Source organism: Cygnus olor, chromosome 9 (genome assembly GCF_009769625.2).
Source record: "Cygnus olor isolate bCygOlo1 chromosome 9, bCygOlo1.pri.v2, whole genome shotgun sequence".
Taxonomy (NCBI): domain Eukaryota; kingdom Metazoa; phylum Chordata; class Aves; order Anseriformes; family Anatidae; genus Cygnus; species Cygnus olor.
The window spans coordinates 14,019,373-14,143,336 of record NC_049177.1 but is presented as its reverse complement, the minus strand read 5'-3'; the positions used below and the strand labels follow the sequence as shown (position 1 = coordinate 14,143,336).

The following is a 123,964-nucleotide window of genomic DNA, read 5'->3' as shown; positions in this document are numbered from 1 at the left end:
ACCAGCCTGAACTAAGCATCCAGCTGTGATCCCCTCATATTCCTTGGAGAAAAATTCAAGCTCTGGCATCGCAAACAGTGGCCTCGGTTTGTGCAGGTGGATTTATGCACTGACTGTGTTGGAATCAAGCCATGTAGGGTCTGTAATGTTTTTGTTCATTATTAAGAATATTGTTACAGAATGTCTTCTGACCTCACTATAGAGCATTGGGGAAGGTAATTAGAGTTATTTACTCACGCTTCAGGGAAACTGGAGCTTCAGGGAAACTGATGTCAGTGAGATGGATACAAATAACTCTGACCTCCAAATCAGGACCAAAAGGAAGCTGGCAGAAAAAAAACAGCAATCAGAAAATCACCTCCTTTTTCACTACTGTGGGCTGAATTGTTTATTAGTCTTGTGATTCATTCCCAGTACTACTTCCTTGTCCGTTGCTACTTTTCAAGAAGTTATACTTCAAATATCGTAGGAATGAGGCAAGGAGAGACAAACCTGTTCTTCCAGAAAATATGTTAAGGAAACTAAAATATTATTTCTAGGGTGACTGAAACAGATCAAGAGGTGCCAAGTTAATTCCTATTCACCAGTACTTTATTTCCATGGGGCATGGGCTTGTACTGATTCCATACACCTCAAGTACCATGGAAGGCCAGTGCCTGTTTCATGCAGTGGCCAGAGAAACTGAAATGGGAGAAATGCAGGGAAGAGAGAAGACAAAATGGGGGAACTAGGCCAATGAACACAAGAGAAGCCAATTTCACTTTGTTCTTTTGAGACTCAGCAATCGGAACTACAGTTATTACATGAGAATCACAATTTTCAGTTAAAAATTAAAAAGAAAAAAATGCAATACAGACCATTTCTGATAAACCTGTTTATAGGGATCAGTGCTACCTAGAAGTTACAAAGGACAGGAAACAACCACCAAGGTACCTTTTCCAAAGCAGGCTGATGATTTTGGGAAATGACTCATTATTTTGGGAGGTGACAACAGCAGAAAACAGGAGTGCCACACACACTTTTTCTGCCTGGTCAGCTTTTGCTGCATCTGCAAACGTCAGCCTTGCTACTTGTAGTGTCTGTAGAAGGCTTGGGTACAGTAGGGGTCACTGAGCTGCCATTTCATGGACAAGTGAGCTGCATGCAGGGTATCCCACCAAACCTGGAGCTCCAGGGAAGAATTAGGACTCATCCAATCTATTTACTGTTTATAGGCCGAGTCCAGCTCCTGATGACGATTTCTACTCCTACAGGACACCCTTTCTTGGGAGATTTGGTTGTTCAAAACTGAAAACAAAGGGAAAACAGATTAAAGGTGTAAAACATTCATAATTTCTGTAAGTTGGCAACCTGTCATAACATTCCAGTAAAATCTGTTAATCTAGAACCCATGAAGATTGTGGAATTTATCCATTTTACTTAAGGAGATTCATTTTCTGATGTAGAAAACGCCCCTAAAGCATCCTAAAGTAGAACCTTTAGTTAAATGATGCCCTCTACTGTTAAAACTAAGCATTGCAGATTAGTTTAGAAATAAAAAAGTTCCTTGTATTATCTCCTATAGATGGTTATCATCATTCCTCTTTTTAAATTGAGATTTGCCTAAAAACACAGATAAAAGCCACAAAATTGATTGGTCAAGTTAAAATGCAAAAGCAAAGATAACAAAGATTATGCCTTAAAAGTTAAAAACGAAACAATAAACCTAAAAGCAAGCAAGCAGGAGATGCATGTGCCTCACCTCATTCTTACCCTTTAATCTCAGTCCTGAAAAAGCATCCATGTATCATGTCATCCTTTGCTGATCTTGTGCAATTTAATTTGCTCTGAAAAAATCCCACTGTATAAACAGCAGCCTGGCTTAAAAAACACCCCAAATTTATTTTTCTGCACAGCTCTGCAGCGATAAGGGTGCGGCACGGTGCCCAGAGACAGCACAGAGAAGGGAAAGGAGTGAGGAAACATGGTCTGCAGGGAAGGGGGGGCTGGTTAAGCTGAGGAAAAGAAGACTTTGAAAAGTCACAAAGAGCTTTCAAACACCTATGCCCTAGCTGCAAATAAGAAGAATCATGGAATCATGAGGGTTGGAAAAGACCTCCAAGATCATCTGGTCCAACCACACAGCACCATCACCCACTGAACCATGTCCCTAAGCACCAGGCCCAGCCTTTCCTTGAACACCCCTGGAGACGGTGACACCACCACCTCCCTGGGCAACCCGTCCCAATGCCTGACTGCTCTTTCTGAGAAGTGTCTCCTCATTTCCAACCTGAACCTCCCCTGACGCAACTTGAAAATGACATTCTTCGTGTCCAAGCTAACTTGCTGCAAGAAGGGCTTAAACCGGGGGCCAGGTGAAGCCCCTGACCCTGGAAGTCTGCATGGGCAGCCTGGGCACGCACCCCTCAGACACGGCCTGACCGCGGGAGCCCCTGCCCGTGGGCAGAGAGACAGAGCTCCCAAACCTCCTGCTTCCTCCTCCTCCTCCTCCTTCTCCTCACCCCCGGAACCTTCGTTCAGGCAGGCGCCGTTTCTGGCCGGGCGCTCCGCAGCGAGCCGCGGGGCCGGAAGCGGCGGCAGCCCTGGCAGGCCGGCGGCGGCTCCACCTGCCCTTGGCCGCGGCGGCCCCGGGGGCGCCAGGCGAAGCGGCGGCCGCCCGGCCTCCTCCTCCTCGGCCTCCTCCTCCTCGGCCTCCTGCCGGCACCTCCCGGCCCTCAGGATGTGGCGGACGCGGGCGGCGGCGGCTTGGTGAGCGGCACGGGGCAGGGCGGCCGCCGCCGCCTCCCTTCGGCCACGGCGGAGCCTCGGCCCCGCGCCCCGCTCCGCGATCGTGCCCCGCGGCCTGGAGCGGCACGGGCCGGGAACGGGGCTCCCCGAGCCGGGAGGGAGGGAGGCCTGAGGCCCGCCGAGTCCCGCTGTGCCCGGGAAGGGAACGGGGCCTGGGGTGTCGTCCCTCAGGGGTGTCCTTCCTTCGGGGTGTCACCGCAGGAGCGATGTCGCAGGGCGGCTGGAAGCCCCCGGCCTTCCTCCGTAGATGTTGTGGCAGTGCTGAGTGAGGGAAAACAGCCCCGTGCTTTTTGTTGGGGTACACTCCAGTGGCTGAGGGAGCTGGGGGTGTTTTGTCTGGGGAAGAAGAGGCTCAGGGGAGACCTTATTGCTCTCTGCAACTGCCTGAAAGGAACTGGTGGGGAGCTGGGGGTCAGCCTCTTCTCGCAGATAACCAGTGATAGGACTAAAGGGAATGGCCTCAAGTTGCGCCAGGGAAGGTTTAGGTTGGAAATGAGGAGACATTTCTTCTCAGAAAGAGCAGTCAGGCATTGGGACGGGTTGCCCAGGGAGGTGGTGGCATCGCCGTCCGTGCGGGTGTTCAAGGAAAGGCTGGACGTGCTTAGGGACACGGTTTAGTGGGTGACATTGGTAGCAGGGTGATGGTTGGACCAGGTGATCTTGGAGGTCTCTTCCAACCTTTATGATTCTATGAAAGATTCTTTCACGTTATAATTAATAGAAGTATATATAGCATGTCTTTACGGAAAGTTTGTCCCGGCTGAGGGGGGATTTTTTTAAACTCTTAAACTGGAAGAATATGCATAAGATGTTAGGTATGCTTGGATATCCTACTATATTAGAATGCTTGGATATCCTAGTAACAGACCACTGGTTTTTGCTCTTTTTTAACAAAGTATCTATACTCTGTGCAATGCTGACGTAGACAGGTCACAGGCCTGTATTCAGGCAGGTTCTAATGGCAGAGCTGCCTGTGTCTGGAAGGCTAATTTGTGGTTTGCTTGTTGTTAAACGCAGTTTTCCAGAGGCTTTATGTTTATCAGTCATGGAACGCTTCATTTAGTACTGTCGATTTGGCTTTCATTTCATTGTCACTGCACTTTCGGTGAAGATCTTCAGTTAATTTTTTTGTCACTTTTAGCAGCAGGAAGAGGAAAGAGTAAACAACTTCTGGAATAACAATGGAGTTGTTTGTTTGTTTTTAATATAAGATTTTATATGTAGAAGGAAAGTGGATAGGTCTTTACATGAGATAGCACTCAAAAGGCAGTTGTTGTTGATCAAGTTCTTGCCATAACAATTTCTGATGGAATACAATTTTTCATTCAGTTTAATCAGTACAGAACGAATGCAATACAAGACAGTATATTTTAAAAGAACAATCGCAGAGAAGAAAGTTATGTACCATAAAAGTACCTTTAATCAGGGTGAAGGCCGATAACCAGAAGTGGCTGCAATAGTATGAACTGAAAAATATAAATATCTGCGCAATGGTAGTGACAACACAACAAAAGGAAGAACTGCACAGTTAGCTTGCTTCATCGTGGCGTACCACACCCTGATCAAAACTGTCTTCCAAAGCAGGAGTTAAAATATTTCTAGCGTGGGGGCATTTTCACTTTTTTATTTCTGTGTGTCCACTTTTTGTATTGGTACTATCTGCGGTTTATTTCTGATGCTTTTGTAATTCCATGTCAAAGAGGAGGTACTTGATATTGCTTGAGGGGTTATTCTGTTCCCGCTTATTATGCTTTTGCTAGATAATGAGTTTCTTGCTGCAAGAGCGTAGATAGTCTTCAGAACTATAGCAGCAAGAGGGTAAATTTCAGAATTGCATTGACTTTTATGAAAGAGGACTTGCAGAACAGTTGGTGGAGTTCCTTTTTTTATTTTTAAGGTTGCCATTACATTAAAGGAAATTTTTAAACATACACCATCTGCATTTTTTTAAGAGAAGTAAACATCACTGATTTTTAACTTTTCATCCAAATGCTCAATTTCTGTGTCAAAAGTGCTTTTATAATGAAGTCTTTCACTTGTTTGGAGGTAAAGAATATGCCTGTGAAAGAATGTCATTGGTAGTACACAGAAAGACTCAGGGAAAGGACTATTTATTATGGAGCTTTTTTTCAATTTCATATGATTCACTTATGTATTCTCTTTAAAATTCCTTAATATTAAATGATTAAGGATTATGGGATGAATAATTTGCCTTCTTAATGGTTTGAAGCACTTTCTACTTTTTCATTTGTTCTCTTCATAAGTAAATACACCGGAGAATATAACAAATCCTGAAAAAAGCTTTAAGGAACAAGCATTAATTTCAAGAACTGTAACTTCACTTGTATTTTGCATCCAGTAAATGGTTTAATGTTAACTCTTCTGTTGTATTTTCCATAAGCTAGCAAAGCTACCTCAAAATGCTAAAGCATGTAGATAGCATAAGTGAAGGTGTACAAGTAGCTTTATTCCAACCTGTGTATGTAGTTTAATACAGGCAGAGTTGATAAGGTTCATTGTTTTAACGTATTAATTCCTGAGTTCTGTTTTCAGAATCAAATTGTTCACAATGAAATTTCCCAGTGTTTAAATCTGAATTATTTTACTGAAGTCTTCAACAAACACGGTGCAAGCATGTCCAGAAGTAATCTTGTCTGTGCATGACACAAGACAAAACAATAATGCTGTAAGCCTAGAACCACAGAAAATTAAAGAAACTGAAAGATTTCTTCAAGTGCATCCTTCAACTCCACAGGAGGATCAACTTTGCTAGAAAAGTAACATGTATTTTGCAGAGGATGTTTTTGTCTGCATATTGTTTTTTGAAGTCTGAAAAAAGTTAGTTTCTCTGAAAGTTAGTTTACAAGATAGGCCAAACTATCAAGTTTTCCTTTATGATCCAAGTTGATCATAGTCATCTGTGGACTCTTAGATACTGGTTGCCAAACTGTGTTTTACCATTGACGTGATTCGTCGTAATCCAGTGTAGAAATTAAATTCACCTAACAACAGAGTTCATAAATGGGATTAAAGGTGTTCTTTCTGTAATCACTGGAAATGCTATACCCTTTAATACTGTTTACAGCTTTTTTTTTTTTTCCTGGTAGCATAGCAATGATTGCTGGACATTCAGAATGATGCTCTAATTTATCTGTAACCAGCTACAATGTAATGTGAATTGCTTCTAAAGAGGTTATTGAGTTAATGGTATGTTGAAGATATCTGTTACTGAGAGTTTTTCTTCCTTTCTTTTAGCGTCATCTGCCGGAGTCTAGCAAAGAGCAACTATGGAATAAAAAGAAAATCACCACTTCAAAATTTGCATCTTGTTTCCCGAAGTATACATCATCCCTACTATCCAAGTTCAAAATTTCAAAGACCTCCATTAAGGATATCCATTCAGCAGTTCTCTTCTCTTAATCGTCTTCCCTTTCACAAAACAAAACTTTTAAATGTAAAGTACGGATACCAGTCCTACAGGAACTTTTGGCTAGCTAGACTAGCATCAAGGCTTCTCAGAATTCGCTACATTATATTAGGATCTGCTGTAGGTGGTGGTTACACAGCTAAAAAGGTATTTATCTTTGGAGGATATTCTATGCATATTTATTTTTGTTGTTACAGGTTTCAGAACATTAATTCTTGGTAACCCACAAAAATACAGAATATCATTGTTCTGTTAATTAATGAAAAGAAAGATGAGTGAAATTGGAAAACAGATTGTTGAGAGAACTAGTATAGATTTCAAAAGACCTGAATAATATTATACATATCTAAAAGATGGTGGGTTATTATGCTTTATGTGTAGGTACTACTTTTCAATAGATGGCTCATATGCTTGTCTACGTGCATTCCTTCTATTTCTACTGTATTTTTTTTCCTTTTTGTATTAGACATATGATCAGTGGAAGGACATGATGCCTGATCTTGATGATTATAAGTGGATTGTTCCTGACTTCATCTGGGAGCTTGACGAACATATTGACTTCGGTATCACAAAAGCTAAAATGTTACAGTAGCACATGCACAACTTAAACACAAGGGTGTGGTTCTTAGTGCCTGGATCCAATGTAATAGTAGTGTTATAGCAGTGATTTGGGTGAGCTTGTATTGATGAAGTGTTTGGGGTATGTCTTAGCAAGTTACTTGTATCGTTGTGTTTGTCTGAAGAAATTAAGCATTATTTAGCATTGAAGTTCCATAATTCATCTTTTCATTTGAGAACATTCTTGGTCCTTTCTTTTGTCATGTACTCCCATTGTTCAAAGCAGACTTCCGGCATGACCAAGGGGACAGGTTTTGGCAGTTTTATGCACAAGGTTCTCTCTGTAAGAATGAGTAACAAATAAAAAGATAATTAGACAAGTAGAAGGTAGGTATAATTAAAAAACTAATTGAAACACAGGAATTTATAGAAATATCTGCAAAATTATCTTGAAGATACAGAGTAAAAAAAAAAAAAATTATTTTCCTGAACCTTCTAGTTACATTAGATTTCTTGCATATTCTCAGATAGAAGTCTAAAAAACAATCAGTGAGTTACCTCTTATGTATGAGAATAGTTAGGTAGTGTTCTTTTAAAAAATGTTTGTGAACGTTTCAACTACTTGTTTGAGCATTGCATAGGTAGTCTTGAATGTTGGGACTGAAGAATTGAGACAAGTGTTTTCTCTCTCTGATTGCTAGTGAACACTACGTTTTTATAATACTCTAAAATTAATAATGTTGGTGTTTTTTTGAAACAAATGCAGAATTGGGTTATTTATGAAATTGAAAAATAATTTTTTCTTAAAACATACAGCATAGTTATGCTGTCCTATAATTTAAAAAACATTGTCTCTGAAGTATGTGAGGCAATGCATGAAATGTGGTGAAATGCAAGAATAAGTTGTACAAAATTTAAAGTACATAAGGCAACCAAGTTATCAGAAAGTTCAAAGTCTAAAAAAGCAGTTGTTTTTTCAGATCTGATATTCTTTCCCAACACTAATGGGAGGAGGTGTATGTGGAAAGCAACTTTTAATTATTTATTTAATTTAAAAAAGTTTAAAAGATAAAGGTATGCCTCGGAACAGTTACAAGGTTTTATAGCCTAAGCTGTTCCTATTCACAACAATAGTAGGAGAGAAAAACTGCTCACTAGCTTTTGTACTATTTTCCTAGAAAAAATTATCAAAGCCCTTCCTGATGCCGATGACCTTGCCAAACTTCTGCCTGACTTTGACAAGATTGGAGAGAGCTTCGCTTCACTGAAAGGATTTTTTTCTCCTGGTGAGACTAATTTTTCAGCTTAGTTTTAATTTTGAGAACATAAGATATTACAAGATGAGGTTACAGCTATGTCCTTTGATGCTAAAAGAAAGTGGATCCTCAAAAATGCATGCCTTTCATTGAATATCTCATCTCAAAGTGGTATGGACACAGGTAAGTGTAATGGATTTTTAAAGGGAAGAATTCTGTTAGCAAGTGCTGGGAACCAAAATGTGACTGTGAATAGAAAAATAGAATTCTTTTTCACCTCTAAACAAACAGATAGAAAGTTAATTGTTTCAGTAAGTCATAGAAGCTGCAAGTGTCCTGCTGGAACTTGCAGAAGTTGTGAGTGGCAGTGGACAGTAGCAACAGTACTATGCTATAGCTGTTATAGGAGGACAGAGTTGGATAATTAAGAGAATGATGGTGCTTAATGTTGCAGGCATGTGAGGTAAGAGATTTGTAACCTGGGTCATCTTTGAGTTGAGTGATATCTTCTGGAGCTGTGTCCAGGCAGAAAGACTTGCTAGGAGATTCAGGTTAGGTAGGGGCTGCATTTCAATGCAGTATGTGGGAGTTCTAAGTCCTTCACAAAACAGGGGCATGGTTTGTCAATCCACTGTGTCCAGGTACTAGTACACTTAGAAGTTTTCAAATTTTAGATTTAAATAGGACATTTCTAACGAATGGACTTTAAATATAAAAATGATTGATTTCATCATCGTTATCTGACTTGCTCTTTAGCACAGCTCAAAACTTCACCCAGTGTTTCTTGTAACAGAATGAAAGATTCTTTCTGATGTATATCTTAATAATTACCAAACAACATAAATTCATAGTTATGAAAGATTATAACTCTGGGGTATCGTAGTCACCGCTTTAGGTGTTTTTGAGAATATTTGCATAACAGTGTACCTAAGGCGTGTGTTTTCATTTTCTTAAAATACTGTTAGTGGTGGAATTAGTTAATTCATCTCACTACAAACTCAGCAGGGATCAAGATTAACAGACTGACAAGTAGATGACAATCTCCTATATATTTTGCCTGTTTAAAACTGTGGTGTGTTATTGACTGGTACTGTGAGGTATCACCTATTATAATGGAATTTGTTAGCATACTCACCTGGGCATAGTTGCCATTTATGGTTTTGTGGTCCTCCAAATGAGATAAAGATCCCTCATCTTTATTTTGCATTTTGTTTTGTATTTATAATTTTTATTTCCCCTCTTCTGCTGATTTTTCACAGGTTACAATTTGGTTAGTGAAGTCATAGGAGCTTCTGATCTACTTCTGTTGTTAGGTGTGTAAAAGCCCTTTTTACTGCCCCTAACCTGCCTCTTTAAAGCAAACTCTTAAAACACTATTGTACTAAGAGGAGTGAATATCAGTGTAAACACATCTATTCACAGCAATTAATTTTGAGTTACAAATACCTTTCAACTATTTTAAAAAATTCTTAGATCTGCCCCTGTGAGAATGAGTAGTTGATACTTATCATAGTCCTTAGCAGATGCTTTTTGTAGGAAGCTTATTTTGAAAACGTCATTAGAGTAGAAAAGAATGTGTGTGTGTGTGTATTTATATATATATATATATATACATATCATTACAATGATGCAATTGAATTTGTATTATCATCTTGTGTATCAGAAAAAAAAAGTAAAAAAAAAAGCTTTTAGAGATTAAATAGTCTAGCTGACGCTGTCTGTTCCCTTTTGATGATAACTACTTTGAGTCGCAAATTAGATTTGATACAAAATTTTCAAATGAGTTTTAAACTGAGTTTTGTTTTCAGTTATTTGTGGTGACTCTTTTTGGGTTGATAGCAAGGTTATTGATTTAATAATACATAGGGTAATAATAATATGTAGGTTTATTTTACATTGATTAGGTGTTTTTTAAAATTTTTGAAGTGTGTTTTGCATGTTGTAATGAATTTTTCTAACTGTGTCCTAGGTTCTCCTGGAGAAACAGCATTCAGAGCTACAGACCAGGGATATGACAATGACAAACAGTACAAGAAGGTAATTACTCTCAAGCAAATATGAATCTCTTAATAACAGGTAGTTTTTTTAAATTGCTTTAACAGCTAGTTGTAGATACTTATTTGAAGCAGCTTAATAGAATTTATCTTTGAAGAGAATGCATTGGTCTTTTTATATATAAACAGTATAGTGCTAAACACGTTTTGGTGTAAGGAAAATTCTAGGCAGTCACAAAAATCTTTAGGTATTACATTCTTCAGAAACTTGGTTTCTAAGAAGGTCATTTTAGTTATTTTGTGTGCATTTGGAATTTCTCAGGACACGCTCTCAGTAGCATTTGAACTGATAGCTTATTACTGAAGTTGCTATAGGCTTCTATAGTTATTTTCATTTTTTTCTGCTCGCAACTCCATTTCTGTTGCCATGTTCACAGTTGTGATTCTTACTGAAGGATCTCTGCTGTAATAAAGAATTTCTATTTGAAAAGAAGTCTTTTTTTTTAATTTATTTAAAAAGTGTATAATCACATTTTTCTTAAGATTTCCTGGAAAAAAATATTACTGTAATTTCATGGAAAGAAAATGCTACTGTATTTAAATAACTTATAGTGTTAGCTTCTTTTCCTTGAAGTAAAGAAGTTAAAATTAAATCTTTTGCTTTAATGAATAGTAGATGTTATTTCTGTTTAAATCCTTGATGGTAACGTTGCTCATTCTCTAAAGGCTTTTCATTTTTCCTCTGTATATTGTGTTTTTTTGTTTTTGTTTTTTTTAAAGAATGAAAGTGGTACATATTGGGGAATTTGTAAGTTATGAAATATTTATTTTTGCAACTGAAAAAATGTTTGCTGAACTGGAAATAGAGTTTTATGTGAAAGACATTTCTGTATATGCAGGCATGTATACATTCTACATTCATTCTGCATGGCAATATGAAATACAATGAAACCTGTACAAAGCATGCTTCTTATATTTTTTTTTTCCCTTTGGAACACTGACAGATTTCTACGTAAGAAATAAATTTAGGTTTTGTTTCCCCCTCGTCAGTAAGCTGTCCATACATAGAAAATTATTTTCTCTTGAATGATTGCTTAGCACAGGTTTCACTGTTTAAAACAAAACAAAAAACATCCCTTAACTGTGGATTTGTGAAGAAATGGTCATCTTAATTTATTGTCATCAGCAAGTAAATTAATTGATTGATTTACTGAGTGCTAGTATTATCACTGATACTTATTATTCCATTTTTTCACATACAGTGACCACTGCATTTTAATGTTGCCAGCAAAAATGTAGTTGCAGTAGAGAAAATATCAGCCCATATTAAACCAGTCTGAGTTTTAAAATTTAGTCTGCCATAATAATTTTTGTAATTCCAATTATATCTGACAAATTCCACTTAGAAGATGTTGCTTTGTTAATTAGTATGATCATTTTTGGTCATAACATTTCAAAAAAGACAGATATGAATAGCTAACATACCACAGTCGCTTGCTTTATTGGCAAGCAATATTATTTTCTAGACAATGAGTAAGATGGCCTTTTTTCATACAATGCTTTTTCACTGCCAATCAATACCAGTTTAAAAATTGTTATTGTACGGATGCATACAATGCTATGATATTAAGTATGTCTTATGATCAGCTGATGAGCTGTTTTTCAGTGTTTCATTAGGGAAAGATCAGTAATGGCAAATGTCCAGGGATTTGTTATGTGAAAGAATTCTATTCTGTAGAATTGTTGTAGAATTGTTACTAGGCATTGTCCGCAGACAGGGCTATAAAACTTTCTGTAGAATGAGAGAGAGCGTAAGACCAGTGAAAATTGTCCAGAACAAACTACTTTTCCAGCTAATGTGTGGTTTAGTTGGTAACTTTTTTTGTTTGATACAAAAAGTACAACTCTTTGAAAAGAAAACAAAATTAAAATTACTGGAGTGCTCAGATCAGTAATTTAAATAAATGGAATTTAAATCTGTTTCCATGTGGATTCAATAAGAAATTTTGCTTTCGGAGAAAGAAGATGGCTATACAAAGCTCCAGTGTAGTAAAACATTTTATTGTGTTGTGTGTTTTTTACTGTGGGAATAGTTCAGACTTTCACTGAAATGGCAGTATTGCCTTCTTGGAAAATTATTTTGCAGTACTTGCCTATCTTCCCTCCCCAAAAAACAAACCAAAACAGGAAAGAAAAAAAAAAAAAAACCTCTTTAAGAGTTTCAGCTTCCTATTAAGGCAAACAGGCTCCAAAGTTTAAAATTTCTTTATAATCTGAGTTATAACCAAAATGCAACTCAACTTTTGATTTGGGGCTTAGAAGCTAGGTAAATAAATAATTCAATGTATATTATTCAAATCCAGGCATACAGTCCTTTCTCGGCCTTTGTCACTTTGATACAATCTCATGCCTTAAGAACCTGGTTCACTGTGGAGGATTTGGCAATGACTAAAGTGCCTTGCCTAGCCAGCAGAGGGTCACCTTCAGTAAGTGGAAGCAGCAGTGCAGGAATTCTACATGAGAAAGAGGTTTTGGAAAGGAATGTGACTTGACTTGGATATCAGTTCCACCCATCATGTGGCAGTTCGGGTGAAAATAACGTTGTACTGTGAATTTGTTCCAGTTCTGTGATATAGTATGATTATGACCTCTTTGTGACCTAACTTCGGGAATGCTTCTTCCGTACATTTTCTTTTTATGTTGTTGTTGATGATTAATATATCCATAAGGACAAATTGTCCACTAATTATTTCTCTGGAACTTGGCTGGCTGATGTCCAAGTGAGCATAAAAATAAAGGAAATTACAGAATCTTTGTGATCCATATAAACCTCCTTCCTATCCAAAAAAAACTACATCAAAACAAAACTACATGCTGATACAGCTTGTAGGGAAAAAAAAAAACCACGAAGTTAAAATCTGCAGCTCTTGAAAAGTAGTAAGAAATAACTTTGTAGTTATCAAGTGTGGACAGTAATATTACTGTGGACAAAGTTGCAGGCATCAGGCATTTCTTTATTTCCCTTGTATGGATAGCTTTCCAGAACACACACATGCTGGACAGGAAAACTGATGCCCATATGTTTGTAAATTCCTGCTTATATAGTTCCAGGGCCGTTTTCAGGTATTCTTTGTATAGCTGACAGTGTGTCTCTTGTAGTAGGATTATTTTAATCTTTTTTTTAGCTTTCTCATTTTTGTTTTGTTGTTGTTGTTGTTTTCTTTGTAAATTGTGTGACAAAGTTTACGTAACTTTACATAACTTTCTCTTCTATATTCATTGCCCAGTTTCATTCCCAATTTAACAAGGCATGGGCTCTGGTTGCTCTTGAAAATGGGGCACACATACTTCAGTTGTGAGGAACTTTTAAATTAAAAATATCCAACTGACATACAACATATTTAACTCTTAATGTAAACTAATGCGTTTTGATTTTTTTAAAGTATCTGCAGTTACAGTATCAGCGCTTGTTTTGGGTTATTTTATTTATTGTGCACCCAGATTCTCATGATGGCTTTCCAGAGTTTGTGCCACCAAGTTTGTCAACTAGTGTTGTTCTACTTTCTTTGATAAGATGATTGATAACGCTTGTAAACAATTTTAGTTTAAATCCCATTAATTGATCAGCATTGATTTTCTAGATGAAATTCTTATTCTAGAAAATAATTAGTTTTACATAGGAATGACTGATTTAGGGAGTTGAGGGCTGGGGGGGAACAGTGGCAGGGAGATGTAAAAAGTTTTATTTATATCCCAGTTCATACCAGGCTAGGTGTTGTGTGTGTTGCTGTGTGCTGTTCAAGCCGCTTCTTGTTTTGTTTTGTTGTTGTTGTTTGGTTGATTCTGTTTTGTTTTGTTTTTTGTTTGTAACTTATGTAGTAAGAAATAGAAAACAAAGTTAACAATGTTATTGACTGATATATACAAAAAAGAAAGTGTTATTGAGAAGCAGTCTTGCCCTTTTAACTTGAATATTCTATTAAGTGGGGGTGACTTCACTTGAAAAAGGGTTTTCATATTTTGCTACGGAGTAACAGTCAGAGGTACCTGACCTCCTGGAAAGTAATTCTATGTCAAATAGTTACGCTTGGTGACTTCAAACAACTTCTGTTACAGTGCTCATTTAAATGCTAAAGGGCCTTCGTGGCAGGTTTGTTCAGTGTTTTTTCTGGTATTTTCTTGACCAATAGCATAATTTTGAAAGGAACCATGCCAGGTTACATTGAGAATTAATTACCTTGCTTGTGAAAAGGTAAAATATTATTGTTGTTCTTCTAATACTAAGTATAGCTTGTGTTCTATATATACAGCTCTGATGCTGTATGGAAGTGAAATTGAACAGTTGGTTGCTTTTGTTTCATTCAATTTCTTGGCACAGTTCACATGTGTTTGCCCATCTTCCAATAAAGAGAGTTAATAAATCTCAGAGTGGTTCAATAAAATACAAATGTGAGGATTTTTCTATTCTAGAAATGTTATACAAATTGCTATTTAACAAACGTTTACATTTGGTCATTTGATTGTCTCTTCTTTTATCCGTTCTCTCCTGTGTTGTTTATCCTTCTGTGTACATGCCTGTGTGTGTATTTCGTGCACCTAATGTATAAATTAATGGTAGATGGCTTGAATTCTTTACATCAAAGTTTTATTCCAGGATTTGTTTTGACTCCTGTAGTACATTTTTGAAACCCCATTTTACTGAATGTTTTCTTAGAAGATGTAACATTTTTTAAAGACCTTAATTTGAATATTTATTTTTTCTTTTATCTACATTCTCTGAAATAAATTGTACGTAAGATTCCAGTAGAAGGTAGTATAGTATCTTTGAACCAATGTAGACTTTCTGAAAGACAACTTACTGTTGCAGGAATATTTGGCATGGAGGAAGAAGAGAAGAAATCTAAGCTTCACAGAAATGCTGAATAGTTAAGAAATCAGCATTGCATTGCAGGGATTTTGAAGTGATCAGGGAGGATTATGATAGCATTATTCTAAACTGCAGATTGTTACAGAAGTGAAGAGAGGGCTTTATCTTTATGCTTTAGAAACTGTTTTGCTTCTCTTACTTTGAAGGCTACATAGGAGAAGTCATCTTTCTGTAAAGTGTCTGCGTTGCTGAGAGCAAGAACAAAATGAGAGCTCTTACATTACTGACAAAGTTGAGCTGATTCACTGTTCTGCACCACTTTGTGTAGAGTATCCAAAAGACCCTAGTTAAATACCTGCATGGTTAAGTTGTGAAAAATTGCTGATACTAAAGAAATTCTGATATTATTTAGTTGAGATGAAATCCTGAAACCTTTGTCAATGTTTTATAGCAATGTTGGTTGAATTTTAATTTATTTATTTATTTAGATGTAGGTGCTCATTTAAAATTGAATATTTTTAAAATCTAGCTAAATGTTTTTATTTTGTTCTTCATGGATTTGCAAGGTACATGGTTGTGCTGGTTGTATCCAGTCCCAGCTAGCTAGCAGGAGATCTTGATAATAATATTTCGCTTTTGTTTGAACTGACCCATTCATACCTGTTTTTCATCTGTCTTTGTCATGCCCTTTGGTTTAAATTTGTTCTCCTTACACCCCCAATTTTTTCCTTTCCTTTTTATTATAAACTCATGGCAGAGCCTGCTTGGTGAACTCATTCTGTTACAACAACAAATCCAGCAGCACGAAGAGGAAGCACGCAGAGCCGCTGGCCAATATAACACGGGCTCGTACCAGCAGAAGCGAAAGGTGATGGCTTAAGGGACAATATGTACTGTGTTCACACTAATCGAATGCTTCAGCCTTCTGCATATGAGATAGAAAAATCTAACTTCTAATTAAATCATGGGCCCAAATGATTATTATAGACAACTTCGGTACAGGTGTATAGTTCTCTTTCAGTTTAACCAAATTGCTTTTCAAGCAGAGTGTTAAAAGTAGAACAAATATTTTGTATCACTTTGAATGCTCTCTACCTTTATAAAACTGTTACTTAAAGCTGATATATTAAAAAGTGTATTTAAGGAAAGTATGTGAATAAATATCCAGTTTACTTACTCTGCCGTTACTTGCTGACTATAGCTATATCTTTTGAGAGTATAGCTATATGTAGGCAATATATCTCTGGGAACATTTTTTTCCTGCTTATAACGTTACAAATCTGAAAGTGACAGCAGCTCTTTAATTGCCTGTGCAAAATTGTTTCTAAATACTCCCGTTAAAAACTCTGTGTTCATCAAACATATTGCTTGTCTATCGTCTCTCTTAAAACCTAGTTTATAGTGATACACTGTGGTTGTTGAACATCCACAAGTGACTTTACTTACTTCATTTATGAACTATTCATTGTTATAGAGCTGAGGCGAATTGGAAATACTTCCTAATTTGGGATATTTTAGTAGTCTATTCTGTTATAGCTACAATTCTTAACCACGTTTCTTTATCATTTGCTTCAGTACCCCCAAAAATATTTGATTCCTCATATCTTTGAACAGCTTTGGAATTGAGCACTGGATACAGTACTTACTCTTCTGTATATTTGAAGATACTTCCCACAGAAAGAATAACACAGTAAATGGGAATTAAACTTCTAAGCAGTTGCATAGCTGCGGTTTTCATGACTTGCAGTGTTTTAACAGAGGAAATCACTTAAATCAATTAGTTCTCTGAAACTATACTAGCATTTTAAATTTAAGTATTTTTGAAATTTAGTTAGCTAATATTATCTCTGGATTTAACATAACTCTGATGTATTCTATCATCAGTTGTGAATCTAGACATCATATAACAATACAATGGAAATGCAATTATTTGAGATGATTTTTTATCTCAAAAGGTGTCCTACAAGAGTCAGAGGGATTTTTTTTCTATCCTCACATTCATTCCCTTCCAAATGAGTATTTAGTAGGAGAGGAGAGATGTCTTCAGTGGTCTAAATGCTCTCTATCTGTTCATGTCCTCTTTTTTTTTTTTTCATTAGGGGTAACTCCTTCAGCCTCTGACAGATTGTGTACTGTTTATTCAGACCGCTAGAGTATAGAATAGTAGCTTGAAGTTTGTGATCAAGTATATGAAGACGTAAAAGCAATACATTATTTGATATATAAAAATGTATTGGCATAATAAAGGGAACTGGGGGAAAAAATTAGCTTGATATTACATTCGTTTCTGATGGAAATTCTACCTTGTTAGCACTTTCTTGTAACTAATTCTACAATTCCCAAGCTGTGTAATAGCTGTAAGGGCTATCCCTTTAAGTGTTATCCTGTCCTCCAAGGCAGGTACTTCTTTGTGTTTTCTGAGTGTTGGAAATCTAACTGCCCTTGCATATAAAAAAAAAAAAAAATCTTAATTTAGCATTCAGGTGTGGTGTTTGGTATACACCAAATATATATATATAATCTTTTTGCTTGAAGTAAGTTGAAAGATGTGGTAAAATATTTTCTTTAATATATTGACATGAGGTTATAAATTAGATTCATTTATCCAAATTCATCTTTGGAAGAAGTTGTTGTTACTGTCATTGAAATATGTCATTGCATGTCATTTTGTTGGGGCATAAACTAACCTTGTTTATTTTTTTTAACTTAATTGGCTCTGCTTGCCTGCCTGCTAGAGAAAATTACTGTTTCATTTCCATTCTTTGAAGTTCTGTTGCTTGATTTACTTGCACATTTTCTATTTTAATTTAACTACTCGATGTTAAATCTGCTTCAGTTATGAGATAATTCTTACTATTATTCAACTTATAATCAGGAGAGGGTGTTAAAAGCAAAAATGTAATTGCTTCCTGTTGTTTTTTGTCAGTGTTTTGATAAATATTTAGCAGTGTAATTGATTATTCTTGTATAGCTGTGATGTGCATGGTTGCTTCTTGTGTTTTGTGTAGGTATTGATATATTCATTTATAACACTGGAAATGATTGCAGTTCTTCTGTTGAAGATCAATTTAGAATTATTTATAGTCTAGTTAGAGAATAAATAGTAGTTTCAAAGGTACTGAATTTTCAGAGGCACATACTTATTTTATACAACCTGTGACAAAAGTTGCTGGAAAGAAATCACTGTGCAAAGTGAGCAACTATAAAAGAATAAAATGTGAGCTTCTGCTAATCTTAGTAAATAGGTATCTGCATCTTTATGTGCAGGAATCTATGATTAAAAATGGCCCTACAGTTTTCTTCTAAGTCTTTATGATGGCACTGTGGAAAGAAGGAGGCATCTCGATGTCCAAACCTGGCTGAACTGGATTAAACAAAACTTTGTGTGTAAATATATATATAGAGAGAGAGAAATAGAGGTATTTTGGCACTTAAGTTTTTATCATTGTTTTTTAAGTGAATAGAAATCCCAGATTAGTCACGTCTGACTGTTAGTACTTCAGAATGTTATGGTAGTTTTAACTTTTATTGGCTAATTAAAAAATACTTAGCAATATTAGAAAACGCTTCTTTACTGTGAGGGTGACGGAGCTCTGGAAGGGGTTGCCCAGAGAGGCTGTGGAGTCTGCTACTCTGGAGATCTTGAAAGGATGCCGTCCTGGATGCCATCCTATGCCATCCTATGCAGGACCTCCAGGTGAACCTGGTTGGCAGGGGGGGTGGACTAGATGATTTCCAGAGCTCCCTTCCAACCTCAACCACTCTGCGATTCTGTGATTAAGAAGAATATGTTGAAAATATTGTATATACTAATTGCAGCTAAATGTTCAAAGGATACCTGAACCAAAAGCTGAAACATAACGAGCAGTTCTAGAATGATGTGTATTTTTAACATAACTTACCTAATTGTCCTTGACAGAATTATCATCTAGTGCTAGGTAATTCTTTGCTTCACATCTTGCAATGTGTAGCTGAGTGCAATATTTTTGTTTACTGTGTTTAACATAAGTATACTGCACATAAAAGACATTGCTCATGTGGTTAGAAATAATCCGCCTGTAAGTATGCTCTTCAAAGATGCATCAAGGCCCCAGAAATACTTTCAGAAAGAGCTTGTTTAAGAGCAGAAAGCGGGAAGATGCTAGCTGCTTTGAAAATCTGCACCAAATGGAAACTCTTTGTTCACCTTCTCTTTCCTTTATTTTCTTGCTTTTTCTGATACACTACGCTGTTCTCTTTGCCTTTCTAATTTTATTTTCCCCTTATGTCTCTTAGGTGTTTGAAGTGTGTATATATGTAAACAAACATTTGCATACACTGTGCTGTAGCTGCAGGCATCAATTTATCTGTGTGCTAAACTTCCCTTTCTGATGCACTCTTGCTATCACTTAACTAATCAGCAGAAAAGAAAGTTAATTTGCAATACTTGCCCTTTGCTGCTTGTGAATAAGAAAACAACTGGATGTTGATGGAAATATCAACTGATTGCTTCCTGTAAAGTGCATACGTGATCCTGTGTATTATAGGTTTAATACCTTAATGTTGTCAATATGAATAATTTTGATTTATTGTTTAATCTGTAACAACTAGAGTGAAATTATAGTAACAAAATTGATTTATATTCTCTAAATGACAGATGTCATCTGCATGTTAGATAATCAGTCTTTCTGATGTGAAGCTAACTTGAGTTGTAAATGTTACAAGCTTTATTTAGAGATTAAGGCTTTTACCTAATTCATTCTTTCAGTGTGAAAGAATCTTTCAATTATCATTTTTTTCTAAATTTAATTACATCAGTCAACCATTAAGTTTCATGTTGCTTGTAAAGATTTACACCATATGGATTTGTATTGCACGGTTCATGCTTTTGTCTATGATATTAAAAATGGATTCATTTGAACAACTGTCTATTACATCTTGATGAACCAATTTGAAAAGTATCTGACTAAAAATGTCTCTATTGCATTTATGACTTGAACTTCAAAATGTTTTGTGTTCTAATAACCTAATTTTTCCAGTTATTTAAAGTAATTTAAATAAATCTAAAACTACCTTTCAAGACTATCAGAACTATATTTTATGAAGTTGAACATGAATGTTTAGGTTTATAATTCTGAAAAATAAATCTGAAATAAAAATCCCCTGAAAGTTTCAGAAATGGTGAACACTCACCTGAAAAGTACTTTCTGTAACAAGCAGGTGTTTTAGTGACTGCGTCTTATCAAGTACATGCTAATTCAGGACATAAGCATAAGAGATCCTGGGGGTTTGATCACATAATTGTATTTAGGCTAGTGACCAGAAAACCAAGCACCATACAAAGTTTTGTTTTTCCCCTAAGCCCACTTTCCTACTACAAAATCTTGAAGGGTTAGTTTTTGTGTTTGCATGCATTGGAGTTTAGACCTTTTCATGTGATCCTCTTGTTGCAGATGGAACCTTCCATCAGCATTAAATTTTAAATGCAAATTGAAGAATTTTAGTTGCTTTAAAATGCATGTAAAATCAATCTTATGTGAAATGAAGCTTTCAGTTTATGATTTGGTTACTTGCAGTGGATTAACTAAACAGTGTGTTAGTAGCCATGATTATTTTTCTTTGTAGGTTTCTGACAAAGAGAAGATTGATCAACTTCAGGAAGAACTTCTACGCACTCAGGTAACTTTCTGAGTTACTGATGTCTTAAGTAATTATTTGTGTGCAGCAGTTTCAGATTTACTAGATTAATATACATCTGAAATATAAGATATTTGGTAAAAATTAAGAACTGGAAGATTAAAAACCACACTTCAGTATTCAGGGTTAATCATGTTGGCCCAGACTACAGGTCAATATAATCTGTTCTTTCTTTGACAGGGGCTGACTGAATGTAAGAGGGGAGTGTAGGAGTAGGGGAAATGCATAATCATAATGTCCCAGAATACCTTCCTTGCTTTCAGTGCTGTAGATTCCTTAAATGTGGAGTATGCCAGGAGTGGAGTGCTGCTTCATTACAACTGATATTTCAGTTTTTAACTTGTTTTTCATAAGTAAAACTTTGCTAAACTGTACTTAAAACTTTGCTAAAATGTACTAATTCCATAATTTTGACACTACATTTGTACCACTGTTTTCTAGCTCAAATACCAACGAATGCTTGAGCGACTAGAGAAAGAGAACAAAGAATTAAGAAAATTGGTACTGCAAAGAGATGACAAAGGAATTCATCAGAGGAAGTTAAAGGTACTTATGTGTTAACCATTAGTATAGAGATACATTGTTTTCTGTGATGGTATTCTAAGTTTTATCTGTTAATTAATATATGAACTTTTACCATTTGTTATAACACTTCTATGCTTTTTTGACATGTTAAGGCTTTTATATACCAGATTTTTTGAACTATATTACTTTGGGAAATGGGTTCAGTTGAAGAGCAGAAAGATTATCAGTTCTAAATAACTTACCTAAATGGAAAATATGAATTGCGGGATATTTTTTGTTTGTTTGTTTTTATGTAGTTTCACTATATTTGCTAATAAATATGCTTCCAGTTTTTCTTACGCACACAATCAGGTACCTCCATGCTTTGTAATGAGCATTACTGAATTTGGTAGGAATTTAGTAACAGAGTCAGGAAACATCTTTTAATGGTCCTGTATAAATCCACAGAGATTTAACCAGGTATGCTTTTTGCTTTTGATCAATATGGGTCTTCATCTTTCCTCTGGAAACCTGAAGACAAGAAGATTTTATTTTTACAGAACGAAGTTGATAGTTCAATACCTTCCTTAATGCTTACTGTTCAACAAACTGAAAACTTAAATCTAGGTGTGTAATGGAAGAAACTCAGTTCAGCTTTGTACTTGGAAGCTGTGAAGCCTGAGCCCTGTTGCACTTTTGTGCTGCATATTAAGAGCCCTGATTTTCTTCTTTCACAATGCATCTGCAGCTGTAGTATGTTTATCCGCAGAAGGCAAGGGGTGACTTTACATGGTATTGTATTTCATAAAACAAATCTGTGCTGCAGTATATATAGTTTAAGTTTCTAACTGTCTGTTATTCTTTGAGGAGAAAATAAACATGCTTTTACGGATGAATTTATAGTATGTACAGATGAAGTTGTCTGAAATCCAATATTTGTTCTGTTAGTTGGCTGAGTGTATTCTTTCTGCTTTTATTTTTGTAGAAATCTTTGATTGATATGTATTCTGAAGTACTTGATATCCTGTCTGATTATGATGCCAGCTATAACACTCAAGATCACCTACCTCGAGTAAGTCAATAAAAAATCAGTTGTGTTTTTTTTTTTTTTTTTTTGCTTTGCTTTTAACTTAAAGACTGATCTTACAATTGGATAGAACACTGGATTATCCTGGAATATAATTAAGAGTTAGAGTTAGGCTGTTTTCTTGGATCTCCAAGGGTTTTGCATAAATACATATTGCCCATTTTAAGTGTTGAAGTTTGAGAGTAACCAGTGCAATATGTTAAGTCTGCCTTGATTTACAGATATAACCCTGTCTGGATCTGGATATTGCTGCTGTTATCAACCTTTTGTTTTAAATGGTCTCACTCGGTATATCCCAGCCTCCTCAACTTTGTGTTTAAAAAAAAAAAGGTGTTTTTAAGGTTTGTATCAGTAGAGCTGAGAAGGTAAAGGTGCCCCAGCTAATTCCCCACCGTAGTGCTGCTGTTGGAGGGGAGGAGGTTGCCTCGTCTTAACTGCTGGTGTAGTGGAGAGATGGGAATGCTTCCTGCTTGTGCAGCCACCTCTGGCATTGGTGGCTTCTATAATGAGCTGGTAAGATGGGATGTGACAATAAGTTGTCAAGTCTTGGCCTTCTCCAGGCAGAAGCAGCATCTACCAGATGACTAATGCTGAGCCTTTCACCTGACTGAAAGAACTATGCACAAGCAGAGAAGCACTGGCTGCTGTGAGAACAGCAAGCACTTCTTCCTGTCATTAGATGGCCTGGCAGATTAGGCCCATAGGCTGCTGTATGGACAGTGCTGTCTGAAGCAAAATTCAAAGTTTTTGCTTGAATAAAAGTTAACATTTCTTCATATTTAAACAAATGTTTTTGTTGTCAAACATAACACAGCCAGCATTGGTAGGGATTAACATATATTTGGTCAGCTTTTGTCTAAGCTTTCAAAATGGTCTGCTGAAAGCCAGTGGTTGTTTAAACTTTCTCTTAAGGTGGTCGTTGTTGGAGATCAAAGTGCAGGAAAAACCAGTGTGTTAGAAATGATCGCTCAAGCCCGTATATTCCCTCGGGGGTCTGGGGAGATGATGACACGTTCCCCTGTTAAGGTAAGAAATGTCATAATCTCTTAATCAGTATTTACTGTGTTGTACTATCTCTGATTAAGCCATTACTTGAATGTGAACATTCATTTATAAAATGGCCTCTATCTAAGCAGGTGAGTTGTTAGTTAATGAGAAAACTTCGTCAGGCCAATATGGGATCTGTATGTACTACCAGAATAGTAGTGGTTCTTACTGTAAGTACTCCTGTATTTACAGTTCTCACTGTATAAATAGTTCTGTAATGAGTAAGCAGTACATAAGTATGTCTGCCTGCAGTGGGAAGTATGTAAATGTTATGTACTTCTGATGTTTCTCCATGTTAATTTTACCATGCTTTCTCAAGTAAGGCTTTTACCATTCAGGTAACCCTTAGCGAAGGTCCCCACCATGTGGCTTTATTCAAAGACAGCTCTCGGGAGTTTGATCTGACTAAGGAAGAGGATGTAAGTATAAAAAGAGGTGACTGGAAGTTAATGTGATTTTTAATTCTCTGAAAATTTTGTATCTTTATGGGCTGTTAGCCCCTGTTTATTTAGAGTGAAGTATGTTGACTGGGGCAAGGCATGATATTAGATGTTACATTATCTCTTAATAGGATTTTTGGCTAGTACTTAGATGGGTAGAATGATGTAGGAGAAGACATTCTGGGGAGTATACAAGGGTCTGCAGGTAATCTGCAGTTTAGTGCCCCATTTACCAAACTAGTTATTCAACATGCATGTTTTTCAGATGTGTATTAGACATACTCGTTCATGTTTATGAACAGATTTTGAACAATCCCTAAGTAAAGGGTTTTTTTTTATGTTTGTCATTTTTCTTCTGTCATGGTTGGGTGAAATATTATGTCTGATATTTTGCTTTTTCTTGAAACAGCTTGCAGCTTTGAGAAATGAAATAGAAATCAGAATGAGAAATAGTGTGAAGGAAGGGTGCACTGTTAGCACTGAGGTAAGGCTTGTACAGATACTTGTTACTAAATGTATGACGTGTATATCTTTTATAAGTATTCTTCAAATAACAGACTACAGCAAATCCAATTTGTATATACTTAATACTTAGTCCTACACAAAGTGTGTTTGAACTGTTAAAATCAGTTTTATATCACAAATAAGTGCATATAAAATTGGACCTCCTATTTAAGATTGCAGACTTGCTGGCTTAAAGTGTGTGTAAATATGTTTATTTTGTGTGTTAAGTACATACAAAGTAGCTCTGTGTATGTATAAATATTTAATTTCAATTTTACTTCACAGACTATATCCTTAAGTGTGAAAGGTCCTGGTTTGCAGAGAATGGTATTGGTTGATTTACCTGGAGTAATTAGTGTAAGTATGCAGTGTTTAAAAAAAAATCTTTAAGATCTGTAAGTAAAGTAATGTTATTACTGAGAACATTAACTGTTCTTATGTTTGTTTTTTCCTTTTTTATATCTTTCTGTTTTCTTCTTTCCTTTAAATATATATCTCTGTATAAAAGACTGTGACATCAGGTATGGCTCCGGATACAAAGGAAACTATCTTTAGCATCAGCAAGGCCTACATGCAGAATCCTAATGCCATCATCCTTTGTATTCAAGGTAACAAGAATCTAGATGGATATCCAAGTGTCAGGTTTTTGTTGTTGTTTTTTGATTGTTTTTTTGTTTTGTTTTGTTTTTAATTCTAATTCTTACGTTCCTTTTGGAAAATTCCTGATTATATATTTATTTCCATACATGGAATTTATACAGTGTACAAAGCAGCATGCTATGTATTTGTAAATTTAGGCATCTTTTCTGTCAGTGACAGCAGAAGCTTTGATAAGATTTTTATCATTAAAAAGAAAATGGTGATAGTAATCAAATTCAAGATTTCTACAGAATTGCTTTTGGAGGTAACAGACAGTGAAAGAGATTAATATTTGAACAAGCTGGCAAGTAGGGTAACTTTTAGTTTTGGTGGGAACTTACACTAGTACAATGAAGTGAAATTTTTATGATACTAGGAACGAAGCAAGTTTTCACTGTGTGTAACCAGAAGTTAAATACATGTGTAATTTTACTGTTTTACAGTTGTAATATGAAACTTATTTGATGCCTACCATATCTTCAGTACTGTGAGTCACCTTATATAGTCCCTAAAATATAACTGTTTACTTTAGATGGATCAGTGGATGCAGAACGCAGTATTGTCACAGACTTAGTCAGCCAAATGGATCCCCAAGGAAAAAGGACGATTTTTGTGCTTACTAAAGTTGATCTTGCTGAGAAAAATGTGGCTAGCCCAAGCAGGGTGAGTTGAAACTTTTTATTTTCATGTTATGATGGCTAAAGTCACACACATAAAAATGTTTGAGGCTGTCAAAATTATTGATCTCTATTCAATATGATATTTTTTTGAAGTCGTTTCTGTTTTAATCTCTCTTAGGCTTTGCTTTTAGTGGTCAGTGACATGATTTCAGTCAAGTTACAGCTTGGGTACAGCATGCTTTTGTAGTGATTCCTTTCACGTAAGTGACCTCAGGAAGTGGAACCTGCTGGGAAGGCTTTAGGGTATTCTCGGATAGGCTTTTTCACTTTATATCATGATTTGTGATGTTCTGCCTTATTTGTTTTATGCCTTCTTATACTTCTTTTTTTTTTTCTTTTAAATATCAGTAGAACTTACAGTCCCTTGACAAACTGCTTCTTAGAGTAGTCTATGCTTACATACATATGCAGGTGGCTGTAAAACTGCGCTGAAGGAAAGAATATCTCTATGCAAAATTCACCATGTTTTTTTTATCCTTTATCTTCATAGATCCAGCAGATAATTGAAGGCAAACTCTTCCCAATGAAAGCTTTGGGTTATTTTGCAGTTGTTACTGGAAAAGGTAAAGAGAGCTCTGGCTCTGCTTATTTTCTCTTTAATAGCAGAGAAAACTGTCTAAATAGAACTGTTGCAGCACTCTTTTCTTTCTCCAGGAAACAGCAGTGAAAGCATTGAATCTATTAAAGAGTATGAAGAGGAATTTTTTCAAAATTCCAAGTTGTTGAAGTATGTTGGAATTTATTCCTTTTACTAAAATGGGCTTGTGCTGGTAAATGCTAGCATTAGTTTTTCTTGTTGAACATGTTACAAAGATTGCAATGCAGAAGTGCTATTTGAGATGTTTTCTGCTTATATTAAGTACCTTGTTGAGGTGACAAAGCTAGTCTTGATACCTAATACTCACTGTCAGTGAGCGGAGAGAAAGAGGGATGAGAGGATGAAAGAAAAAAGCAAAGCTTTCTTCTTGTGAAGAGAAAATGGGGTCCAGGAAGCTTGGGTGTGCATGGAATAGTTTCCTATAGCTGTCTTTCTTTACAGGACATCTATGCTGAAGGCACACCAGGTGACAACAAAAAACTTAAGTCTTGCTGTGTCAGACTGCTTTTGGAAAATGGTGAGAGAGTCTGTGGAGCAGCAAGCAGATGCTTTTAAAGGTAAACATCGACTTCAAAAGACAAAGTGAAATAGCAACTTGCTGTTAAAACAGTTCTTCCACAAGCATGTAATGCTGTTTTGCCATCATGCTTGGACAATTGTTTTATATATTTTGTATGATGACAACTTCTCATGACATGATAATTGCTTCATTTAATCTTTACAAAAGCACGATAAAAATAATTCGTGCTGTAAAGGACTTGCTGTAAAAGCTGGAGGAGTCAATAATTATGAAGAAAACAAATTCAGGCCTTTTTTGGGCAAAGCACAATTCTTCCACTACCTTCAAATGTGTTTGAAATGGCATTCTCTGTAGAGATACCATCTGATCAGCCGGGTCAGTGCAGAGTTGTAAGTTGAATGGGACTCTTGCCACCCTTTCCACTTTGTGATGTGTGAATCCTGCAATTTGTAGAAACAATGTATGAGCACAGATGGTGGAAAAAAAAATCATTCATTTATAGATGCACTTGAAGTTTTTGGAAGGTTTGTCATACGCAATATTTGTTGCAATTTTAGTAACTTCTAAACTATAAATATTTCTAAATAAAATATAAATTTCTAAATAAAATATAAATTTCTAAAAATAATCATGAAGCGCATGTAGACAATTTAAAAGTTAAGGCCTGTTTTCTGATTTCTTTTTGCAGCCACACGTTTCAATCTTGAGACTGAATGGAAGAATAATTACCCCCGGTTGCGAGAGCTTGACAGGGTAAATTACACTACTGGCTTAATTTGTTTGCTAGAAAGTGCTTTGAAGACTGTGGGTTAAAATTCATGCCCTTTAATCTCATTTGTAAAGGTTTCTTAAAATTAGCATAAATTACCAACACTTTAAAATGTGAGGACAGTATAAACTATTCTAGGGGAAGGAAATACTGAGTTCTCCCATAGCACACTTCAAAGTTGTAGTAATTTAATGCTTAACAAGTCCTTCACTCATCTAGTATACAGTTAATTGACCTAAACTGCCCACAGGAATACATCTGTTTCTTTGTGATCATGATTAATAGAACTGACAAAGAGACGTTACATTCCCTGCTCTTTCCAACAGACAGAGTAACAAAACAATTATGATCCCGTTCTCTAATTCTTTTATAGAGACCCTGAATATTCAAATGCCATGCCTGGCCAGAGGCATGCAAGAGATGGGTGGGAAGATGCATGGTAAACCAGGGTAGCTTATGACAAGCACATACATTGTCCAGAACATGATCAGAAGGTACCATTTTAGGCTTAAAGGCCCAAAGAAAAAGTTTTTTGTTACTCTTTGCATAAAAATGTGGTCAAACTGTACTTAAAATAAAATCTTATTTCCTGTTTTTCCTTTTGCATAGAATGAACTATTTGAAAAGGCGAAGAATGAGATTCTTGATGAAGTCATAAGTTTGACTCAGGTTACACCAAAGCACTGGTAAGATAGCTTTTCTGTTTTTTAGTTGACTAACAGAATTTACCATTAAAATATAAAGGGTTTACTAATAATATTATCCAATATAGTTAGGAAACTGTTTTTCTTAGGACAATGTATTATTATTTCCTTTGTCGGTATAGAAGTGTCCAGATTCACAAATACCTGTAGAATCCACTGACTAAAATTATGTGATGCCAGTCAATGTTCTGTTTTGTTGTTTCAATATACAATATAATGAACAATAGATATTTTTATGATTCTCTTGAAATACCTATTGAGATTAAAGGGAATGGTCATGTTGAAGATGTTCATTTGAAGTTTGAATCAATAATTCCTCTTAACTTCCTGTTTTGGGTTTACCAGCGTGCATGTCAAAATAACACATAGCACCTTGTCGAGGGGAAAAAATGATTTGTATCCCTGTGAATTGGAGACTTGTAAGTTGAAAGATGATTTAATTCTTGGCTGTAAAAACAGCTATCTCCTTGGTAGCCAAAATGAAGTAGCACCTTACTATGCTACCCTGCTTCTCTGTAAGGCACACTTAGGTTAAGTTCTCTCTTTCTCATACCTAAGTATTTTAAGTGTAGCATCATTTCATAGTAAAATCACTCTAGATGCAGTCTTAGAGGAGAATGGCCAATGAAAAGGATTGCTTTGACAGCCTGTTTCATAACAGACAATTACAAAGTTTCCTTTAATGCCTTTGCCTTCAGTGACCTGAATTGAATTGTCACTTGGTTATTGATTAAGAACCAAGGTAATATGTCTGGCTCTTAATGTCATTAAAATAAGTCCAGGCATGCAAGTGTGATCAGAGAAAGTGGTGTAAGCGCTGTATTAGTCTGGATTTCTGTTGTAGTCCAAACATAATGCAGTTTTGTCATTTTGTTATTTGCTGCTATTGGCTATGTAATAGGTGCTGAAGTTCATTTTATGTTGTGGATTGGGTAGGTTGAACTTCTCAACTTGCTTCATTATTTATCAAATCTGGGATGTTTGTTGGCATGTTCGCCCCCCCCCAAAAAAAAAAAAATTCAGAATACAACAGAAACAAACCCCACATGCTTTGTTATGGGAGTGTGGACTTCTAAGTCAAATCATTTCAGTGCTTTACAGTCTGACCCATTACCATTCCCCCACCTGCCATGCATATGGACACACACAGTTTGCATGGTTATACTCTTACAGTTAAAAGGTGCAAGGAACCCTTATTGTGCAGTAGGAGTCAAAAGTGTTGTTGAACTGAACTTCTGAAGCTGTCTTTTCTACCAAAAACATTGTGTAGCTTTGTCCTTGCAAGTGGATTTGGGTTGAAGTTGTGCACTGATGTTAAGGAGTATTTCCTGTGTTCTATAGTCCTTTGTCAGTGTTTCTAAGAAATTGAATGCACACCCTTTAGACAGTTTTGTTTTGGAAGCCATCATAGATATTATAACTTTCTATTTTAGGGAAGAGATTCTTCAGAAGACATTATGGGAGAGGGTATCTACTCATGTGATTGAGAATATCTACCTTCCAGCAGCACAGACAATGAACTCAGGGACATTTAACACAACTGTGGACATCAAACTGAAGCAGTGGACTGACAAGCAACTGCCTAATAAAGCAGTAGAGGTTAGAATTTAAGTGGATTAAGATATTTCAGTTCTGTAAATAAAGTTGTGCTTCATTTTCCTATTTGCCATGTGTTTTATTTAAAATTTAAAAATATATATCTGTGTAAAGTCTGTTAAAATGCAAGCATAGGTCCAGAGAAGTAAATTGATGGTTTGAAAGGCTATCTGCAGTTCTTACCAGCTTACATGTCAGAGAAAGCTAGCACAGTCTTGATGTCAAGAAGAATGTAGAGCATGAACATCATATTTTGTTCTTCTGATGAATTTCTCTGTTAAAGACAGGAGGAAAAAAAACTTTTAAAAGCTTAAACAGCTCCTTCAAACTAGGTATGTTCATATTTTATAGATTTATCCAAGTTTAACAGAATTTAACTCGCTCCATAATGAAGTAACCTTTAGTGTTGACCTTGTAGTAATGGATAAGACAGCAAAGGAAAAGTCAGTGACTTATGCTTGTACTTTGCTTTCAGAATGTATGCAAATTGTTGTAGGAACTGTAATAAATGTTCCTTTACAGCTTGGTGCATGGTATAGTGGTCTGCTTCAGTAGGTGTTGTCTTCTGACTTTCTAGGTTGCATGGGAGACGTTGCAAGAAGAATTTTCCCGTTTCATGACAGAGCCAAAAGGAAAAGAGCATGATGATATCTTTGATAAACTGAAGCAAGCTGTCAAAGAAGAAAGTATTAAGCGACATAAATGGAATGAGAGAGCAGAGGATAGTCTGGTATAATGTAGTGGGTTTTTTCATATTGTTGCTAAGTGCTGTTGAAATCATTTGACATAAGTTGCATGTTCAGTATCTTTGTATTCTTTAAATGTGAGAATTGTTCAGTATTAGCTTATTTGCTCTGTTAAGTATAGCCACATAAAAAAACAATGTTTCACTGCCATTTTTATAGACTCTACTGTCTAGAGGGATTTCATGTTGTTTGTTGCATTTTTTTTTTTTACATTACTTATGCTAGGCTATACCAAAGGGTCAAATTAAAGGCACAAGAAAATATTTTTGTTAGTGCTTTGAAAGCTGCCTTTTGAATAAATCATGTGTGTCCAATAAATGCTGTTGCTTTAGACATCAAAAGGTGAAGAGGATATCAGAATTAATTCTGTGTTGCTATATTGCTTTTTTTGTGGTTGTGTGGTTTTTTTGGCTTTTTGTTTTTTTTTTTACTAAATCCTGAATAAATTACTTACTTTATGCTAAAAAGATGTTCTGTATTGCAGCGAGTGATCCAGCACAATGCCTTAGAAGATCGGTCGATATCTGATAAACAGCAGTGGGATGCAGCTATTCACTTTATGGAAGAGACGCTCCAAAGTCGTCTCAAAGACAGTGAGTTGTGTGATATATTCTGGTCGTGTTCTTTTTAATCTGGGCCAATTTTCTCATCGCTGCAGTGCAAGATTTTGTATGAGTACAACTGAGATAGCAGAGACAGTTTAAGGTGGCACTGATACTGATGCAAATACTGGTCAAAATACAGCCTGAATAAGCTGGTAGTGCTCTTCCTTTTGTAATAAGTAAGGGAACCAGTAGCTAAATGATAGAGAGATAGAGAATCAAAAAACGGCACAGAACTGTGTATAAATTCAGGAAAATAGTTGGTCCAATTATGGTTATCAAGCATAATTAATTTTGATACAAGTTGCAACAAGTATGATTTGAAACTCATGACTTGAAATATGGAAGCTGTAAACAACACTGTCTCAGTGGAGGGATGACATGTTTCTTATATACTTCCTTGAAATATCTACCAGTGCCCATTGGCAGTCATTTTTTAATTTTAATAAAAGATATCTGACTTGTGGCACAAAATATCTATTCTTCATCTTGAGTCTATTTTTAGAACTATAAATTTAGCTGGTTGCATATATTTCATGTGATACTACCATGTTTCTTTTTGTAGCTGAGTCTGTTATTGAAGATATGGTGGGTCCAGACTGGAAAAAAAGGTGGATGTATTGGATAGGCCGCACCAAAGAACAGGTAAAAGAATAGGGACTGGGGAAGAATATAAAGGAAAAAAAATAAAGTTAAAAAATAGAAATAAAAAAAATAGTTCCTTACATTTAGAAAACTTTGATTATTACTAGGTCAGTTTTCAAAAATACCAACCCTCTTCACAGAATTTATGATTTCAAAAACACTCTTAGGTTTAAATACTTTGCAATTGTTGTTGCTTTTAATTAAGTTTTAAACATTGCACCCTCTAGATTTCTATATATTTGTTTCATCTTACAGATAGATACTGGTTTGTAAACTGTCTTCTATTCTTCAGTTGAATTACATCTGTACTATTATACTATTGACCTGGATTTTATTCTTTCAGTAGAGAGAAATTGGTGAAAACAGGGTAGAAGTCACTTTTAAGCAGAAGTCTTGTGCAGTTTTCTATCGTGCTCCATTTGGATTTCATTAATATGTGACAGCATTATCACTGGTGTTGTCACAGTTGTATCTTCTGATTGACTGTTTTCATCATAACCTCTCTTCTCATTTACTCCTTTGGAATTTGCTTTTTTTGAATTTAAATAGCACCTTCATTTCAGTGCCCAGTGATGATGGGCTTTTTATGTTACTTTTTCTAGATATTTCTCAAACTGAATCATACTTTAAAGAAGTAAGTAAAATTTAACAGAATACACTAGAGAGTAATGTTTCAGAGGAAGGAGTTTTACAGTCAACTGTGCAGCCAGGTATGGGAGAAAGGCAGTCATTGCAGCCTGTCTTACTTGAATTTAATGAACAGCAACTTAAAGATATGAGTCCAGTGAGCTAAAGACCATGAAGACTTCTTGCTAGCTGATAGGCAAAGCTGACAATTCTCATTGGTTTCAGAAAGCCTATGGTCTGATTTTTGTTTTGATTATTCTTTTCCTCCTCCAGTTAGAATCAAAAGAAAACGGCACAAAATTTCATGTAAATTTTTGGTTGTATGTCTACTGCAGGGGGCAGATACGGTTCAAAACTAAACAGGAGTTTGCAGAGCAGCAGAATCATTTAATTAAACATATGAATGTGAACCACACTAGCTGATATTCCTGAAGGGGAAAGGTAGCTAACAGCTTTGATTTTTTTCTAACCTTCCATTCCTCTTCTACATTTCTGTGCATAATGAACAGAAAAAAGTAGACGATTAGCCATTTATAATTACTCTCTATTAGATGTCTGTACACAAATAAACTTTCGGATCACATAAATGTAATAGTGTCAGAGATATTTGACACTGGCTTATTAGGAGATAGTTTATTGAGGAGGTGATTATGATCTCCAAATCTACAGTAATCAGTTCCAACTAATCATTCTTATCCTAGAATATTCGTAACGAAACAAAAAATGAACTCGAGAAGTTAATCAAATGCAATGAAGAACATGCAGCTTATCTGGCAAATGATGAAGTGACAACTGTCAGAAAGAATCTTGAAGCAAGAGGAATAACAGTGGACCCCTGTCTGGTAAGATGCCAATGTGATAAAACATATGGAAGCTCCCTATGAACATTTGGATGTTCTTTCTAGATAGTATACAAAAGATTGTGTCTAAATACTGAGTTTGTAGTCCAGATGTTTGCTGCAGATGTTTGCTAAATGACTGCTTGCACGCAATTCACAGACTTCTGTTGGCTGTCAGACAAGTGCAGTACAACACTTTGGAATCTGTCAGTTCAGACTGAACTCAGAATCTGCTGAGTTCTCACCAGCAGCACAGGCCTGAATTGTGACAAGGCTTGTTTAAAATTATTGTTCATATATTATACAGTGGAATCAAGGCCCTTATGAGCCAGATATGATAAAAACATGTTGCACATTCCTAAGCTTTCATTGTGGTTGTATATACAGTTCATAACTACATCCAAGAGAGGGGAATTTTGTAAAAACACTTGCAAAAAGGCAGTTTTATTAGAGTGCCCTGAGGGAATGTAATGTGGGTTTAAAATGTTCTGTAGAATGATTTATCTTTTTGCAGTGTAAGGCTCTTAACTATAATTAGACCTTTTATCTAATTAAAGATTAATTTTTAACTAAGTAAAAATTCAAACAGTAAGTAATAGATGTGGATATTTTAACAGTGATTTTTTTCTGCAGTAACTTCAGCTACATTTTCGATATTCATGCATGTGTTTATTCAAGGTAGAAAAGTTATTTAAATACCTGTTGCCTGTTTCTTATATAGCATTTATCATCTCTCATTTTTAAAGGTCAGCATAGTAATCCACATCTGCTGTATGAGTGCTAAGCAACTAATTTTTTTTTTAAGAGCCTTGTTTTCTAAGTGTGTTTAATTTTGAAGAACTGGAACATAAATATGGAGAAAATGAAAAAAAGTTAGCCATTTTTGTTTACATAAGACCCATTAAATATTTCTCTGTGCTTTAATCTGGTTTAACTAGCAAATTAATTTGCATGACTCAAAAATGTATTCTCAATGTTAAGATGAAGGTTACATCATGCCAAGAGCAGCATAATTTGTCGTATTCTGTAGTATATAATTTAAAAATATTTTTAAGTACTGTTTTTTTTTTTCTAGATAAAAGACACGTGGCACCAAATTTATAGAAGATATTTCCTGAAGACTGCTTTGAACCACTGCAACCTTTGTCGAAGAGGTTTCTATTACTATCAACGGCATTTTGTGGACTCAGAGGTAAAATGTAGGACTGATACACATTAATGTTTTGCCTTAAAATTTTCAGTTAAGTTGAAAACATCCCACAAATACTTTAAACTAGTCTAACATTTCTTTTGTATCCTTTATCTTAATGTAGCTGGTAATCTTGGATGTTTTCTGTGAGCCTTGTGATTTATTAAAATTCCACCCTGGTGGTAATTATATAAAATGACCACTAGAGGTCACATACGAACTCAGCATCTGTGAATTTGTCAATGTGCATTGAAAATACACTGTTAAAAGCAGTATTGTACGTACAACTAGTGATATCTTGTTGGCATCCATTTTTCCCACTTTTACATTGATATTTGTTTTCTTTATCGGTGCTAAATGTTCAGAGAAAACATTAAGTAAAGGTCTTTTTATGAAATAAGCATGGTAAATAAGTGTTTAGAGTCGATGCTTGGAACCCCATGTGATCAACAGGGGAAAAAAACAACAACTGGAGCTTACAACTGCCTGGTTGTAAATAATTATATTTTCTGTTAAACGACTTTCTAGTTTTCTAAAGCCAAACTTGTACAACAAATGACAGTATGCACAAAGTAACACAAAGAAAAGAATATGCAGTTTTTTACTTCTGCATTTTAAATCAAAGAGAAATTACTGAAAGGGTGGAGTTCCTGACTTTCTGTGGAGTTTTGTTTTGCTTTTAAATGAGAAACAACTATCCTCATGGAGCTAGAAATCTTTACTGCTGCAGCAATACCTTTGTCTCTGAGATACAAGAGAATGAGATTGTAGGGTAGAGAGCTGACACTCTGTGATGTCTAGCCACCTCTTCCTTTTTTTTTTCCTTTTTTTTTTTTTTTTGTCTTTTAAGGTGTCCTTAATGTGATGTTAGTTCTAGCAGGTGTAGAAACTGTCTCTTCTGTTGTTAATTAATACAGCCCTTGCTCCAACACTGTCTTCAGAAACATTTACCAGGCAGGGAGTTACAATATGGAATTCAGCTGTTGTCTTTCAGTGTGTTGTGAACAAGTGTGGTGTTTCAGTGGGTATTAGGTTATACTCACAACCTTGCTTATAGGATGTGTAAACTTTATTATATCCCTTCATATGTCAGTTTCTGTTGAAATTGAAATTAATAGATTGAAAGGAGATACAGTGTATTAAATAGGGCTGATATGTTTTTTAAGATGTGTATTTGGTATGTTTCTTTGTTACTTCCAGCAGTTATTCTGTGGTATTTTTATGCGAGATCAGGATGTATATACATATACGTAGGGCCTTGTAATGGTAGGATATTTACTGGACATCGGAGGTCTAACAGTACGACTTCCTTCGTTTCAGCTCGAATGCAATGATATTGTCCTCTTCTGGCGAATTCAGCGAATGCTGGCAATTACAGCAAATACGCTGAGGCAGCAGCTTACTAATACCGAAGGTAAGGCTCACAGTGAATTGAGGTGTTTGAAATAAAAAAAAAAATGTTTAAAGTTTTTTAGCATTCCTCTAGCTCTCTGTTCCTTTCATGCTCAGCATGACTGGTTGATTTTTATGTCCTGGTTGGGTAATTAAAGAATGTAAAGTAACTAAAATTTGACATCTCATTTACATTAAATTAGAGTGATTAATGATTTAACAGCATTAAATTAGAATGATTTAATGTAAATGGAATGTCAAATAATTAAGATACTTTCCAGTTTAAAGTATTTTCAGCTTATCTGATGCCAATTGTCTATTTTTCCAAGCAGAAAAAAAATCAATAAATAGTAACTGCATTTTTCTTTCTCAAGTCAATGTTGCTATATATTTTAATTTTAAAATATTTGATATTTTAAAAAAATGTAGTTGCAGAAGTGCTGTTGCTTACCCGTCCTTTGTTTTTCCAACAGTAAGACGCTTGGAAAAGAATGTAAAGGAAGTGCTTGAAGATTTTGCTGAGGACAGTGAAAAAAAGGTTAAGCTCCTAACTGGCAAAAGGGTCCAGCTTGCAGAGGATCTCAGTAAGTACCTGCTTTATAGTCTTTGGGAAGTTGCTTGAAGTGAAACAGATTCTGACCTCTGTCCCTATGAATGGGAAAGTAAGGTTAAGAACACCTAATGCTATGTGGCTCGTTCACATACTAGTGTTTTGTAAGTATTACAAATGGATTTTTAAAAAAAAATATAGTCAGATCTTACTGATTTAAATGTGGACATGGGCAATAAAATGTGATAGAAGAATATAATTTACACTAGATGTATACTCACTGATATAAATACATTGCACCAGTATATTGAGAAATATAGTTAAAATACAGTGATGTCATAAAGGGTGGTTGCTGTTTTTCTAGTACAATATGGTTAATCCACACCTCTGAGACCTACCTGTGTCTGGGTCATTTGGTCTTGACTATGTAAGGAGGATTTGATCACATGTACTTTTAATCGTTGGGTGCCTCCCACAGATAATGCTGACGCATTTAACGCAGATTAGTTGGAAATGCCTTTGACTTACTGATCAGCTGTTTTTAGTCCTTGCATACAGAACAAAAACCTGTCAGCTTATTAAACTGAGATGACCGTTATATTAAGAGACAAAACAAGGAAGAAAATCTAGCAGATTTAACCTTCTGGAAGGACTACAGTTAGTGTAGTGATTTGAGTCACTCAGGAAGCCTTACGGAGTTATGTTGTTAATATATTAAGTTCTTAAACAGTGAAAGGTTTGAAGGGGACAATCCAGGCTAGGGTGCTACTTGTGCTAGCTACCTCTGCATCCATTGAGGTTTAGACTGACTTGTAGCTGCTGGGGCTTCCTCTTGCACATGCATTGTTTCCTTGGCAGCATTCTGCTATTGTTCTGTGAGGCTTCCACTCAGACCCTCTCTGTATACCCAGACTGGCAGGAAAAAAAAAATGTTGTGCAAAAGGAGAAAAAAAAAGATTGTGATAAGTAAAATCCGTGTGAATACATAAATATGTGTGTTTGGAGATCGCAGATTGTTATTATTGAAATCTCAATCAATTACAGTATTTGTCCTTTAGAGTGTGTTGCTGTAATAGTTTGGAATTGTAGGTAGGAGTTGTAGTGAATCTAGGACAAATGATCTGTCTCTTAGGCTGTTTGGTCTCTGAAATAGCTAGTGTGACTATCTAAGTTTTATTATAGGTTCACAATTCTCTCCGCATCCTGTATTGCTTTTGAAATCCTGTATCAGCCTTCTTGCAGCCATTCTTTTGGATGGAAGGTATTTTACAAAATAAGGTTTCCCCCTTCCCTTCCTGCCAATGTTGAGGTAAAACTAGTGGTGACCTGTACAGCGAAGCATAGATATTTAATGAGGTAATGATCTCCTTTTATTACTGAACAGCGCTGTTTGCTTTCTGACAAATTGACTTAGGATTTTTGTGTTGTCAGTTTTGCTTCTTACCAGCATAAGGAACAACCTTCCATTTCAAAGCAGTAATGGCTGGAGTTTTTATTTTATAAACTCAGACTAGACCTGTAGGAGCACACTGTCTGTGTGATTATAAACGTAGGTATCTGTGCTTTAGTACATATGCTTCAACTTCGTAGTATATATTTCATAAATTACCATCTAGCAAAAACACCATCATTGCACCAAATTTCTTTAGATTCGGGAGATCACAGATCCCAGGCACATTTTTCTAATGAAATAATCATTATTCGGTGCAAAATGATGTATGATGACATGCTCTGTTTTATTGTACCTATGGGAAGATTTTAAAACCACCACCGATTAGCTCTGTTAGTCAAATCAGCAACGTTCTCTCTACTTTCTGCATGCTTTTATTGCTAAGTGGTGATAATTTTTATGGACAAATGACAGGGAAAGGGGATTTCTTTGCCTTTCCCATAGTGAATAGAGTGCTTGTCTGTGTTGCAGTTTTTTTATCCTCCCGAGTCAGACTTTGATAGCGTAATGCATTGAACTCTCAGGTGGCTTTACAAGTAATTTCATTCTTACAGCATTGAGTGGTGATCAGAACTCTGCTTAAGGAAAGAAAGTCGTAAGTCCCACAATGCACATTCATAAAGTATTTGTATTTTAATTAGGAATGGAATGGAAGGGATCTACTGTGTCATAAAGCCCAGTCTCCCTCTGTTATAGACAGCTGTGTTTATATAATCCATCTCGTTCATTTATTTTGAGCTCCATCTTTAAATCGGTTGACTTTTGGGGGCTTGCTATTCATACTGAAAACCTGTTCCAGTATATCATTCCTCTGATGGCTACAAACTGTCTTTTATTTTCCATTGTAAATTTGTTAATATGAGGCTCTGCGTGTTAATAGAGTTTCCTATCAGGAAGCTCTATAAACTCTATCTATAAATCTAACTTCTTTATATACCTGAGGTTGGGATGCTTCTTTTTGATACTGATGATACGGCAATCCTGCCTTACTTCTGTCTGTCAGCTTTTTACTGTTGAAGCACTGAAAGTGTTTTATTGTTTGTTCAAGATACTGTTTGATGGCAAACTATTTATAACATGGCAACCCAATCTCATAATGAGAGCTCACATAAGTATCAAAATTTACTTCAGCAGGTTTTGTCTGTATTCTGCATCCTGGAATTGTATTTCAGCCCTCTGTGAATTTTCCTTGACAGCCTTTAGGTCCTGAGTCTTGCTGCCTTTCCATGTTTATTTCAAACAGTTTCTGACAAATTACATGTTTCGTAATGTATTGAAGGTTTTCTTCAAATAGAGGCCTTTATCTGTTATGGGCTCCTCCCCAGGAGTATCATTTTGATACTTGTGCCAGTGAACAAATACTAAGTTTATGGAAATAAAGAAGCCCTGCGACTGGAGACATCTGGAAGAAATGGTTGTAAGATATAAAAAGAGGCAGAGCAGAAGATGAATAGCTGAACTGGGAAAAAGTGACTTTAAAAACTTTTCAATTCCTCCATTCTTACAGGTTAATAGCTTTTGAAAGAGGCCTGCAGTGGGTATACCCCCGAGTCCTGCCCCTAGCAGTGAGCAGGTATGGGTACCTAAGGAAAAGCATAAGAACAGGTTAAACATACAGCAATGCTTCTCTAGTGTGGTCTTTCAGCATCTAGCAATCTGTGGTTCCAAGATTTCCTAATCCTGAGGTAATATCTTTGTGATTAATAGCCCTTCATGATTTTTTTCCCCCTGTGAATTTCTGTAATTGCTTTTTGAACTCATGTAAACTTTGGCATCTGCAACATCCTGTGGCAATTAGTTCCAGAGTTTAACTACACATTGTGTGAAAAAGTACTTCCTTTTGTTTGTTTCTGAGCCACCTGCCAGTTTCATTTGGTTTTCCTTAGTCCTTGTACTGTAAAAAACATTCAGTAATCTTTCTCCCTTCATTTTTTGTGCCTCTTATGGCTTCACAGATGCTTATGCTACCAGCACTTGCTCTTCTTTTTCCTGGGCTGAAAAATTCTTATCTGTGTAGTTGCTCCTTGCAAGGACAGTGGCAGGGCTGATTGAAAGCATGAAACACTCTTTGTAGTTCTACTAAAACCTGTTTGAATTGAAAGAGCAGAACTGCACACAATATTTGAGCTGTACCTGCCTTCTAGATGTATACAGTTATATTATGATGCTTTCTGATTTTTATTCTGGTCTTTTACTAATAATTAGTAAGTCTGCTTCCTTTCTTGACTGCTCCTTAGCAATGAGCTTATGATTGCACAGGGCTACCTGTTACAACCCCAGGTTATTTTGTGAGAAGTAACAGCCAGTCCAGAGTCCATCAGCCTAGTCATTTTCCATGCTATATTCAAAACTGTAGAGACAGTTGAGATATGTTTGTTTTTTTGAGGATGTGGAAACAAGAGGAAACTGCTGTCTGTCTCTTACTTGTGTAACTGGGTACTTGAGGCATATTCAGCAATCGGTAGGAACCTCTTCTAATGTAGTTGTTTACAATCTCCCTCACAACTCTGGTGCAATATCTGTCTCGAAGTTCTTCACTGAAGTCATCTGTCAGTTGAAAATCGTAGCCAGATCTTTCACCCCGTGTTGACTTATCAGCAACAACAAGATTTATATTTGCTTTCCAGTTGGTAGATGCTTCTAGATTGTGCTGGCTGCCAAAGGACAAAGTATTTTGATATGAAACTTATGTTATACAGGACTTGGTATTTTGCTACATGCTTAGCTAAATCGGTATCTTAAATACATCATGTGCTAGGTTCTGTAAGAAGTAGAATAAGGTAGAGTGAGCTAAAAGTATTATGGCAAACATTAATCTTTTAAAGGAGAATTTCCGCTCATAAAAATGTCAAGACTGCCTTATGTTTATTGCATGCTTTAAGGATCTGCCTGTGTCGTCTTTTTAGCTGTTTTGTTCGTAATGGAAATTACAGAGTAGTAATTTTAGTAGAAATATTCTGTAGTTCAGAGCAAAACTGACTACGTGAATAAATCTTAACTTTCTGTAGATTACTGCTTAACATGGCTACTTTTGTTTTTGTTGAACTCCCAGTGAAGGGCTTCCCAGAACTATCTGTTTTCAGAATGCCACTCTGCTTGGACTTGCTTCTTTTCTGTAGAAGGCCAAAGCAAGCTTCCTCAGTAGCATGAACTCTGTACAGTAGTTCAGTTGCTTTACACCTTTTCCAACACAAGATGGCAATGATTGACCTTTGTGGGAGTGGGGAGGATTAGCATGGCAGCAGAGCTGGTGCCAAGCCTCTTGTCCCTGGTTACTATTTCTTGTTTTTTGATGCATGCACATAGCATACGCAGTGGGCATTTGTTGCTTGGATAAGTTTGTTGTTTTTTTCCTCTGGGGGAAGATGCACTTGCCTAGCCTTGTCCCTCTTGTTTTCCATGTTCTGATTTATTTATTTTTTTTTGTTTTTCTTTTATATATGAAGATTACAATTTATGAAGATTGTAAGGGATGATAACTTTTTCTCAGATATATAATTCTCGTTAGCAAATGTATGGCAAGCTTTAGTTTAATAAGCTTTGCTACTAAATAACTGTTAAAATCTGAATACTTTAATCATTTCGGAAAGGAAATGGGATCTTCCAGCATTTTATCCTAAATCTGAGCTACAATTGCAGTAGCATTTAAAACATGCTAGGTGGTGCACGTGTACATTGTATACTTAAAGTGGATCTTACTTTCAGGCCACCAATGGGAGCTTTGCCATTTACTTCACTGGAGACAAAATACTTTACTGAGCCTAAGAAAATATACATGTGATCTATCTTCCCGTATTTCCTCTCCTTTGTTCTTTTCAAACAGCTAAACTAAAATGCAAGGGAAAAATTTTATGGAAAATTTATGGAAAAATTATTTCTGTACAGGATAATCACAGTAGGACGCACAGTACATGCAAAGCATCTTTCCTAGGCCAGCATGCTATTCATCCAGTGTCCTGTTTCCTCACAAGCTAAAAAACAGAGAAAGAAAACGCAGAACTTCACTAAATTATATGTAAAACCATGTGCATTTCCGTGGGGTGAGCCACTGGCAGAAAGTGGGAAGGAGCTTGCAGAATACCTGTGGAAATGTGGAAATTTGATCCAGAAATTACTAGGTGTGAACGTGAAGGGGTCAGCCTCTGAGTTCATTTGTCAGTAATATTGACACCTGTACAGGTGTCCTGGGCTAGCTGAGACTTCATTCTGCACAAAAGCCTTTTGAAACTTTTAAGTAGTGAGCCCTCACACGAAGAAATGGGAGTGCTTACCTTAGGGCGATTTGTTTAAATTCTGTCATACATTTGTAATGTGTAAAATATAACAATTTGTGGAACTTAATTATTTTCTTGTAAAGGATAGAGCATACAAAAACTAATAAACCAGTGTTGTAGTAAAATATTTTCAAGTTTTATATCTGAAGACATTACTTTAGAGTCCACACATAAAATCCTTACCATATTACTTCTTGTGTTGAATCCCTTACAGTTGAGTGCAAACCTTGCAGTTGTGCTGTGCTGCATTCTGTTTTGCAAACGGTCTTTGAGCATGAATGATTTAATATCATGTACGTAATAAACTGTAATGCAGTTAGCTAACAGTAGTTAAGGTTGGTACTTTCAAGTTGCTGACTCAGGATCTGGGATTTCTGTGATGTATTTGGCTAAGCTGAGTGGGCTCTCTTGTGTCTGTTGTATATAGCAAACTGATTTAGATCCAAGTGAATCTCCTTTTTTCATTATTCATTTATGCGAAGTTGAGGAAGAAGTCTGTGAGCAGTACTTTGCAGATAATGACTTGCTCTGTGGTTGTTGTTTTTTGGTGTTTATTTTTTTTTCTCCTTTCATTGCTCTTAGCCGCAGAATAAAAATGCTATGTGAAACTAATCCTATGTTGTGGTCATTACTGTAGCCTAATTAAATTTCAGTCCTTTGAGATGACTGTCAACAGTATTTTGATTTTACCTCTATCCTACGTGACATTGTTGATTACATATGCTCATGACTTAGCTTTGACTTGGCTTTCTAAAGCCTTTGCTTCTCTTTTCTTTGCTGTTACGGGCTTCACCTTTTTTAAAAGGTTAAAAGTTTCATAGGGGAAAAAGCTCAGCTATAGGAAGAAAGTTCTTATCTTAAATGGGCATATATCAGATAATTTCCCCTAGAAACCAAAAGCAGACAAAACAGCTCAAAATGCAGCTGTTAGTAGTCTTTAAATCAATATTTAAGGTACTTGTTGAGAAGCAACATGGTTTTCAGTGTTTACAAGAGAGAGGAATAAAAGGTATAATTTTTAAGATATTTGAGGTAGAGCCCAGATGTTATCCCCACTGCACAAGGGATTCTCAAAGGAAGGCATAAAAAAAAGGAAAGCATCCTAGGAAATCCAAATGGAGGAATAATTTTTTAAGAATCTTCAGAATTATAATTTTGTGCTCTCATTTTTTCCATGATGCCTAACGATTGTTTGAGAAGCTACTGCAGTAAAAATGTGGTCACTTCGTAGTTGTGAGACATTTCATAGTAAGGCAGCATTTCTTCTTTTGCTCCATTCAACTGGTCGTAGCAGTGTTCCTGAGGAGCGTGTAGTTACAGTCTGATCCTGAGCTGACAAGTTTGCACCAGGAGGTGTTGTAGCCTTCTGTTCACACAAAATCAGAGTGGCCATTTCTCCCTGGGAATCATCAAACACATCTTCAGGCTCCTAATAAGCATGTGCGGGGTAGCTGCTGTCTTCACAGTCCCCTACCAGCAGCTCCCACCAGGATGCTAGTATGGCCTGCATCTTTTCAGAGGCTGATTGTCCCTTCGAACACGTTCATTTCTGCCCACATCTCAATCAGTCAAATAAAGTGCTTGTGTGGGCCATATGTGTCTAATGAGTTCAAGATTTACTGGCGGCAGCCCCGTGCAGGTGGCAGTGTGATTCCTGGGCTCCGTGTGAGCCCTGTAGAGGACCTGGAGCTCCATGATGCAGAAAGTTGGGGGCAACACGCTTGAAATTGGTTGGTGCCTTCGTGTCTTCCAGTTCCCCTCCTTTGAATACGAGCAAGTCAACAACATGAAACTAAAATGCATCCTGTTAGTTTAGTAGATTTGCTAACTTGCAGTTACTAGGATAGAATGCAATTCAATTGTTTTTCACATGGTTATTGATTTTAATTCCACGTAAAGAGTTTATGAAATTAACCTAAGTGTGCTTTGATATGAAAGACCCTGGCTGAATGTTTTTTATTTTCTTTAAGTTCTGGGGCAGCTGCACAAAACTGACGAATTAGAACCAGAAGAATGTGTAGGATGGTCTCTGTCAAAGTGCAGATAAGGTAGTTCCTGCTTTGTATCATGGCAGAAAGTGCTTTAAAAGCTGCATCTTCTCAGAGAGGGAAGTAATCCTCAAGGGAGAACATCCATCACGTGTAAACCTCCTGTGATGGAGTGATGGTTTACTTAACTTAAGAATCCCAGGTGACCAAAGTGCGTCTGCTACGATTCCTTGAAGTTATTGATGAAGAGTTAGGCACTGGTGTCCAGGTTCCGAAACGGGTGCTTACAAAGTTCAGCGCATTTGTCACTGACTAAGCGAAGCCTATCACTTAAAGTTGACGTTGAAAAATGATGATAAACTGCCACATGAGTAATGACATATTTAATCCCTGTTAATCTAGACCTATGCCTAGATCCACATTTCTGGTAATCGAGGGCCATTTAATTTTTGCCAAATTTAATTTTTTTCCTAAAATGCCCTTAACGATGCAATGATCAAAATATTTAATTGGATGCTATTTTTTTTTTCAGAACTGGTTATTTGAGGGTAGCTATTAATCAAGTTTTAAGTAAGTACTTATCATGTAGGGATTGCTACTTGTGGAAATGCAAAATTTTAAACTTACTGGTGTAGGTATTTGCTTAGAACTAGTATGGGACTGTGGAGTGTTCACTTCAGAACCTGAAGAAATCAGTGAAATGGGTGCTACGCATTTTTAATATTGTAATGGATTCTACTTTGCTTCTAATGTGGAACTGTATACAAATAGATTAATATTTTCAGTTAGGAATGATAATAAACTAAGAAACTCATAGCAGAACAATCTGTTTTTCCTCAGAACATGATGACAAACTTCATTTTTGATGGTCATTAACTTCATTATTATTGTGATCTAAAAATTTATCTCATCACAATCTAATTTTCTGATAGAGTTTCACATAAATATTCCTGATAGCATATCAGATCATTATTTAACTAACTACTGAGTACATTTTGTTTTGGGTGGAGAACCAATGTATATCAGTTATTTATACTGTTACAGTCTCCTTACACTTTCATAGCTCCGAGGGTACGGTAGCATTTACATAAGTAACTTACATTTATAGCTGTATGTGTCTTTTCTGCATCAGTTAGAAAAAAGTAAATTATTTTACAACACTGGATGAATCATTGGGTAATATTTCTGGTTTGCCTTTACCTTCTACTTTTTGACATTTCCACCCAAAATAATGAGTGACATCGTGTTCTGATACATGCTAGGTTAATTTTCTTGATTTTGAAATGAAAACTGTGTCTGTAAGTCTGATTCAAGAGGTGAGTCTGTTTTATGAGGTTTCCTTGTCATTCTGCTGCTAAGCTCCTTCTAGCTGTCCAGTAGGCAGCAAAACTAAATTCTGTTGAAAGATAGAGTTATTAGAACAGTTTTAATTAAAAATCTAAGGTAGAGACAGAGGACTGGAAGGAGCCCAAGTCCTACCTTGCTACTGCAGACATCATGACTCTCATAAACTTGATTATTAATCTTTATTAAGCTGCATTTGTACATTAAGCTAACCTTAATGGCAGTATAGAAATGTATACTAGTCTCAAAATGTGGCCTCACATTTTGCAGTGGTAATATTTAGTTTCTTTTCTGTAGACAAGAGGGACTTGTGTAATAACCTGTAGAAACATCTTGTATAAAGTCAGAAGTCTGCTTAGTTGTCACTTCTGCTTCAGGCACATACCTCTGCTCTATGTTCCTGCCCTGCCAGGGACAGAAGGACTTCGTGCTTGCCAGTATGAAGAGCCCTGGGGACAGCTCCAAGAAATACAGTGAGCTTCTGTTCTGTTTGGCTGAGGAGTAGGGAAGCATGTTGTCAAAGCCATTTCATTAAGCTGCAAAGGTCCCACTTGCGAATCTGGGGCAGCTATAGGTCAAGGCATTGATTGATTGGTAACCTACAGTTTCACCAGCACAATGCACAATTCCCATTTCTGGTGCTAAAAAGCATTATTAGTAATGCTAAAAAAAAATGTGGCAAAGCTCAATACCTTGTAAAAATAGCTGAAGTGTTTTCAGATTAGGTTATCTTCTACTGCTGCCTCGTTCTCTTTAGTCTGAAATAAAAGTGGTAACTGATAGCTTTGCTCAGATAAAATATGTAGGGGGAATATGATATTAATACTTGCAACAGAAGCAACTTCAGTGATGGCAGCTTTGATTTTTACTTTTATTTTTTCTGTCTAAAATTACTTAAGATTAAAATTTTATTAGGTTCTTAGAACAGGCTAAATTTACAATCTAATTGATCTTTTCCTGCTTTAGAGGCAGATTCACCTGTAAAGAGGGAAAAGAAGAATTTTCAATTTGTATGTCTTTGTAAGAAACAGTTTCTCTGTTTTCTCCTATTAATGCCATGCTAAAGGAAATTTTTCAGCCAGGTCAGTTGCAGATGAAGTCATATCTGTGAAAATGAGATTCTGACTGACCCTTGGAGATCTTAATAGTGGTATTGAAAGAACATGACTGGTGCCTTCTCTCATTCTAGGGTTTAAAATAAATATTTCTGAGAGGACACTGAAATACTGTCTTTATTTTGTAATGAAAATATCTCGCCTGATGCACTTCAGTAGTTAGAGTATGTCTCTGTCCTCATCATCGTCTTTCTGGGACTGATAACAGGAGTACACTGATTTAGATGTCGTGTGGATTAAAATGCCAGTTGGCTCAGGATGGCAAAGGGATTTAAGGTGGCAAGTAGAAGGGTTGTAACTAACTCTGAATATAATGATGGGTATATGTCTGAGAGGGGAAGCCTGATCCATAAATGTATTTACAAAGCTTAGTATCAGAATTACCCCATTCCAGTGAGCATACTTTGAAATCAGAATTTTTAGAAAGAATTCAATTAATCTGGCGGTAAATTCAACTCTTACTACAGATTGCAGTAGGTATAAGAAACATGGTCATAGCGAAGGCAAGCATCAGTTAGCATCTTCATTCAAACTGCTAGTAACTGAAGAGTATGCTAGCTGTTCTCTGCAAGCTTGCATTTTAAAGGCTGTCTATTTCTAATGATTCAGGGATTGACTACGTGAACTATTATAAATTCCATTTAAACTTTGCCGAGTTCTGCAGTGCTTTTATTACACTAATGAGCCAATTGTTTAAGAATCATTCACATGATTCATCCTCCTGTTCAGCCTTTAAAAAAAAAAAAATGCTGAAACTCTCTTGACAAACCAATATTTATAACAGTTTGACAGCAGGATGAGGAACAGCGTTTGTCTTTGTAACAGCTTAAAGAAAAGGCCTTTCCAGCACCCAGCCATGCAGTTACAATCTTGACCTCTTTCTTATGCTGGGAACATACATAGAGCAGACAAGCAGCACCTCCCGTGTGTTTTCTTGACCCTTTGACTGTCCATTCACTTCCCATCTGTTTTGCAGCCTTAAAGGAACAGAGGGGGCCCTCTACTTATAAATCTGTCTTTGCAGCTGATAAATGATGTTCTGTCTCTTTAAGGGCAGCCTGGGTGGTTTTGCCGTTTTTTTCCCTCTTAAAATTTTAGCTTTCCTCTTGTCCTCAACCAGAGGAAAATATGGTATGCGAACAAGAGGAAACTGGCAAAAAGTGCAATGGGTGGTTTCAAAGGATTGTCTAAATTTCAGCAGGACATGACCCTGCCCCGATCAGTGAATTACAGGACCTGTTAGACTGCGGTGGAGTGAGCCAAGAGAAAGCGTGTTGGTGCAGGTCTGGTAACTGTGGGTGGAAAGCCTGCTCCTTGGGACGTTATTTGGAGTGCCTTTCAGCACACTGCCTCACGCTGTTTCAACAAGAGGTCTGGCTTTTGCGTGGCCTTTAGAAAGTTCAGGAATGTGGTGCAAATGGTTGAACATCAGGGAGATTTTTTTTTCAGTTCTCCACCTGGATGGTTGTAGGGGGTTGAGTACAAGTATGGGGTCTGTGTCTTAGGTAGCCCTAAGCAAAAATTCAGCTTTCAATAGGAAACTGTGGAACGACATTTCCAGCTTTTAATAGCGTGCTTCTGGGCATCCTGGTGAAATCTGACTACAGACTGGGCTTTTCTTTTTGCTGGAGGAAAGATGATGCATTCACAGCAGTAAATTCAACATTTTTGCCACTATGGTTAATTAACCGTAACACACAAGTAGCACAGCAAGCAGTGACAATGTTTATAGGCAATGAAGGGATGAAGAAAGGAAGATTTTTAAAAAAAAAAAAAAAAAAAAAAAGCAGAGGAGGGGGGCTAAAACCTAAGTAAAATCCAGGGAAAAAGGAAGAACCATGAGCTTACAGATATTGAAGCCATGTAAGTATTAGTCAGAAGTAGAAATCACTTTAATGTAGAACAGGAGGATTTATAATGAAGTATTAACAAATTTTATCATGCCTTTTCATGCTATGTGCTTCATCAAAGTACAGAATAAAAATGCATCTCTGTCCCAAAAGAGTTTACAATTTTTCTTGATGGTGCAATTGAAAATCATTGCCATATTGGCAGACGTGTAAACAGGGGAAAGGGAAGCATTTTGATTTGCCTTATATAACAAAATCCTCATGCTGTTTTCTCCAAGTTGTGAGACAGAGAGACATGGTTATCTTTAAAATTCTGTGCTAAATCCACTGCTTATTTACATGTAAGTATGTTTGATTTGAATGCCTATAATTTCATTTATTTTTAGAAGCATAAGCAAGACCAATTTTGTGGAGAGAGGTCACATCTTATAAAACCAATTAATGCAGCTGGAAAATACCTAGAAACCTTTTTCTTGCTACGTAAAGTATTGTTGAAATAAGTAACAAGCTTTATTTTAAAATTTGTTTAACACTATTTTTAAGATTATTTGACCTTACTTCAGGAGTTTTGTTTGTTAGATTTGATATTTTAGTTGTTTCACTTTAGCAGCGATTCTCTAGCCTCTGTTAACAGCCTCAGCTGTTAATTGGTAGATGGCCTGCAACCAGTGAGCAAGCAGTCCTCGTGAGAATGAATATTTGAGTGGGTTTTCTTCTGAACATCTTATGATGTTAGAAAAGCCAACTTTATCTGTGGCTGTGGGGTTTTTTTGGTGTGTTCAAAGCATATCCGAATCCTAATTACAGGTCAATTAGTCTGGGTTTGGGCCTTTTAGATCTAGTATCACAGAATTAATGAAAAGAAAATGAGTAGGTAGCAATATCATTTCTTATGGAGATAAGGATAGACTGTGCATGAATGAGGATTTCAAGACATCCGAATAAAGAATTTCCTCATTCTGTCAGTGAAGTTTTATGGGATATGGAAGGAGGATTATGGGAATATTCACGACCAGATCAAGACGCATAATGAGCTGATGTAAGAACAGCTTATCTTTTAGGTAAACACAGGGTAAATGGGAAATAGAATAGCCATTCATTGCCCCTAGGCCTGTGAATTTTACTGATCTGAAGATGGAGAAAAGGGTTCAGTTACAGTTATTCTTCATTGATACCATTTGATTTTTTTTATCACTGCTTAAGTGTTATTTATTTGTAACTTCAATTCTGCCTCAAAACTGTCAAAGACACTGTGTTCTTTCTAGAAACTATAGTGCATATTTAAACTTCTGAAATACCATATAATTGGAGTACTTCAAAGCCTTCTGTGATACTGGAGCATGGCATAACAGTACTGAGCTAGTTTAACATGTTACAGAAGTTGTTTGCTAGCAAGCTGAATGCTTTTAATCCAAGATTTACTTCTACATGGAAAAACACAATCAGAATACACAGGAAGGGCAACAGGTCACTTTGTCTCGTAATTACCTTTTGTAGTAAGTGGTCTTACCTGAAACCCAAGTGATGTTCGGGGTTTGACATGTTCATACATACTTGCAAATTAAAGCACTTTTTTTGAGGAAGTTTTCAATCAATAATATTTTGGTGAAGCTGTCAATGATAACCCTGCAAATCTGACTACACAGATTGTGTATTTCACAGAGAAGAGAACTGCATCCAAAAACTTCCTCAACTAAAGGCAGGTAAAATCTGACTCTTGAACTGCAACAATACATTTTTGTGGCAAATGCAGTGTCATAAAGTGCTGGGGAACCTACTGGCATCTATCCCAGAATTGCAGCCCCTGCACTTGTACTCTTCAGAAAAGTTCTGCCAAGCATTTATATTTACTGGTTTATTAAGATGTGTGCAGTGTCAATGCGTAACTCTGCAGTTCCCCTATTTAAAAGGTAAGCTGATTTAACATAGCGTTTCTCTGTGGTACAGAATGGACTTGTGGGGTCAATCTTACAGGTTGGCTGGTACCTGCTGCTGCAGGAGGCTTTCCTACTGCTAGGAATGCAAGGCATAGCATGAGTAATTGCAGCTATTTGGCAGTCATTGTAACTGTTGTTTCTTAAGAATAGCTAGCATGTTTTTTCAAAGTATTAAATTACCCCAAGACCTCGTAATTATTACAGTTAAGCAATCATTTCAATTCTGTCCAAGTATAAAAACTAATAAAGTTCTCATAATATGGAGGCAATTTCAGTGTGTCTGTTCTCTGAGCAACCACAGCTGATTCAGTACATTCTGGTGGAATAAATATTTGCTATCCTGTTATTTTAATATGCCCTAATCAGAAAATTAAAATAGCTTTTGTTGGCACAAACCTTTTTTTTTTCAAGGGTGAAATAATAATTACAGATTTTTGCTGATGCTATTAATTTTCAAGACTTGAATATTTCATTAGCGAGGAGTTGAGAAGGGAAAATATTTGCATTTAATACTGCTAAATCTGCCTGCTTTCGCTGAGTCTAATAGTTTGATCAATATGAAAAGTATATTTGGGGAAAAATGTACCAACTATAAGTTACTATATAAATACATATATCCACTCCAAAAACAAAGCTATTAAACAACATGAAGAGACCTTCTGGACGGTGAGATTGAATCTCTAGTTATCACTGGCAACTGCTGCTCATTTTGGAGAGGGAGATACAGGATTAACAATTCCCAAAAACGTGTTGACTCTCTCCAAGATAATAGGACACTTTTTTCAAATGTTAATTTTGTAAACATACGCAGCATCAATATTAGAAGCTGTGCTAAGCAGCTGCCTAATAAATGCCAAATTATTGTTTTTGTTACATGAGAGGTTTATATCCTGACATGCCAAAAAAATCAAACTACTTTTTTCTGACTTAAGGATAGCAAACAAATACTTCAAACTTAGTGAGAAGAAGTGATTGTGTGAATTCCTTTTTTTTTTTTTTTTTCCATTGGCAGCGTTCAAAGGTTGTCTCTGCTGAACTGGATCAAGACTTTTTCTGCTAAAAAAAAAATTAAAAATCGGCTACTGCTGTTCTGTAACTTCCAAAAATACAGCTTTCACCCTCAAACTGACTGTAATCTTCATTTAATATCAAAGTACTTTAAAAAATGAAGGCAGCTGAAACTAGAGAAAGTTCTTTGGAACCAGAGTGTGATTCATGCTCCCTGTGCCTCTGTGCTGGTAGATAAGCGCTACTGGGGAAGGGGACACTGAAGTGTTGAAAGTATAAGTGATTTGCCTTTCATCACCTAAAAATTGCATGATAAAGATGTAAGTTAGAGATTTCTTCATTCCCATACAGGCTATTTTACATATTTTATTAAATGCTAACTAAAATTCTGTACTTCTGCTAGAACAGGACTACAGGATTTTGTTGAGTTTGGGTATTAGTACTGCTCTAAAATGGTTTTCGTAATTATCCGTGGGATTGGCACTTGTTACTAGATGAACTTCTAGTTCCCTTGCCTACATTCTTGTATTCCTGTTTGAGGACCTACTTCTTTCTCCCATAATGCTTATGTATCCCCATTTAAGGATAATAGCTGTATTTTTTGTTCTGTTTTGCTGTTATTTCAGCTCAGCAAAGCAAGTTTATAACATATGGTATTGGCAAAGGGAAGAAAACATTACTAGAAGATAGATTTAAGAAAAAAGGAAAGAAAAAGAAAAGCTCAAACCTTGTATATCAAGCAACATACAGGTTTAATCCAACAGTATTTTTTATCTTGGAATGTGGGGGAAAGGGGAGAGACAGGACATTTTTTACATGTTTATTCTCATTGGACTTATTTTTGTCTGTCCCCCCTCTCATTTTTCTGAAGTGTGCTATTTTTCATGGCTATAATCGCACACAGAAGGAGCTTCAATGAGGATCTGGTGAGAGAGAAGGAGGAAATCTTGCAGGCTTTAGATTCCAGCTAGGTTCTAAACCTTGCTTCATGAGTTGTTTAATAAATCAAATAGGCTATATGATGACAAGTATTGTGTGGAATTCAGAAAAGAGTGGAAAAATGCCTAAAATCCTGTATTTTTCCCAATGTTACCTTTTTATTCGTAGTAGTTACTTGCAGTGATGTTCCAGTCTTGTTTTTTGTTTTTGGTTTTTTTTTTTAAGAAATAAGCTCCCATCTTTAGTGTTTGTATAAAATAAGGTTCTGCCTACGTCCATCTGGTTACTACTGATATGCAAGGAAATAAAGTGTAAACGTTAAACATTTTTAATATTGTATATGCCCTTTTGTATAGGGGTATTGAATACTGTTGTTTAGTTAGTTCCCTGAAATTCACCATTCCCTGAAATTCTGCCTGCTGAAAGGTCACTTGTTTTTAACTCTTTTTAGGATGATTTGTGGTTTTTGTGACACTTGTTGTAGATAATAAGGATATTTGATTAATAGAGAGGTGGGTTAGTGGACATTAGTTAAAGGGTAACAATTCCCTACATGTAACAGGTGTATGGCACTTCTGCTGTGCATGAAGTAATGGAAGTTTCAGGGTTTTGAAATACAACAATATGGGATTTCTTTGGTAAATTATGGAATTATTAGCATGATAATCATGAAATGTATTTGTAGAAGTTCTTTGTTCAAAGGGAACAGTTTCATTTCTTCTGATGTGGAAAAATGTAAGTAGCTAGATATTTAAATGACCATCTTTTTTATTTCTTCAGAAAAAGTTCGGGAAATTCAGGAAAAACTTGAAGCTTTCATAGAAGCCCTCCATCAAGAAAAATAGATTTTAGACGAACAATCGTTCAAGCAGGTAATCATGTTTAGATCATGAAAGAATTATTATACTTTTCTCATTGTTCAATATAAAACAATTATTCATGTCTCTTAGATGCACGTGTTTTCATAAAGACATTGTGAAAATTCCTTTTATTTTATTCCATTGCATGGCTACTGCTGCTTCTTGCTTCTAATCTGCAAAACTATAGTTTCAGCTTTTACACCACAAGTGAAATTTTATAGAAATACAATTAATGGCTAGTTATTCAGATATTGTGAAACACTTCAAGCTATTTGATTACTCTTGGTTTGTTATTTTTGTCCATGTTAAGAGAGAGGCTGTATTTAGCTGGAATGAAAATTAAGGAAGCAATTTTCTTGTTTGTAAAGCATTTTGAAATCTTTTCCTTATAGGCACTGTATATTGCAAGCAAAAATAATATACATTCAGGTCACTTACAAATATTATTCTTCAGTATTAATTGTCAAAAACAAAAGCCTATGTGCTGTGATGTATTTGCATGCATTTTAAAATAATCTCCTTTCTGTTTCAGAAGCAACTTTATACAAGAATGCAGCCTTTTCCAGGATACCTTGCACAAAGAAGACTGAATAAAAATGGCTTTTGTGTCCCATTCTGTTTCCTATCTTTTGGGGAGCATCCTGAAATGTTGGAGGAGAAAGAAAATGTCTTATGGGATTGAGAAGTTCAATTAAAACCTACCTGCTTTTTTAATTTTTGAAGCTAAATGTATACAGCAGAAGAATCTGACTTGTGTCTCAGTGAGATAGCCTGAGAGCTCGCTGAAGTTGTACATTTAAGGTGTTTTTTTTTTCCTGATAGGAAAAAAGGCTTTCGCTTTTGGCATCTGTCTTGTACAGTGGAGCTGGATCAGATTGATAAAGTGATTTTATCTGTTGTTGGTTTTTTGCCTGCAAATGATCCTGAAAGTTTGACGTAAAGTTTAGTATTTGTATGTACATTAAACCACCCTTCCAAGTCATGCCACTTCTATTTGTTAAGCTGTGTGTTGAAACCATCTGTGATCACTCTGGTACAGAATTTAAAGCATGGCATTGAGATCTTGAGAGGAAGTTGTGGATTTTGTTAAAATCCTAACCTCCTGAGAGATGTCATCCAAGGAATTCTTCTAGTGCTTTCAAGTGAAAGTACAGACTGCTATTCACTGACACCTTAAAAGGTTTGGCTCAGGAAATAATGTCAACAGCTGTTCCTTTTACCAATTCTTTCCTAATACATGTTGTTACTCTGAATCATAGCCGATTACATTTCATTTCTGGGATTGCACAGACTTTGATTTCCTTTTTAACTCCTCTCTTCCCCATAGGTACAAAGTAAATTGATTACATGGAAAATGTAGAAAGATACTCTGTACAACTCCAACTTGTCCAACCTCCTTAACTAAAAAAGCAAAAATATAATTAATTTAATTTTTCTAATAGCTACTCTAAGACCAAAATCACTTCAATATAGAAGTTAAACAAAAGGTCCATCCATACCCACTTGATTTCTATCATTCAATACAGTAAAAATAATCAGTAAATATAGTCTTTTTTTTTTTTTTTACTGTTTTAGTTTTGCCATAGAAATGTCACTTCTGACAAATTTAAGCATGATTTAGGCTCTGTGTCATAGGTGCCTGGTGATTAATCACCACAGTGTTTTTCTGCCCACACTTTGCAACAGATGATCTGGATACACTTCTGAATGCTTCTGTGGAAGAAGATATCAGGCTTATTAGGCTTACAACAATTTGTTTTTGCAGTTGTCTGATTATGAAGGTTGAAAAAATTGACATAGCTTTATTTTCCTCTCTTGAAAAGGCTATTGGTTTTTGAACTTTCGGCAATTAAAAGAGAGGTTTCCAAATATTTTATGACAGATACTTTTTCTGTTTGCTCTCACTGAAAAACAGAGAACTTTGGTAAAATTCTCCCTAAATATTCAGACAATAAAGTATTTAGCCCCTTGTACAAAAAGTTAATATAGAGCTATTCATAAAATGTTGTTGAAAGGTTAAATATTTCGAGGTAATCTAACTATGTTTGGGGATTTTTTGTTTTTGTTTAAAACTGCTTTATGAGAATGAGTTTTTAAGGATTGAAACAATGAAGAAAAAGCTTGTATCATCATCATTTTCTGACAGTAACTTTAGAAATGTATGTTTGCACAATTGTGAAGACAGAAGACAGATTCCGTAGGCTGTATAGCAAGCAAAATAAGTCTGTACTTGTGTTAAATTCCTCTTTGTATTAAAAAAACAACAACAACAAAAGTTTTGCATTACTTCAAGAGATCACTGTTTGAAACTTCTGTGTAATGTAAATGTTGCGAAATTTTGCATCCAGTGGTCCAGCATTCATCTCTTTCAGTGTGATGTTCCTATAGTTTAAGTTCTGACTTCTCTGTGCTGCTCATCTAAGACTTAGCATGATGTATTCCATGAAAACTAGGTATTTATTGAATAAAAATGTAACCGAAGGAAAAATAAAATGTGGGTTTTGAACACAGTGCTATTGCACCTAACTTACGAAGTCACTTTGGCCTTTTTTTTCTCTTTTGTTAAGCTGTGAAAATGTATGCTGGAAGTTAAACATAGTTAATGGGACAATGGTTTTGAGAAATATAGAGTATTTAGTTTACCAACCCATGCATAAATTCAGAAAGTATATCTGTTTTTTTCAGATGAAGAAGAATACAAAAAAATTGATTGCAGAAATACTGTAACACTCTGATATGGAAGGTGCTGTGTTTTTGCTCCACAAAGCTTAAAATTGCAGACCTGCTTATCAGGAGCAGTAAAGAATTATAAGTCTGCAGTAATTTGATTTCATGATTAGATTCAATTAACCAGAAGTGATCTTGGCAAATAAGGAGGAGGTAATTTAATGATGTTTTTATAGGACTTTACCATAACTTTTTACTTCCTCTAACCTTGATATAAGTTATGCTTAAATCTAGTAAGTTAACATCAATTAACAAAGTTAAAAATAGAGTTGGTAAGCACTATTAGCGAGACACTTTAAAATTACTCTTTGTAAGGATTATTGTAATAAATAGTTAAATGTAATCATGTTAAGCAGCATGACAAGCATGTGCTGTTACACATATTTTTAGATAACAAACACAATTATTTGAACTGTCTTTTAAGATTTATATGATACAGAGAAATGTAAGTCATTCCAGACTGTGGGTCTTGCAAAATCATTGTAGCCACACAAACCAGTTCTGAAATTAGGAAAATTAACGTCAGATTATTTTCCAGTAAAACTACAAAAACCTTCCTTGTTTATTTTTCAAATTCAGGATGTTTTTCTATATTACATAAACTACCATCGTAGTCTACATAAAGCAATTTGTCTGTTACAAGTAGCAAAGACTAATCTGTAATTTCTGTGGTTTTCTAAGTTTTGAGAGGGAGGCATCAAGGAGTGCAGATATCATTATTATATAAGTGAATATCATTATTACATAAATGAATATTTCATTTCCAAACCATGTTACTTATGTCATGTAGGTATGGTAAGATATTTCAATTTTCTATAAACTGAGTTTATGAGCCATGGTTTAAATATTAAAGGCCAAGGATATTTTTCTGTCATTTCTTCAAGAAAAGGGCACGGATGGTGCTTTTTCACATGTCAACAGAATTCTTCCTTCTTAGTGGTTTCAAGTAACCTCATACTAAGTTACCAGACCATGAGACATACGAAAAATTTGGTAAGTGCAGTAAGTTAGAGGGTGAAAATGTCAATCAAAACCCTTATTCCAAACCTACTAGTATGTTCTATTTCAACATTAAGGATCATTTTTTCTGAGTATGTTTTGAACCTAAACTGAGTTTTGATCTTGTATTCCCAGAGCTAAGGTTTAGAGCACTGAATTTTCATGTATCTTAAAACTTAACTCCAACAGTCATATTAAAAGGGCACAAGAGATTTCATCGCTTCTGTTGAGAAACGTTGAAATATGGAATCTAGAAATCTGACCCAGGACCCTTTGAGTCATTTAAAGCTCTCCCTTCTTGGTAGAATTTGGTTCTGGAGATGTTTGCAGGATCCTTTTGCCAGAGAAGGTGTTGCTGGTCTGTGATGATCTCCGCATTGTTGCAGCAGAAATTTTCTTTGACTATGTGGGGTGTGTTTCTGTTTTTTGAGATGTTTTAGGAAATGTTCCAATCATACTCCCTCACATGGAAGTGGGGATGCACATTGATGAAGATTACTCAGATAGTGGGGTACCTCACAAGAACTTGGTATGTATGGCTATCTGAAAAAAAAAAAAAAAAAAAAAAAAGGCAGCTAATAAACTAACTTCCTATTTACTAACTAACTTACTATTTTCCTTTTGTTTTCACTTCCACAGGATGCAGTTCCATTGACTCCAGAGAACTCCATTGACTGAGAAGTAGAAACCTGCATATTTCCAAAGCCTGGAGAGAAAGAAGAGGTTTGATATAAACTACCCTGGTAGCATGAACTATTGCTTTTCCAGTTATTGCTGTCTCGTGTATAGACATGACTCTAGAAGCTTGATTTCCAGGCTACAAGTCCTTTTATGAACACTCTCTGATCACCCACACAATGGAAATATATTTATTTTTCTGTAGAGCTTAATATTGGCTTAAAGAAAAAAAAATAGTTTAATCTTAACACAAAGATTTTGAGCAATCTTAAATCTTGAATGATTCTGTCACTTTCCTTGATAGGATGCCTTTGCAGTGACTTACCATCTCCAAGGTACTTGTTTATTTTTTATTTTAGTTTAGACCTATTGGATCTTGTTCTATTTTGTAATTAGTTCAGTAATCCATCTTCCCTTGCAGAAATCTTTACAGACCCCAATCAACCACTGGCTAGTTTTTATTCAACAACATAAATAAAATGCATTGTAAATCCCTTGCAAGATACATTATACATAGATAATTCTTAAAGATGTGGTTTGTCAAAACTGCTATTTGCTCTATATGCCTGTTATCGCATAATTATTTTTATAGAACAAGGCTGTAGTTCAATATTTAAGTATATAAAAAGGTATAAAATATATATACAGAAACAAAGGGAAGAAGCTGAAAGGATACAGAAATTGTAACAATTATTTATGCTGTGTGCTGGAATGTAAAAAAAAAAAAAAAAAAAATTTCTGTGCACACAAATCTTGTTGACATCTGCCATCACCTCTGTGCTGCAGCACGTCAGAAAGTGAAAATATCCAAGCTGTCATTCTGTAAATGAATGGTAAAATTATGGGTGTGACATTAATTTGACTATAGAATTGATTCAAGAAATAGTACTTGACAGTACTTCTGGAATAGCTCTTGAAACAACTGCAGAGTCAACCTCAGAAACAGTTTGAGAACCATTTCTGGAATTTACTCTAGGCAAACTTCCTGGGTTGGCATCAGAAGTTAGCTGGGAAACGTTTCCAGAAGTGGCTCTAGAAGTGATTCTAGCAAGAAGGTTGAGAGTTGAGTCTGGCAGATATTGTAGCAGTGTTTTTGAATCAACTCTCAGTGGGGGATCCAGGCATGGTTCTTGAGCTGAATCCAGAAACGAGCCTGCAGTTGGCTGTGGGATTTATTCTGGAATCAGTTCTGTTGGTGCACTTCTAGAACCAGTTCCAGAATTATTTCTAGACACTTCTGCTGAAAAGTTGTTTACTATGCATAGATACAAATGGTTTGTTTGTGTTACAGAACACTGATAGAAGTCTTTTTCTTGCTGCTGCTGCTGGAAGTCTGTAGGTTGTAAGACAGTTTCAGGAGCAGTGCATCCTATTGTGTGTGTTAATGTCACTTTCTGACTCAAAAATGGATTTCTATCCTATCCTTGATAATGACAACCAACAAGATGAACTTTGTTCAAGTTTTTCACCCCAAGAATGACAATGAGCCTCTTGAAGGTTAATCAGAGTGGTGCATTTATTAACGTCTTGGATTAAACCATTCCTAATGCAGGTAAATATTTGAAGTTTCAATTAAAAGAGTACTTTATAAAAGAAATAGCTAAAATACAGCACGTAGAATAGAATACAGTAGATAACGTAAGCCTCTTCAGCTCTAGAATCATAAAATCATAACCAGAGATCATTTTCACTTCCATTTCAAGAAAGCGTTATCTCTTTTCTAGCCTTACAAAACAGGTGTCAAGCTAACAGTATGCCCTGTATGTTCAAGAGCATTCAAAGCAGTGTTTTGCTTCATCTCCACAAGCCAATTGCCTATGACTTTTGATGTTTAGAGATGGAACATTCATTGCAACCTTCCGTTCAATGAGCCTGTTCTGGTTCATGTGAAAATCAACATCCTTTTTTGTGTTGCTGCCTGACAGGATGCTACAATACTATTAGCATTTGCAAAGGGTTTACTCCGTCTAATAGTGCAACCCCCAGATCACAGGCTGCTCAGTTTGTGTTTCTCTATTATGTGAAAGACACAAAGAAGCTGAGGGCTGGCAAAGGCCTGTCAAATCTTGTAATGTAGCAAGCGACCCCAGAGCTTCATTCTGCTTTATATCATCCCTTGTTCCCCATCCCACCCTTTCCCTTGAATGGGCTCTGAGGTAGGTAAATGAATTCAGCGGTATGGTAGGCGGATGATTCCTTTCTGACCTCATTCCTGTACCATTTGTTTCCAGGCTTGTTGGAGGGAAGGGGACATATCTGAACCTTTTGTTTCAAATAATTTTCTTGCAGGTTGGGGAGTTAATGCAGACCTTGTCTGAACTCACCCGAGCAGAAAGTGTTCTGGATACATGTCCTGACACGCTTGGTCCCTTGGAATTGCCACATTAGAGGAAACTGTGAATTGGAATTCTTTAATGTTTGGCATTGCTTAAACACCTGGACACCTTTTTTCTTTTTTTTTCCCCAATGCATGTGTGTTTATATCCTGTTTTATGCCTTGAAACATCCGTCTTAAGAGCATGCAAGAAGCAAACAAAGAACAAGCTTTGAACAGCCCAGTGTTAACTTGTTTTAGTCGGGAAGAAGTTGTTGAGGCTGAGATACAAGCTGAGTACAGCGTACACTGAACAGTGGCTTGCAAAGGGGCATTTCAGATCAGTGTCTGAAATTGGCAAGGTAGTTCTTAGCTTTGAACGGAGTTGTGATGGTTTGCTTAGGGATTGATCTTGGATCGTGTGTTTCATGGTAAGGAAAGCAATGGTTTCCCACATACTAGGACTGAATTTGAGAAGCCGTGAATCTTCTAATGCCAGATTTGCCAGCACTGTGCATCCTTAAAGATACTTTTGTGGAAGGAAGAATAGAGGAATGTGACCACCAGGAGAACATGAGGTGGGAATATTATCATAGCTGTCCTTCATAGTTGGGAGTTTGCCCTCTGCACAGTCATTGCTGGAAGATGTTTGGAAGGTCTTTTTTGCCTCTGAAGTAACATATTATGAAGATGTTATATATAACACAAAAACATTAACACCCTTAAGTCTTAAGTATATGTAGTAGTAAGTATACAGTATCTGAAGTGTGAAATCATGATTAAACCACAATAGGAAACAATTTACATTATTTCACACTCAGTATTCTTAGAAGTATTCTGCTGAAGAGAAATGTTCTGGATAATTTCAGCTGCCACAGCAGCATGTATCTGTGGGAGGAAACTGGGAGATGTACAACCACCTCCATCTATCTAGTCTAGCAGAAATATAATGAGAGGCCTGCTTATGATCTGAGCTCATCGCTTTATATTGCACATATGCTTTACAGAAGGCTCCCACAAGCCAAATGAGACATTGGAACGAATCTGCTAGAACTTCAGCTAGTCTAGTCTCACAGTTGATGTGAAAAATACAGACATAAAGGGAATGAAAAAGGATGGTCGTATCCCAGGTAAGGGTATTGCCTTAAAACCATAGATGTGTTAATGATTTTATGTTGATGTTCTGTAGCTTGAGTGTACAGACAGAAGGGATGTTTATCATATTGATTCCTGTACATATTAACAGATTTTCTGCATGTGCTTGTAAAACTTCATGATAATGACATTTTATGATACAAGTAGTGTTACTCTTGAAATCAAAATTCCACGTCCTGCACAGATTCAGGGCATTCCCAAAACAAACTCTTTGTTCATGCTTCATTTGTGACTCCTCTGTGGCATGTTTATGTATCTCAGGTGGGAGATGAGCTTATCTAACAGTTGTAATCCCAAACCCACCTAACCTGAAAGTTATTTGCATGTGCAAATTATCTTTGTAGTTAAGGACTAATTACAGACTAATTATATCAGCCAAATAGAATAGCTTCCCTGCCCCCTCCCCCATTGCTAAAGGAGTTTGTACTTTCACAGGGCTCCAGTGCTGATGATACATAGCTTTGTGCAAGTCCTTGTCTACTTTCTCACTAGCAAGGCCAGCATGAATATTGGCTGTATAAAGCCCTTAAAATCAAAAAATGATCTTCCACCAGTAACCAGGAAGGCCATCACTTCTGTTCTTATCATGTAATACCTCTGCTCTAACCAGTGGAAAAAAGTCTGATTTTTGTCTTGACTGGTCTGATCAATTATGGCCAAATATGGCTGGTCTGATCAATTGGATCTTTTTTGCACAGAAGCTTTTTTAAGCTATTAAATGTTTGTTTCACTGGCTGCCAACAGATACTATTTCACTAAGGAAAATAAGAACATCCCCTGTAAAAATAAATAAATAAATAAATAAAAATACTTTTTTTTTAACCTCCTGTCAGTTTATGCATGGTCCATCCATTCAGCTGGAGAAGATAGCATTTCCCTTTTCAATAAAAGAAAATAATTTTCCATTGCCCAGTGCCTGAAAATTAGAATTAAACAGGGCTTATGGAAATGCAGCTAGCAATAGGTTATCTTATGAAGGTTTATCTCAGTACACTGCTTTGTTACAGGTTTTTACCCACCCTGTTTGCTTTTCCTGCCCGCACAACTTTCTTCCCTGTTCTCATCTGTCCTATTGGCATGTAAATTACTCCCACACCAGGTGACATCCTCTGCCCTGTGATGTGCTGAAGGTCAGATTAGATTTTCACAGTAGAGCCACCTGGCTTGAAAAATGTATACAGTGTGATTCATGCTACTGTTCACATCCCTTTTCAGTTTAGTTTCTGGCATCCTGGTTTTAGTTGCAAGTGTGTAGCACATACTTTGTGAATATACCTATATCTCAACTTATATACTACGTATGCAATGAAAAGAAACATGCTACATCAGAAATTCTAACTTTCTGCCTAGTCTATGCATAACCCAGAACAGAATTTATATAAGTGTATAATCCAGTCTGAAAGACAAATGCTATTAATAAAGAGTAGCAGAGAAAAAGCATTGGAGATGGGTTGGTGGCAAGAGGCTGTTTTCATGTGGAAACAAGGGAATATTATACCACTTGCTGAAGCTTAAAACAACTCCTGGATCCTCACTGCAATTGAGCTTCGTGATGAAAAGACTTGTAGCCTGTTGGGCCAAGAGATGGAGATTATAAGAATATTCATGATTCCTGAGAATCAGCAGGTGAGACCTAATGCACACATTTGTCCCTTACCCCTACCCCAGTTCATCCTTTTGGTAAACAGTACATAAAGGCTGGGTTCCCAGAGTGACTGAACTAAGTTCCTGATTTTTTTATTTTATTTTTTAAATAAAGAATAGAGGAAAAGTGAGGGAGGGGGGTGAAGAAGATAGCAGTGGTTTTGCTGCTTGTCCCAAGCAGAAGCACGGACTCTTCCTTTCATTTATAAAGAGTAACTGTGTGGCCGAACCAGAAGTCTTGTGACATTACTTAAGAAAGCAGAATGGTATCTTAGCATCCAAGGCCTCATTTAAAACATAAAGAAAAGCCTGCCTTAGAGCTTGGATAAGCTGGAGAGGAATCTCTGTGACATATGTGCATTGTCTTAAGAAAGCATGGGATAAAGCCAACTGGTGGGACACAGCCCTTAATACACTAGGGATTTGTCGTGCCTGTTTTAGTGTATTTACTAGCCAGTAAACACCCAGCATGTAGAGTCCATGCAGTGACAGTATGTGATGCAGCATACTGCTACAGGAGAGTGAGTGGCAGGGGTTACTATGGGACGTTGATTCCTTGGGCAAGGTGGGCAAAGTATTCTTACTGCATCTCCCAAGCGAAACACAAAGATGCTGTCAATAGTAGTTCTCACAAATTAAGACTTTGCAAAATTGTCTCACTCTTTCCCTGTGGTGTGGGCTAAGAGGGATTCTCATGGATGCTGATCTTGTCCCAGTTCTGACAGATTTCACCTGCAGGCACGAAGTAGCATGCTCAGTGTAGCAGGGGGAGGGAGGGATGGCTGTCAGCTCTTTAGATGAAGCCTGGGTGTTGTCAGCCCTTTGAGGCCTGAATCAGTGCCTGCACTGAACAGAGAAGAACATGCTTGATTTTGATTTAATTTGGTGTTGTTTCCTGTTTTTTCTTTGCAAAACTGGGTCTGTACTGTTTGCTCTGTCCTTTGATCTAGCACAACCCCATTCTACTAACTTTTCATTCTCCTGTCCATGGATTGCAGCAGCAGGTAAGTGACAAAGTGATATGACAGTGGGAGGTGTCCTGATGAACGCAAGGGAGGGACGTTTAGGCTGCTTTCAGTCTAGGACCTGTGCCACTTACCAAGGGCTGGGCACAACTGGAGTACTAATCCTCCATATATCTGCCTCTGGAGTAAGGCAAGTGCAAGCACTTTCCCAGGTTCATTAGGCTTCCTGGAAGGAATACTCAGGTGAAGCCTTTCTGGCTGTGCTGAGACACAGATGACTGAAAAAAAGTATGGTTTGGTACAAATATACCGTTGTGCCAACATCTGATGTAGCCTGAAGCTTGCAGAACATCTGTCAATGAAGCTGCATTAAGGTGAAGGTAACGTTTTTGTAAGGTTTTCAGCCTTCCCAGGAAGGCTTCTTTACAGCATTTTAAATCCCCCTTGAAATTTCAGTCTGCAAGAGCAGTAGTGCCTGCCTCTGACAAAATTGTTGTTACACTTATTTTGGAAGTGTCTAAGCATAAGGACACTTGTTTGTTGTATCCTGATGACAACATCAGAACAAGATTTCAACAGTGTTGATGTTAATCTGAATGTAACTCAATAGCACTGGCTTTTGTGGTTGGACTTGAGTCCCCAGCAGTTGAAACTGAACTGCTGCCTGCTCAATATAGTTTTTCTAGTAACTGATGCATCTAGGTCAACAAATTGACAGGCATTGCTCATTTTACTGCTTGGCAAATATTGAACTAAAGTCTTCAGCACTGTAACACTGTTGACAATTGCAGGATAATGGCATTGTCCTCTTTTGTTACTGTGAAGTGCATCTTTGCATCTGATTCTGGCATATAACACACTCTGTAAACAACAAGGGATGTTGTCATCTGGAGTCGCAAGTGTTTGCTCTGACAATATAAACTTAGTGCCTGCTCTCTGAAACCAAACAGTCTGTGTCTGCCATGGTTACTTCAAACTGATAATGAAACAAGCCACTCTCTTCCTGAAAACGTTGGACGGCAATGGCAAAGCTGTTGTTGAAGTTCTTTTCTGTTTGGAATGCTATCCTTACCACACTCCTTTATTACATTGCAGGTCTACGTTGAGGAGTCCAGACTAAGCTTCAAGAGCCTGAAAGTGGAGAAAAATACTTGGCAAGAAAAAAAAAAAGGGAAAAAAAAAACCACTGAATTAGTACAGTTAATGTTGGTCTATCTGGTAAGGAAATGCTTTGTTACAAACACACTATCTGTTCTTTCTTTTCCATAATAGCATATTAGAGGAAATGCAGCTGACATGAGGTTCCATCACACACATCCTGTTACCTGAGCAGAGCACTGTTCCTTGCCTCCTACTTACCTTCTCAAAAATTAAACTTTAGCCCTGCTTCTGTGAAGGTCCGGGGTCACGTTAGTTCCAGCCACCCGTAGTTTCATTTCAGGGTCTCTCCGTTCCGCTTCACTAGCATCTCTGGCTCACTTGTTTGCTAACATGAGTCACCATTCTGGATCAGACTAGAATAATTCAGCTGCATGCAATTCAATGGTAGCATGCCCCAGGAGAATGGAGTCATTAACAGATTTTCTTCTGTGCTACCTTTCCGTGCTATATTGTTCGCTATAACTTTATTATTTATTTCATGTTTAGGTCCAAGGTGAGGATTTAAAGCAGAACCACCTTTCTTCTGTTTCACACCTCTGTTTTCACCCACAGTTTTTATTTTGTATGTGAACTGTGTGGAATGTTTGTTTATGCAATGGTTTGCAAGCTAAAATGGCAGAGAACCCTAATCAGAATGAATCTGTTTGGCAAGTGTCTACTGTACATCTGCCGTTAAGATATTACATAAGAAACATTAACCCAAATGCTGTTAGGAGGTGAATCTACAAAGAAAGGGAGCCTTTGTGGATGATGGATCCTGCTACTCTCAACAGATGTCCACCAGCTTGCAGGATTGGTCCCCTCCACAGATAGATTCAAAAATTAATCCACAGCTTTTTATAACCCTAGTGGGGACACAGATAGGTTGGCCTGTGCTGCTTACTGCCTTTTGGGGTTGAATTAATGGTGTTTCCTTTTTCTTCTGTGTCTCAGAAAAAAAAACAACAGCGCTCTGCCTTTGAGGTTAGTGCAGTCACAAGCTAAAAAGAAGCCTAAGGTCAAAGAACAAGAAAGAGGCCAGCATGCTGTTCCCAGCCAGGTGCTGAGATGGGACAAGTTGTATGATCTACTGTCTGCATTTTGCTAGACTTGTCTGTGGTTGTCTCTGGTTATTCACAGAGCTGGGGGCTATGGGAGATGGGATTGTAATTGTGTTCCCAGCAAAAAGGAGAGACAAAGCTCCACACTTCAGGAAAATGCCACCGTAATTCTTCTTATATTAGTTCAGAGAGGCTCGTTGATCATGAGGCTGGAAGCTTTTGTGACTGATGTCAAGTGACTGCTTTTGGGGATGATTCACTTATTGTCTATAAGGCTCTTTTTACCATAAAGCAGCTGCTGAAGCCTCTATTTCCCCTAAACAAAACTGTCTTGAACTTCCAGGGGAGAACAAGGTTTTCACTGTGCCAGCCTTGACTGAAATCACAGCCAGGAGGGAGAAGTAAGACCAGTTTTCTTGCTTTTGCAAAAGCAACTTATTTTTTTTCCCATCAGTAGCTGTGAAGTGTACAAAGGAAGTAAGCAGCCACCAGCCCTATGAGAGAAAAGAGCCTGTCCATTTTGTAAAGCTGCAGTATTTTCGTGTCCACCTGCAAATGTGGACAGCAGAAGTGGCTGCTGCTCTGGCTAAGCCTACCAAAATTGTGTACAGCAGAAGCTTATTTCCCAGCAGCTATACAGTTCAGGTGTTGGGTTTTTTTCTCATATTTAAGGCTGACATTATCTGTTCTTTACAGAAAGCTCAACTCATGCAATTTTTGCTTTTTGATGACATGTATCCCCATACACTGTTCACTAGAGAATGGGGCTTGCAATTAACTTAAAGATAAGGAAACAATTCCCAGAAAGGTTCTGCTGGAGCTTTTGGGCCCTTCAGGTGAAGGGAGTGGCAGGGAAAAGGACGGGCTGTCACTTCAGTAGGGGACAGCAGTGAGTTACTGTGAGCAAGGGAATGGCAGCCTCCTAACGAGCAAGTTGGACTCTTGGTGAGGCAGCATCTTCCAGCTTCCCTGTTAGTAGGAGCTCAACAGGCCAATCAGCCTGGCAGCAGCCCACCACTCTGTTTGGGTTTTGGATTAGGACTTTCTGCACGGTGACAAACTACCATTCCTGTACAGTTGGGGTCAACTGAGTGCTGTTATAAAACAAAGTGGAGAACACTTTATATTGCCATTTAAAACATTAGGCTATTCGTTTAAAAGGTTTGGTGTGTGGCCTCCTCAGGCACTGCAAATATGTATGTTACAACCTGGGCCTATCCATACTAAATAATATCAGTCCATTATCTCTGGTCCTTCAGAAGCTGTTGGCTTCAAATTTGTTCCTCAGAATAATAATCAGTTGATTTTTAGAATGAGAAATAGCTATAAAACCCTGAACAAAACCTTTTCTCTATCAAAAATGTTCATTCATGGACTTCCAAAGTACGTGGTAGAAAGGTTTTTGCAGAATTTGTCAGGTTCCTTGATTGTGATAATTTTATGATAAATGTTAATGTGAAAATTTCCTTCTGCTTTAAGGAAATACTGACTGAACAAAGGCTTCCGTATGACCTGAACTAAGTATTTCCTGGAGTCTACCAACACCTGATCCTAGGCATCACCAGAAACACTGCTCAAATGCAGCAGAGCAAAAGCACAGCTTCTTTCCAGTGACTAGGGAGAAACACATTTGCAAGGAGCTGTCTTGGGCAGACAGACCTGCAGAGAGAGAGAATAAGCATGGCATGCCACGCTGAACACTTTGAGCTGTTCCGGACCCCAACAAAGCCCTGGGAGAATCTATTGAGTTTTAATTGTACAAAACCACGTGGCTGATGAGAAATACAAGGGTGGCTTTTTTTACTTATTAGAATTGTAAAATCAGTGCTTTGGTATGGCCTTTTTCTCTGGAAATGTCTCTCTGTGGCAGTATGCTGTGTCTGAAATCCACTTGCTCTGAGCCCTTCTTGAAATAGCTTTCCTGTATGTAAGGCTTAATTTAGGGTGAAGAGACAAAAGGATTCCCTTGGAATCACATCACATCATATTAGGTGGTAGAGGACTGAGGGGATGTGCTAAGACTTCTGTCAAAAATCTTTTTGGAGAACTATGTCATGAATTCCTGCTCTCTTGTAGAATTCCTTTTCAGTGATTTTGCCAGTATTCAGGTTTTCGGGTCCCCCAGAAGGTCATTCCCATTAGTTACACATTGCTCAGCCATCACTGTGATTCTACAATGTTGTACCGTTTGTTTGCAATTACTGTACTGAACAATCAAGGCAAGATTAACTCAGAAAAGACCGTCTAGACAAACACCCACACACAAAACTTTTTTTTAAGGTGACAATAAAGAGGAAAGGGTTGGCCAGCCAGCCATGTAACTTTTCAAGCAAACATTTTCAAGACAGCAAACATTGATTACATTTGTAATAACCTGAAAACATATCTGATAGGTCTAAGATACATCTGAGGTGATGTTTTTTTTTTTTTGGTCTACAGGGGAGAGATCCTGAGGTATAATGCATGCTGATGGTCATCTTGGTTTGTCCTGTCAGCGCTGATCTCGGGTTTTCACGGTTGCTTGGTGTGGCATGGGTACGGGTCCTCTGATTTATATGAAGTTTTTCCTGCTGTTTTTTTCCACTGACACTGGAAGTGAAAGGAGTTCAGCAGTCTTTGGCATGAAGTATTTGAGCTAATACCAGATTTTGTGCTTTTTCTTGTTTGTTTGTTTTTACAAGGCCAATTTCTAGTGTAACATACATACTTCACAAATAAAAGTATTTTACATCTTAGATTTCTTCTTTATTTTCTTATAATAGATTGTCTTCGGCAATTTAGAGACATCAAGGAACAAATAAAATTCCCTTTCCTGCTTATATGCAGTTTGTTACAAGTATTCTTACTGCTCGATATTTATAGCTGGTAAAAACCGGAACGTGCCACTATGATCATTTGCACCAAGTTTCCAACTTCTGTCTGGGCTAAGAGACCTGCAAGAAAGAATCATTGAGGACTCTCATAACAACTCTCTGTGATGGATCTTGTCAACGGGTAAGTTTGTTAAGCTTATTACTGTCATTGATAAATGTTACCGCCCTGCTTTGGCCAGATTTGTTCTGTAGCTTCCAGCACTGAGATCTCATTCTGGCTTTTATGAGCTGAATTAGAATCTGTCTTGAATTGAATGTGTTTCCCCAGAGCGTTACTTATGACTGAATGTTGAACTTAGTGGCTAGTAATTCTGTTCCCTCTCTGCATAAGCGAAGTTACTGAAGATAGCTTTCTACGTAGACTCTCCCAGCTTCAGCCATAATACTTAAATGTACTGTTGCTTTTCAATAATCAGAGCATTCTGTACCTGCAGACAGGGTACGCTGCTTTGCTGATGGAAAATAAAAGAGTGGCTGAATGAGCCAAAAGTGCAAGTGCAGCTCAGGAATTCTGCCTGCTGCCTCTCCCCTACCTGACCCCAGGCCTAAGATCCTGGTCTGGATTTGGATCATGGCTTTATATCTGTTGTGGACATACCCGGTCAGCTGCCATACTTTGTGGAACAGACCATGCAGTGGGCCTTCTCAGTTGCTGATGAGGTTTTTGGTGCAGTCAAAATAAAAATCTTTGCTCAGAGCTAATGATTCCCCAGAGCACCACCCTGGTCATCTGAGGGGGACTGGCAGGTGCACCCCTTTCATCCTTGATTTTTTTTTTTCAACCAAACTTGCGGGGTCTGGCAGAACTTGAAATCACTTTACTTTTCATTTGGCATTAGCACAGTTGAAGCAAGAAAGTTTATGTCTGGAAACAGTTGGTTGAGGTCTGAAAGTAGAAAATATTAAGTCCAGGCAAGGAGAGCCTTTAAAAGAGAAGGAATTTCATGGAAATAAAAACAGTCTAGTCCGTTAAGTTCCTCTCATGGACTTTTATGAGGACAATTATTAATACTGTTGAAAATTACTCTCGTGAAACGTGTTAATGGGAGCTGAGCTGGCTGCTGCCAGAACAACTGCACCCTTTACAGCTCATTTGGAGACAGAAATATTCAACAAAGTAGCCTACAGGGTGCAAAGGTTCGCGTGGTGCAGGCTTAGACTAACTTAACATATGCCCTCTGTAGCCTTGGTATTGTCCAAAGCCTAATGCTCATAATAAAAGAGAGAAAAATTGGACCCCAAGTGGCAAGGATTGTAAGCCCCAGGAATTCTCCTAATCAGAGATATTCAGCTATTTTTAGTTTATAATGTTTAGTCAAATAGCAACAATGATTTTTCTTCTTTTTTCTAACTCAGCTGCATGGTATGTTGGAGGGGGTCTCGATGGCCTGTGACCTTGCCTTTATCTGTCGGTCTGTCACCACTGGTCTTCAAAGCGCAGCTTAAAGGATCTGAGGCTTCTGTGTGGCCTTGATGTGATCTGCTTTCCTGGTAAAGTTTTTCATTAGCGGGTGCTTTTTTAAGCTTGCTGGAGCTTTCTTGGCTTGCACTGTGGGATGCTGCTGGCTCTGGGGCTCTCCTGACCCCACAACCATGCTTAATAACTCTGTACGGCCTGTATTTGTAAGCTTTGTGTGCGTGGTGGATGCTGCTTCTGCATGGTGGATACAGCTTCCTGCCCCATTGAACAGGCTTTCTTTTCTCGTCTTGCCTCCAACATATCCATCAAAGACTCTTCAAAAGAGCAATTATTTTTGAAGTACAGTTTGTTAGATACAATGACTGAGCAACACGGCCATCCATTTGCCCTTCCAGTGCTTACTCACCTGATAATGGTACTGCCCTTCCTTCCTGTTGCTGCTGTTTCAGTCGTACTTTTCTCTTCCTCTAAATCTTGAGAGAGAGAACACATCTAACAAAAGAGCAGTCATGCTGCATCAGACCAGTGGTCCGGGTAGCCCAGTATCCTGTCTCAAACAGTTGCCAGCAGCACATACCTAGGATAGAGTGAAAAACAGGGCAAGTGTACATGCTGCTTCAGCGTAGTCTGCCAGCTACATGTGGCTTGTGAACTTCTTATGCCAGAGTTGTTGTCTATGTATTAATAATGGAGTTTTCTTCTATAGATTTGTCCAGAGCCTTTTTCCAGCAGAAGTAACTTCCCTGGTGTCTTTAACAAAGGACAAAAATTTGGTTTTGCTTGCATGATCCCTGCATTTGAGTGGCTTACTGTGGACACCTGGAAGCAATTGTTGGCATGGCTAAAAAAATCTGTCTCAGTCAACAAGAGAAAGTTGTTCATTTATGTATGCAAGTCTAGGGCAAAGGAGTTAGGTGCCCGTGTGCGAAATAACTGGAGTGTTTAGAAAGAAAAATGCTAACAAAACTGTGGCTAGGTCTGGGCGATGCTGACCTTTCACTGATGGGGCAGGTAGGACCAGTTAGTTCTTCCCAGTTAGAAGCTTACTGCACCATTCCTACAGTGTGTTCTTGCAAAGAGACCTCACTCTGATTTCGCTGCAGCACAAAGATAGACAGACAGACCTGTGTATTTCGTCCATCAATAAATGTGGGACAGCAGAGACTGATCAGCTGGTGTTCCTGCTCAGCGGGTTCCCCAGGAAATAGGTTTCTGCTTCTTTATGTAAGACTTCATGCAGTCTCAGCTGGTTGAGGAGCCCTTGGAGCACTTCTGGAGCAGTTCAGACAGGTTACTGTGCATTGGCGTGAGGAGAGACAGCCCCTAGCTATGAAAGAATATGCTGGGCCCCCCTTATTGCAGACCTAACCACCTACACATCAGAGCTCTTCTTCCTCAGTTCCAGCAGAAGGGTATGACAAGCGCTAACTGTAAATCCACGAGGTGAGAAGGACACCTCCAAAGTGTTTTGTTTGCTTTAGGGAGGTTTGTGTAAGGGGTAGACCAGAGCAATTACCAGCATGCAACAAGGTGCCTGCTATGTTCATTGGAGTGTGTTTCTTTACTACATGTCAATACAAACGTAGAGCCATTTTTCAGAGTTTGCCAATGGCTATAATTGAAAAGGCATGAATTGCCCGCAAGAGATTCCCTGTTGCTCTGTGTTATTATCTGCTGGATGGCAGCTCTATAGGCCATGTATCATTTTTTTTCAAATAACCAGTTAATTACTAAATAAAACAACCCAGCTTTCAAGCTGATTAGCCTAGATTAATGACCAGCAGCATGTTTCACTCTCCTCCACAATTTATCATGGAAAAGAACTATGTCTTTAATGATTTAGGTACCTGGTCTATTGAGGCTTGCTCCAATCTGTGCAGCCTCCAATTTGATTTAATTGCTCTTCTTAGTTTGTGACCTGGAAAAAACCAAGTGACAGCTCCCATTAGTGAAGCCCAGCTTGCAACTTGCTTGCACTGTTACAAAGGCTCACTGGGTGTCTTTCTATGCTGACTTCATTAAGAAGATATATAGAGGTCAAGTGTCACTTTGGCACAGAACAAGTACCGTGCCGTTTATCAGCTGAAACAGGTTGAATCAACCTGTGTATTTTATTTAAGTTTATATTCATTCTTTTTTTTCCCCTCTTATAGTCTTTAAAAGATGTTTTCAGAAGTTTCTTATTTTCTTTAAACTAAGATTGAATTTGCAGACTGGCCTTAAAGGCATTAATTGCACTTCATTTATTGTTACTTTGGCATGAAAACTTTGGCATTGCACTCCTCTACAGTTATTCAATAAAAGATCCTTTGTTATGAGGACCTATTCAGAGCCCTTGAGTTTGCTTCCTAATTAATATTAGACTTCCTCACAGTTGTGCTCTGGAGTACAAATGCTCACTTCCCAAGGATGTTGCTGCAAAGGCACATTGAATGTGTCTTTAAGTGCATCCTGAATTACTGACTTATTATTGGGTAAGTCCCTGAAGTCTTCACTTAGCCAAAATTCCCATTTAAGACAATGGACCTATGGGAGTTGTCTCATCATTAACTGAACTCCAGCAGTTGTCTGGCACTCAGTGAACTAAGTCATGGTCACTGCCCCTGCAAGTTTACCATCTACGTTGGAGACAAAGACTAAACAAGGCTGAGAAGATAATGAGGCAGCATGAGCTGGAACTGGGCTCCTGCACCCAGTATCGCACTTTGTTCTCTAGGTGTTTGTGAAGGGAGCGGGTGACCACTGGAACAACGCCGGTCACTGTAGTGGTATTAAAGGCAGATTTTGGCATGTGCTGTTGCTGACTGGCTCTTTCATTGTGCTTTTCAGCAGAGGCCAAGACAGAAAAGGTCCGTGCTATGTTGCCTCCTCCTAGGGGGATTTGCAGCCCTCCTGGCATGGGAGCTGCTGGAAAGGGTTGCTTTACACTGTCTTGTTCTGGGCTTTTCCTTCTGAGGGAGAAGTACTGTCATGCTGACACTCACTAAGGTGTTAAATCTCCGAGGTTAAACTTGCCTGGTGACAAGACCAAGGCAAGCTTGGATAAATGTCTGTGTGGTACCCGGCAGTCCCTAGCTGCAGTCCCCTCCCAACTCCCTGAGACGGGCTCTGCAAGTCACCAAGCAGGATACCTGGGCAAAACTCTCTTGTGAGTAATAGACACAGTCACCACGTCAGTAATATTGGGTCAAGTGGCAGGAGCACATCCTGCCGGTGTCAAGGCTGACTACATGGTGCTGGTGACCCGTGGGAGCCCGGAGGAGAAGCCTGGAGAAGTAAGGGGCACCAACAGGCTGGTGAGGGAGAAGGTTTGGAAAGAACAGGAGCTGTGGTTTGCAGCTAAGGAAGGCAAGGCGGGAGGTGGTCAGTGCTTTCACGGGTACGTTGTTACCTTGCTGTGGGGTGTAGGCAGGCTTACAAGGCTGCCCCATAGCCCAACTCCCCTTCTTATTTTTGGCTATCAAAAGCATAACAGGCCTAGGAGGCGATGGCTGTTACTGCCTAACATACACATTCATAGGGATCTCAAATCTGTGATTTATTTCTTCCACGCCACAGGCAAGTGTTATTGGTAATCCTTTTTGCAAGGAGTAGACTCTTGGGGAACTACGGATGGGGTTGATTAGTACTGGTATAAGAATCATTATCAATGCCATGGGACCTCTGCTGTGTGCCGTAAAGATTCCTGCCAAACCTACTAGAAGGCCCTAAAGCTCCACAGCTCCCTTGATCTACCCTCTAGCCTAAGCCTTATTACTGCTCTGTCCCCCTTGGTGCTGTCCTTCATTAACACGTGAGCTCTCATACTGTCATTGCTGGAGAGGGAACTCATCCCTACACAGAAATCCATTGCAAAAAAAGCGTCATTATTTTGTATAGTCCTTGCCACTACTATCAGAGTGGGTACTAGGAAGAACAGAGGAAAAACAGGGCCTGTGTACAGTAATTCCCTGCAAGACAGCCTTGGAGCTGTTTTTGTGCCATTGATAGGTACACATGTATACCTCCCCACCCTGTGGCTGAATGACCCTGAGTATAAAACTTAACATAACTGAGCGATTGAAGGTCACTGATTTATTTGCCCAGCATTTACATGAAATATGGGGAAAATCTGGTCAAGTTTCTTTGTTTTTCACCAACGTTTATTCCTGCTGATGGAAACTGAAATGTCCCCAAGGTGTGTGACCCAGTGCAGAAAAGCATAGGTCTGTTCCCACAGCCAGCCCTTGCCCTCGGGGTGCTGGTGCAGGAACCTCCCCAGCAGTTTCCCGTCCCTCAGGCTGTGCACTAGGACAGGGACCCGCGGGTGGGATACCTGCAGCAGTTGCAGAGCACAACTGCTTGTGGCTGTGCATGATGTGGGTCTTTATCTTCATCTTACAACAGCTTCAGCCCCAGCCTCTTCCCTCACCATCTCCTCCTGCTGCTTGGAGCTATTTGGCTGCCGCATGAATCCAGCTGTGAGTGAATGCGCGCAGGTGTAAAGCCCGTTCCTAATCCCCTGGCCGTGCACCCGGGTTCCTTTGGTACGCTTTGAACACGTGCCTCAGATCTTCGTTTCAGTAGGTAAGACTGTTTCTCATCTGTGCAAGTTGATGTCTTATGTATGCTTTTTGGGTTTTCCTAAAGCAGCCTAAAGTCTCCTAATCCTCCCTTTTTGCTTCATCTCTCTTGCTGGCTGCGCTTCTGAGCCCTGGTGCCCCATGATGGCTCACTTCTGTCCCTAGAGAAGGGGGGGGGTTGCTTTGGGAGTGGAACAGCTGCTGCTAGCTGGCAGAGGGGATGTGTGACACAGCCAGCATGGCTCCCACCTGCTGGTGTGGGCAGCATTTGGGTGAGGACTGACACAGGGGGTGCACCAGGGCACAAAGTTAGCCAGATCCGCCTTTGTGGTCTGCAAGCGGCTATCAGTGCTGAGCAGTGCAAACCTCTCGAGGGGGAAAGAGGAGAAGGGGAGGTTTCTCCCGTTTCAAACCCTCTCCTGTTACTAATGGGGACAGGTCATGGCCATGGGAATAAGGCACGAGGCATTGATTCATTGAGCTTTTTCTTGTAATGCTGTAGATCTTCATTAATGTTCCCAGTTGTGCTTTCTGCTGCTCCCAGTGGGGCCACTTAATGACGTAAAGAGCTTAATAAGGAGAAGCTGTGGTCACAGCTGAGGGGAAGGGTCTGCCTTACTGCTGCCAAGGGCTGTGCTGTTTATCACATGCAGCATCAGCCTCTAAATATTTCTTACCATTGGGACTGAGGGAATCACTTTGCAGAGGTTATCCAGTAAATCTGGCAGGGCAGAAACAGAGACCAAGGTCTTAGGACCATATTGAGCTGTAAAAGTATCTGGCAGGTTTCCGGATGGGGCTGCTTGCTGTTGTTCCATTCTCCTTCCTGGGGGATCCCAGAGCTCCAGGCAAGGAGCTTGCTGCTGGGCCCAGTGCCATGGAGCTAGGGGAGCCTGGAGCTCTGGGAAGGCCAGGGGAGTAAGTAAAGGGAGGAATCCTGTGTAACTGTGAGAGTAAGTGGCCCCAGAGAGGGACACATGGAGACCTGAGCCTGGGAGAACGAGCAGGCCTGCAGACATAGGCACGAAGGGACAGCAGGAGTCTGTTGGCAGTCCCTTAAATGACAGATATAAGGGGGCTTGACACCAGAACCTGAGTGGGACTGTGGTGTGTGGGGATCATGGATATGTCTTTGGCTTGACCTACAGAAATTTTGGAGGCTTTGGCCACGCTCTTTGGATCTGTGAATGTGCTGTTATTCCCAGAAGGGTGACTGTGCATGTGACTGCCCTGCAGTCACTGCTCTGAAAACTCTTCTTTTTGCAAATCCATGAGGGAGGAAGGGCTGTGTCTGTAGCCATGCAGAGTCATTTGCTTGACCCCTGGTGGAAGAGCATCTTTACTTTCCAGCTGGACAGGCAAAGCAGCCCCGGGCATGTTAGGATAGTTCCAGACCTGGAGGTCTTTACTTCAGCAGGAGAAAGTCATTGTGTGAAGACACAGCTCAGATGCACACTTCAGGGTCTTCCCTCTAGGTGTCCGCCCAAACACCCCTCTAGCAGGGCTTGTTGAGCATTCCCCATCATTCAGGATGCTTTTGCTTGCTAGGGCACTGGTGTGCAGGTGGACAAATCTGCAGTCAGGGTGGCTGCGGGGTTCTCAGTGCTCTGGCATGTTAAACATGGATAAAAGCTGGGCATGTAGCTGGGTGTGAATTGATGCTCAGCAGTTAGTGCAGAGCAGGTGTTAATAGAAGGTCATCCGAGGCTTCTCTGCAGCATAATTATGGGGCTATTTCAAGCTTTCTGCTTTGGTTTTAATGCAGATCAGTGCTGTAAATTGTCAAGAATCATGAAGTGAAAGCGTCTCTGTGGCGGCTGGACCAACTGCCTTCTAGAAATGCTTCTTGCATACTAAATTTAGAAGTTCAGCACCTGAGGCTCCAATTTCCAAGTGTTTGGAATGCTTTCCAGCATTGAAAGCATTACCAGATGCTAAAGGTTGGGTCATGACACTGGCATAAAAAGCATCCTCCTCCCTGTTTAACCCCTCTGTGGTCCAGGCTCAGCACAGAGAGCAGCACGCAGCCAAACATCTGTGCTGCCCTTTGACTTTGAGGACTCTCTGAATAACCCTGCACTGCAGAGAGTGGAAAACATTGCCGCCTTTCTCCCAGCTGAGGAGTTTCAGGGAAGAAGAGGGACTGCTGATGTCAGATGTGTAGGGCCTCTGTGGTTCCCTACTGGTCCCTGTACACAGCACGAGGGCAGGCAGCTCACCCTTCGGGAGCTCAGCTGATGAGCTGAGATTTGGCTGCAGTCAGCAAGTCAGCTGGACTCAATTCTCACAGCAGGGTTGTAAATGGGGGTTCTGGTTTCTTGCACTACATGCCTCTAAGTTATTTCAGTTCCTAGAGTGATAGCTGTCATGTCTTTTCTCATCTCCATTTCTTTGTTCACAGCCTGCCTGTGTCTGAGTAATATACCCAGGAACATCCTTCTGTTTCCTTCCAAGTGCCCAGGTGTCTGCAGAAATTCCTTCTGCTGCTCCCTACGTACATGGTTATGAATTTTGTCTTACACTCCTTGTAACCATCCGGTTCTCATGACTTCTGTCTCATCGTAGTCCCTTTCCCTCTTGACAGTACTCCCAGATTTTTTTTCCCTGTCAGATTTTCTTAGGACCACCCTCCGTACTAAGGTTGCCAGTGATAACACTGAAGAAATCTTGTCCAAATTTTGTCGATGAGGTGCTCCATTAGTTCCCTATTACTGCTCAGCATTGTTCTCCTTCCCCTGCAGTCACTTGCAGCCAACTCCTTCTATTCATACCTGCCTATAGCTCTTAACCAGGCCCGTCTTCTCCAGCTCAGCAAATACACTTCCCATTTGTTGTGGTGCCAAGGTACTGTAGCATATGCAGAGAAAATCTCACACTCGCCTGCCCTTCCACAGGAAGACCATAGGTGACACGTAGCATCAACTGGTTTGGGTAAATTAATCCATTTATACATGTATCTCTGATTATACTGTCCTTACGTGAGGATGGCCATGTGGGGTTAGAGCAGGAGTCTGGAGGCCCAGTGTCCTCTCTGCAGCAGATGTCTAGGGCAGAGCAAGACGAGGACGAGTGCATGTGACTCTCCTTCTGTGGACTGTTACACCTTTTAACTCATCTGTTTTCATACCCAGGGGTTTCCTTAGATTGCTGTCTCAGGAGATCAGATCTCTCTTCTGAATACTTGCCCAGGCATCCATTCTCTTTGGGGAAGGGCTTCACAGGGTAGGTACCACTGCTGGCAGAACGACCACTTCTTTGCTTTCTATCTTTGGGGCATACCTAGATTCTCATCAGTTTCTACCCCACACACAGCAGTTCAGCCCTCTTGATTTAAAAAGTTAAAAAATATTAGATATTTACTTTCATATCCTCTACACTGTGTAGTTCTCATTGCAACGAATCCGACTTTTCTCCTGCAGTTCTTGCTCTCCAACAGCTTTCTTTGCTACTCTGGCCTTTCTTATGCTGCAAACTTAAAAGCACTTTATTTAATTTCAAGAACTCTTTTTTTTTTTTTAGAGGAAAAAGGGGTGATTGTTGATTCAATGAAAACCAGAACTCCTATCTATGCTTTTTCTCCTAGTTTTCAGGTGCAACATCCAGCTGTCCTCTGTGCCCTCAGATTTGCTGTGAGTGTAACAGCACCAGGAAAGTTCTCCTTGCCTGTAAGTTTTCTGCAGCAGGCTGGTGATTTACTTGGTTGACAATCGTGTGTGTTGTAGCGCTGCACGTCACAGCTCTGCTGCATCCCCTTTGCACCAAGCATCCTCCCATCACCCTCCTTCCTCTCACGTTGCTGCTCTGTTGTTGCTTAAATGGTTTTATTGCAAGGAACAAAAGTAAGTCGAAGGGGAATTGTTTTTAAAATCAGGCCTGCTCCCTAGACTTTGCAGGGCTCTGAAAACAGGGTTTCCCTTTGCTGGGGCAACCGTAAATTTTCTGCGGTGATGTTGCTATAGCAATGGTGTTCGATCCCTCTCTGTTAATATTGCCCTTTTGGAAGGGCCCTGAATAGGCGCTGAGGTAGGTAAATGTATGCGGTGACACCAAGCGGGTGATTCTATTCTGACAAATTCCTGCACCGTTTGTTTCCAGGCTTGTCTGAGGGCTGGGACGCAGTGTTGGGCTTTTTGTCCAACGTGCTGCCCTCGCGGGGACGGAGTTAATGGAAGCCTTGTTCGGAGCCGCTGGGGCAGAAATTTTTTTGCTGAAGGAGACAAAAGCGGAACAGGCCACCTCAGAGGTTGCTTTGGGAAGGCTGTCTCTTGGGGGCTCTCAAAGGAAACGGGAGATAACGCTCAGCCCAGGGGACTCATCCAGTATTTTCAGGCGCCCTCCTCTCTTCCCCGCCACCTTGTTCTTGCACATCTGCCTCCTACAGCATCTTTTCTAGGGTGGCAGGGAGGGGGGATCTCCAGAGGGCATTAGAGTTCATTTTTCACAGCCTGACAAGAGAATAATCACCAGCATTGTGTGACACAACCCGAAGATGCTGTCAGGGCAGGATGGCTGCAATGGGGCTAGCAACAGAAAACAAGAACAGAAAAGGGCACGTCAGGCCAGTGGCCAAACTGTGGGTCTGTGCAGGGCTGGTCCCAGCACAGTGGGGCTGTTGCTGTCAGTTTTCAGCTGTGGTTGTACCAGCAAGTACAACTGGGACGCGAGCATGGACTGAACAAGTAGCGTGTAGGCTGACAGCACCCAAAGCTGCATGTCGCTAGCTCTCTGGGGTTTTATTTGAGGCTCTGGATATTCATGTGTTTCCTGGATACTCGTGTCTTCTCATGAATGCTGCAGCTCCTGGTGTAATTCATTTATGACAGACCATCAGCTGCATTTGTGGAAATACATTCATGGGGGCCAGGTAACACTGCACACTGTGAAGGGTCTGAGGTGCCCACCAAAGGTACCCTATGATCACTTCATGCAGAGGTAGGATCCCCACTGAGCTCCTTCTAACCAGGCCCATGCTCTTAAGATTTCAAGGGTCAGCTGCTGCTTCTTGTAACCCTTGGAGCTGGGAACACGATAAAAGCAAGGTGCATTAGGACAGCTGAATAATCCCATGAGGGTAGAGGTAGGTTGCTCTCATGTGGAAGACCTCCAAGACAGAGATTTAAACCTGAAGTCATGCTGGTAGTGCTCAATGTCCGTTCTCTGTGGACAGCAGCGTTTCACCAAAAGGGAAATGCAGTCAGCATAAATTTATCAGCGTATAGGATCTTTAGAAATGAACAATGCTTTATCACTATAAAATAGGGCCTTTCGATTCTATTGATTTCTAAAAGAGGAAATAATTTCTAAAGAATAAATTATTGGATTTAGTCTGTTTCTGCTCTGCAAGTGTTCTAATTCTTCAGATGTGCTATGTAAGTCTGGGGACTTATTTACATGTCTGCCTAGAAGGAAGAGTGTTTTGTGGTGAGTGGAATGTGAAATAATTTTTTTCTAAATTTTTCTAATTAGCAATACAGTCAGTCTTATCACTGTTCTGACTAGGACTGAATGTCTCTGTAGTACAAATAACTCGATCAATCCAACTGGATGTTGGCATTTTTAACACAACATATTTGGACATTACATCAGTTGTAAGTATTGATGCAGAGATTATTAATCAAAGGCAGCCCATGGACTCTGATCAATAGAAGACTGCTGCTGGGTTTTCTTTTTTCTTTTTTTCCAAGAGTATCTTTTTTTTTTTTTTTTTAATTTCCTCCTTAAGCTTTCTTCCCTTGCAAAGCTTCCTTTTCAGTGCTGCTTTTTTGCAGAGAGAGGAACCTGTTTTTCAGAGATATCAGCACACAACTAGTTGTTAACTCAGAAGGACAGGAAGGATGCTCAAATGTTGGCTGCAGTTTATGAAATGCTCTGAGGTGTGTCAGGAAGGAACCATGCTATGGAGGTGTAAAACCTGGCTCTCAGTATGATGACCGTTGTCTGGGGGAAGCAACACACCTCCTGTTATTGATATAAATTTACTAGGAGCAAACTGGAAAAGAGAAATGTGTCTGTTTATGTATTTACTGCTTAGTGGCTGCTGTGATGCAGAGTGAAGAGCAACGGCATCTTGAGTGTCAGCTCGTCTCTGTTGGGCTGCATTTTGTCAGCTGGATGACAGTTCGACAAACACTTGTGTCGGTGCCATGGCCTGTATTCACATGAGTTGTACTATTGAACGTGGTGAGACTTCTTGCGTGCAGATGCTTTTGCAGAATGAAGACCCTAATCCAAGGGATTTTGTCAGGGTTACTAAGGACTTGCCCTGAGCCCAGCCTCTCATGCTTACCTTAGAGGGCGAGCAGGGTTTCTCTTACCTTGAGCCTGTTGCTGAGAGTTGAGAGGACTGTTGGTTTATTTGCTTCTTTTGTTTTTATGAAAGGGTTCACTCTCTCTAAATACACATGCATAACTTCCATTTGCTTTCCTGGGACTGATGGCCCCCAGAGAACTTCAGGACCTTGTTTCTGCTCACACAATGTACGATTCTTTTGTCATGCAGAACTGAGTTTAAACTCCAAGCCCAGATCATTTACAACCTTACAGCTAAGAAAGAAACCACTCTCAATAGCACATAGTAACATTGTCAGCCCCTGTAAATAATCCCCTAAACCATATAGCACTCTTATGAAATAAGTCTGGCTGAATGACTTGGGGATACTGTGCTTTATGGATGACACTGACCATTCAACAGCCTGGAATTAAAAAAAAAAAAAAAAAAAAAAACTTCTAATACTGCCATTTAAGAGAAATCAGAACTGAAAAGCAGCTGTCAAACTTTAATTTGCTGGCTAATGAATGACCATGATTCTATTCTTTAATGATTCTTGACCCTAGAAACAAAATGTATTAGCACTCTCAGATTTTGCACAGTAGTGCTAAATGGGGCATGTAATGTACTAATTTAGTGCCTCTTTAGCATAATCACAACCTACATGCACAGCTACATTTCCTTGGCAGGCAGCTTTCACAAGACCTGCAAAGAACTTACGTAGGACATTTCACCCTATTATTCATTTCACTGATGTCTGGGAATCGATATATGTGATTTTTTTTCCCTGTCCTCTCCTTCTCCACAAAAAAGTATAAAATCATCCATCGATCTTCCTGGGGTGATTAAAATGCCAAGAATACTTTGCTTTTCTCTACCTGCAATGGGGAGGTATGTTTTTACTCTGTGTTCAACCTTTAAATCTAAGAGTCCACAAAAAGGTTGAGTTGGAGTATAAATACTACTTTCCAGAAGAAATACAGGGTCAATCAGAATAAATTGTGCTAGCCAAGGGCTGTATTTAGCATGTTACTTTGAAAGAATCACACATGATCAATATTCTTGGTTAAAAAAAAAATAAATTTGAAATATACAGTTTTCAAGATCATCATCCTAAAAATCTGTTTAGCAGCAGCTTGGCCTGGCTATCCCATTCAGAAGAAAAGCAGCATGAGAGACTCAAGTATTCTGCTTGTTGACTACCAGCTTGCTTATTTGTTTCTTTATTGAGGATTCCCTTGGGTCCGTTTGGCTTTTTGAACACAGAAAAAAAAAAAAAAAAGCAGAGTTATCTTGTAACATCTGTAAGCCAACAGCTGCTTCCAATTTTTTTGTGTTTTTTTTTTTTTATTTCTAATTTTTTTGTTGTTTGCCTGTTCTCGTTTTTCGGTCAACACCAATACATGGGGGATGTCCACAATGATTTTGTTACAATATCAGGCTCTCCAATTTCACAGTGCAGTTGAGCTAATTTTTATTTATTATTTAGCATTCTCTGTGTCTAAATGATACTGAGGAAGGAGTTCTGCATATCTGGTGTGGTCTACAGTGAGCAGAAGCTGTGCGTGCCACGCTCCTGCTTGGGGTTTGTAATGAAATCAATCCTTCCTGAACCTTATTATCCCTTTGCATGTGTGCAGCGCTGTCTGGCCTGAGACCTCAGACAGCCCTTGCCTGCTGCCCTGTGGGGGATCGATTAAAAACCGATAGAGCGGGCTGGGAGAGAGACAACACACAAGCAACCTTGCCTTTCCTTGCTCTGGAAACAGGCTGTCTTGGTGGTTACAGGAGAAGGCGTGAAGCTCCGCACCTCTGTCTGTCCTGTGAGCGTCTTGGCACTGCTGGAGGTGTTCAGCCAATTAGCGCGGCCAATCCCTTCCTAAATGTTTTTATTTCCATGTGTAGGCTGCACTTTAGAGAGAAAATCCTGGAGAAACGCCAGTCTCTTTCCAGAAATTCAGGAAAAGGAAATGGGATTGTTAAATAAAATAGACCGTGCTGAGGTAGGAGTTCCTCGGGCAGGCCGTGCGGCCTACCAGCGCTCGCCCCCTGAGCGCTGCCACCCAGGCAGAGCGGAGCTGCCTGTGGGCAGCACCCTGCAGGGCTGGGGGCTAATGCAGCAGCTGGCTCTGTATATAGGACACAGGTCTGCTCCTGGTTATGCAGGTGAGATCCTAAAGAACAGGCCAGATCGATGTGTTACCCTGCATTTTTGCCATGTGACTGGATACTCCAGCAATGATACAGAGTTTGAAACAGCGCGTATGAAAAACTTTCCTTTGGTGAGAAACTGAGTCCTGCTGCCCTCCCAGATAAAACTGACTTCTAGGGAGGGTCATCTATGCTCGAGGCACAACTCCGTGGAGCATTTGATTGATGTTCATTCTCAGGGCCTGGTGAATTGCTCCAGCTGGGTCTATTGCTCTGCAGCCTGTGATTCCCACAGATGTTCAGGATGAGGACTTTGGAGACAGGAGAGTTCATGGGGTTTGAAGGAAGCAATGCAGGGTGGCTTTAGAAGAGGTTTTCTGTATGTCAGTGAATCATTCATGAACTGCAGAAAGAAATATAACACATAATTGCTATATCTGAAGCTCTTCAGCTCTGTTATTAGCAACAAGTTAACAAGCAAGCAAGGGCTTCAATTGTTGCAGCTATTTTTAATAACAAATATTGATAACTTGCATCTCTCCAGAGGTAATCCATAAAGAGTATAATCTATACTGAGTTGACCAGGTAGCAATTTTTCTTTCATCTGCAATAATAATTAATGTTAATACTTAATTACACAAACATTTATAGACTGTAAGGAGGTTCTTTGTGGTAGGTGCTGAATTGCTGTTAAAATACTAAATAAATAGAAAAATGAATGGTTCTTCTCTGTAGTGCTGCCTTGTGACATGCACACAAATTCCTGCTGACCATCACTGCAGAGACAGAATCCAGCCACTTCCTACTGATGTTTGTTCTGCTCTGAATAGAGTCAAATCTGTCTACTCCAGTTAAGAACCTGATTGCATATTTTAGTTTTTAAGGTGATGGCTGTATTATCATATCTACAGGCCCTGAAGTGCGCCTGAGCCTGAGGAATCTCCAAGACAGCAGGGGCCTGTTCAGCAGGGTTGGGTCCCTATTAGTAGGTGAGTAGGGAATTCAAGCTCTGTGCAATACCTGGGAATGGGGTGGGAGGCTGCAAACTGACTTCACAGAGCACAAAACCTTGTGCTTGAGTGATGCCCAGAGCCTTGCTGTTGTTTGGAGGCTGGTGTGAGGTACGCTGCCCCTCGGGAGGATAGGTGGTGCTGTAAGATAGACTGTCAGATTTGTGTTTTGGGGCCACAGGCTGCAGAGCCCAAAACTCTGTGTGTCTATGATTCAGGACATAAGAAAGTCACAAATGATGCATATAGGGCCAGGTTTTCTAGGCACATTCTCCCTCTTGTAGCTCTCTGTGTTGGAGATCTCAATACCTTTGACAAAAACAGGCTTTGTTCTTTAGCTGGACTTAGACTTGGCCCCGTCACCGTAGCTCAAACCTTATTTACCTGCCAGTCCTCTCCCTACAGCAGACTAACTCCGCAGATAGTGGGTGAAACCAGCTCTTGTTGATGGCAAACGAAAGCACTGAGGTGTGAGGGACCAGGAAGGCAGGCTGAAATCCCAGCAGTCAGCCCAGCAAAATGCTGCCTGTCCCAGTGGCTGCTGGCCTGGCTCTCAGGGTGAAGGTGGGAGGGGGGGAGAGCAGTGCTAGGACTGTGGGTGAGGTTTCCTGCTAGCAGAATTTACAGTTCAAGTACTCCATATGATCCTGGGCACAGTCCAGGCCAATACTCAGAGCAGCCAGGCGCTGGTGATGGAACATGTGGATGTATTGCATTGTGAAAAACAATGTGTGAACGGCAGCTGAGCTGGGCAGCAGGGACTGCAGGGATCTCTTCTTCTCAGCAGAGATCACTCAGTGCCACCACATGTGTTGAGGCATCAAAACTTACCTATGCCAATGCTGCATCTCCCTTTTAAAAGAAGGCATGGGTTCTTTTGCACATGTAGTATTTAGTTAAGAAACCTGGGTGTGGTTGCCAGGGACTGTTTCATATACATCCCTGTAGCTCTTTAGGAAAGCAAAAGCAATATCCTGGGATGCTCTGAGATCCTCTGGTTGATGCAGCAGATCTCTTCAGAGATAAAGGAGTCACATAAGAAGCAGCCAGTCTTGCCCTTTGTGGGTGTCATTGGCACCCAAACCCACAGCTAAATCCATTCAGTTCTGTTGCAGTCAGGAAGGAACTGCAAGTCTCAGCCCTGTCCTGATGCCTGTAACCCAAAGAGGTGCCCTGCTCCCCATGCTGGGTGGCATGTCCCACTCGTGCTCTCAGCAGCTCCTATATTTCTTTGTGACAACAGAGGGCACCAGCGGCCCTTGGTAATGCTGGGCTCTGCCCTCCCTGGCTCCCCAGGACATGCAGGGCTGCTCCTGCACCTTCGGACACGTGGGAGAAAGCAATCTTCAAACCAAGTACATCCTGCTCCTCAGGTCTGGGGAGATGTGTGCAGTGGGGCTTGCAGCTTGCTCCCACTGGACATGTGTGGGTGTTTGTGATAATGTGCAAATCATCTTCTGCAAGGAGTGATGGCTTGGATACAGCTGGTGGAGGTGTGTCAGAGCAGTGCACATGCATGGGTCGGAGCAGGGGAGGCTTGCACCCAGACACCTGTGAGCCTTTTTGATTCCTCCAGTGGCCATTCTGCGCCTCCAGCCCAGAAGGGCCTAGCCCTGCCATCTGCACCGAAGCAGAAGCTGCCAAAAGGTGGGGATTTGAGGTTAGCCTGCAATGAAATGGTTCAGATCAGGGGCTATGCCTGGATTTGCCCTGCATTACCCCAGAGTTCAGCCTCACCGACAGCTGTAGAACGCGTGAGGTTTGCCTGCTGTGAAGCCCGCAGGGACGACCCTGAGCTAGCTCTGAGCTACTCCCTGTAAGCTTTCCCACCAGAGTGGGAAGGAGCCCAGTGCAGGCTGGCTGTTTGAGCCTGAAATCCCCAGCAAATCTGGCAGCCCTCTGAGCTGTTGATGTGCAGCAGTACCACAGCTAGTCCATTTAGAGGTAACCCCTGTAAGCTGCCCCAGGCTGCCCCAGGGGCGGTCTAGGCACACTCACGCCCCCTGAAGTAGGAACAAGGCTGCTTCCAGTCTGCTGTGCCACTGATGTGCAAATCCTCTCTCCTTCCACTTAATGCTTATGTTTATCACCTCTGCAGGTGCGTTCAGTTGTAGGCTGCCTGTGGAGAGATGCAAAGAAGTTCAAGCTGTATTTGTTACTTTCCTGAAGCACGGCTAAGCAGGTAAGCAGCAGGCACTGTTAGTGATAACCCACTGCGTTTGATCACTATGTCACAGGGCAAAATAATCAGGGAGTAGAGCAACAAAGTACAGGCACAAGTACTTCTGATGAACAGCCCCTCTAGCAGAACATCCTGATTTATTGCTGTTGTGAAAGCAGAAACAGGCGGTGATTTTGTTCCTGCTTTCTTCCACGCAGCGCTGGGAAGGAGTTCCTCTCTGCTCTGGTTTGTGGGATGCTTTTTCTTTGTTTCATCTTAATTTGTGTGAGGAAGATGAAGGGAGAAAAACAATGATGGAGGGAAAAGGGCTTTGAGCAAAGAAACAATGTGTCACACACTACTAAAAATGTCACCCGACTCAGTGACATTAACAGGACTACTTGCAAGAGCTCCTCACTTGATCTAGTCCCTCAAGTAAGGGTTGAGTGTCTAAGTAGACAGATCCTGGCAATATTAGGCCACAGAGCTGTGCATATGAACCACAACCTAGAGTCTGTACTGGGGCTTCAGTCTTTTCAGTCCTGCAAATTTGATGCAGCAGGTCCATTTGCATACCAGAAGATTTACTGACACAAGCACAGGACATTGGATGCTCTATTTATCTGCAGCCTAGAAACATGAAGGTCCCAAGTTTCTTCCACTGCCAGGGGACATGTGAAAGCTTTGAGCACATGCTACAGAGATAAGTAGAGACATATGCTGTATGCCAGGCCAGGATGTTTTTATAAAGAGTTTCAGGCCATGTCTGGTAAAACATTTAATAACTTCTCTGCCAGCAGCCAAAAGGCAGTCAAATATTTAAAAGCAGCAATAAAAGTTCCTGTGTGAGTCAGAGTCCTACAGAAATCCTGCTAGTGAATTTCCCCATGGTAGCCTGCAGGACTAGCTGGAAAAAATACCACAGAACTCTGTTGGTATGAAATATTTTTTTAACAAGTCCTTGGAAGTGGCATGGAATGTCCCTGCAAAGCCCCTGAAACCAGATCCCAGGCTATGTGCAGCCTAAACAGCAATTCTGGTATTTTTTACTATGGCCACAAATCCTATTTCACTCCTAGGGAATCACAGAGAGGCCAGTTTCAGTGTGACCTTTAAGTGGCATCCTGTTTGCTTATAGAAGAGTATGCACTCGTGCATATTCCTTTAACCTGGAATCCAGTACACTCAAATGTCCGTGCCACAGATGGAGCAAAATGCTGCCCTGACACACGTGTGGCCTGGACTCAACTCTCCTTTCTCCTTTCCTGCAGAGCTCTGCTCTTGTAGTGCTAATGAAGTACATCTTCTTTTCCTTTCAAAGTCCTCAGGTGATCCCTTTCTGCAACGAGACCCTGGGCTTTTTTGGAAATGAATCTCATTAAGACCCAAAGCCATGAAGACTTCTCTGCTAATTCTTCCTGCTGCTAAAGCCTCGTCAATAGCCAGCACACCCTGGCTTGGCTCTGCTGTGGGCAGCAGCACTGGGGTCCCAGGACTAGGCAGGCACTCGGATCTCAAAGCAGATCACTCTGATGCCAGGCACACATGCAGGTGTTTGCCACACTGCTGCTCACCCACTTGGACAGGAGATAATGCTAACAGGGAGCAGAGAGGGAGAGGAGGGACGATGCTGCAGGCACCTCCCTGGTAGGTTGCATGCCCCTCCATTGCTATGCTGCAGTAGTGCAAGGTGCTCTCTGATCTTATTTTGCAAATTGTTTCCACGCTGCAGTTCAGGTCTGGTTTGGATGCTCTTCTTCTGGAGCAAATCTGGGAGCCCTCTTTAGCCTGAATTACCCCTCACCACCCCAGGACCCTGACACTTCTTCTCTGGCTGAAAATGTGTTGGGAGCTGTCTGGGTTTCTTTGGGGTTTCCAGTGCCTTTACCCATTGAAATGGGAAGGGGAAAGTCGCTTCCTCAAAGCAGAACATCAAGAAATGTTTTCCTTCAGCTTGGCTCTAGAAAGAGGGCAGTCGGTAGGGAAAATAAGTCTTTCTCAGAGCTGCTTTGCGGATCCCTCCACAGATGCACTAAGCCAGCGTGGCAGCATCAATGAGCATGGGAAACCTCACTGGAGAGGCTTTGAGCCAAGCAGGGTCAGGCTCCTGCAGACACAGATTGCCACCATGCACAGTGGAGCCTATCAGTAGATTTGCAGCCCTGAATGTCCTAATGCCCAGTCCTGTGCTCTAACCACAGCCCCATCCGCCTCGTCTTGCAGATTGAAGCCTGAAACAACCTGCCTGGCCCCCTTCCCCACTTGCTGTTCAAGGTGAGTGTACGATCTTTAAAATAACCTGCAGGCAGGGTGAAGGCAGTACTCTCCCAAGTGTGCATGAGGGCAGTGCTTCTCTGTGTGGATGAAGAACGCCTCTCTGCCTCTGGGCCTACAGAGGGGGCCTGCGAACTGCAGCACGGGTGGTATGCCGAGCCGGGGAAAAGCAGAGGGTTTAGCACCGAGGGCATGAAATAACCTCCCCGTCCCCGTGGCCTTGTCCCAGGCAGAGACCCCAGCTCTGCATGGTGCTTCCCGCAAGCCTGGCGAGCAGCCGTCCTCCAAAGGTGTCTGACCTCTGAAGACATGCCCTTGGCTGCCTGCTTTGAGCACACAGCAAAGAGACACCGAGGCAGTGTCTGGTTACTGGCCTCAGCCTCCTCCCTTCTTCCTCCAGGGCATGAGGTCTCCCCTCTTGGGTGTCAGGAGAGACTCTTCCAGGAGAGTGTTTGGCAGGGCAAATTTATTACCAGCCTGTTGTGACTTGTTGCAGATTTGGGCAACACTTGAAGAAAATGCTGTGAGCAACTGCATGCTTCTCGCCTTGGAAGCCCTGGAGAGCCTTTCTGGGCTCAGCTCACTGCCACAATTCGTCATTCCCAGAGGCTGAGGGAGTAACAGGGTCCGAGTGCCAGGCCTCCATTGCAGCACGGGGATGCCTGCATGCAGCCTGCCTCAGGGTTGCTCCCTCTGAGGATGGACGTTGTGCCCCAGGCAGCTGCAACCAGTTCTTGTCAGCATGGCTGTACTGGTCTTGGGTGCAATATTCGGCAGGACAGCAAATGAAGGCAAGGTCCCTCCAGCCTTGGGTCATCATAGGATCTATTGAGCAATTCAGTGTGTTTATCTCATGATGATAGTGCAAGCCTGGCTTGTCTCTGCCAGGCCCTCACCAGTGCAATGCCTGGCTGTTACATCAGAGCTGATGTTCAGACCAGTGGGTCATGCTCCCAGGAGAAGGCACGCTGCTGGCAAGTTTGTGTTTGTCTCAGTTTGCGTTTGCATTTTTGCCCAGAGGAGAAGTGCCAGAGTCCTAGGGTAGGCAGGGGGATTCAAGCTTAGCAGAGCTCCCAAATCTGTTCTGTTTAAAATCCTGCACATCTGGGATGGCACTGGTGACTCCTGCACACACATTGCTCTTTGTGAATCAGTAAGTACATTCTAGCATAGGTAGCACAGAGCATTTTTTTTCCCTGCTTTTGCTAATAATAGGCAAGGAAAAAAACCTCCATTTGCCTGTAGGATGCTGAAGCATCCTTGCTCAGGCTTAAGCACTGAGCAGGCAGCATCCATCCCATGTGCAAGATCTCACTCCTCCAATCTCAGTGTCCAACCTGGGAGTACTGACAGGAGAGGATGGTGTCCTGAATGGCTGCGGAGATGTGGTGGTCACCTTTGGCTGATGGGATGTGCAGATGCTGGTGTTTCCTGTGTGGTGGGGAATTCACGTTCCACAGCAGTCTACGGGTTTGTGGTGATTCATGGAAAACCTAGTCTTATCTTCACGGGGAAAACTGCTGCGCTTCAGGTTTCAAAGCCCTTGGTTCAGTGGAATTACAGGTTCAAATCCTGAGAGGGTCAAACAAGGTCTTTCTTCCTCTGAGACAAATGGAGTGTCACGCAGTAAATTGCCTATGATTCTCTTTGTTAGATGCTGTGTTACTTTGAAAACGGCATCATGACAAATCTTGACTTTCTGCAAAATAAATAACTGCATCATTTATCAAAAAGGTTTGCTTTCAGAAATGTCGCCACTCTTTTAAAGCATTAGAGACTCCTGGGAATGAAAGAGACCAGAGGAGCACAAGATGCCACTTTTCTTTACTTACTCTATTGTATTTGACATTTTGCTTTTTTCTGCTTATTTGAAAAAGCCCCGGTGAGGAGTGATCCCCATCTGGGGCATGTTCCAGCAGACACGGTGGGGTGTGACAGCGAGGAACGCCCGCTGCTTGACTCGTCCTCAAGCTTTCTGCATCCTCGCTGCCTGCCGTCACCCTGCACAGGAGGAGCTCCAAGGTCGCACGTGTCCCCACGGCAAGCCTGCTCCTTGTAATGCAAGATACGGCTCCTTGGGGGCTGGCAGAATCATGCCATCAGGACTGAGCGGTAAATAATCAGCCTGTTTCTGCCTCCTTACCTTAGATGACACATCCAGAGGACTGATACCGGCTGGGGCATGAGGTCCTGTGCTCATTTCATACAGACCATTACCGCAGAGCAACACATCTGGCTTAGCTGCATGTAGCATCACAGACAACACAAATATACTGCTCCAGCAAGGCATTTGTCAAATGCGGAAAGTATCACAGGCAAATTCCGTCTTGGGACTTCTTCAGGGACAAATGCATGCAAAAACGTCTGGCAAGGAAGGGGAATAGTTTTGAAACTTTATTTTTTTTTTCTAAAGATGTACAGTGCTCAATCATAGTCCTATAGTTATTCTTTGTCTAGGGTAGAATATAATGCATGAAAAGTCAAAAAGCAGCAAGCTCATTCAGCGAGATCAACAGTAGTTCATTTTATAGCATGTGCAACAGTGTCTTATTTTGTGCTTGACACAGCAAACATTCCTAGTGTCCAGCCAGCGTCTTAGAAACTTTATGAAGAGACAGATGAAGCAAGAAGTACTGCAAGCTGCTTTTGTGTCTTCTGCTGGATGCCCTCAGTGCCTTGCAAATGCCTGGGAGTCCAAAGCAGGAGGCAGGAGTTGGCGTCCCCTGTTTACACGTGGGAAAACAGAAGTAAGAGAGTTTGACTCCTATTCCCAAATGCAGTTGCTAGCTTTGTGTCTCTGTCTTTTTCGTGCCAAACCGTGAGAGTTTTTAATGTTCTGGCATGTGTGCAGAACAAAGACCAACTGTTCGCTGGTTTAACTGGTTTGACTTGTACACAGCTCCGTTGAAAAGGTACCTTAGTGTGAAGTCTGCGTAGCACAGTGAAGAAGCAGATGTTCCCTCCATCCCTGCTGCCCATCAGGTCTGGATTTCAGAAATGCCCCAGCCGAAGCCAACAGTGTTTGCACTGTCCAGCGCTGCTGAGAGCTGAGCCAGGTGTTAGATCAAATATCTGGAGCTGCGAGTGTAACATTTTTTCAGATGTGCTTCTCAGTGATTTTTTTCCAGACAGATGCGGGAAGTCTGTGGTAGAGCTGGGAACAGAGCCTGTTCCTGTGCTGCAGGAGGCTGTGTGTCTGACAAGACACAGGCACGGCCCTGCAAAGTAAATGTTGTGATTTCACAGGGGGAGCTGAATGGCACCCAGCAGTTGCACCAGGGATTTTTCCTTCTTTCCGGGCTCACGGGGGTTTGCACTGTGGCTAAAGCCTCAAAGCCTCTGAAATTCAGCAGGAGGAGGCTGGTGCTTCATGTTGGATCAGTTGTCCCAGCGCATCTTTTGAGAGGGTACTGGTGTTTCTGTGTGCAGCTCAGCTATGGGATGGGCTTCCTGGAGGATAACCTGGCAGGAAGGCTGGTGAGACACAAGTGAAAAGCACATCATAAGTCTGATCTTAATACCAGCTTTCACAGAAGAGTGTTTTACACCAGGAGCAGTCTGTTGACTCCAACAGTACGTAAAAAGCTTCTTTCTTAGCTGAGCAGTGGAATGAGGACTGGGCTTATGAATGGTTTTGCTTGCTTGTGTGAGTTTTCCAGAAGAATCACACATTTCTTTCCTTTCTAATTCCTTAATTGAGCTTATCCGTAATGGGAGAGCTTGTCATGTGCTGCGTCTGAATGTCACATCCCCTGCCTGTGCTGGCCATATGGCAAACCCTGGGAGCAGCACTGGGACTGCCAAGCGTGGGCAATGCCTCGCTGGCCCTTCTGCAGCTGGGTGACATTAGTAAGGCTGGGATGGCCACACGTTGTGGGACGGACTGGATGAGCAGCTCCCTGCTGGTCTGTCTTTTCCGTTTTTGGATGGGAGCAACTCCACGGCATAGATTTTTCTGGCCTAGAGCTTGCACGAGTTCACATTCAAAGATTACTTTCTCAAGACATTCTCTGTTATTTGTTTAAAATGTGCCGTTTCCGTAGGTTGCACCTGCTCTCAAGGATACCACCCAAGGGTAAATATGGAGAGGGCACAAAGCCAGCAGCATGAGTGCAGTTTCCATGGGAAATGCAGGCAGGTATCTCTACGTGGAGTAAAATGCCAGGCTCTGGGTATCTGCTCCATTCCCCTGCTCTGGGATGTGACAATGAGCACCCAATCTCCAGAGCATGGAGACTGCTTGGGTGGCTGAGCTCCCTTAAAAGAGGAGTTCAAAACTGCATCTCAAGCACCCCTTTGCCAGAACAGATCAGGAATTGCAGCTTTCTTGAGTAAAATTTCAGTCAGGCTTAATTTTCTTTTCATTTCTGTTTTAAAAATTACTAAATATTGAGCTCTCATTGTGTAAAGAGAGGAACTTTAGGCTTAAAAGCAGGATTTAAACTCTTCATTTAGAGGGGAAAACTGGAGGTTTTTCCAGTGAAACTGCTTCCATGGAAAAAGTTCACTGAAGAACATTATGGTTAAAAGTATTTCAGCCATCTGCCATATGAAGGAGGTTAAAACCTCTCAGACCTCTCCCACTGTGAATATGCAGGATTTTCTTCAATAAAAGGCTGCATCTTTCACCTGTGGATGAAGTCTCCATGTTTTGATCGATATCCGTGTCATTGAAACATGCAAATGCGAAGGAGTTTGGGTGTAACTCTAGCTGATATGTGGCAGAGAGCACTTGTGGGCTGGCAGCAAGATGGAATCAGTGACCTAATCAACCATTTCCCTCTCTAATTGCTTTGATTCTATGGTTTAAAGAATTACACGACGTGTATTTTAGTTGGAACAAGACACTATTATTGAGTAAAGTGCATAATAATTGTGTTTCAGGAGGTGAAATAAACGTCGATCACCAGGCACTTTAATCCATCATTGTACTTGGCTAAATTACTGAAATTGCACTACATTCAATACTAAAATTACTTGTAGTAAAGTGATTGCTGAACTGACACTCACAAAAAGATGTCTAGTACCTACATTTGTTTTCCTATTTGACAATTTTAGGCTTCAATCTAGGGAGGGAGGACTTCCTGCAGCCTTCGTTTTGGTTGATAGGAATGGAGGGCACGTAGAGCCTTGCAGAGGCAGGGTCTTTTAGCACCGAAGGACCTGCCTGCGTGAAGTACCTCCAATTTCCTTTAGCTTTCAAGTCCTTGCTTAGGTCACTGGATAGGTCCATTTTCCATACATTTACAGAAACATTAGAATTTGACACAAACCTTGCTTGTAATGATACACCACTTGCTTGTATTGCTGTGCAATTTCTTCACTAGCCCTTCACTAATTAATACCACATTTTGCAGCCTGGGATAAGTGACTTAGCAAAGGATCTATAACATGAACCTCGCTCCTGAGTGGGGGGGAAAAGGCATGTTCCTCATGCTGAATCTCCAATAGCACTTTGGAGATGACCATGACTTTTGTTGATTCTTCGTCCTGCAGTCCCTACACGCTGCAGGATTTTAGTTAGCAAAAAGCAAAACTAAAAGCAGAGCTCTTGGTTTCAGTTGCTGGGTATGACATTTAGAGCAGGACATTACTTTTTGTTTGATGTAGTACTCCAGTGATGTTAACAAACTGTATAATTAACTGATGCTGAGCTAAACTAGGCTTTAAAAAACAAAAAAAACTTTAGGTGACATATGTGGCCACATGCTTGGGAGAATACATAGAATTTTTTTCCACAGGCTAAGCAATATCCTTTTGCAAAGGTATATAACTCCTTTCTCATGAGATTGAGCAGCTGAGGAAATATCTATTTTATACGGGGAAAAACATTTTGTGGTAATATGGAAATGATCATTTGATTATAGTTTACAAGAATTTTGTTACTGACTCCTGTCCTTGGAAAACTGAAGACCAAAGCCTTCTTTTCTTTCTCAGAGGCTTTTCCCAGCCTGGCTTAGAACAGATCTTCAAGAAATTTAATTGCAACATGTTAGAATTTCTCTTTGGAAGAGAAACACACAGTACATCCAGGAAACACTGAACTTAAACCCTCTCTTGATGTTTCCATGGCCTCAGCCAGAGGGATGAAACCTTTCTTCATGGCAGGTGACTTAATCTGTAGGTTTACTGACTGTCTTAACAAAGTATCAAATGCTCTTATAGATTTTTTTTTTCTGCCTTTCCTTTAGATGAAAGGAGATGTGAATGTCGTCTCCATCAGCAGTCACTGCATAACGTATTCACATACTGTACAGTCTATTAAAAAGTTTCAATAAGCTAAGCAAATATGAGGAATTCTGATGGGAAGGAATTAAAGCTGTCCATTTTTTTCTTCCAAAATAAATATGCGAGTTAATCTGAAAAAGTGAGGAGTGCCGAATATTCATCCTATGTGCTAAAGTGAGTCATGGTGAAGGCAGACAGTTTTATAGTGCAATTTCTTTACTTGTGCTGGAAATGGATAGCTTCCAAGTGACACTTATGAAACAATTAGCTGTTCATGGATAATCTGATTTGTATGGAAATGTAAAGATAAGCGATTTAGCTGTGATCTCAGCTGCAGAGTGACTGAGGGTGGTGGGCTATACTCAACAGTAAAAATCCCTTTTCTTTTATCAAATGGCACTTTCGCTGAAATGTGCTGGATTCAAGCAAGTAACAGCTCCCTTGTCTTTCTTTGCTTGGATGACACACTACTGATTTGCATCATTAGAGATCCTTGCTGATGGCTAAACTGCTTTGCATCTAAATGAGACCTAACCTGAACAGCTGTTCAACTGGTGCATGTGAAGGATTTACAGTGCTGGGTAAGGTCCCCTCTCACCACCAGTCTCCAAGGGAACTCTGCTCTGGGCTGCTAGAAAACATGCAACTTTTCATACCTATGTGTCTGCAGCTTGGGCAGGGGGCAGAGGTTGGAGGACCAGATGGCCAAAAAAACATCTTGAAGCTTTTTTACATTTTAAAGCTAAAATGTTCATTTTTCAATCTCTCTCTTTTCCTTGAAATTATCATGCATATGATGGAAGTGATGCAATTTTTATTTTCCATGTGTTGCACATGCCCACGTCAGTGCCCAGAGAGATGATGCTGACTCTGAGAGAAGAGCTGAGGACCCAGCCAGTCCACCTCCATCACGCCCAGAGCAGCCAGGCTTTGACTGCCACTGTTCTATGGCCCCATGGATTTGCCAGCCCGTGCACAGCTTTGTAAAGATGCTCACACCTCCTTTGACCATACAGCACCAAGCTATTTGCGTGCAGAGGGATAGTACTAACTGTATAGCAAAGGTCTGTCCTGTGTCTTAAGATGCTGCTTGTGGAAGAAATAGTGATGAGGGCTTGCCTTACTCAAGCTGTAGAGGAAGGCCCTTTGGGAAACTTTTTTTTTTCTGTGATATTTTCAGCTTAGTTTCCAAACCCACAGAGGCCTGGCAAAGACTGGTAGGCAGCCAAGCCTTGAGTGACTATTCATCTGCCTGAACCCTCCCTGTAGGGCTGCCTGTCTGTGGAGCAAACCACGTCGTCAAGGGCATTGTTAACGATGCGTCAGAGATAAGAGTAGTTCTCAGCCCAGAGAGAGCCTTGAGACGGTTTGGATCCTTAGCTAAAGCACCAGGGAGGCCCATATCCCTAGAGCAGAGGCAGTAGTGCCCTAAAATCTAAGGAGCAGAAAAATACATGCATTCTGTTTAATGTTAGAGGTAGCACTGCCAGTGGCCAGATTCAGAACAATATTTAAAGGGCTTCTAAGACAGCATTTGTAGATTTGGGTGTAAAAGCCTGTAAAAGTGTTTGGTTGCCTAGCAATGCTAGCAAAGGCAGGCAAAGCGTCTTGGTCTGGAAGGGATGCTTTAACGCTGCTTATTCCTCTGCTGAAGCTAGAAGAGAAGGCAACGAGTGCTGTGATCCCATCAGCTCTGCAATAAGTCCCTGATGATAGCAGGGCTCAGGGGTGAAATCCGGCACCTGGCACCTCTGCACCAGGTGTTAAGTGCAGAGCTACTGATGGTAAAATCCTTCTGGTGCTGCTTAGTGGGGAGGCAGAGCTCAACCTGTTACAAACACATCTTCCTCTCTTGAGCATGGTTGGTTTTATCTCCAGGTTAAGAGGGTCTTGGGATCCCAGATGGAAGAGGAAGCTGTTTGGCTTTCAGAGCTTTGTTTACTTATATGAGACCTAACAAACATCATTGTTAAGGCCCCCCAGGAGGTCTTTCTTATGAAGCTGGGGCCTATTGGATTAGGCAAATGAGAGCCAGAGATTTGCCTAATAGCTCGACAGGCCGTGAGGGATTAGACTCTTGTGGGCTGGTGTAAACTTGTGGGACAGAGGTGCTGTGGCGCGGGTCTCTTCTTAGCTGTGGATAAATACCTTGTCAATGCGGGTTAATCTTGTTTGCCTTGTCTTCCGTAATGCCGTGTTACAGGACATAACCTCCACCAATGTAATCGCTGTTGGGATTGAATTGTAGGCTCTTGCTTGGTGCATGCACCTCCTCCGTTATGCAGCGCTTTCGGCTCTATAGGGGTCAGTAATTAACAATAATTTTTAATTCACATTAGTTCAAGCTCCTGAAATAGTTGCTCCTTTGGGACCAAAGGTTCGATTGCAGCTGACTGAAGGCAGCTCCCTCTGCGGAGGCCCTACTGCTGCCCACGTGCTGCGGATCTGCCGCTCCTTTTTCAAACAGTGGTGTTAGCTCTGCCAGCAGTCCCTTCCCCGGGACTGGGATCCTGCCTTGTCATTATGCTGTGCTCAGGGCAGCGCGCCAGCACTGGCACGGCACCCCGCGATGCCTGAAGGACACCCCCAGGGAGCACACACCCCTCCCTGGCACACTCTGGCACCTTTCACTTAAGTGAAAGTGGGAATTGGTGGTGACTGTCCTAAAAGGCAGGGGACAGTTAGCTGCAGAACTGAAGTGCCAGGGCTGTTAAGGGGTTGTAAAGAAGCTGCATGTGGGACTCCTCTGTTCCTGGCTCCCTTTACCTAGCTCTGATAAGGTGAAGGGCTGTTAGTGTTCAGAGCTCACAGAGCTTCATGGCTTTTATAGGGTTTCCCATGGGTTGAAGACTTCTACTCGTGGCCAACCCAGAGAAAAGCAGGCTCCTCTGCTGGGCTAGGTTTGGCCCCCTCTGCTCCCAGGGCACAAGCCAGGATTGTCTCATTAAGGTGCAGGGTTATCCCATCCAGCCCCAGATTTTTCACATTTTTTAGGTGTCTTCACATTCTCCCACTCTGTATCTTCCCCCATCCTCCTTACACATACACCAACAGCCTAGCAGAACTGGGTCCACCACAGGAACTGGCTCCAAAAATTCACAGCCGCTGGGGACACACAGCCCCATGTCTTCCTTGATGGATGCTTGTTGGAGCTGGGGCAGCCAGGGAGGTTCACTGCAGCACATCCCCGGTGCAGAAGCAGCCTCCTCCGGAGCTGATTAGCATCTGCAAGGCTCTGGCAGGGGACAGTGCAGGTGGGAGGAAGAGCTCAGGCCAGTTTCATTTGCTCCACAATAGGCGGCATCTCTCTCAGTTGTGCAAATTGCCCGTGCGCTCTGGGGGGCCGTAAGCCCAAATTGCTCCTCAAAAAGCCCAGCCCCTCCTTCTCATGCGCAGCACAAGGCTCAGCCCTGCACTGAGTGGGTGGCAGAGCCGCAGGGAGTGGGGCAGATGGGGACAGCACGTGTCAGCGGTGCTGGATGCCAGGTGACAGCTTCCCAGCGGCAGCGACAGGAAAGGCTGCCCTGTGTGCATGTGCTAATGGCAGGCACCTGGGCTCAAAAACAGCAGAGACGGGGGTGTGAAAAAAAAGAGGCCCTGGTCTTGTCCCTGACACCTTCAGTCACCCAGAAGAGAAAAGCTGCAGGTGCCCCACGGTCTGTAAATAGAGACCTTGTAGGCTGGTCTTGTACTAACACATCCCTGAGATAGCATCGAGTCTTCTTGCACGAATGAAAGGAGCTGTGGAGCAGTGGTGTGTTGGGGGGGTAACAGCAAGACCCTGATCAGCTGCACACAGCATGCTCCTCTGTGCCACGCATGGGGTGCTGGGCTGTGCCAGGCCCTGGGGCTTTCCTGGCTGTCCCACTACATGAGGTGCCATCCATCTCCCATCCACTTCTCTGTCTGCCTTTCCTTACAGGTAGTGGGAAGTTTTAAATCACCATGTGAGCACAAAGGAGAGGAGCTGTCAGGAGAGCATGTGTGATGGGGGATTTTCACTCTGTGCTGCAGACCTCCATTGCCTCCCTGGCTCTGCTTTTTGCACATCGCAGCACCTACCTCGGGGAAAGACGAAGCTGAGAACCAAGAGCCGTCCAGCACAGAGCCCCAGACAGACTGGAGCATCCATGATATGGTCTCAGAAGACCCTGCGCTAGCTTCTAAATTGTCTGTGGAGTGGGACCTGGCAGAGTGAGGCACAACAAAGGTTTTGGACTGAAACAATGAGAGGTAAGATTCACCCTGCACGTGCATTACTGGCTGCATTCCTTTGTGCTACAGCTGATATAGGCAAGCTGCTTGGGAGAAACAAGCTGGGAGAAGAGTTATACTGGCTCGTGTTAGCACTGCTTAGAGCAGAAAGGCTTCGTTTGTTTTGAACCTCCTACAAGACAAATGCTGTGCCCTGGCTGCAGACTGAGATCTGAGCTAAGCAAGCTTACAGTTGCACCCTGCCATAGATGAGTTTTCCATGGCTCCAGAGGAGCAAAGTTGGTCTAATGTGCTTTATTACTGCTCTTTATTCTTAGTCTGCACTAATGAATTCTACTAATGCTCAAAACCCTGCATGACAAAGAAGCCCTTGATCTTCTTCCACACCCCTCCTTGTTTCTAACCCCTTTTAACATTTCCTGCTGATAGACAGCACACCTCAGCAGGTGGCAAAAAGCAGTCTGTGTGCGGTGTATGCTCCTGAAGTGAGCTAGCTGAGTCAGGGTCTTTCCTCTCCCAAGATCTCACCCTTGTGTGGTGAGGAAACATTACTCTTTACCAGGCCAGGAGCTAGCTTGCATTTTGACCTGGAGCTCTGGTAGCAGCCCCTGCTTTGTGAGGCAGGCCCAGGAAATTCTTGGGTTAGGGCTAAGAGAGCAGTTGCTATCTAACTGATGCAGCTGTGGATATCATTCGTGTTCCCACAGCCATCTTTTATCAAACACAAAGCTTCTGCCACCCTTCCCTCTGTAGGCACAGGAACCTCAAAGAGCAGAGCCATGAGCATTTGTATAAAACTGACCCAAGAAGGAAAAGGAGAAGGAAGGAGAGGGCTCCTCCTGTTCTGGAGAAGATGCTGGGCAGCACAGGACACACATCACTAGGACAAGTCAAAGTTTTCAGTCTGAGTGCTAGGCTTTATAGACAGAATTAAAAGTCATGCAGACAACTGCTTATATATTGTCTGTGACTCTGCCATATCCTGCTTCAAGAGTCTACCAGTTGCACAGTTCTAGGGCTGGCCTTTCTGCCTAGCAGGGAGCTATTGGGGTAAAACTTCAAGTTCCCAGAAGCAAGTTCTTTGGCCACCTCCATCTGTACAGTCCAAACGTCTGTGGAAGAAATACATTGGAAATACATTGTCACACTGTCCATCATCATCAAATTCTGTGGGCTCTTACCTCTTACTGTGCCTTTAGAGACCGCTTTGTTCTCCGATTCCTTTTCTTTAATGGGTTCTGTCTTTACTTGCTGGAGTCCTTGTACTTAGACAAGATGCAAGTTTTGCATCATAAAGGGGCTTCCTAATAGCCAACAGTGTGTCCTGCTGCTCCATGTCTCCCCTTGCTGAAAATTAAACATGTAAAATTAGGAGCTGAATGTCTCTGTATCTGGGGGTCCTTGTGCATGGCTGGAAATGAGACGTTTCTGGCTTTTCCCAGGAATTGCAATTAAATGGTTCAAAAAATGACAGTCCCTAACAAAACTTTTTACAAAGTATTTTGCTTTAAATACTTTAAGTCACATTGGATGTATACATTTTTGCTCATAGCTTTCCTTGCTTCTCTTGACAGCACACTCCAGTGACGTCCCAGATCCCTCACTGAGAAGGGCTTCTGGGTGCTCCATCCTCACCTAGGCTTTCAGACCCCTAGGAAGGGAACAAGAAAAGAGAAGGGAAGGCTCACTGCGAGTAGAAACGTTAGCAATTTTTCTTCACAACAGGAGACTCTGCAATTCTGCATCTGCAGGCCCTAGTACCGTATTGCCTCGAGTAAGTAATTGTCCTAAGCGTGATCTCCAGGCAGGATCAAGTCCTGGTCCAAAGCAGTGCACGCCACTATTTTCCTGGCAACCTCCAGTCTGTCTCCTTGTAACAGGCTTCCCAACTGACAGGCTTCATTTTAGGATGGTAATCACATAGAGAGGCTGTAGTAAGTGAATTTAATTTCTCTTCTGGCCTAGCAGCAGACCCTCTTGGATGAATGGTCAGAGTTTGCATTTAAAAGCTCAGTGCAAAAAGTAGTATCTATGGGTGATTGAGCTCGCAGTGTATCCCGTAAATCTGCACTTCCTCACTGTATATGAGAATGCTGGGTGTCGGGAAACCTTCAGAACTGTAAGCGGAGAAGGAGCCCCATTAATTCCTGTCTAGACTGGCTTCTGAGCCCAGGTTCCAGAGATGAAAGGGCACTTTATTAAGACAGGGCATAAATCTACCCTGCCAACAAGTCCACACTCCTCTGGATTATTTACACCTCTCTTCCTCCCTCTGGTCATTGCCTGTCCCTATATAATCTACATTAAAGTTCTGACAGGATTAAGCCAATATATCTTAACTTTTGAATATCAGGCTCTGTGTGCTTTCGTTTCCACCATGTCACGAAAAAAAAAGGACTTCATGTTTTCACAGATAGACTGAAAAAAAGTAGGAGTCTAAGGAAGGGAGCTTGTTGGACATTGGTCGTGGGGGTGCAGAGAGCATGGGCGTTTTAGGACAGAGCCTCTGAGGAGAGCAGGCCATTTTACTACAGAGATCTTGTGACTTTTCATTGCTATTGCTTTATTTCTTGTTGTTGGAAAGTTCCTATAGACAGTCTGTGGTTTTTTTAGTGGTTATAGAAAGAGCCCCAGCACTGTAGGAGCCTGGTAGATCCTGTCGTCTTTGTGTTTGCATGAGCTTTCCCACCTTTCCTTGCAGCCAGGCAATGAGGAGCAAGCAGTGCTTGTGGAAAAGAACCTCAAAGGGACTTTGACACAAGTATTTTTAGGCTGGAACAGTAAAATGTGCACTCACTGTATCAATGTCTCTGCAATGCTGGCATATGGTTCATTTCATAGCTCCTCTTCAGAAACAGGAGTGCGGGCTGGGGGTTATAGCAGCTAGGTGGGTGCTGTGCACTGAAATGAGAGGCAGGCACGGTGCCTGCAGCTTCATTCAACAAAATCTGTGGATGGCATGGTAGAGTTGCAGGACTGCAGCCTGCAAGGCGACATCCAGGCCCTGCTGCAGGACTGGAGTTCATTCTCCCCAGGCATTACCTGGAGCATTACCAGGCGTTGTAACCAATAGCAAGGTCAATACTTTAGTAAGAGCAACAGTTACTTTGGATTCATTTGTTTGAAAGGAAATTTGAGTTCACGAGCACTCTCTGATGCAGGACTTCCTTCCTGGGGCATGTGATGATAGAGCTGTACAATGCTCAGAGCTGTGTGACTGAGGCATGCTGCAGATTTCAGCACATTGTGGCAGTGGCAGGCTAAGGGAATGACAAGTCCTGTTGAAAGGACACGCTTGAATTTTTGTGCAGAGATCTGAAGAAAGCACAGTGTCACAGTCTGCTCAGGTCTGCGTTTCAGCTGCCTGCAGTACTTGCAATCCTTTTGTATTCTTTTTCTGTTGCAGATTTTAGTAAATGAGCTTACTGGCATGTTCAGTTTGAAGTCATTAGCAAATGTTTACTTAAAGTGAGTTTGAAGCCTATAAAAAGGACTATCTGAAGTGTTTCCAAGATTTGCACTCATTTGGCCAAAGAAATCATGATACCTGACTTATGTGTACAGTCCAAAATAACCAGGCTGCTCCATTTTTTAATATCAAGGGCTTGCACTAAACTTAAAAAAACTGCTTCCAAGCCATGGCTCGGTCAGACTACAGAAATATTTCAAATAGGTACACTAAAATAAATGAAAAGCTTTTCACATACCTGGGGAGGAAAAGAGAAAAAAAAATTACTGAACATATTATTCAGCAACTTTCATACTCTCAGAACAGTCACTTTTTCAGGAGCATTAAAGGCCAGCTTAGTCTCTTCATTAAGTAACCAGCTTGGTCTCTCCATGTGCTGCACCACCTGAAAGTGCAAGTAAAACACCTGACTTTTGCCTTTTTGCCCTTGTTGTCTGGTTTATTGTTATATTTGGGGCCTCAGTAAACTGCAGTTGTTAAACAGATTCTACCCTTTCCTTTCTAGCAGCTTTCTTTGAGCTGAATGAGCTCAGTGTAATCCCCACGTCCTTTCTGCTCATACAGCTGGATGAATTTCCTATGCCTTATCATGCTTTTTGTTCTCCTCAGTGCACAGCCAGGTTCGTGTCAGGATAAGCAGAGGGCTCCATTGCTCAGGGCTACAACTGAGCACAAGCCCAAGAAAGACAAGAGTCTTACTGAACCTGCCCCAGCCAGGACCGTGTCGCCCCAAGCCCCCTGGGCAAGGCACTCATCCTCTGTGTGGGGAGAGCACATGGCAGCTGCTGGATGCAGGGATGGGGCATGCTGCATTTGTGCCAAGGACAGAGCAGGAGCAGTAGGCTTTTGTGTCGCAGAAATAGCCCACAGAGTCCCAGAATTACTTCCCACTGGCTTTACTTTGGTTCGTCAGTTTCAGTGTCTCGGTGGGTAGAGTCAGCAACAAGTCTTAACAGCCAGCTGTTAGCATGGCCTGGGAGAAAATACTCAAATACTCAAAAGTAGGCAATATAGGGAGAACAATCTTTAGAAAGAAGCTGATTTTTTTCATTTTGTGGGGCATATTTTTACATTTCCTCCAGCCTAAATTCACCAGGAAGCAGGTTTCATGGTAATCTCTTATTTTCCATCTTTTTATACAGAGAGAGCCTTGCAACAAATATGAAAAATGGTATATGTATAAGGACCAAGTCTCTATTTACCTGCAGAACCTGATTAACAGTGATATTGTTAATATGCCCTGTGTTGTAGGCAGTGCTCTGATGGCAGTGTGCGTGAATATGCTAGATTGTTGAAATTAGGGGCTGCTGTTAGTGGTCTTGTTCCTGCAGCACAGAGCACAGCAGGGTGCTTCCAAAATACAAGGTTATTACAGGGACAGGTGACCCAGGGAGGACCTTCATCCGCTGCCCTGATGATATCTGAGCTAGAAAGTTTGACAGCATCACGAGTGTCCCTGCGTCGCCACAAAGTCATGTAGTCAGCTGCTGTTTAGACATGCCCTGTGCAACTATTTTCAACTGTGTTTCCAGACGTGGGGAACAGAGGTTTTATCATCTAAATACTCAAATATCTTTTCACATATGGGAAGCAGACAGGTTAGTTTGAATTACAGGAGCAAAAAGTTTCCCCAAACCTCCATCCACTGGCTGTTCCACTGGATTTCTTGGTTGTACCTAGAATCTCCCCTCCTTTCTGCAGGGCACAGCTCTCCAGTCCTGTAGAAACCCAGTCAAGTGCTGGAGTACCTCTGTTCTGCACCAGCTGTAAAAATGGCAGGTATTTCCCCTGAGACACTGTGAAATAATAAAATGACTGAAAAAATCAACAATAAATAGATAAAATTGTAATACTTTCCCATAAAATAAGTTGTTGTTTTATAATCAACCATCCTTCATCAGATAATACTGCTGAAGGAAGAGCTACTTCCAGCTGGCATCTGGCCCATCTTTCATTTTCATCAGAAAGAGGTGAGAGAGAAGAAAATGGTTGGGATCTTCCGAGAATGCCAGCATGGAAAACCCCAACACCTTTGTACTGGAAAGATGCTGCCGTTGGCTGTTTTAAAATAACACTAAATAAGAGCTGGGGAGAATTATCCAAAAGGCAGAGAATTTTTGTAAACTTTTGCTATCTAGCAATGTGGAGAGACCCTTTTCTTCTCTGTTTAACTTGCCTGTTATTTCCTCCTTCTGGCATTTATTAATCTGACTGGTTAACCATTGAGTCCAGCCTGCAAACAGATCTCATCACAAATCCTGTTCTCCACGGTGTACTGGGAAAAGGCTCTGGCTGAACAAACTCATGTCTTCATTCTGAAGGGCAGAACTAAATGATGGAGATAGATGTTTACCATGAAATTTACACTAAAGCTTTCCTGTTTGGAGCAGCCAGCAATGCTGACAACACCAGGATTTCCATTTGTAGACAAGCTGCATTTTGACAGAGCCCTTTGCAATTCATCGACGATTTGGGTGCTTCTGGCTATGCAGTATTCACTGCACCCATCCCAGTCCTGATAAGACAAATCAGGAGCCCTAATCACAGGGGTAGTGTGTTCAATAACCATTACTCTTTAATTGTTTCTGATCTTTATCTCCATCTCTCTCCCCCAAGGTTGTTTTTTTTTTTTTCCTGTGGGAGGATCAGTGCTTCTCTTTGAACTGACTTTTCCTTTCAACGTTTATCATTCAGGACTGCTCTAGTGCTGTTCCAGCACAGAAGCTGCTTGCACACTATTTGTAACAGCCTCTTTTTTTTGAAGTTTGCTATTTGTGGTGTGATCCCTTGCTTAAACCACTTGACATTGCCTTTCCTTTTCAACCGTGCACGAGACCCCCCCACTGCACAATGTGCTGCTGCCAGAGCTGGGGCTGACCCTAGCCCTCCTGCCTCCAGTGGTTTCGCATCTGACCCAGGGGGAGCATTTCTGTGTGCTGCAGGGTGACCAGGCTGAAAGCACAGCCTGAGCACCGTGCTGAGTGCGAGAGCTGAGCCACAGCCAGGTGTGATGTTCAGGTGGGGGCTGATCCCAGCTCCAGGGGGATCTGTACCTCTGGAGGCTGGCCTTTCAGTCTGGGGATTTTGCAAAGAAAGCCTCAATGCACTTGAAATATGAACAAATGTTTGGGATAACGGAATAAGTGAAAAATAGTGTGAGGCAGAAAGAGAAATCAAAGCTACAATGTGATTCCATCAGTGGAGTCGTCATGTCCTATGGCTCATGCATTATTTTGTAGCATGGGGACCAACAACTGGACAGCTCTGCCATTTGCATCTGATTATTAAAATAAATAATGTATACATTGACCCGAAAGTGATTTACTCTCACAAATCACCCTTTGCATTGGTAGCTGACAGGACTGCTCATGTCTGAGGAGCTGAGAAAGCCAGTGGTGCTGTCCCTGTTCCTGTACAACATGCTCTGCGGCTCCTGTTGTTTAATCTCTGTCCATCCCCACCTGAGCGGGTGCCAGAGGAGAACCTGCTGCACGCCTGGGAGCCCCAGCCACCAGGATGCAGAAGGGCAGCTCAGTCAATATTGACTTTACTGCAGGCTTTGGTGCACAGTGATGGTTATCTTGTTCACCGGGTAGGATTTAGCCCATTAGCACAAGTGTCTTTGAAGCCATTAAATACACAAAATGGATGGAGTTGAAAAGTGGTGGGTCCTTTCAAATGGGGGCATGTTATCAGCCCATGCAGGTTATAAAGACCAAGGCCTGTTCTTAGGGCTGCATACTGGGCAACAACTGTAAATGGGACTCTTACGGGGTGATCTCTGTCTGCCACGCTTGTTGGTTTGGCGTATAACTCTTCCTTGCATCGTTGACACAGCACTTTGCAGGGTTTTCTTTGTTGGTGCAGCTGTGCAGCCCTGCTTTCCTGGCTCTGGCATTAGACTGGCTGAAAACTTTCCACCCATGCATGTTTGCTTTATGGGAAGGAGCGTTTTGCACAGCATGAAACTTTCCATTGTATTCATGATCAGTTCTGGGCAAACTCATTCAAGGTAGGAAAAAAAAATCTGGTCCATGAGAGCTGACTCCATGGGCACAGGCACTCCAGGGCACAGACAGCCCCGCTCCTTGCTCAGAGGCAGGATTGCTGCCAGCAAGGGGTGGCACAGCCTGACCTTGCGAGTCTGCCCACAGAGGCACGCTGCTCTGGGCAATGGAGTTCTGCTGGCCCGGGTCATGCCAGCCAGAATTTCAGGAGACAGCCCAGTGATGGTCTGACCTGCTGTGTGCAAAGCCCCGGTTGCTTTCCCCGGCTGTGAGTGGGAAGCTCCCAGGTAGCAGGATTTCCTCCCCTCTGCACAAGTATTTGGCAGCCCCTGAGTTGGGGTGGTATGAAGGTGGTATCACTGGAGGAAGGCCATAACGAGCTAGCCATTAGCACAGGAAATGTGTTTGCATGGTGCATGCAGGCTGAGCTCCTGCATGGTGACTACAGACAGGTAGTGCTCTGCGTTCACTTGGTGCTGAGAAATACTCTTCCACGACCAGCCAGGGGAACAATCCTGGGGGGAGAGAGAGGAATACCCCTGGAGAGGTGGGGAACCTCCAGGGACCAGGTAGGAAGCAGCACAGGGCGCTCTCACCCCCAAGTCTGCCTGCAGAAGCCCAGGGTGCGTACACCTTGCCAGCCCCCAGCTCTGCCTGGTGCAAAGGGCTACCTCTAAACCAAGAGAAGGAACTGCAGCTGGAAAATAGGGCCCATGGTGTGCTGTGTTAAGGGTGGTTGATCTCACCTGAGATGGGTGGGCTGCACAGCTGTACTGCCCATAAATGCTGACTGGGGGAGCAGCTTGGCTTGCTGCTGCACTGATGGGGTACTCAGGTAGGGAGCCGTGTCTGGAAATGGGAGTCTGTCTGTCTATCTTTAGCTGCAGTCTAGGAGCTTCTGCATTAGGAATGATAAGAAAGGGAAATGCAGAAGATGAGAAGAAAGTCTCTGATACCAGGCTTAGGGCAGCAGAAAAGGGACGGACTCCAGTGAGGCTCCAAACAGAAAATGGAAATAAATCTGTGGTGGGTGGCACCAGGCCTAGGGCTGTTCATGGGTGTCTCTGGAGAAAGAGAGCCTCTTGCTCACCGTCCTCTTGTACTGCAAGTAATCTTGTCCTCCTGGAGAAAAAACTAGGGAAAGGGTTGTGCTTGGATGAAGAGAGGAGGCAGCTCTCAGAAGCTTTCCTGAGAACTGCGTCCTGGTGGGTGTGCAGAGCTCCTGTGCTCATTTGACCTATCCTGCAGGGTGGTGGCATGGCAAATGCTCCAATATTTGTGCTGCCCAACTGAGAATAAATTCTGATAACTTTATAGTGCTTCCCTATATTATAAACCAACCTTCAATTCATGTTAATAGCTTGATATGGGATTTAAATGCTCTAAATGAGGGAGAAAAAAAAAAAAAAAAGCACTGATGCCTCTGTTATTAGGAGGTCTTTAGCAACCAGGACAGGTTTAATCATCGAGTGGATAAATCTGCAGTTGGATTAAAGCCTAATTGCCCTGTGATGAATCCCTCTGCAATATTTCATATCAAGCACTTGGTTTACAACCAGGCCTGAGTAGGGAGCTCTGCAGTGCCTATTGCTGCGCTCAGGACACTGATGCAAATGCCTGGTTTAATTTTATTCTGGTGCTTTAGAGAAAAGCAGAGAAAAGAAATAACTTACGGGCTCTGGCAAAGCAGCACGAAGGTGTTTCACTGTAGCTTTTTTCCCAACTAGAAAATAAGCCCCTGTGTTTTACCCTCTTTGCCTGCTGCGGGCCAGAGGCCGTTTCAGGTCTGCTTTTGGGCTGCTCTCTGAAAGCTTGGCTGCAAGGCTGGCTTGGCAAAGGCTGGAGCAGCACCAGGCAAGCCAGCTTACGAGGTGACCTTAGCGCTGTGGTTGCTCTTGCCAGAGGCAGTTAATATCCCTAAATGCTGTTCCTCAAGGTACTTTTGAGGGGCTTGCTGCTAATGACCTGCTGGCTGTGAAGCGTTGCCTCTAGCCACCAGATCCAAGGTTTCTCAGCGATGTCCAAGGGTAAAGCTGAGGGCTGTGTCCTTGTGCGAGCTAGGAGAGGGAAACGTGGCCCTGGACTTGCCCTGTTTGCTAGGGGAAGGAGGCAGCTTGTGCTTTGCTGGGTTTTCCCATTAACTCCCTATCTCCTAATAAAATACTACCAGGAAAAAAAATTCATTGTTCCTGCGATATTTAACAGGAAATTGAGAATAAATATTTTACTCCAACAAACTTGGTTTTTAGCAGCACAAGCTTTTCCTGGGGGTGGGTAGACGCCTGCTTGGTCTATCATTTAAGCCAGCCCTGGCAGAGCAAGTCACTGCGGGGAGCTGGGCACTGCTGCAGCCCACACGGGAGCCAGGTTTGCTGGAGGGGATGTAGCTCTGGCTGCTGTGACACCTCCCCATCCACCTCTTACAGGCTTTTCTCACAGCTAGCCATATATGCAAGGGGATGAATGTGAGTTTTGCTTCCAAATGTGAAATCAGCTTCGTGTAATACCAGTTTGGGGCAAAAAAGGAGCGTTTTTAGCCCTAGTCACATCAGTAGAGATGCCAAGGGTGCTGCTGTGCCATAGGAAAGGGACTGAACATACAAAAGGGGTAAATGAGCTGAGGCAGAGCAGCAGACGCAGCGTGGCAGCTATTGATAAGCCCTGGCCTGGGCATGTCTCTCCGAGGAGGCTCTTGGCTGGTCTGCGGGACTGCTCAGAACAGGGCAGTGCTCCTTGGCCCATGTTGTGTGGAGAAAAACGAACAGCCATTAAAAGTGATAAGCAGTCCTGGCGGCACATAGAAAGCCCAGAGAGTAGGGAACAAAATGCAGTTTTTCTGCATCTACTGGGGGGAGGGGGAGTGGGAACACAAATCTTTTTTAGTCCAGAGGGAGAAAAATTACTAATGCAGTCCAAAAGCAAGGGGGAAGGCAAATAGTGCACAATGAAGTAAATAAACTGCTCTGAAATAGCCTTATTAAAGCAGTCCAAGATGTTTTTACAAGTGGATTTATTTTTTTTTTGCAGAGGTGGCAAGGTGGCTTATTTGGAAGGGGTGATTAGTACCTGGAAGGGCAGGGTGTGGGCAGCCTGCAGCTCACAGAGCGGCCCATGTCTCCATCCAGCCCAGCTGCCTCTGCTGGGGGAATAAAAGCTATCCCTCCCACCTCCTGGGAAGGAGGAAATGAAGTCCCCAGGCCTTTGTGGGCTCATCCAGCTCCTCCTGCGAGGGATGGAAACAGCCCGGGTGTGGGGTAGGGCACAGCAGGAGTTGGCCAGGTGCCTCCGGCACGCAGGGGTGAGCGAGCTGGAGGAGGGTGCTGAGCCCCAGCAGCATCTGCACCTCCTTGGAATCAAGGCTGAGTCAGAGCTGTACCAGGTCGTGTTTTTTCCAGCTGAGGGGAAACTTCTGCCATGCATTCACCTGCATCTCAGTGCCTGCCAGCTCTTACACCAGACGTTTGAAAGCCCACACACGGTATTTTCACCAGCTGAGCAAAAGTCTTCTCTGAGCGGATAATATCTTGTTGTACAGCATCATTTCTGAGAAAGTCTCATCCTGGAGAAAAGCTCTGTAGTTTACCTCTCTGTTTTAATTTCCTTGCCTGATGACAGCAGGCCTGAGTCTTCCAAAAGGCACCGTTGAGCTCCCCAGGCTGAAGTGCCTGGGGCATCTTGTTTCTGCAGGTCTCCCGAGGGACTAAAACCAGGGCAGTGCTTCATCTGCATCACCAGCCAGGGTCTTGCAGGGACAGACTTCCAGGAATGGAGGCTGTACCTCTCCTTGAGCCCTGCTGCTGCCGCTCAGCTGCACAGGGACTCGCGCCCTTGCTCCATCAAGCCCAGAAAGCCCAACTCTGCCCTGCCCAGCTTCCAGGTTCTTTGTCCCCAGACTCCTGGAGGTCACTTTGGTGGCACAGCCACCCTGCCTGAGCTGTGATATGGGATTGTCTTGGCAGGTTTTTCTGCAGTCACAAGCCTCAGACCTGTGAAGTGTCTAAGCGCTGCTTTGTGTGCTCAGCTTGGTTTGGATCACCTCGGGCAATCTGTGAGCGCAAGAGCTCCATCCTGTGAAACCTGAGTTTCTGCAAGATTAGGGACGTTCAGGTTAAGGCTTTAGGGTTTTTGACGTGAAACCATCCAGACGGTCTGAATGTCCTTCCAGCTGGGGCTGTGCTCCTTTGAGGGCTTGAGGCTCTGCTGAGCTTTGAACATCTAACAAAGCCCCAGACCAGACAAGCTGTCCTCATTCAGTACAACGTTTGCTCGGTTGTAACAGAAATATCTGTAGTGGGAGTGCTTTCAGCTCCAGGGAAAATCAGGCAGGTTTTCCATAAGATTTTTATAACAACCTATAAATTCATCCATGGAGGCGAAACTCCCTATTAAAGCCATAGTTTCTGTCTAATACCTGCTAGAAAAAGCTCTGCTTTCAGCTGTTGAGACAGCTAATATCATTCCTGTCTGACTTGCAGGTTTCATCCTGCTATGTTCTGTGGGGACTCTTCCCAGACTACAAGTTAGACTAGATAAACAGTTTCATATGGACACAAGAGAGGTAATTATATCTAGGAATGAAATGGTATTTCTCCTGTGTTTGACAGCAGTAAAATGCAAAAGAGCAGTTGAAAAACAAAGGGGAAGAATATCAGAAAGAATGAAAAGTAAGGGATAGGAGGGATTTAGACAAATTCACTAGAAAAGGCACCTTCCTCTGAGGGATTTGGAAATGCAACCAACAGTTACATCAGGGAGAAGGCAAAAAAAATAAAAATAAAAAAAATAGAAATACTGCAGTCTGTAAAGATCTGTTCTTTTTTACTCCTAAGCCCACATCAAGGGTGATTCAAGCACCCTCGTAGAAGAGAGAAAATCCATTGGTGAATGTTAGTGAAATCCTGGATTTATGACAAACAGCTCTGCAAATCTCCTTTCTCTGGCCAAGCCATCCTTTGGACTGGCCTGGATGAAGAAGACTGGGAATGGCGGGGAAAGCTGCCTGTAGAGCTTTTCATGTGGTTTCCATGGCTGGAAAAGCGTGGCTGGGTTCCCGGCCTCCTTGTAAGTGGTCAGAACAGCTGTTTCATTTAAAGTGGGGCTCGAAGTCTCAGGTATGTTCCAGGAAACCAGCGTGGCAGGGAGCGAGACCAGACAGCACGCGGCGTGCGGCTCGGGGAGATCGCTTGTTTTCCTTGAGGGTCTTTGTGATGGCCTGGGCTGAGCAATCCTGCTGCTGGCAGCCCCTTGCACACCGCAGGTTCCTGGGATGCTAGGAAGAGACTGCATGGATGCCGTGGTGCTGTGCACACATGCTGCATTGTTTTTCTCTGCTCCGGTTTGGTTCCACTGCCAATGGGAACAGCGCTGCTTTGCTTCCAAGGGACGGAGTTCATTCCTATGCTTCCTTACTGAGGCATTTAAATGCAAGCCCCAGCTGAGACAGCTGGAGAGCTGGTTGATGTTGTCTTGGTTCTCAGTGAACAGTGCCCTCTGCTCGTGAGCAACAGATGAAATCTGTGAGCTCAACGTGCATCACTGGTTGTGTGGGGAGAAAGAGAAGGCCAATAGCAGGTCAAGCCAGGAAGACTCAGCAGTCCTCCAGAAATAAGAGGGGCACCCACCAGGACGCAGAGGCAGTACCCCTGGCTGTGTTGCCTCTGGGAGCTGTGGGCAGCAGCCAAGGGAGCTGTGCTCAGCTCCCTTCTGCCTGCACCCTGCTCCCCCTGCTCTGCCCACGCTCCCAGGAGCACTGCACTGGACTCATCCCAGCGCCTGCACTGGGGAGGGCTCCTGCAGCCTTCTGCTGTCCCTGCTCTGCCAGCTGGTAGAGCTATTCCTTCATTGCTCTCAGTACTTTTTTCTCTCTGATGGCTCCTGCTCCCCATGTGCACGGCTGGTTGTCCCTGCTGGTGAGCAGCAAAACCTCCTGCAGTTTCACCGCTGAGCAGATCCTGCGGTTGCTCTTGGCGTGCTCCTCTAACTTTGTTTTCCGTCCTGCTCCTACTGGCCCTCCTTGCAGTCTGATTTGTTCCGCCAAGTGCCTTCCATGAAGAAGGGAAAGAAGGCAGGAAGATGCTTTTCACCCGGCTCTCAGACATGAAGTCATCAGGCTGCCTGAGTCCAGCTTTCTTGCGCTCACTGGCAGTACAGGACGTGGTCTTGACAGCCTGGATGTGCTGTTTCTTCAGCAGGGTACAATGCCCCTTTGTGCAGGGCTCCTGGGCTGGCCAGGTTAGGTTTTGTTTGACAAAGCCTCTTTAAATTTCAATTTTTTCTCCATGGGGTTGTGAAGAAAAAGATTTCTTTCTTCTTCCAGTCAAATCTTAGCCTGAGTTTGTTCAAAACAGGTCTGTGACCCTAGAGCTAGGTTTCAGGTTTGCAAATAAACCCGTAACCCAGGCAGCCCAGGCATTTTGTAATCAAATTTGTGCATAACAAGATGCTGTGATTTCAAGCCTGGAGAGAAAAGATGGGGCTGGGAGGCCAGAGAATTGCCTTTTACTCCAGCTTCCCCTGCAAGCTGTGTAGAAAATTACACCATGGCTCTGTTTGCAGCTTCCTTGCTTGTCAAGTGGCACCGAGCAGTTGAGATGTCTTGCAGGAATGGTGTAAACCTCTCCCCACGCTTCCAGAATGCCTGAGGTCCTTCCATAAAGACGATGAGAGAAGTGAGGGGGATGGAGGGAGTTTCCTCTGGAAAGGGGAATCCAGAATGAGAAACACATTCAGCCACTGCACAGAGTAAAAACACACGCGCTTTGATTGCAGGAGCCAGACCGTGCGTGCCTCACATGTGCAGCTGCCCAGATTTATGGCCTGTTATCCTCCTGGCAATTACTGGATGTTGTGGTGGGCTCTGCATGAGCGATGTGCAGGTTGCCCACACAGCCCAGCCTTCTGAGAAATGACACGGCGCTTGCCATGTGCTGCGGCCAGCAGCAGCTGTGCTGGAAAACCACCACGGAGGAAATCACAAGTTAGTGAGTCACCGAGACCGCTGCCAGCCTGTCAGGAGACTCTCCATAACTCAGTTTTCGTGTGCTTGTGCTTCTGCTCTGAAGCAGGCTCAGATGCCACCTCGAACAGCGGGGCGGTCGCTGGAAGGTGGGAAGATGGACCTGGTTTTCATTCTCCTACCCCAAAGGGATGTGAGTGCCGTGGAAATGGGAAGTCTCCCATGCAGACTTCAGCACACCCCTCAAAGGCCAGCAGAGATGCTGCCCTGTGCCCCCCACCCTGCCCAGGAAAGGTGCTGCTTGGGACAGGGACAGGAGCACGCTGCTGCCACAATGCTTCTGGCCCTGCTGCAAGCATCAGTATCGAGGTCTTCCCAGAGCTTTGGTCCAACTCTGAGGTCCAAGTGGCTCAGGCTTTATCTGTGCATTGGGAGATCCCTTGCAGCTGCTCTGGCCCAAGAGCACGCTGCTGTGCCTTGGACACAATTGCACTTACATCATTTACATCTATGAGAACGGGCAGAAAAGCTGTTGATGCAAGTGTGTCAAGCAGGCAGAAGGTTTGTAACATAAAATGCAGGCGTTTATCCAGCCAGCCGGCAGAGTAGGGGTTTTCTTAGAATCCTAGAATGGCTTGGGTTGGAAGGGACCCTTAAGAATCATCTAATTCCAACCCCACTGCCACAGCCAGGAAAGCCTCCCACCTGCCCAGGCTGCCCAAACCCCCATCTAGCCTGGCCTTGAACACCTCCAGGGATGGGGCACCCACAGCTTCTCTGGGCAGCCTGGGCCACCCTCTGAACAAAGAATTTCCTCCTAACACCTGATTTAAATCTCTTTTAGCTTATAACTGTTCCCCTTTTTCCTCACACTATCTTGGTTTCCTTCTGTGCTGCCCAGGGAGATGAGGCTGGAGAGAAGTCAGGCTGTGAGGGTGACTGGCTGAGAAGCTGGGGGTGCACAGTCCCAGGCAGAGATGTTTCCTGCACACCGAGGAGGACACTGGAGCCCATGCTGAGGAACAACCCCCTGGGGAAAGGGCAGCGTTGTGCTGTGGGACACAGAGCAGGTAGGGACGGTGCTGCTGTCCCCCTACGGAGCTGGAGCTGCCGCCCCTGCTTCCCAGCTCGTCTCCCCCACCCGTGGCTTTAAATGCCTCTCTTCCTTAATCCCAAACAAGTGGGAGTGGGATGCGGAGCAAACCAGTTCCAAATGCTTGTGCTGGGGGCTCTGGGCTGGGTTTTGCTCTCCTTAAAGCCAGAGGCAAAATCCACAGGAGACAGAGGTGCTAAGATACTCCCTGGCTGAGTATCAGATGCTGTTTTCCTTGGAAAAGAGAGGGGTCCGTGAGGTGCAATTTTGTCAGTGAGCAAGACCAGGTATTTTCAACATCAAAACAGACAAGAAAGTAGAAGCATTTTCTATGGAAACGTAGTTGGATAAAGACTACGTTTGGGATTTGTGCACATAAATGCTTTTACTGCTTTCTTTTACAAAAGCTGGGCAATAATTCTTGTTTCGGAGCTAGAAGATTTTCAAGCAATGAAAACACTCCCTTAAAATCCCCGTTTTAAAAGCAGCCCATTCTGCAGTGAGTTTTTGGATGACTTCTCACCGTGTTTCCCAGCCGGGGCTGTGCAGCACATGTTCCCTCGCGGCAGCAGGCAGAGTGCCGGCAGCCAGGGCTGCCCGATCCGGCCGGCACTGCCTTCTCCGTTTTTAGACTCGCTTCTGCCCTTAGCACCGACGTGTGCTGTGCCTGCCTTCAGCAGGAGATCCCCTGCGCAATGGCTGCTGGCTGGTGACAAACCCTGGGAGATCACAGCGCCGGGGAGAGGTGCCTGGGAGGCAGTTTGACAGCAGGGCAAATTCCTAGCTAGCAGTAACGCGCTCGTGCGTTGTTGCTCTTTGATCAACCATGCTTTAAATTGACACTTGGACTTAACTTGCTCTGACTTCCACGTGTAAACTAGCTCGGTGTAGGCAGGTCCTTCAGGCTGTGTAAGGATGCCTCCAGATGCAGGGAGCACCCACCAGCGCAGCAGGACACGTATTTCGGCTCCTTCAGCTGCCCAAAGCTCTCTACAAAAGCCCAACGTGGGGCCCTCCAGATTGAAAAGCTTGGTCTCCCCTTGGACAAACTTCCCAAATGGTGTCAGAAATGCTCATGAAGCATACATAAGTCGGTCTTTCCTCGGTGGTAGGAGTAATGCTGCGTGGCACTGAGCTCACAGTTTATTCGGTGAAAAGTAAACGTTTGTGGCGGCTGAAACTGCTTCTGAACTGGGATCACGTTCAGTGGGCAATCTGGGAGGGGAAAAAGACGGAGAATGAATGGCAAAACAGCCAGACTAGCAGATGGATTTTGATTTGAGAAAGTTCTCTGCGTTGTTTCAGGCTGGTGTTCCACTGCGAAATGTGGAATTTGCTATTTCTGCATGAAGGAATGAGTTTACTGTTTTTAAAAAATATGCAAGTGAAACAAATGAAAAGGAAACTGATTCTCGTGGATTAAGGTAAATGCTCTGTTTGACCAGGTGTGGTTGAGCTTTTCTTACTTTAGTTTTGTTCTGTGTGATGCCTTGTTTTGGAAAGGGGGAAGGGGAGAACACATTGAAAACATTTATGCTAAATCCACCCAAAACAACTGCTTCCTGAGCTAAAAATGACCATTTCCCATCAGTCCCCTTCTGGTCAGACACAGTGACGGAGGGCTCTCCTGCACACACCATCAGTGCAGAGAGAGCTGACTGCCATGTGTGACCTCTGTCAGTCACACCATGGCCCACACCGAGCCCTGAACCATCCCCCAGCTGGTGCAGCTCTGGGTAGCTGTTGGTATCGTGCCTGCTGCGTGAGCTGCCTGCTGGGGAGCCCTGCTGCTGCCACGGCCTGCTGCAGTGGACAAGGGCTCCCTCTCTGCCCTGCGGCTGCTGGCAGCAGGTGCCACTGTCAGCTCTGGGGTGGCCGCTCCTCAGCGGAGGTGACATCTGCAAGCATCCCCAGGGGACAGGCTGCTTCGGGTTAGATGGAAGCTGGGTGCCTGGCACCCCAAGTCCTCCTCCTGCGTGCCTGCAGCCGGCAGTGCAGGTGATGCTGCTTATGCACATGACTTTGTGGTGTGAGCTGGGCTTGATCTTCTCACTGAGTGCTTGCACAGATGTCCTCTGGGTCTTGTGAACATGTGTCTTCAATTAATTTTCATCAGCAGGGCTGAGGTAAAACACTTTTCCAGTTGGAAAACGAGATGCCTGCTGTACTTACTCCAAGTGGCAGATTTTCAGGCCAGGTCTGCTCCCATTCAGACTCCTAAGGGCAAATTTTCCACCACCGTGCTGAGAGGCAGCTGCGGGGACAGCGCGGGGCTGTTTGCATCCAGCACCCAGAAGGTGGGATGGTTCGGGCAACGTGGATCCCACTAGGGGACTGCCCTCCTTTAGCTTCCTCACCCGGAAGCTGGCTTAACACAAATGTCCCTGTCTCCAGCATATGCAAAGACTTGTTAGCAGGGAACACGTAGGAAGTGACCCTTCATCGTTCCCAGTGTCATTTTACTGCTGAAAAGCACCGAGGTCCGTGTGACAGGTCAGCTTTGTGTGCCTGCTAACGCTCAATGCTGCCATCGCTCTGATTTCTACTGGCCCTTCCCTCAGCACTGGATTCCCTTCAGTAGGGCAGATATGAGGGTATACAAATCAGGAATTAAAAAGAACAAGCCAGCCCAGGCTGGCAGCCTGTTCATCAGCCTCCGTAGGCTAAAATAGGCTGGCTGCGCACAAGTCAAAATAGCAGCAGTGATTTGATTCCTGTGTTCAATCTAGACACATCCAATCTGTATTTTCTTTCCTTTCTCTTACCCGAAGGATGGAAATCTCACTCCGAGTGACTTGTTTTCCTTTGTGCAGGTCACGTAAAATGCTGCCCCTGTGCTCCTCCGTGTGATGGCCTGGCTTCGCTCCGCAGAGCCCCCTGGCAGAGCTGGAGCAGGGCGGAGATCAAAGCTGGAGCTTCTCCTTAATGGCTTTCCTCTTACAAATTTCTTCTCTCTTCTACTTCATTTTTTTCCATAATCAGAGTCTCGACTCCTTTTTTGTTCCTATTCAGGCTCGGGATCAAACAGGCCAGACGTCTGCTGTGGTATTTTTTTTAATCATTTTAATGATTTAGTGATTTGTGGAGGGGGGGAGGGAGAAGAGGGAAATGAAAATAATGATAATACCAAAGAAATGACACCATTTCTTTAATTCAGGCATGGTTGGGAGTGCCTGCTCTTCCCTATTCTTCCTTTTTTTTTTTTAACCTTGAGGAAATAATCATGATGATTGTAGCCGATGTATGTTGGCAAAATATTTAAGCAGACTTGTGCCTGAAAACATGAATCACATCTATGTTCTTTTTCTTTTAGGAAATACACTGGTTAAGGCTTTTTCATCTGAAAATACAAAAAAAAAAAAAAAAAAATTTGAAGCCCTCCAGGTTTTCGTGAGTCAGCGGGGCCAGGCTCTGGAGGCAGGTGTGGGAGGAAGATTGTGGCTGGGAGGCGTGCAGGATGCAGCCCCTGAAGCCAGGCTGCTGGCTTTGTGCACAGATCCATGCTGCCATGCTGCAGGGAGCCTCAGCTCGCAGAGAAGTCTCATTTTTCAGTCAACATGACACCGTTCACGCTCTGAAAGTTACAGGCATCTTTGGGTTACATACCAGCACCAGGCCAGCAGATTATATGCAAACTCACCCACGCTGCTTGTTTTGGGAGAGGAGGCGCTCAGCATGCCAGCCGTCTCTGGGAAGAGGTCCTTTTGCAAAGAGTGATGGATGGTGGGAATTTAGGCTGTCATTGTGGTCCCCTTATTTAAATTTAAATGCACATGAAATGTTTTCTGATTACAGAGAGGTCATGTTAATGTACCAACCGTATCCTGTCATCTTGCTTTTCATTTTCTTGTGGAAAAGCTAAAAACTTGAAGCAGAAAAATCAATACAAGCAAAACATCCAAATGTGGTGTATAATTCCCCTTATCTGCATGCCATTGCTCAAAACAAATGCATCAATCTATTTTATGTTCCATGGTTATGAGCTGCCCTGAGGATAATCAAATGCACCTGCAGGAGATAAGGTTGCTGATGCCAGTTCCCACCCTCTTCCACTCTAGCTCCAAGTTTCTCTGCAGCTGCCTTCACCAGCTCCTTGTCCTCTCTTGGTTCCATTGCTATTTCTTTCAAGATTGCTTTTCCATATGGATAGGTTAAGTATAGTTTTTTTTAATGCCACATACTCTGGAGAAATGAGACTCGCTGAAAACCCAGCAATCGTAGATGCGATCCTGCGAGTGAGAAAGAGCATGGAGAAGTGCACGGCGGGCCCCTGGCAGGAGGGCTATTGATGTGCCTCCATCTCTCTGGCCCTAATCAAGTTCTCCTCTCAGCCCGTGTCCTGCAGGCCCCTCACTCCCTTCAATGAGGTGAAATTTGCAGACAAATTTCTGCCAGCAGGACGCTGGAGCTCTCCTGCGTGGCGGGATAAAGATCCCTGCAGCTGGGGAGCACGTCTGGGCAGTCCCCCGCGTGCTTGAGACCAGCATTTTGGCATCCCCATCGGAAAATGAAATAAGACTGAGCTCCCCGGTGGTTCTGCAGCCCGGCTGACCAAGGCAAACAAGTGTGTAAATGGTCCCACATGCTGGGGGTGCGTCAGGAGGAGATAAATTGAGCATTGTGCTCCTGGTCGTGGTGCTTTGCCCTGCTCTGGAATTGCTTCTCTTATTTCGGGAGAGCTGCCTTCCCCAAAAGGCATGTGGGTCTGAAAACATGACCTTCCCCAGCTGGTTACCTGGGAGGAATATTTGAAGCAATGCAACCACCGTTTTCTGCCCTGGTACGGAGGGAGATGGGAAAGGTTTGGGACTGCAAGCGCCGCTGTCGCTGGGCACCTGCCAGCAGCAGCCCTTCCTTTACACTTGTCATCCCTTTAGCTGCTCCCCGTCACCAAATGAAGACTGTAAGTGCAGGATAAACAAAGAGCCCCTTTATACGAGGCAAGTTTTGGGGGCAGAAAGGACTGAAAGGCTCAAGATATGGCAGGGCTTAATGCCGTAAATCTGATTAATTTACCTTGTGACAATCGTAACAAAACAGCGCGGGCTCGGAGCCGTGGCTGCGGGCTGACCTTTGGCTCGCGCTGAAAGGCAGCGCAACGGGGGCTGGGGCTGGCCAGGGGAATGCCCCAGCCTTTCGCTGCTACCTGCTGCTTCCGACAATGCAGTCGGACACAGCTCTCAGGGCGATGAAAAATGCCTCCCCACCGAAGGCCCCTTTTTTCTCCCGGCCCTGGACGGGGCCAGCCCAAGGGCGTTTGGCTGGGGCCGAGCTGACAGCGTGCTCGGTGCCTGGACGGGCATCAGGCACCAGGCAAAGCTCCCCTGCAGGCTTCAGGGCTGCACCCTGCGTCACCACCTTATGGGGTGAGCCTTGTCTGAGCTGCCCAGCGTGGTGCAGAGCTGAAAGCATGGATTTTTCTGTGCATCCCCTGAGGAGCATCTTCCTTGGGTGCCCTCTCACTGCCCGATGAGCACGGGGTCCAGCTGGTGCCCTGGGCTGTGCTGCACAGTCTGAAGGTGGATCACTAAATGCCTCGTGTCCCCATCCCACAAGCCGCTTGTGCTTGCGAGAACTGCCACAAGGAAAGGTTCTCCTGTGTTCTGTGCTCGCCAGAGAGGGATCACTGGGACCTGATGCACGTGCCAATGCTGGTTACTGAATTCACATCTTGACTTGCTTACAGACCCAAATCCTATCCTTTGACCGTGCTGGGGACGAACACTCATGTCAGTAGATGCTGCATACTTTCATCTGGGGCTCTGCTAGACCCCCTGGGCAGGACTAGCCATGTGAAGAAGTCCTCTCATAAAAAAAATAAGCTCAAAGCACAGCACCCCCACATAGGCAGGAATTATGCTTTACTTTTTATTTTTAAAAAATCCTACCAGATTTTCTTTCTTTCAAGATTTCCTGGAAGTAACGTTACACCTGCAGTGAGGCAGGTACCCACGCAGCAGGGGGAACGTCCTCCCTGCCTGCCTGCGCTCCCTACCCCCCTCCATTTGGGTTTGTGGCCAAACTCTTCATTCACATTTCAAGCTCCCTTCTTTACACTGCAACTGTTGGCTTAAGTTCTTTTTGCAGAGTAACAGTCATGAAGAAAGTTTGGGGGATTTCATAGCTTATTTTATTTTTATCAGCTTAAAAGTAATGGAAACCTTAAAAAGGAGATGAAAAATAACTCTAGATTTTAATGGGACCATATACCAGCAAACAGTTGCCTGCCTTTAAATGCCTTGGCTGGTATCTCCTGATGTGCATCAAAAATAAATAGTTAATAAATGCATTTTGACTGGAACATCTGCTGCAGTTCTTGGTTGTTAAAGTTTAATTGCAGAGTAGAGCATCAAACTTTGAGACAGTTTGGGGACAGAGATTGATTGGGGTCACCAGGTTCTCCGGAATAAAATCCCAGCCCTTATCTCTGAAACGCAGCGTCCAATTGACTTTCTCTGGACCGTTACACAGCCCACGGTGCTGGGCAGCCCAGAGTGGCCGAGCATCACACTTCTCAAAATCCTCTCCAAGCAAATGCCACGGCCCTCCGAGGGCTCTTGGAGGCACAGCTTTCCTCGCAAGGACCAAAGAAGTGCTGATGACACCAGTGGGACGAGGGCTCGGCCGTTTTCCACCCTCAGGCTGTATCCAGAGAAGCGTTGTTACCTGCAGGACGGCGTTCTCAAGGTACCCAGCCACACGGGGCTGTGTGGTTAAAAAATGCCAGTTGTTATTCAGCCAAGCCGAGCGTTTCCATGCAAATCACTGAAATCCATTTAGTCCGGGATTCCAGCCTGCAGGACGGGGAAAGCCTCAGCCTCTGAGCAGAGCTGGGCTGAGCATGGTGCAGTTTGTCTAACAGGAAAATAAGGTTAAAGAGAGCACTTCACACCAAAGCTGTGGCTCATGCTGATTACTCACCAACTCCCAGACAGCTTGGATTTGCCAATCAAATCATTTTTAGCCAAATGTGCCAACGCCAGCCCTGGCCGCCCTCTCCCATGCCACCCAGCGCTTTGCCAGCCCTGGGGAAAGCCGCCTTGGATGGCCCTCCTGCTGAAGCCTGGGGGGTTTCTGGCCCCCTTGTCTGACAGACAGGTTGCCCCTTTCTCCCCAAACCCCCCGATGGGGTGCAGCCTCTGATGGGACAGGTTTGGGACGACAGGGGGCTGGGAAAACCACCAGGGCTGGTGAGCAGAGGGGACCCGGAGCCCTCCCGGTGCGTTTTGTTCCCCAGCCCCTAATCCGCCCTTGTGTGCTTTATGGTCCTCCACATACTTCAGGTTTGGGGAAAGCAGATTTCCCTTGTGCCCCCATTGATTTACCAGCGCCAGGGTCTGGCTGTTGCCCTGGGTAATTGGCAGCAGTGACATATCTGGGCTGAACTTTATTGTATGTGTTAGGGAAAGTCAGCAAACAGAGCTGAGTGCGCTGTCAAGTATTGCCTTTGACTTTCTATTGCTGCCGTTTGGGGCCTGTTTTGTCCCTGCACTGAGAAAGCCTCTGTTCTGGTGGGGGCTTTGTCTGGGATGCTGGAGGTTAGTCTGAGGAGAGCCGTCTGAGAGACCCCGCTAATCCCTTTTTACTTTTTGAACAAGAAAGTCAAGTGTTTTTTATAATAATAATAATTTGAGCTAATAAGTAACATGCTGGCTGGAGCCGCAGCTGCCTGGGGTGGAGCAGATTTGTTTTCTCCATCTAATTAGGAAGCCTGAGCTAACGTCTTACATGTCCCCACTCGCAGTCCCTCTGGAGGGGTCTGGGGTCCCACAATTATCTCCAGGCTCAGGGTGCCCAACTTTTGCCATCCAGGTCCTGCCGTGCCCTACACGATGGGAGCCCCCAGGCTCTGCCGTGTCCCTGGGGCAGGACACCCACCCAGGAACCAGCCCGGGTGAGGGCAGGCTCCTCCTCCTGTGGGCAGAAATGATAATTCCATTATTCCTGTAATTCCTCCACTCTGCGTTTCTGCCTCATCAAAACGCATTAGCAAAGTAAATCTCCGTCAGGCAGGGAGCTCTGCCCTCCTCCCCAGGACAACCCGCCTCTCAGCCTGTGGGAAGATTCAAAGCACGGCGCTAAGTGAAAAATCATGCAGCTGAGGCAGGCAAATGCCCGGACCTGTGTTCATTAACAGTATTGTGTATCATCTAGATGCAAGAAAGTTTCAGGGCGTAATGATTTCCTCTTCAGAGACAGGCACAGTTCGGTGCCAGCTCGGAACACGGGGAAAGCCCTACCCGTTCTTCTCCTGCCCGGCTTTGGTGGCTGTTTTGCAAACACTTCGGGAAAGTGTTCAAATTCCCATAAAAATGATTTTCAGTGGAAGATGAAGGAAAAAACATATTTTCTATTGAGTGATTTTTTCGGTAAGATTAACTTCTTGAGACCTCAACTTTGGCCCTAGCCAGCCTTGACAATGGCTCCTTTTTCAGAAGGTGGTGCAGCTATCTGTAATTAGCCATGGCTAGTTAATAACTCATCTGTTAACGTCTGAGCCCACAAACGGAAGGCTTCGCTGTACAAGGAACCAAGGTTAGGCCAACAAGGATAAAATCATGTCTATTTAGGTCTAATGAATTCCATTTCCATTGTTGCTGACAGTCGGATGGATTGCTCAGCTCCGCCACCGCCCCCCGAAGGGCTCTGGCTGCTGGTGGCTCAGGAGTTCCCTCTCCCTCTGCTAGCCTCCTGGGCAAGGATGTAGTTGCAGAAAATGGTGAGAACAATATTCTGCACTCTTTAGTTTGACCAACAAGTTGTTCAGAGTTTTATTGGTGGTAGCTTGTTTAAATTTCATTATCTGTTTTTGTATCCCCTGAAGTAACGGAGAACGTAGTTCAACTCCAGCCCCCTGTTGAACATAGTCCTTAACGCAGTCCTGTTATGAGATGCTGTGCCCTGCGAATTTCTGCCTTCAAATATAAGAGCAGGGTCCTAGCTCTGGTGCCTCATAGCTTTTGGTTTGGTGATTACGTTTGTTCTTTTTCAAATGCCCCCAGAGCTCTGAGATATTTGGCACGGCACAGCTGAATGCTGACTGCCTTTGAATAATCTTGATCCTTCTGTGTCTGCATTTCACAGCAAGCACCCAGCTCCGTTCGTTGTGAAAACCAGCACACAACCAGGCGGTGCCACCACAAACAGCCCCAGCTGGTGCTGGCGCTGGCTGCAGCTAGCAGAGAGCTGGCAAGGAGCCTTCTCCTGGTAAAGCTTTAATGACCAGGCCCAGTTTTGGTCATCAGTTTGAGAAAAGAGGTGACGAGGAGCTCCACAAAGGGACGTTAAACTCTAAGACAGCAACGCAACTTCTGTCCAAAAGTTCTGCCTGCAGACTGTGTGGTGCTTGAGGGACAGCAGCAGTGATGCTGCCCCGAAATTTCCGAGCAGGACAGCTTCCTGCTGCATCTCCGTGCTGCCGAGGTCTGCCCCAATGACCTGCACTCAGGAGAGAGATGTACTTGGAAATAAATGCTTAGGAAAAAACATATTTCTAGCTAGGAAGGGCACATTGAAGTAGGAGGAGCAATGGCTCTGCCCTGCAAAGATTTCAGATTTTTGAAAGCTGAAAACTCTCCTGGTCTGCA

The 123,964-nt window shown here is 41.7% G+C and overlaps 1 protein-coding gene and 1 long non-coding RNA gene across 5 annotated transcripts; both read left to right on the top strand.

Moving 5' to 3' along the window:
- Window positions 1-2,558: 2,558 nt before the first annotated feature.
- On the top strand, window positions 2,559-55,514 carry OPA1 (OPA1 mitochondrial dynamin like GTPase). 4 transcript variants are annotated; one of them, XM_040566815.1, is made up of 31 exons: window positions 2,559-2,748; window positions 6,043-6,361; window positions 6,681-6,777; window positions 7,951-8,058; window positions 9,288-9,341; window positions 9,998-10,065; window positions 15,647-15,757; window positions 20,494-20,547; window positions 21,007-21,111; window positions 22,055-22,141; window positions 23,069-23,182; window positions 23,542-23,622; window positions 24,053-24,127; window positions 24,433-24,504; window positions 24,656-24,755; window positions 25,319-25,449; window positions 25,957-26,029; window positions 26,121-26,193; window positions 26,506-26,621; window positions 27,273-27,337; window positions 27,963-28,039; window positions 29,491-29,656; window positions 30,231-30,383; window positions 30,884-30,992; window positions 31,567-31,646; window positions 32,975-33,115; window positions 34,188-34,304; window positions 35,622-35,715; window positions 36,167-36,277; window positions 52,929-53,020; window positions 53,541-55,514. In XM_040566815.1, exons 1-30 carry the CDS (start codon window positions 2,720-2,722, stop codon window positions 52,991-52,993), a joined length of 3,045 nt encoding a protein of 1,014 aa, XP_040422749.1. In that variant the 5' UTR covers window positions 2,559-2,719; the 3' UTR covers window positions 52,994-53,020; window positions 53,541-55,514. The 4 variants fall into 4 exon arrangements, with proteins under 4 accessions (XP_040422749.1, XP_040422751.1, XP_040422750.1 ...); XM_040566817.1 differs by lacking the exon at window positions 15,647-15,757; XM_040566816.1 differs by lacking the exon at window positions 9,288-9,341 and having other exon boundaries at window positions 2,560-2,748.
- Window positions 55,515-95,114: 39,600 nt separating this feature from the next.
- LOC121074654 lies at window positions 95,115-100,908 on the top strand. The gene is made up of 3 exons (XR_005822460.1): window positions 95,115-95,219; window positions 98,561-98,871; window positions 100,428-100,908. It is a non-coding gene; the product is annotated as an uncharacterized LOC121074654 (long non-coding RNA).
- The last annotated feature ends 23,056 nt before the right edge of the window (window positions 100,909-123,964 follow it).

Coding starts and splice junctions, on each gene's coding strand:
- OPA1 (XM_040566815.1), top strand. CDS start 2,720: ATGTGGCGGACGCGGGCGGCGGCGGCTTG. Junction 25,450..25,956: donor ATGTGGCTAGCCCAAGCAGG/GTGAGTTGAAAC, acceptor TTATCTTCATAG/ATCCAGCAGATAATTGAAGG. Junction 36,278..52,928: donor CCAGCTTGCAGAGGATCTCA/GTAAGTACCTGC, acceptor TTATTTCTTCAG/AAAAAGTTCGGGAAATTCAG.